Genomic DNA, 144,179 nt, shown 5'->3' on the forward strand with positions numbered 1-144,179 from the left:
CTGAAGACATGTTTATCAATTAACTCCCTGTAATTATTATCACACGATCAAACTGATTCATCGTTTAATTGTAATTAACTAGGAGATCGGGGCACCAAGGAAAATATTCAGATTACAAAGTTATAATTTTCCTAATATAACTTTCCTATATTATAACATTATATATTATATTCTATTATAGTATAGGCCGATTATCTTCTGGTTTAAATGGTGTATTTTACCTCGCGTCCAGTCTCATTCCAAACGTCGTAAATTGTTGTATCTGCACGAACCCAGTCTTTACTAAGAGTCATCCATACATCAATTGTCTTAAAATCATTTATTTACTAAACTAAGTAATTCAGAAAGTATACAAACAGTAATTATCATCACAAAGAATTGGTAGAGTAATGTGCCCTAGTGGCTAACAGGCATGGCTGGTGTCTTGTTCAACAATGGGTCATAAAAGTTCAGCTGAGGAGGTACACAGAGTTCATTAATATTAACAATTGACAATTGAACGCTCACTCATTCGGGAACAATTGCAATCAATATATATTTACGCTCAGTGTGTCGTCGGGATCCTTGTTGGAGCGTCGTTCTGTTGGAGAGTTTTGTCCGCGTTCTCTCTCTCTCTCCTCTCTCTCTCTCTCTCTCTCTCTCTCTCTCTCTCTCTCTCTCTCTCTCTCGGTTAGAATGGATACTTCAAAGCGACATTCATTAATGTCGTTATAGAATGAATGTTTCGTTGGTCTTCGCGTTCAATGATATAATTTCTAGCTGCAGACTATTAATTAATATCAAAGACTTGTTCTTATTCTGTCGGTATCAATAGTCTAAAAGTTAACCACGTGGTATAGTTCACTTTCAGTAGAGTACTTGGATGGTCAAACCTATTGGCCAACTCGCAATGGAGTGGAGGCCTGGTCTGAAGAAAGTAGATCAGGGTATAGTTTTATAGTGAACATGTCACATGACGCCTGGTCCTGTCTGTGTCCCTGGGGGCGTGCCGATGACTGAGTTAAGCTTGGTACAGAAATACAATTCTATCACATTAACATCAGTACATAGCATCTCAATGTATTACAAAAGCTTTATCCTTATTAATACATTCTATACAACCATGTGGATGCAAGTCTCAAGGCTGAGGCTATTATATAAACTGTTTTATGGTAATATGGCTATATTGTCTCTTCTGAGTATCACAAAATTGTACCAAGCGGACCAGTTCGTAGCTGGATTCTTCACCAATCTTTCATACCTTCTCCAGAACCTAAATGTCATTCGGTTCCCCAATTCTGTGAGTTGGAAGAATTTCCTGTGTCTCTCTATGGGACATGTGACAAGAGATTCTCCTCTTAGAGTTTTACAACCCTTTCACACAGGGCCTGGGTGGGGGGAGGTAGGTTGGGGGATGGTGCAAGGGGGAGGGGGTCAACTGTCCTCCCTGTACTCAAAGAGGCCAACGTCATGACAATACCCTTCCATCGCTTTGGTCTCCGGACCCCGAGGAGGTGTAGTGCCCGGGAGAAGGTTGATGGCGCAGTCATAGGGCCGATGTGGCGGAAGCGAGGTGGCACAGGCCTTGCTGAAAACCTCCTGGATGTCCTGGTATTCCGCGGTGGTGAGGTTCAGTGCTTCTCCCAAGCCTGCAGGAAGACGTCCCGGGGCAGGCAGTGCCGACTTCAATGGGTAGGAACTGTGATTGCCCGACACTCTCAGGTTAATGGGAAACGTAGTGTGGGTGACTCTGCCAATAGAGCGCCCATCCAACGCTCTGACGTCCATGGGAATGGAGAGGGCTTATGTGTAGATTCCCAGCTCCGACACCAGGGTTGCGTCCATAAAGCTCTCGTCGGCCCCAGAGTCAATGAGCACCTGGAGAGATTTGGACCGGTCACCCCACAACATGGTAGCATAGAGAGGGGTACGAGCAATGGAGGATGGGAAACTCCCTGTACGGCTCACCAGCATTCTCGTACCTACTTGATGAGCCTGTGTTTTTAATGGGCAGGTAGCTAAGAAATGTCCCGTAGCTCCACAATATAGGCAGCTCTGTGTGTTAAGTCTGCGTAAGCAGAACGCTGGAGACAATCTAGCCCTGCCCAGTTGCATGGGCTCCAAAGGAGGCGAGTCGGTAGCCCTCGTTGATTTCAGAGAGAACTCGGGTGACATTGGGTTCACTAGTACATGTAGACTTCGGGGGTCTCCGGGATTTCTTGGAGGCGAGATGGGAATCGAGGGTGAGCGAGGGTGACAGGGCACAGATTCCCTCTCCCTCCTATGTTCTCGTAGCTGCCCATCGATCCAGATGGTCAAGGATATGAGGGAGTCAAGGTCCATAGGCAGCTCCCGGGCTGCGAGCTCATCTTTAATCACCTATGATAATCCGTGAAGAAACATGTCGAACAATGCTTTCGGGTTCCAGGCACTCTCAGCCACCAACGTGCAAAAATCCACCGCGTAGTCTGCCACACTACAGAAGTCTTGACGTAGCTGAAGCAGCTTACGAGCAGCCTCTCTCTCGGACAACGGACAATCAAACACCTTCCGTACTTACGCCACAAACTCTTGTAGACTGAGGCAGACGGCGGAATGTTGCTCCCACACCGCCGTAGCCCAGGCGAGTGCCCTCCCAGACATCAGCGTTATGAGGATCACTATCTTCGAGCAGTCCGAGGGTAACGAAGAAGGCTGCAGCTCGAAGATGAGGGCGCACTGGGAGACAAAGAACCAGCAGGTTCCAGAATCTACAGCGTAGCGCTCTGGAGGAGGTAAGCGGGGTTCTCGGGACACTGGGAAAGGCTGGGAAGAAACGCTGCTGGTGGCGGGGTTGCTGAGAGTCTGGGGGATTACTGGTGTGGCCCGCTGCCTAGTAGGGAATCCGCGGAATTGCTCCAGCAGTGTATGGAACGCCTGGTCATGGCTTTCTCTCAGGGTATGGAGTCCCTCCATAAGGCATTGCAGTAACTCCTTGTGTCTTCCAATGGTGGCTCCTTGCTGGGAGACAGCATTGTGAAGCTGGTCTGAGTCTGCTGGTCTCAGTCATGGCCAGTTCATACTATCACGGCTCAGGATATGACCCAGATGCAGACACTGGAGGCGGATAGTACAGTTCTCAGATTATTTATTGAAAACACAGGGCAGGCAAAGGGCAGGTCGGGGACAGGCAGGGGTTCGTGATCAGGTCAGAGTCAGGCAGGTAAAGGACAGCAGGCAGGCTCAGGGTCAGGGCAGGCAGAGGTTCGTAATTAGGTCAGAGTCAGGCAGGTACAGGACAGCAGGCAGGCTCGAGATCAGGGCAGGCAGAATAGTCAGAACCGGGAAAACTAGGAAACAGTACTTGAGGAAAAGGAAGACGGGAAAGCACACTGACAAGACCTGACAAGACAAGACGAACTAGCAACATTCAAACAGAGAACACAGGTATAACTACACCGGGAATAATGGGAATATGGGCGACACCTGGATGGGGATTGGAGACAAGTACAAAGACAGGTAAAACAGATCAGGGTGTGACAGATCTACAGAAGAGACAGGAATGCTCATGGTGGAGGTGTTTCTGTATATATTCAGAGCCTTATCCCTAGTGCTGAGCGTTTAGTGCTTTTTTAGGTCAGTTCTGTTTCGGTTTGGTTTTTGAAAAATAATCATGGTTTTCAATTTCGGTAACAATAAATGCATTTTGTGGTTTCAATGCTGTAACAACACAGAATAAAACAATAGATGGTTGTGACAGACCATTTCTGGGCTCTAACCATAATTTATTCACATTACTTTACTTTAAAAATATTTTGGTTATGTATACATATTTGTTTTTAGTACACTCTTAGAAAAAAGGTGCTATCTAGAATGTAAAAAGGTTCTTCGTCTGTAGGAGAACCCTTTGAAGAACCCTTTTTGGTTCCAGGTAGAACCCTTTTGGTTCTAGGTAGAACTCTTTTGGGTTCCAAAAGAGTTCTACTTGGAACCAAAAAGGGTTCTACCTGGAACCAAAAAGGTTCTACCTGGAAGCAAAAAGGTTCTACCTGGAAGCAAAAAGGGTTCACCTATGTGGACAGCCGAAGAACCCTTTTGGGACCATTTTTTTCTAAGAGTGTATGATGATGACTTTATTGTTTCATTAATATAACCCCAATGATGGTAGTGACAGTCCATTACTGCATATCACTTATTAATAAACCATCCTTTATTCACATCACTTTAATAAAATATTTAAGTTGTGTATATTATGTTTTTTATTTAATGACTTATTATTTTATTCCTTGTCATCATCTCATCTCTGCTCAAGCAGTATCAGCCAGCCAGCCAAAGAGTCATCATTCAGGCTAGTAGAATAGCCTAGCTGGCTAGCTGCCTGCTGTCTGACAAAATCACAATTTCAGTAGTTCTTCAAAATAGATAAAGCATACTTTTAAGACTGCTAAGTAACAACTGTCAGTCAATTAGATGTATTGTCTGGTAGAGACACTTAAGCAACCAGTCTCTATCCCTTTATTACTCTTCCTCTCTGTCTGTCTGTCTGCCGGCCCCACAGGCTTGCCAGGCAAGAACCAAAGAGAACAGGCAGCTGTAGGCGCAATGGACTCTGGCCATTGTAGTTCATTACCAAATTGCCTGTGCTGAACTATGATGTTGGACACATAGAGATAAATAAAGGACTCATCTTTGTATCTGTGCCATTATAGCGTCTGTGATAGCACGGGCAGTGCCATTGAGGCGATCTTAATTTTGAAGTAGTCAACTTTCTTCTTCATGATTGCCTGATCCCTCCTGATGACCCGGTTGGACATCAGGAGAGATCCGCCTATGAGGTTGGAAGTCCCACTCAGTTGACTACATTAAAATGGTGGAAGCCCTCAATGGCACTGCCCATGCTAATATGGCCTTTTGGCCACTAGAGGCCTCTATCATTCTCTATAGTTGGACAATATGTTCCAGGGAGAAATCTCCCAAGAGAAACGGCACGTTGAGCGCACAATTCAAATAATTGGTTGGTCAATTACTTATTTAAAAACGGATAATAACCTGACATTTTGGTTAATTGCTCAGAACTACATACAGTCCCTTCAGAAAGTATTCATACCCCTTGACTACTTCCACATTTTGTTGTGTTACAACCTGCATTCAAAATGGTTTAAATAGATTCATTACTCTCACCTATCTACACACAATACCCCATAATGACGAAGCAAAAACATATTTTTTGAAATTTGATCAAATTTATTGAAAATGAAAACCAGAAATCTCTCATTTACATAAGTATTCACACCCCTGAGTCAATACATGTTAGCATCACATTTGGCAGCGATTACAGCTGTGAGTCTTTCTGGGTAAGTCTTTGCACACCTGGATTGTACCAAATGTGCCTATTATTATTTTGCCATAGATTGTCAAGCAGATTTAAGTCAAAACTGTAATTTGGCCACTCAGGAACATTCAATTTCTTCTCAGTAAACAACTCCAGTGTAGATTTGGCCTTGTGTTTTTGGTTATTGTCCTGCTGAAAGGTGAATTCATCTTCCAGTGTCTGGTGGAAAGCACAATGAAACATGTTTTCCTCTAGGATTTTGCCTGTGCTTAGCTCCATTCCATTTATTTTTTATCCTGAAAAATTCCCAGTCCCGATCACAAGCATACCCATAACATGATACAGCCACCACTATGCTTGGAAACATGGAGATTGGTGCTCAGTAATGTGTTGTATTGAAATTGCCACAAACATAACACTTTGTATTCAAAACAAAAAGTTAAATGCTTTGCTACATTGTTTTTCAGTATTACTTTGTCTGTACAGGCTTCCTTCTCTTCATTCTGTCAATAAGGTTAGTATTGTGGAGTAACTACAATGTTGTTGATCCATCCTCAGTTTTCTCCTATCACAGCCATTAAACTCTGTAAGAGCGATTTCCTTCCTCTCTGGCAACTGAGTTAGCAAGGACGCCTGTATCTTTGTAGTGACTGAGTGTATTGATACAACATCCAAAGTGTAATTAATAACTTCACCATGCTCAACGTGATATTCAGTGTCAGTTGATTTTTTATTTTTACCAATCTACCAATAGGAGCCCTTCTTTGCGAGGCATTGGAAAACCTACTTGGCCTTTGTGGTTGAATCTGTGTTTGAAAATCACTGCTTGACTGAGGGACCTTACAGATAATTGTATGTGTGGGGGTACAGATATGAGGTAGTCATTCAAAAATCATATTAAACTCTATTATTGCATACAGAGTGAGTCCATGCAACTTATTATGTGACTTGTTAAGCACATTTTTACTCCTGAACTTATTTAGGCTTGCCATAACAAAGGGGTTGAATACTTATTGACTCAAGACTGAGCTTTTCATTTTTTATTAATTAGCAACAATGTTAGAAAACATAATTCCACTTTGACATTATGGTGTATTACATGTAGGCCAGTGACACAAAATTGAATTTCAATACATTTTAAATGTAGGCTTTAACACAACAACATGTGGAAAAGTCAAGGGGTGTGAATACTTTCTGAAGGCACCGTATATAGGTTTTTGCATTCAGAACCACACCCATGTGTCAAGGCCACAGAATGCATCATTTAGCCGTACATATCCAGAAGGTCAAGGAAAGGTCAGAGGGGTGTGTGGGTTCTTCAAAGCCTCAGAAAGAGAAGTTGGGGGAAATCCAATAGCTTGCTCATTAGTCCGCTTGGTTGCCATAGATGTATACACTACCTAAATAACATGAGGCCTGTAATGCTTAGCGAAGATCTCATGTCAAGTGCTATTGAAGTAGTGTGGTTGCAGGTTCATCTCCCTCATCTAAAGCCTATAATTGTGGGTGTCGTTATAGGCCACCAAATGCTAACAGTCAGTATCTACAGTAATTTTAGAGGATGACATGAACAAGTGTTTGTGATAAGCACCTCACAATGAGTGACAACTTTTTCTATTTTCAGGTTCCAGTAAGCCCATGAGGGAGATAGCTTTTCTCCAGATCTTGTTGATTTCACTGCCCAAAAAGGAGATTAAACATAATTAGCATGGTCACCTTCAAAACTATCATGATACATATCATAGTGGATGCATTCATGGTTTTAGCTTCATGCGGTCTTCCTGTTTTTTTAAAGGAGCGCTCCGTATGTTTTCCTCCCCTGTGGTACAGAATTTATTAAGTATTCATCAGTATCGGTTGCCCCCCCCCCCCCCACACCACACACACACACACACACACACACACACACACACACACACACACACACACACACACACACACACACACACACACACACACACACACACACACACAGTTTGCCAATTGGAATGCCCTCCTCTTTAATTTTACACTTGAAAAACATAAAACATCCTCCACCTATTTCAGAGCGTGCTTTAGAAATAAATGAGATCTTATGATGGAGCATGGCTGGAATGACTCTGGCCTTTACAACCTCACAACATCAGAGGCACCAAGCACAGTAAATGCCCATGGAAACTAACAGCATATTTCCGAGGTAACCCTAGGATCCCTCTTTGTGGTAGTAATAGACAGCAGACGAAAATATTTCCATGATATTCCATCACTTGTGAAGAATAAGTGGGTTAACAGTAGGGTTCTCTGTAGCCTAGCCTCGGACTGCAAAAACAACTCTTTAGCATGCAGAGGCTTTGATTGCAGACTGTTCAAGTGTTTATCATATGAAATGTTTTATTAATTTCCCAGGCCTGCAAGAATATTGACCCCGGTATTTGTCTAACCTAATCATGTTTATTTTATGTCCTCGTTAAGCGTGTAAATTGGCTTTAATTACTGAGAAGTAGATTTGCATTGTACAGTTGGTTATAGCGGAGATTAGATTTACTGTTGCTTTCGTTGAATTTGTTTACAGTTGTGTGTGTTTACGATCTTATCGGACGGATTCATAGTTAGGAAGCAGATAATTAGTGTTTGTAGAACATAGGCCTACAGGATGTGCAGGTACATTTGGAGATGTCCGAAAACAGAGGCAAGGAGAAACACATGGGAGAAATGCTTTCGCTTACAGAAATATCTGGACTACTCTTAAAACCTCTTGAATGTGAAGTCCCCATATTTGTGGACCCTATTTGATTTTTTAAAATTCAATTCAGTCTGGTATGAGAACAGTAGCACCTATCTGCAAATCTATGGTGTCTGCGGAATGTTGAGTATCTTGGCTATTGATGTGTGCCTTAAAATACTTGGTGTGACTTACTACCATATATGGGCATACGAATGTGTAAGGGATGGCCGAACGATGACCTCGTTTCAAGATGGCTGCTACCTAGTGTTGTGAAGTATAAACACGGAATACGTTGATTCACACCGAAAGCCGGGACTCCACAGATCATGAGGATGTCTCAATTGTCTGCCTGTACCTACCTTTATTGATCACCAGCCCTGAGGGTCAAAATGTTTATTTTACACTACGTTTTCACCAAACACCTTACAAGGTAAGCTTAGATTTGGTCTGAGTTTGAGCTATAGCTACATGGGGGATATGAAAACACTTCGATATCTCCTGTATGTTTATTTTTATTTATTTAACCTCTATTTAACTAGGCAACTCAGTTAAGAACAAAATCTTATTTTCAATGACGGCCTAGGAACAGTGGGTTAACTGCCTTGCTCAGGGGCACCACCACAATGCCTCGTCCCTCGACACCACTACAATGTTTGAGAGAGGTTGGTGTGGTAGAAACTTAGTTTTATAGTGAACAATAACTTTTAGGAACATCCACTGTGCAACAACAGTGCAATTACTACATTCGGACACTTTGGAGAGGTTGAACGGACACTTGAATGCACCCTGATACCCCATAACACTACCACAATGTTTGAGTGAGGTTGATATGGTAGGAATTGTGTTTTACACTGAACAAATAGCATTTAGGGATTGCAAATATGTAATAGCACTTGAATGATCTAATTTACAGACATATGCCACTTTGGAGAGGTTTAGGGACACTTGGAAACGTCCCGTTACCACACCTGACACCACTTACTAAAACATCTGCTCATTTCTAGTTGTTAGGTTTATCAATCCCATGTTTTTGCTGATATTGCTCACATGTTGTGGAAGCGATCTGATGTGTTTTCAACTCTTGGCATTAAAAATTAACTTATAGCTTGTCAATGAAAGATTACTTTCAAAATGAAAAAAATGAAAAACTGTTATTTTGTGTGTGCTTGATCTTGTGTGTTCTGAACTATGTAACTCCAATCTATCTTCTGATAATTTCCTCATAATCTCCCAGATGTCGTTCCAAATATACCAAGATTTTGCATGTCAGAATCATGTAAAGTGGTTTGTCCTTTAAAAGTTGCAGCGTACTGCAGCACAGCTGCATGGTGCTGCAGAATTCTATGGCACGTGTCAGCCATTAAAGCTAGTTTGTGCTAGTTTGACCACCAGAGGGCATCTTTGAGAAGTATTTGATAGCCTTCAATAGTGGTTGTACTAGTGAATTTAAAACCTTTTTTCTAAGAATATAGTATATGGAACTGATTTTAAGAAATCTTGCTTAATTAATTTGCTTAATATTATGGTGTTTCTATTCCAAGAAAAACGAAAAACCCTCAGGGTTTCCGTTAGGATGGAACGGAAAATATGGCGCTGTACAACTTGACGGTCGGGAGTAGACGACAGTACTAAGAGCATACCATTTCCATACCATAATTGTATAATTGTAGTCTAACCAATATCCAAATGGAGATTTAGTGAAAATAAAAATCTCATTGATTTTGGCCAAAACAGTTATTTCTGTTTTTAGAGGGAGAGAAATGCTGGGCCAATTGTGCGCCGCCCTATGGGACTCCCAATCACGGTCAAATGTGATACATAATAATAATAATAATATTTTTGTTCTTTATTTGTTTTGTCTTTTCTGGTTGATTAAACTGAAATTGCAACCAATTATGGCCGGTTGTGATACAGCCAACCTAAATAAGAAATACATTTGACGATAGAATTCTTCCCCTACCCTCCTTCTAGGCAAGTCTATTGTCCAGCTACCTGCTAATAGCCATAATGGCACTGTACAACGTGACCATATGTGTTTGATAGAGTATTCTCCAGTAAGCAACAATTTGTTTACCTTCATTAGAGAACTTTGTTGGAGCCCACACGCAGCTTTATGTAGGTGCCGAGGCTATACGAGTGTGCCATCTGTCACGTCCTGACCAGTATAAAGGTTATTTGTTATTGTAGTTTGGTCAGGACGTGGCAGAGGGTATTTGTTTTATGTGGTTCGGGGTGGTGGTTTATTTAGTAGGGCGTTTGATTTATTATTTCCGGGTTTTGGTTTATGTTCTATGTTTTGTACTTCTATGTTCTTTCGGGGTTGGTGTGTTTCTATGTGTAGGTTAATGGGGGGGTTGGACTCTCAATTGGAGGCAGGTGCTTTCTCGTTGCCTCTGATTGAGAGTCCTATATATGGGTAATTGTTTGGGTTAGTGTTTGTGGGAGATTGTCTCTTGTTTTGCGTGTCTATGCCTGACAAGACTGTTTAGTTGATCGTTCGTTCTTCATTTTGTTATTTTGGTGTTTTCTTGGTTTAAAATAAACTACAAGATGAGCATCCACATTCCTGCTGCGTTTTGGTCCTCCATTCCAGACGACAACTGTGACACCATCAACTTGATTATTTAGCAGACATCACTTGCTTATATTCAGTCAACACATATATCTTAAGAATACCATAGAATATAATTGAACATTTTTGTTTCTCCATGCTTGTCTCAGAGCAGCGCGAAACAGTGCTGAAATAGTCATCCACAGTGGGTAGGCTATATATAACGATGTTTTGGAGAGCATTTCATTTTCAAAAAAACAACAGTGAGTGATTGTATTCTGAATAAAGGCCAAACTAATATTTATAAAGGCCAAAATATAGCCCTGCTAATAGCCATAATGGTGCTGTACAATGTGACTGTGTTTGAAAGAGTATTTTCCAGTAAGCAACAATTTGTTTACCTTCATTAGACAACTTTGTTCCAATATTTCTGTAGTTCAGTGATGTTTAATCCCATAGTAATTCATATGGATCCATAACTAAATAAACATCTGCATTTTGAAAGAGTATTTTTATCATTATTTTATTAACGAAAGCATAGATGCTGATGAAGAATTAAAGTACTGTACAGTATATGCTTTTACATTTGGATAATAAAGCATTTGAAGCATCACTGGAGGCTCAGGGCTGAGGAGCGTCTCTGCAGGCTCCGGACTGTAGGCCCTCTCTGCAGGCTCCGGACTGTGGGCCGTCTCTGCAGGTTCCGGACTGTGGGCCGTCTCTGCAGGTTCCAGACTGTGGGCCGTCTCTGCAGGTTCCGGACTGTGGGCCGTCTCTGCAGGTTCCGGACTGTAGGCCGTCTCTGTCGGTTCCGGACTGTGGGACGTCGCCGGCAGCACTGGACGGGGAACTGTAGCCGGAAGCTCTGGACGGGGGACTGTCGCCGGAAGCTCTGGACGGGAGACTGTCGCCGGAAGCTCGGGATGGGGAACTGTCGCCGAAAGCTCTGGACGGGGGACTGTCGCCGGAAGCTCTGGACGGGGGACTGTCGCCGGAAGCTCTGGACTGGGACTGCGCACTGGAGGCCTGATGCGTGGGGCTGGCTTAGGAGGCGCCAGACTAGTAACCCGCACCACAGGGCTAGTGCGAGGAGCAGGAACAGGACGTACTGGACTGGGCAGGCGCACTGGAGGCCTGATGCGTGGGACTGGCTTTGGAGGCGCCAGACTTGTAACACGCACCTCAAGGCTAGTGCGGAGAGCAGGAACAGGATGCACTGGACTGGGCTGACGCACTGGAGGAAGAGTACGAGGAGCAGGAACAGGATACACTGGGCCATGAACCCTCACCGGCGGTCTGATGCTTGCAACTTGCATCACCGGTTCTGGCTCAATGCTGGCTCTAGCATGACACCTGTGAGGAGCTTTCACCAAGCGCACCGGGCTGTAGCTGCGCACTGGCGATACCGTGCGTATCTCCGCATAACACGGTGCTTGCTTGCCCCGTCACTCTCCATAGTAAGCACAGGTGCTCCTTCGTGCCCTTTCCGCCAGTACCTCTTTCTGGAATCTCGCGTCAAGCTCCTCGCTTGATTCCTTGACTGGCTCCTCTTTGCTCCACGGCTCTCCCCTGTACGCCCGGGAAGTTAGGTCAGGGCTCCCCCCTGACTCAGCCCAACTCCCCGTATGCCCCCCCCAAAACACTTTTTGGGGCTGCCTCCTCACCACCTGAAATGGACGATATAATGCCTCATACCTCCGTCGTTCCCTCTTAGCTTCCTCCAGCTTCTCCTTCAGGCGCTGGTACTCCCCACCCTGGTGCCATGGTCCTTTACCATCCAGGATCTCCTCCCATGTCCAGGACTCCAAATAGCTCTCTTGCTGCTCCTTCCTCCGCTGCTTGGTCCTTCTTCAGTGGGTGGTTCTGTAACGCGCGTCGTTGAAGGGGGACCAAAACACAGCGGGTAAAGTGCTCATCCTCTTATTTATTAAAGAAAACATTTAACCTCTATGGGCTAGGTGGGACGCAAGCGTCCCACCCGTGGTGCACTCCATCAACAGCAGGTGCATATCAAGAGCGGCAAATTTGAATCCAAATAAATGTCAAAATTCAAATTTTTCAAACATACAACTATTTTACACCCTTTGAAAGATAAACATCTCCTTAATCTAACCACGTTTTACGATTTCAAAAAGGTTTTACGGCGAAAGCATAAATTTAGAGTATGTTAGGACAGTACATTTACAAGAGTTGTGTGTAATGTTTTGTCGATTCAAAGACAGGGTCACCAAAACCATAAAACCAGCTAAAATGATGCACTAACCTTTTACAATCTCCATCAGATGACACTCCTAGGACATTATGTTAGACAATGCATGCATTTTTAGTTCTATCAAGTTCATATTTATATCCAAAAACAGCGTTTTACTATGGCATTGATGTTGAGAAAATTGTTTCTCTCCAATAACCGGCAGTCAAGTCAGCACCACAAATTAAATAATTAAAATTAGAAAACATTGGTAAAATATTATATTGTCATTTAAAGAATTATAGATTTACATCTCTTGAATGCAATCAACTTGCCAGATTTAAAAATAACCTTACTGGGAAATCACACTTTGCAATAATCTGAGCACTGCGCCCAGAAAAATACGCGTTGCGATACAGACTAGCCGTCATGTTGGGGAGATCTAAAATCGAAAATACTATGTAAATAATCCATTACCTTTGATTCTCTTCATCAGATGTCACTTCCAGGTATCACAGGTCCATAACGAATGTAGTTTTGTTCAAAAAAGCTCATCATTTATGTCCAAAAATCTCCGTCTTGTTAGCACATGATCTAAGCCCGCCGGACTTCACTTCATGAACGAGGGGAAAAAATATATTTACGTTCGTTCAAACATGTCAAACGTTGTATAGCATAAATCATTAGGGCCTTTTTTAACCAGAACATGAATAATATTCAAGGTGGACGAATGCATTCTCTTTTATAACGTATTGGAATGAGGGTACCCAACATGAACTCGCGCGCCAGGTGTCTAATGGGCCATCATCGTTCCATGGCTCTTGTTCGGTCAGATCTCCCTCCAGAAGACTCAAAACACTTTGTAAAGGCTGGTGACATCTAGTGGAAGCAATAGGAAGTGCCAAAATATTCCTCAGCCCTTGTGTTTTTCAATGGCATAGGTTTAAAGGTAATACAACACATCAGGTATCCACTTCCTGTCAGAAAATGTCTCAGGGTTTTGCCTGCCAAATGAGTTCTGTTATACTCACAGACACCATTCAAACAGTTTTAGAAACTTTTGAGTGTTTTCTATCCATATATAATAAGTATATGCATATTCTAGTTACTGGGTAGGATTAGTAACCAGATTAAATCGGGTAAAAAAAATTATCCAGCTGTGCAAATACTGCCCCCTAGCCCTAACAGGTTAATCAACACAAAACAAACGCCGAAAATAGTCCAGTAAGGTGCATAGACTATACTAGAAACAACCACCCACAAAATACAGTGAAAACAAACACAACTAAAAATGGCCTCCAATTAGAGACAACAACAACCAGCTGCCTCTAATCGGAGGTCATTGACAAAAATCACATAGAACTAGAAAATCTAGATAGACATAGAAATAAGAAAACTAGAACCTAAACCCACAATACCCAACCACACAAAACAAACACCCCTGCCACGCCCTGACCAACTACAATGACAAATAACCCCTTTTACTGGCCAGGACGTGACACTTTTAGCTTACAATAGGCCATAAGTATACAGCAGATCGCCAATTGTCCTCACTTTGATTATGCAGCTAATCTGGCTAGTTGTGTTTCAAAACCTGTTATCAAAATGCCACCAGCTGTCCATCACTACTGTAAATAAAACACAGCATCTTGTTTACATTCTTTATTGTAACCACAATGTCACAAATAATTTGACATTTCCAATTACTTTTAGAGTTTGGGATTTACTAATGTGTGCTTTTCATGTCATTTCAGTATAACTTTTGACTGACTCCTTTAGTGAGAGGTCGAATGCTTTAATATTTAATAATATCTGCCTTCCGAATTCATATCTAAGGGCCATTTTTCACGCCATTATTAGTTACATTATTTTAGTTTGAACGTGTAGACTGGCACTAAGAACAGCAGGAACGTTTCCCTAGTCAGCGCCGTTATTAGTGCAATGCCCTTTAAAATAAATCTTCTTAGGGATGTCGACAACATCTGGTGAAATTGGAGGGCGCGCAATTCAAATAAATATTCGTAATATTAAACATTCATGAACATACAAGTATCTTATATCATTTAAAAGCTCACATTCTTGTTAATCTAACGTTGTTGTCCAATTTACAATAGGCTTTACAGCAAAAGCATACCATGCGATTGTTTGAGGATGGCGCCCCACACCAACATATTTTTCAACAAACACAGGCTTCATAAAATCACAAATAGCGATTAAATAAACCACTTACTTTGAAAATGTTCCTCTGTTTGGAATCCCAAGGGTCCCAGCTACAACATGAATATACAATATAATCCTCACGTAACCTAAAATGTAAATGAACTATAATATTTCATACGGAAAGAAGTATGTTCAATAGAAAAGTAAAATTAGTAAGCGCGCATTCTCTTCATCGCGTGCCAACAGACTGATTTTGAACTGGGAGTCTTTGTACAAAAACTCCAAAGTCTTGCTCGTTTTTGAAGAGACAAGCCTGAAACGATAAACAAAGACTGTTGACATCTAGTGGAAGCCATAGGAATTGCAATCTGGGAGCTGTAATTAACGTAGAACACATAGCTTTCCATTCCAAGAGCTTTGGAGCTAAAAAAAAAACACATTTCCGGTTGATTTTTCTTTGGATTCTTGCCTGCCATATCAATTGTGTTATCGTCTCAGACAATATTTGAACATTTCTAGAAATGTCAAAGTGTTATCTATCCAATGCTACCAATTATATACATATCCTGGCTTCTGGGCCTGAGTAACAGGCAGTTTATTTTGGGCACATCAGTCAGGCGGAATTCAGGAAAATAGACCCTAGCCTTAAAGTTTTGCTCTATGCTACCCAGTGGGGCGGGGTGGGGGTTCACCCCCACTCAACCTTCCTCCTCCTCCCTTCCCCATGGGCTAGGTCCGTCTTTTGTGCGCAGCTCTGCGGCCCATCCTGTGCCCCCTGCCCTCGTGCCTTGAACCTCACGTGCCCACCGCTATTTCATTGGATACACCTGGAGAACTGCAAGGCAATCCCATTGTGCGCCACTCAGGAGCCGTAACCAATATGACCAATATATATTGTCCTGCTCATAACAGTGTTAAAAAATATCCAAGGGGCTTTTATTTAACCTGTTAGGGCTAGGGGGCAGTATTGACACGGCCGGATAAAAAACGTACCCGATTTAATCTGGTTACTACTCCTGCCCAGTAACTAGAATATGCATATAATTATTGGCTTTGGATAGAAAACACCCTAAAGTTTCTAAAACTGTTTGAATGGTGTCTGTGAGTATAACAGAACTCAAATGGCAGGCCAAAACCTGAGAAGATTCCATGCAGGAAGTGGCCTGTCTGACAAGTTGTGTTTCATCTGGGCTCTTTTTATTGAAGACTGAGGATCTTTGCTCTAACGTGACACTTCCTACGGCTCCCATAGGCTCTCAGAGCCCGGGAAAAAGCTGAACGATATCGAGGCAGCCTCTGGCTGAAACACATTATCGCTTTTGGCAAGTGGCCGATCAGAGTACTATGGGCTTAGGCGCGTGCCCGAGTCGACCGAATGCTTTATTTTCTTTCGTCTGTTTACCTAAACGCAGATTCCCAGTCGGAATATTATCGCTTTTTTATGAGAAAAATGGCATAAAAATGGATTTTAAACAGCGGTTGACATGCTTCGAAGTACGGTAATGGAATATTTAGAATTCTTTTGTCACGAATTGCGCCATGCTCGTCACCCTTATTTACCCTTTCGGATAGTGTCTTGAACGCACGAACAAAACGTCGCTGTTTGGATATAACTATGGATTATTTTGAACCAAACCAACATTTGTTATTGAAGTAGAAGTCCTGGGAGTGCATTCTGATGAAGAACACCAAAGGTAATAACATTTTTCTTATAGTAAAGCTGACTTTGGTGAGTGCTAAACTTGCTGGGTGTCTAAATAGCTAGCTGGGTGGCTAAATAGCTAGCCCTACTGAGAATATTGCAAAATGTGCTTTCACCGAAAAGCTATTTTAAAATCGGACATATCGAGTGCATAGAGGAGTTCTGTATCTATAATTCTTAAAATAATTGTTATGCTTTTTGTGAACGTTTATCGTGAGTAATTTAGTAAATTCACCGGCAGTGTTCGGTGGGAATGCTAGTCACATGCTAGTCTCATGCTAATGTAAAAAGCTGGTTTTTGATATAAATATGAACTTGATTGAACAAAACATGCATGTATTGTATAACATAATGTCCTAGGGTTGTGATCTGATGAAGATCATCAAAGGTTAGTGCTGCATTTAGCTGTGGTTTGGGTTTATGTGACATTATATGCTAGCTTGAAAAATGTGTGCTGATTATTTCTGGCTGGGTACTCTGCTGACATAATCTAATGTTTTGCTTTTGTTGTAAAGCCTTTTTGAAATCGGACAGTGTGGTTAGATTAACGAGAGTCTTGTCTTTAAAATGGTGTAAAATAGTCATATGCTTGAAAAATTGAAGTTTTAGCATTTTTGAGGTTTTTGAATAACACGCCACGGGATTACACTGGCTGTTACGTAGGTGGGACGATTTGGTGCCACCTACCCTAAAGAGGTTAATTCTAAATGAATAATAGTAATAATAATAATAATAATAATATTAATAATAATAATCACTTTGTTTAAAAAATTACAATATTTTGGAGATTTAGTTTTCAAATAACGTAAAATGAGCGAGAAAAAGGACATTCTTGAACATGCGGTGAGACATTATTACTAATTTGTAAATAAAGCCAGTTTGTTATTTAGAATGATTTATTTCAGTTTTTAGAGTGAGAGAAACCAAAACCCTACAATCATCTCATGGGTCTCCCAGTCGAGGCCGGCACGGGTATTAAACCAGTATCTGTAGCGACACAGCTTGCACTGCAGTGTCTAAGTCCGCTGCGCCACTCAGGCGCTGTACTGACCGGTCGGGAGTATGCTACAGTACTACAGTAAGAGCAAAATAATCCTAATATTTCCACACCCTAATTGTAGTCTATCTTAGAATAAACACCTTAGTGTAACATCAGTTTTAGTAAGTAATACTGAAGTCGTGCACAATTATCATTTTCTATTTAGGTTTATGTTGCCCATTCATTGTCAGTTAGAGACACAGTGCACCTTAGGACCCAAAAGCATAATCAGTACTCTAACTCCCCCTGCGCTGGTCTGGAGCAATGAAGTAGTGACTCAGGGTACCGTACTAAACCACAAATGACCTCTAAATCCCGCAGCATAATCGCAAAACTTTTAGTGGAGCAACCACTGTAATTATAAATGAATAGCAGTTACTTTTGGGTATGTCTATTTAGGCGGAAATCAAAATGTTGCTATTACATATAAGAGGATGTATTAAGGTACAGGATGATGTTGTGGGAATTGTCAAAACACAGAGGCAGGAAAAACATCAGAGAAATGATGCCAGCTACATAAATTCCAGGAATATCTGGTATTACTATTAAAGATGATACACTATTCAGAAATCGCTCCACAATTTCCTGGTTGCAAAAATTCTAATGTGCCAAAACAAACAAGTAAAGTGTAGAGAATCATTGTACCATCTAAACCGCTGTGAAATATTATTCCATAACCCAAAATATTGTATTTTTCAGCTGTTTCAAGCTGGTGTACAAGACGAAAGTAAAAGATTCAAAAACTTAAGAACGTGAAACATAGAAATAGCACACATAGAACAGATCTACCGCTTTCTAGACTTGCTTTCAATGAGAATGACAGATGTATAACACACATTTCTACATGAATTTGGTCAGGTCATCCAAAAAGTTACGTTGCAGCTTTTAAGGTTAGTTAGGGCTCCCGAGTGGCACAGCGATCTAAGGCACTGCATCTCAGTGCTAGAGGCATCACTACAGACCCTGGTTCAATTCCAGGCTGTATCACAACCAGCTGTGATTGGGAGTCCCATGGGGTGGCGCACAATTGGCCCAGTGTTGTCCGGGTTAGGGTTTGGCCGGGGTAGGCCGTCATTGTAAATAAGAATTTGTTCCTAACTGACTTGCCTAGTTAAATAAAGGTTAAATAAAAAAATATGGAGATTTTTCTGTCCTGTTGCTATAACTGTTTGACACATATAACTGTCCTATGATGCCATGATATTTTATTATATCTAATGAATGGGTGATCAGGAACATCTAGATGATAAATCATCTTCCCTCCTTTCATTTATAGAATAACAATATCTTAACTTTTACTTGGGGCGTTTGTACGTACATAATGTCTACATTAAGACATTGGAACTACCATGTACATAATTAAATGTTTATCTGCTGCAAGTTGTAGTGAGACCTAAAGCAATACAGATATGCTTTTAGTCACTAAATCTTGTCACACTTTACTTGTTTTTAGTCACAAAACTTTATTTCACTTTACCTGTTGTAAGTCAGATAAGATAGTTAAGTACATCGGATATGTACAAATTCTGTTCATTGCAATACCCGTCCCAAATCAGATACATTATTGATATTTTCTCTGGCTAGCTGCATGTTTTGATTTAGTTCACATGCTCACGATAGTTCCAAAGCCTTTGCATTTATCAGAAGCAGACAGGTTGACATTTTTTCACCCATTTGGTAGGCCATTTAGTTCAGCAGCCTTTTTAAGGGTGTTAGGTTACATGACTTTGTTCAGAGAGCACCTTATCTTTAGCTTTATAGGGTAGTTTACAAGACAGAATAAGACAGTAAAAATGTAGTTACAGTCTGAATGGCACGCTGCATACACTGTCTGCTCCATTAAACTCACTTCTTGGCAGACAATGTCGTCCAGGGTGACTTGCTTGGGCTCGGGAGTTGGCTCCTATTGAGTGTCTTGCCGGTACACACGGGAGGCAAATGAGCACACAGAGATGATTTAGTGCATACAGTAAGTAGGTGGACCACTCCTTTGTTGTGCATCTTAACCATAAACACGAGGCAAGAACGAGTCTCTGTTTCCCTTCCTTTTCACCAGCTTTTATGTGTCTCACGCAGGGTTAGCATTCATGTCAGAGCACACAGGTGGAAGTGGCACACTGGGCTTAGGCCAAAGAGGGCATGTCAACACACTGGGCATCTCACTGGACAGGGGAGGCTGAAGCTGAGGAGCTCGTTATTCTCCCAGACCGGTGGTTATGGAGTATGCCAGACAAATTCAGAAGAGTCCATCCTGGCACCTCAGGGCTGTAACCTGACTAGCCTCAGACCAGATCACTCCACCGTATTGTAATTCAAAGCCACACAGAGATAGAAACAAAGATGACCCCTGTCTGGGCTGTTGAGTTATTGTTTCTGTTATGTTGGCATATGTTTTGATGTGCAGAAAGATGTCAAATGTAGACTTTATCAGTCACAGTATGATATGGGATATTATAAGGTAACCAGTGATATGTCCATTTGCCGCTATGAACTTAAAACCTGTTAGGGCTAGGGGGCTGTATTTGCACGGCTGGATAAAAAAAATGTACCCGATTTAATCTGGTTACTAATCCTACCCAGTAACTAGAATATGCATATACTTATTATATATGGATAGAAAACACCATAAAGTTTCTAAAACTGTTTGAATGGTGTCTGTGAGTATAACAGAACTCATTTGGCAGGCAAAACCCTGAGACATTTTCTGACAGGAAGTGGATACCTGATGTGTTGTATTACCTTTAAACCTATGCCATTGAAAAACACAGGGGCTGAGGAATATTTTGGCACTTCCTATTGCTTCCACTAGATGTCACCAGCCTTTACAAAGTGTTTTGAGTCTTCTGGAGGGAGATCTGACCGAACAAGAGCCATGGAACGATGATGGCCCATTAGACTCCTGGCGCACAAGTTCATGTTGGGTACCCTCGTTCCAATACGTTATAAAAGAGAATGCATTCGTCCACCTTGAATATTATTCATGTTCTGGTTAAAAAAGGCCCTAATGATTTATGCTATACAACGTTTGACATGTTTGAACGAACGGAAATATATTTTTTCCCCTCGTTCATGAAGTGAAGTCCGGCGGGCTTAGATCATGTGCTAACAAGACGGAGATTTTTGGACATAAATGATGAGCTTTTTTGAACAAAACTACATTCGTTATGGACCTGTGATACCTGGAAGTGACATCTGATGAAGAGAATCAAAGGTAATGGATTATTTACATAGTATTTTTGATTTTAGATCTCCCCAACATGACGGCTAGTCTGTATCGCAACGCGTATTTTTCTGGGCGCAGTGCTCAGATTATTGCAAAGTGTGATTTCCCAGTAAGGTTATTTTTAAATCTGGCAAGTTGATTGCGTTCAAGAGATGTAAATCTATAATTCTTTAAATGACAATATAATATTTTACCAATGTTTTCTAATTTTAATTATTTAATTTGTGGTGCTGACTTGACTGCCGGTTATTGGAGGGAAACGATTTCCTCAACATCAATGCCATAGTAAAACGCTGTTTTTGGATATAAATATGAACTTGATAGAACTAAAAATGCATGCATTGTCTAACATAATGTCCTAGGAGTGTCATCTGATGGAGATTGTAAAAGGTTAGTGCATCATTTTAGCTGGTTTTATGGTTTTGGTGACCCTGTCTTTGAATTGACAAAACATTACACACAACTCTTGTAAATGTACTGTCCTAACATACTCTAAATTTATGCTTTCGCCGTAAAACCTTTTTGAAATCGTAAAACGTGGTTAGATTAAGGAGATGTTTATCTTTCAAAGGGTGTAAAATAGTTGTATGTTTGAAAAATTTGAATTTTGACATTTATTTGGATTCAAATTTGCCGCTCTTGAAATGCACCTGCTGTTGATGGAGTGCACCACGGGTGGGACGCTTGCGTCCCACCTAGCCCATAGAGGTTAATGCATGAAAAGCACCCTTTCAAATTAAACTATTACAAATCACACACAACCCTCAAATTTACTGGGTCACACAAAATCCTCAACCTTCCTGGGCCAGGCAAAACCCTCAACCTTTCTGGACCACATAAAACCCTCAACCTTCCTGGGCCAGGCAAAACCCTCAACCTTTCTGGACCACATAAAACCCTCAACCTTACTGGGCCACACAAAACCCTCAACCTTACTGGGCCACAAAAAACCCTCAACCTTACTGGGCCACACAAAACCCTCAACCTTACTGGGCCACACAAAACCCTCAACCTTACTGGGCCACACAAAACCCTCAACCTTACTGGGCCACACAAAACCCTCAACCTTACTGGGCCATACAAAACCCTCAACCTTACTGGCCACACGAAACTGCTGATGCAGTGTTACCCCTAATTGTCCGTTCCATATTTTTGTGTTATTTAACTAGGCAAGTCGGATAAGAACAAATTCCAATTTTACAATGACGGCCTATCCCAGCCAAACCCCGCCCCCCCAACCTGGACAACGCTGGGCCAATTGTGCGCCGCTCTATGGGACTCTCGATCACGGCCGGTGATCTTAGACCGCTGCGCCGTGTGTGTGTGTGTGTGTGTGTGTGTGTGTGTGTGTGTGTGTGTGTGTGTGTGTGTGTGTGTGTGTGTGTGTGTGTGTGTGCGTGTGTGCGTGTGTGTGTGTGTGTGTGTGTGTGTGTGTGTGTGTGTGTGTGTACAGAATGATCAGGGGCACTACTTTCACTGGGGACATGTTCCCCCCACATTCTGAAATTGTACTTTTTTTAATCAGAATGTGATACAAAACGTGGCAACAGTGTGCTTTAGAACCATGCGGACACGTCCGAGCAGTCGGGTAGGCTGTTTGGAGTGTTTATCTGACTGGATAAAAATAAAAGGTTACGTCCCCCCCCCACTTCTATAACCAAAGCTGCACCCCTGAGAATGATAATGTTTGACACAATGCAATAATAATTGAGTGTGTGTACATTCATGCATGTGCATTCACACAAGTGTGTGGACCCATGTGCATGTGAATGAGTGTGTTTGGCCTGAGCAGTAGTGTGCTGTCAAGGTTGGCACCTGTAATGTAATGGAGAACAGTAGTGTGATGGACTGCAACAAAAGCATCCTGCAGTTTTTCGAGGGTCACACTCCTCCCTCATATTCAGACCATAATAGCCTTCTCCCAGACGTGACCCTGCTCAAAATGAAGTAGAGCAATATGTCCATGGTGGGCCCTTCGACATGGGCATGACCTGGGTTAACACACACATTTATGTGGGAACAGATACACACACAGAGACACACACAGTTGTTATTGCAGCTTGCCAAATGTAGGTTGGCATATGTCATGAATCTTGCCCCGGAGGCAGCTCTGCAGAGTGTTGACACAGCCACACAGCCACAAAGTCATAAAATCAGATTTAAACCTAACCCTAATCTTAACCACACGGCTAACCCTAATGCTTAACCCTAACCTTGAATTAACATTTTTGTTTTCATGAATTTCTATGATATAGTCAATTTTGACTTTGCAGCGGCCCATCTAGAGGAAATCACTCAGTTCTGCCTCCCGGGCAAGCTGTGTGTCAAACGCTTTCATTGTGTTAGACATTTACTATGCTTTCAGAAAGCGTTCATACCCCTTGACTAACCCCACATTCTGTTGTGTTACAGCTTGAATTCAAAATGGATTAGATAGATTTTTTTCTCACCCATCTACACTACCGTTCAAAAGCTTGGGGTCACTTAGAAATGTCCTTGTGTTCGAAAGAAAAGCACATTTTTTGTCCATTTTTTTAAATAACATGAAATTGATCAGAAATACAGTGTAGACATTGTTATTATTGTAAATGACTATTGTAGCTGGAGACGGCAGATTTTATATAGAATATCTACATTGGCGTACAGAGGCTCATTATCAGCAACCGTCACTCCTGTGTTCCAATGGCACATTGTGTTAGCTAATCCAATTTTAATCATTGTAAAAGGCTAATTGATCATTAGAAAACCATTTTGCAGTTATGTTAGCACAGCTGAAAACTGTTGGGCTGATTTAAAGAAGCAATAACACCGGCCTTCTTTAGACTAGTTGAGTATCTGGAGCATCAGCATTTGTGGGTTCGATTACAGGCTCAAAAAGGCCAGAAACAAATAATATATTTTTTTAACTCGCCAGTCTATTCTTGTTCTGAGAAGTAAAGGCTATTCCATGCGAGAAATTGCCAAGAAACTGAAGATCTCATACAACGCTGTGTACTACTACTCCCTTCACAGAACAGCGCAAACTGGCCCTAACCAGAATAGAAAGAGGAGTGGGAGGCCCCGGTGCACAACTGAGCATGAGGACAAGTACATTAGAGTGTCTAGTTTGAGAAACAGACACCTCACAAGTCCTCAACTGGCAGCTTCATTAAATAGTACCCGCAAAAAAACAGTCTCAACGTCAACAGTGAAGAGGCGTCTCCGGAATGCTGGCCTTCAAGGCAGAGTTGCAAAGCAAAAGCCATATCTCAGACTGGCCAATAAAAATAAAATATTAAGATGGGCAAAAGAACACAGACACTGGACAGAGGAACTCTGCCTAGAAGGCCAGCATCCCGGAGTCACATCTTGAAAATGAAATACAGAAATATCTAATTTACATACAGTACCAGTCAAAAGTTTGGACACACCTACTCATTCAAGGGTTTTTCTTTATTTTTACTATTTTCTACATTGTAGAATAATAGTGAAGACATCAAAACTATTAAATAACACATATGTAATCATGTACTAACCAAAAAAGTGTTAAAGGAATTCTTCAAATACCCACCCTTTGCCTTGATGACAGCTTTGCACACTCTTGGCATTCTCTCAACCAGCTTCACCTGGAATGCTTTTTTCCAACAGTTGAAGGAGTTCACACATATGCTGAACACGTGTTGGCTGCTTTTCCTTCACTATGCAGTCCAACTCATCCCAAACCATCTCAATTGGATTGAGGTAAGGTGATTGTGGAGGCCAAGTCATCTGAGGCAGCACTCCATTACTCTCCTTGGGAAAATAGCCCTTAGTGTTTGGTCCCTTAGTGTTTGGTCCTGTTGAAAAACAAATGATAGTCCCACTCAGTGCAAACCAGATGGGATGGCTGTCACGTCCTGGCCAGTATAAGGGTTAATTATCATTGTAGTTTGGTCAGGACGTGGCAGAGGGTATTTGTTTTATGTGGTTCGGGGTGGTGTTTTGGTAAAAGGGCGTTTGATTTAGTATTTCCGGGTTTTTGTTTTATGGTCTATGTTTATGTATTTCTATGTGGAGTCTAGTGAGTGTGTTTCTATGGTTGATTAATTGGGGTTGGGACTCTCAATTGAAGGCAGGTGTTTTCTCTTTGCCTTTGATTGAGAGTCCCATATATTAGGGTGTGTTTGTGTTTGTCATTTGTGGGAGATTGTTTCTTGTCTAGCGTATGTGAGCCTGAGAAGACTGTCTATATCGTGAGTTCGTTTTGTTATTTTGTATGTTCATTTTGAGTCTAATAAATGTCCAAGATGAGCCAACACAATTCTGCTGCATATTGGTCCTCCTTTTCCGACGATGATTTCGCCATATCGTCTGACGACGACGAAATCTGTGACAATGGCACATCGCTGCAGAATGCTGTGGTAGCCGTGCTGGTTCAGTGTGCCTTGAATTCTAAATAAATCACTGACAGTGTCACCAGCAAAGCACCCTCACACCATCACACATCCTCCTCCATGCTTCACGGTGGGAACTACACATGCAGAGATCATCCGTTCACTTACTCTGCGTCCCACAAAGACACGGCGGTTGGAACCAAAAATCTCAAATTTGGACTCATCAGACAAAAGGACAGATTTCCACCAGTCTAATGTCTATTGATTGTGTTTCTTGGCGCAAGCAAGTCTCTTCTTGCAGCAATTCGACCATGAAGGCCTGATTCATACAGTCTCCTCTGAACAGTTGATGTTGAGATGTCTGTTACTTTAACTCTGAGCATTTTATTTGAGATGCAATTTCTGAGGCTGGTAAGTCCATGCAACTTATTTTGTTTAAGAAATATTTACTCCTGAACTTATTTAGGCTTGCCATAACATACGGGTTGAAATCCCTGAGTGGTTCCCTTCCTCTCCGGCAACTGAGTTAGGAAGGATTCCTGTATCTTTGTAGTGACTTTGTGTATTGATACACCATCCACAGTGTAATTAATAACTTCACCATGCTCAAAGGGATATTCAATTACTTTTTATTTTATTTTGACCCATCTACCTATAGGTCCTACTTACTGACTCAAGACATTTCAGCTTTCATTTTGTATTAATTTGGAAACATTTAGAAAAACAATTTCACTTTGACATTATGGGGTATTGTGTGTAGACTAGTGACAAACAATTAAAATTTGATCATGTTAAATTCAGGCTGTAACACAACACAATGTGGAAAAAGTCAAGGGGTGTGAATACTTTCTGATGGCACTGTATATGACATCATATAGTGAGACAGTGCAACCGGCTTCACCACATCTCTCCACATCTCTGATTCCTCATAGTGATCTGATGATATACACTGCAGATAATGTCATTAATGCGTCCCCTTTAAGGCAGATGGGCTTTTTAAAAATTGTTATCGTAAATCTGCAGTTTCCTCATACCCACTGTCTGATTTGGCCAACCAAAGACAGAAGGCCATTATGAAGGGTGAGCGAGAGAGGTTCTGCCAAATTGTCCAGAAGCCTGATGTTAAATGAGCTCTGTGTTAGGTCTCCTCGTTCTCCCTCCACCCACCCATCCATATCCCTACAGACAATAGACATCCCCTGACCATACACACCCTGTCTAAAAATGGGGCACGAGACTCCCTTTTAGTACACAAATCAAATTACATTCTAATTCTCTCTCTCTCTCCAAAAAGAATGGGCACCCGGAATGGAAGACATTTGTCATTCCCGCGGGGTAATCCAATCAGATCCAGCGGCGATGTCGGACTAACGACGCTACGAGTCTGCCCGCATTTCATCAAAGCCCTGCTGTTTCTCAACGTTCCGACTTACATTTGTAGTGGTAGTGCCCAAAAAAAGAAGAAAGCCCAACAGTAGCGGTTCTAGACCATTTCAACTGGGGGGGCCAAGCTGGAGCCAATTGTACTGTTAGAGGGGCCAGTTACATTAGACGTTATTGTTGTCATATTGTTTTGCATGTGGTACGATACTGTTGTGTTCCGCCTAAAGCCGTCCCTCTAGAAAATGTGTGGGTTAAATTAGTGTTCTGCGTTGCCACTGTCTAATAACGGATGTAAAAAAAGAACGATAGCAAAAATTTGTTATGTAAAAATTATTTCATACTCCACATTTAAGGGGGCCACAAGGGGGTCCAAAATTGTTGTCACAGGGGCACTGCCCACCCCACCAGAACCGCTAGTGAAGCCCATGAGTTCCGGGTACAGCCAAGCAGAAACCCTGAAGGACATTTCAATGTCATCTGAACTGGAATCCTGGAAAACGTTCAACATCCTCTTGGCTAGTGGGGAATTCCACATTTAGGATGTGTAGCAAAGTAATGCCTTTCATCTTCTTAAAAGGAACACACACAACACCTCAACCTCCCCCCCTGTAAATACAAAAGGCATTTAGCATATTTTATTTTCCAGTCATTTAGCATATTCTATATTCCAGGCATTTAACATATTTTATATTCCAGTCATTAAGCATATTTCATTTTCCAGTCATTTAGCAGGCAATTTAATGTTTAGACCTGTCTAGGTTTGTGAACATTCCCCAGATAATCATGGAGGGTCTTTTTCCCCAGTCCTGTGGTCAGGTTTTTTATTTATATTTTTTTATGGAAACTCCATTGAAAAACATGGTTCAATAATGACAGTGGCTCTCGTGGGTTATCGTACTGTTGTGCTCTGTCCTTGGGAAGATAATGGGTTTAACATCCATGCTGAATGGTATGAAATAGTCCCCCCCGACACACAACCTCATGCATCACGGCAGGTAGCCTAGTGGTTAGAGCATTGGACTAGTAACTGAAAGGTTGCAAGATCGAATCCCTGAGCTGACAAGGTAAAAATGTGTCGTTCTGCCCCTGAACAAGGCATTTAACCCACTGTTCCTAGGCTGTCATTGAAAATAAGAATTTGTTCATAACTGACTTGGTTAGTTAAATATAAAATCACAGCTTTAGAGGTTTGAGAATAGGCCTAGGCCCTAGGGGACATCTCTGCACATCTCACATATATTGGTGGCTAAATGGAGGAAACAACTGACTCAAATGGCCCCTGTAGGCATTGACCAAAGCATGATTGTATTAGATCCTCTGTTGCCATATCACCACCTTATATACACATGAACACACACTGCTGGGAAATGCATGTGAACTGCCTTGCCATAAAAGACTCAGTGGCCAGGATGACAGTTCATAGCTTTGAACAAGTCGGCCAGCACTTTATTACAAGGTGACCGGTCCTCAATGGTGAATTGCAAACATATCCCGCTCAGACCAAAGAAGCTCAAGAAGGAAATGCAAAGACAACCTAGCTTTTACCCCTGTGGATATTTTAGTCACCTTCATTTTTAAATTATGGCCACTTTGAGCAGAATGTTCCAGCCCTTCAAGTTTGGTTTGCTGTTACCTTTTGGACAACCATTTTTGATTTCTTATGGAAAATTGATAATAAATGCATTTTGATGAGGAGCTGTATTAGGGTTCAGATTGAGACATGGCATTGAGGTTAAAGGTCAGAAGCAGGGTGAGATATGGCAGAAAACACCTCAGAACATTTGACTCATTAGAGGATTAGAAAAACTTCTTAGGTGTGAAAGCACAGCCATAAAAGTGTAAAGCAATGTTAAGCTTATTCCTTCAACACCAATAATAAGCTTATTCCTTCAACCCCAATATACAAATACACACACACACACACACACACACACACACACACACACACACACACACACACACACACACACACACACACACACACACACACACACACACACACACACACACACACACACGTTACAATTCATGAATCCATCAGCCACACATAATAGAGTTGAAATTCATTGGAAAGTCAGATTCTCCACAAAAAAGCAATACCAATTCACCAGTTGTTTGAGTTGGCATGTGAGGGGAAAATGAGACAGAAAACCAGAGAGAAGGTAAATAATGAGATAGCAAAACGAGAAGAGAAATCAATTGGCATCAAAGGGATAGCTCCCTTCAATTTGAAGCTCCCGGAATAATGGGTACCTGGGAAAAATACTTGGAAGACTAAAAGCTTTAAATTGATTTATGTCACACGGAGAGAGAACACACTTATTTTTCCTCTGACTCCACCGCCATGACAACAGCTGAATTAAAGGTCATCAACGATAATGCTTAGTTTTGGGAAGCAATTTTGTATGCTTTCATTGTTTTGTATTTCAAAGGTTTTGCCACTACCGACTATTTACATATACGCCTTGAGAAAACCAAAAAGATCGCCTTCATGACATATTTGATGTCGCACAATAACATTTTGAAGCAATTTAAAGTCTGAGAAATGATAGGCAGATGGGAAAATGAGGGATTGAGGGAGTAGCATTAAGTCTGGAAAAGTATCTGGGGAAGCAATATCTATTTCTGTATGCAAATGAGCTATAGTGACGCTCTTTAAGTTCCAATCCTTCCTTCCTTACATTAGCCCAGAGCTAGCTGGTTCAAGGCCGCAGAATGTCTGCATGTGGGAGGCAGATTTGATCTCAGAGTCTGAGATAATATCATCTTGCTCTCTCAATTAAACAGGTCACCCCTGTTTCCTTCCCTGACCTCTCGCCTCATTGATCGACTAGGAGGGAAGGTTTCGAGCCACTTCTTCAACATCCCATTGCACCATGCTTCTCACAAAGGCAATCAATACTTCTACTATTTCAAGTCATGATGAGAAAATCAATATGTTGATTGTCCCCCCTCCCCCTTTCCTCCAAATGTTCCTATGCCTCCATCCACCTGTCTCATTTCCAAGACAGTCATATATTGACTAAAAAGCCTCCTATATCAACGTTATCAATAAACAACATATTTCAGCGTTAAGTCTTCATGTGACTGTTATCTTGTTTGTACAGTACCAGGGAATCACAATAAGACAATGTGAGGAATACGGCAATAGTAGAATGTGGCCTTTGTAGTAACCCCTTCACCACAACAACACTGCAGTAGTAACCCCTTCACCACAACAACACTGCAGTAGTAACCCCTTCACCACAACAACGCTGCAGTAGTAACCCCTTCACCACAACAATGCTGCAGTAGTAACCCCTTCACCACAACAACACTGCAGTAGTAACCCCTTCACCACAACAACACTGCAGTAGTAACCCCTTCACCACAACAACACTGCAGTAGTAACCCCTTCACCACAACAACACTGCAGTAGTAACCCCTTCACCACAACACCGCTGCAGTAGTAATCCCTTCACCACAACAACGCTGCAGTAGTAACCCCTTCACCACAACAACACTGCAGTAGTAACCCCTTCACCACAACAACACTGCAGTAGTAATCCCTTCACCACAACAACACTGCAGTAGTAACCCCTTCACCACAACAACACTGCAGTAGTAACCCCTTCACCACAACAACACTGCAGTAGTAATCCCTTCACCACAACAACGCTGCAGTAGTAACCCCTTCACCACAACACCGCTGCAGTAGTAACCCCTTCACCACAACACCGCTGCAGTAGCAACCCCTTCACCACAACAACGCTGCAGTAGTAACCATTATATTATGGTTAATATCTCACTACTGTGGTAACTAGAATAACATTACTCAAAATTGTGGTTCATGCCATGGTAAAAACAGATAGGGAACCAGAAATGATAGATGCAATTAATACAACACAGAACTTATTAGCTGTGACTTGTTAAGCCCTGCTCTGTGTCCTCCTAGCCTCACTCTCATGGTGGCAGTATCACCTGTCTCCACGTTCACTCTGCTGGACTGTCTCAGGACTAGATGTACTCTTGCCTCTGCAGTCGCCTTGGGCTGCCTGAGAGGGGAGTTTGTGTGGAGTGTATTTGTGTCAGGGTGTGTGTGTGATGTGTGAGAGAAGGTTATTTTCAGTCTTCTCAAAGCTCTATCTTTCTACCCATGCTCTACACTCCTTTGAGCCGAGGTAAAACTGTGTTTGTCTGTCTTTGCCTTTCTGTTCAGCCTAACGTTTCCTAGACGACCATTCCACAGTGCAGTCTTTTGTCGTGCTAGTGTACAGAGCAGTAGGTCATTAGGGAACTGATGGCCCAGGCAGTATTTGATCAAAGTCGGAGGTTTCCAATCACATTGACCCACATGAGAAATTGTGTTACGTGTTGAAATGCATCCCAATGCATTGAGAAAATATAGCGGGGGGATGATGTGAATTTATTTGGATTAAAATGTTTGTTACTAGGGGTGTGGCGATCATGACATTTTGTAAGCCTGTGATTGCCAAGCAAAAAACTGCCGGTCTCACTGCAATTGACCGTTCATTAACATAAACACATTTAGCATCTCCTGGCTTCCACGCATAGCCTACAATCCACTGATGCTGACCTATGAAACATCTACATTTTAAAAAGTCTAAATCCATTTAATATACCCTACACCATCACAATAAATCCAGTATTTAATTTAGATGGGTCTAATTAAACATGATAGGAAGAAAATGTATATTTCAGAAGAACAGAATAGCATACTCTGAGTTGTCCTTATGTTAGGCCCTGATTTGGCTATGCCATGCAGAATGGCTGTGGGCTACACTAGTTCATTTAGCAGACAAGATTTGCTTAGAATTCCATGGCATTATTTTAGAGTATGAAGAATACAATTGAACATGAATAAAAGAGAAAGGATGTTTTCTCCAAACGATTTCTTAGGGAGTGCGCACATGCGGCTATTCTGTGTTGAGCGGTTAACAAAGAAACAGGTCCTCCTATTTGCTTAATTTAGAGTTATTTATGCAACTTTATTAGTGATACAAATGTTTTGCTATATGTTTGGATTTGTAAAACATTCTAAGGCTAAATGATGCAACTCTGATGATGATTTCAAAAAAGTTGCATGAAAGACATGAGCTCTGCTTTGTTTCTTGCACAGGCTTGCACACTTCATCAGTCTCTCATTCACAATTTGACAAGCACTTGATAATGCCTTGAATTTCCCGGCAGCATCCCCTTAGTGTGCCTGTAATGCCCCCTAAAAAGATCCATGCCTTTTGCGGCCAGTGGCCGTTGTGTCCTTGGGCTGACTATAATAATTATAATTCCCTTCTGTGTGTTCTGAAGTACTTCTCACTCACATGATTCTCTTAGATATCGCAATTCTTATTAGCCAATGCCCATCATGTGATCATGTTCTTCTCATTGGCATCTATCTCAGCTCCGAAGTAGCAACTGTGCACGTCCTTCTTATCGAATTTTGAGGCCTATATTTAAGATATTATAAGAACTGGCCACATTTACTTTTCGCCAGCCAACAAGATGAGTATGCCTACCGAACAACAAAAGCACTAGCCTATTAATGCTACTATACCCTACTATACCCTGAGTACCTGCTACTATACCTGAGTTCCTGCTACTATACCCTGAGTACAAAAGTTGACCTATTCTATTGGCAATAATGCATGTAATGCTTTATTATAAAGGTGCATTTTTATGGTGAAAATGATTTTCCCCAAACTTGAAACTCACGCGCTGCCTGTGTAGGTCAGATGGGCTCTACACTTGTTGTAAAGCTGATTAATGTGCTTAATTTTAAGAAGTTATTTGGCCACTGGAGTTGTGATACAAACCTTATCAAAACATAGAGGCCTATGGGCTAGGCTACATGAGGTGTGGGACTAGGATTTGAAAAAGTTGCAAAAAAAGCATGAGCTGTTTCTAGCCTTACTGCACACAAGCTGGGCATCATTCACAAGTGACAATAGATCACTCACAAGTGATAGGCTAATATTGTCACCCATCAGACTATTCTTGATTTTATCTTGTCTTTACGTACACTAAATTATATATGTGTGAAGTGAGTTTTGATTTAGAATGGACCATTATCATGCACCTGTCTCAGAACAGGGGCAGCAAATGTAGGACGTATTTCCCGTGGTTAATTTTCATGCCAGCCAGGTAGGCTATACTCCTGTTGTAAAGCAAAGTAATGTGCTTAATATTAGGATAGTTAAGAAATCAATATAGTAGGCCTATCCTATAGAAAGCTGATGGGATCCTCCTCTTTTTGATAGTGTTTTCTCACACAACTGCATAGCCTATAGAAATGTTGCGCAACATGAGCTCATGGGCTCTCATGAAGTGTTTGATTTGATTTTCAATTACATTTGCAGTGCTGTCAGAATGATTAGAGTGCTGACTACAAGGCAGTTAGCAAGTTTGGTAGGCTACTAACGACCATCAGCAGCATCAGAGCTTGGAGAAGCCTAGTTACCGTGACTAAATGGTCACAGGGAATTTGACTGTGGTCATGTCTCATGACTGCTGGTGTGGAGGTAATACGGTTACCGTAACAACCCTACATTACTCAGAGAAATCAATCGTAAGAATAAAAAGATATTCCACTGACATGTCTCCACTGATGTTTTCTTCTGCTCTGACCTTGCTCAACTTTTACACATGGGAACCGTACGACCCCTGATGTGTTTCCAGGGTCACAATGCCATCATTCTCCTCTATATCTTGGAAACTAGAAAGATGGTGGCATCCTCCTCGACATGTGGGGAGACATTTCATAGAGACACAGCCTAGGTCTGCCACGTGGTTCACTGGATTGTTCTACCACAGATTGTAGATACAGTATATACAAACATCATTGCTCTACCCGTGAGGTGTGTGTTTGTGTGTGTGTGTGTGTGTGTGTGTGTGTGTGTGTGTGTGTGTGTGTGTGTGTGTGTGTGTGTGTGTGTGTGTGTGTGTGTGTGTGTGTGTGTGTGTGTGTGTGTGTGTGTGTGTGTGTGTGTGTGTGTGTAAAAGCATCAGGACCTTGGAGCGTCTTTCTTTCTGTCCGTGAGATGTGAGGCACAGTGCAACAAAAGGATGTGTTGTCAATCACAAAGGCCCTTCATAGGCACCCAGAGGTGTTAAGCAACCAGAGCTGTTAATGAGCATTGCCTCTTCGCTGACTGGTTGCCAGCTTAATCCCTTTGCGGGTTAGCTCCTGAAGCTAAGCAGGACTGGGTTGAGTAGGTACTTGGATGGGAGACCTCTTGTACTTCTCACACTACCAGGTCAAATGAATTGCAATGGGCCCTGTTCAGTATTAGGCCAGCACCTTTTCATTACTCACTGTCAATTCAAGCTCCTTTTGCAAATGGGTTTATCTTCAACTGGAAGGGCTAGCTAGTGAATTGCTGTAGGATCCTTACAAGCAAGATAATTGTGTTGTTCACATTGTTTCTTAAACAATCAGTCTGTAACAGTTGTAAAACTTGAGTGCGATCATGTTGCTGTCCTTCTCTCTTTTAATTCAGATGGACCATGTTATTTAGATAGCTATTAGCTGGCAATAGGGATTTACTGGGTGTGCATGGGCTTACTTTAGCTTTAAAGGAATTTTCCATTTACCTTGGCTGTTTTTTGTATATGTATAAGACCATTTTTGTATATGTATTTCCCTTTCTTAGGTACTTAATAGGCATATTTAGAATTTCTATTATGACATAACATCAAAATTAATTATCAAGCTAATGATGAGAGAGATATGATAACGCATGTAGATGGAGTGTGGCATTGTGAGTGAATGGTGCTAGAAAAGGTCAGATTTTGGGCTCTGACAAGACTGGGAATGAATTCACAACTATTCACCAGGGGACTATTATGCCCAGGGGGTTTGATGCTAAAGCAGGGGACTTGGGTGGCATTATCTGCAGCTAAGACCCCTAGGGAGATTGATGGGTAAAAAGAGTGTCATTCTAGCTCTTTCCACAAATATGCCGAGACAGCCAGAGAATATTCAGGCAGGGATCATTCAGAGAGCAAAAGCTTACAGGGAGAAAGGCAGTATGCTGCAGCTCAACTCACTGACACTAACATGGCTAATATAAATATTCTGTGCTGTGTTGTCCTTTTGGGAGGAGAGAAAGGAAATCAGGTTCAGAATATACAATATGTAATTTATGTTATTTGGTTGTTATGAGCTGTGTTTGAGAATATATTTTCAGATTTAAAAATGTAAAACAATGAATGTGCACATCAGAATGTTCCCTACAGAGAATTCCAAGAGTGTGCAAAGCTGTCATCAAGGCAAAGGGCGGCTACTTTGAAGAATCTCTTTTTTGGTTACTACATGATTCCATATGTCATATTTCATAGTTTTGATGTCTGCACTATTATAATACAATGTAGTAAAATAAAGAAAAACTCTTGAATGAGTAGGTGTGTCCAAACTTTTGACTGACACTGTATACAGTATGTTATAGTGCAGCAATGACTTTGATTTAATCAATGAATCAACTCTCAATTCCTTTTTTCAATTTTGGCCTAAATGACATACCCAAATCTAACTGCCTGTAGCTCAGGCCCTGAAGCAAGAATATGCATATTCTTGGTACCATTTGAAAGGAAACACTTTGAAGTTTGTGAAAATTAGAATTGAATGTAGGAGAATATAACACAATAGATCTGTTAGAAGAAAATACAAAGAAAAAACAACGTTTTTTTTCTACCACCATCTTCGAAAGGCAAGAGAAATGTCCCAGTTCTAGCCATCACTCTGATTGTAATTCCGATGGTGTCCACGAGATGGCAGCAGTGTATGTTCAAAGTTTCAGACATAACTTGTAGTATGAGCGAGCTACATGACATTTAGTGTGAAGTCACCCAAATACATTTGGGCAAATTATGAAGGAGATACTTGCATTCATATTACATTTTTCTGCAAGAATATCGTAAAATCTTTATACTTCGATTTAGCTTTTCCAGTATTAGTAGCCATATTATAAGTTCAACATTTGCAAAACAACCAGTTTTCATAACTCTGAATACTCTTATAATTGTTGTCCAAAATGAAAAGGCATGCTGTCGTACAAGGTTAGTAGCTACATTTTACAACATATACATAAAGCCCAGCTCATTGGCTCTCTAGCTAGCTTTGTTTGACCCCAATTGGTGCTTATTTAACAAAGATAGAGTCGTTCAAGTGAAGACCGCCCGCCTCATTGACGTGCCATGAAGGCGTCGCTCTCTGACCAAATATGGTGTCCTATAGGATATACTACACTCCTAATGACAGTGTAGTCTTGTTACGTTCTAGGATCTCGGAGGAATACATACGAATGTGATTTGACTCGCTGAAACAACGTTTAGTGTGAGATTTTCACAGATTCCTTTCTTTGCAAATTGAATGAGTGGAAATACAAAATAGATCGTGCATGCTATATGGACCTTTTTAAGATATGAAAAATGATTTTATCTAACAAAACGACACTTCATGTTATCTCGGGGACCTTTTGGATGATAAATCAGAGCAAGATTTCTAAATGTAAGTACACATTTCACCTTCAGAGGTGAATTTATCAAACCTATCGCGGTGAAAAAAAGTGTTTTGTTGTTAGGAGCTCTCCTCAAACAATAGCATGGCATATTTTCACAGTAATAGCTACTGTAAATTGGACAGTGCAGTTAAATTAAGAAGAATGTAAGCTTTCAGCCGTAATAAGACACTTATATTGTCACGTCCTGGCCAGTATAAGGTTAATTGGTATTGTAGTTTGGCCAGGACGTGGCAGAGGGTATTTGTTTTATGTGGTTCGGGGTGATGTTTTGGAAAATAGGGTGTTTGATTTAGTGTTTCCGGGTTTTTGGTTTATGGTCTGTGTGTATGTATTTCTATGTGTTATCTAGTTAGTTGTATGTCTATGTTTGGTTAATTGGGGTGGACTTCCAATTGAAGGCAGCTGTGTGGTGTTGCCTTTGATTGGAAGTCCTATATTAGTTGGGTGTGTTTGTTTGTCTAATTGTGGGAGATTGTCTTTGGATTTGCTGTGTTGCCGTCAAGGCTGTCATTTTGTCGTTCGTTCTCTGTTGTTATTTTTGTGTTCATTTTGGATGGAATAAATGTTCAAAATGAACAACCGCATGCCTGCTGCGTTTTGGTCCATTTCTACCGACGACAACCGTGACATATATGTACCGACATTTGTTGTTTCTCTAAGATCTGCGATGGTGACACGGAGTGCTGCATGATTTACAACTATCCCGTTGACGGGACGCCGATCCCTAAGTTAAAATCTAAACACAGAACAGTCTCAATTCATAGGGGCATGGCTGCTGGCCCATGTTAACTCCAATGCTTATCACAGTTGTGTCAAGTTGGCTGGATGTCCTTTAGGTGGTGGACCACTCCTGATACACACAGGAAACTGTGGAGCGTGAAAAACCCAGCAGCTTTGCTTTTCTTGACACAAATCGGTGAGCCTGGCAACTACTACCATACCCAGTTCAATGGCACTTCAATATCTTGTCTTGCCCATTCACCCTCTGAATGGCACACATACACAATCCATGTCTCAATTGTCTCAAGGTTAAACCCTTTTTTTTACCTGTTTCCTCCCCTTCATTTACACTGATTTGAAGTGGATTTAATAAGGGATCATAGCTTTCACCTTGACTCCCCTATTCACTCTGCAGTATGTCATGGAAAGAGCAGGTGTCCTTAATGTTTTGTACACTTAGTGTATGTATAACATAATATCACTTCAAAATGAAATGCAGCATTTTTCTGTATTCTCAAGAAGAAAGAAAATGTGATGTTGGCCCAGACCAAATGAGGTCTCTCAGGCAAAAACTTTAGAGATAGCAAAGTCATTTTTCAGATTCATTTGATTTACTGGTGCCATTCATCCCTCACATGTCAGCTTTTATAAATATCTTGCCGGTAAACACTTTTATTGTGAAATTACAAATACTGACAGGTAGGCGGAGGAGTAACACATATTTTTTGGGGTTGCTCTCAGTTCCTTGGTCAGTAACCTTACAAACCTCTCCTTATTACACATTATAAATCAAATAAAATGTTATTTGTCACATACACATGGTTAGCAGATGTTAATGCGAGTGTAGTGAAATGCTTGTGCTTCTAGTTCCGACCATGCAGTAATATCTAACAAGTAATCTAACCTAACAATTTCACAACAACTAACTTATACACACAAGTGTAAAGGAATGAATAAGGAATGTAGATAAAAATATATGAATGATTGATGGCCGAACGGCATAGGCAAGATGCAGTAGATGGTATAGAGTACAGTATATACATATGAGATGAGTAATGTAGGGTATGTAAACATTATATAAAGTGGCATTGTTTAAAGTGGCTAGTGATATATTTATTACATCAAGATGGCAAGATGCAGTAGATGGTATAGAGTACAGTATATACATATGAGATGAGTAATGTAGGGTATGTCAACATTATATAAAGTGGCATTGTTTAAAGTGGCTAGTGATACATTTATTACATCAATTTTTCCATGATTAAAGTGGCTAGAGTTGAGTCAGTATGATGGCAGCAGCCACTCAATGTTAGTGATGGCTGTTTAACAGTCTGATGGCCTTGAGATAGAAGCTGTTTTCCAGAGTGATATTCTGGAGATCCTGGTACCTGTCAGGGCTTTCTTTCTCAGTGCTTGCTTATTTTTGAGCTACAGCCATCCTTTTCCCTTCGGACCGATCGAAGATGGCGTATATTATTACGCTAATGTCAGAAAGGGATCTCTCCTGGGCCACGGCTGTTTGGGAGCAACAATCCACCCTTTGTTGTCATCTGGAGGAATTCATGGCGGAGGTGAAGAAGGTATTCGAGTCTCCTGTATCCGGGAGAGAGGCGGCCAGTAAACTTCTTGATTTACGTCAAAACTCCCGTAGTGTGGCAGACTACATGGTTGATTTTCACACGTTGGCCAGCGAGAGTGCCTGGAATGCAGAGTCTCTCTTCAATACCTTTCTTCACGGAATATCCGAGGTGGTAAAGAATGAGCTAGCTGCTCGGGAATTGCCGGTGGATCTCAACTCCCTCATCGTCCTACCATTAAAATTGATGGACGCTTAAGGGAATGCAGGAGTGAGAGGAGGTCTGGCCTCGGGCACACTCATTCACCCGCTATGGCTCGATCACCTTCGAAGGAATCCGTAAGTTCCCGAAGGCAGTTTTCCCGAGAGGATCCTAAGCCACCCGAGCTCCCTCGTGAATTATCAATGACGGGTGAGTTGGATTCTCCTGAGCCTATGCAATTGGGAAGAGCTAGGTTATCGGTTGGGGAATGCTCACGTAGGCTGAATTCCAACTGTTGTCTGTACTGTGGAGGGGCAGGACATTACATAGCTACCTGCCCTGTTAGGAAACCCTTGTCTCTGGTGGGTACAAGTATTTGGTAAGTCAGACTGGGAGTTCCCTAATTCCCATCACCCGCACACCTTTCTTTGTGCTTGTGCTGTGGGGAGACCAATCTTATTCTCTCCGAGTGCTTATTGACTATGGTACAGATTAACGTTTTATGGACGCTACTATTGCTTCTGAGCTAGGTATTCCCATTCAACCTCTCTCGGTTCCCATGGATGCTAGGGCACTGGACGGCCGCTCAATAGGTGGAATCACCCATTGTACTGTGCCCATTCAATACGGATTTCCGGTAACCCCAGTGAGACCATACAGTTCCTCCTCAATGCATCTCCCCATGTTCCTGTTGTCTTGGGGTTTTCCTGGCTCCAAAAACATAACCCTGTTATTGACTGGACCACAAGCTCCACCCAGACGTCTTCCTCAGGTCGTCAGCAAGGCTTTGGATGTTTCTGTCATTCCCAGTACCATGACCTACTTGACGTTTTCAGTAAGGCACGTGCAACTTCCCTACCCCCGGCGCCGTCCTTATGATTGTGCCATTGATCTTCTCCCAGGCACCACACCACCTTGGGGTCGGCTATATTCTCTATCCAGGCCGGAGACCAAGGCTATGGAGGAGTACATAGAGGAGTCTCTGGCTCCTGAGGCCGTCCATACGTCTGCATCTCCTGCCAGTGCAGGGTTTTTCTTTGTGGAGAGGAAGGACAAGACCCTGCATCCGTGCATTGACTACCGGGGATTGAATGACATTACTGTAAAAAATCGTTACCCCTACCACCCTTTTCCTCAGCTTTTGAACCTCTCCAGGGAGCTACCATTTTTTCCAAGTTGGACCTTCGGAATGCCTACCACCTGGTTCGGATACGCGAAGGGGATGAGTGGAAGACAGTCTTCAACACAGCCAGCGGACAATGAGTATCAGGTCATGCCGTTTGGACTCACCAACGCCCCCGCTGTCTTTCAGGCTTTGGAAAACGATGTGCTCCGGGACATGCTCAACCGTTTTGTGTTTGTCTACCTTGACGACATCCTGTTTTTCCCCGGTCTGCCCAAGAACATGTTCCTCACGCCAGGCAGGTCCTTTAGAGCCTCCTGGAGAACCAACTGTTCATGAAAGCCGAGAAGTGTGAGTTCCAGCGCTCTACAGTCGCTTTTCTGGGATATGTCATTGCTGAGGGTAATGTCCAGATGGATCCTGGAAAGGTGAAAGCAGTGTTGGATTGGCTTCAACCTACGTCCAGGGTGCAGTTGCAACGTTTCCTAGGGTTTGCAAACTTCTACCGCCGTTTCATTCTTGGTTACAGCTCCCTGGCGGCCCCCCTCTCGGCACTCACTTCTCCCAAAGTACTGTTCAAATGGTCTCCTGCTGTCAACAAAGCCTTTGTGGACCTGAAGCATCGGTTCACAACAGCACCCATCCTCATCCATCCGGACCCGTCGCATCAATTTGTGGTTGAGGTGGATGCATCTGATGTTGGAGTGGGGGCCATCCTGTCCCAGTGATCTGCCCAGGACCAAAAGCTTAATCCCTGTGCCTTCCTGTCCCATCGTCTCAATTCTGCAGAGAGGAACTACAACGTAGGCAACCGAGAACTCCTCACGGTCAAGATTGCGTTGGAAGAGTGGAGGCACTGGCTGGAAGGAGCAGAACAGCCATTCTTGGTCTGGACCGACCTTAGAAATCTGTAATATCTCCGTACAGCCAAGCACCTTAACTCCAGGCAGGCCCGGTGGGCTCTGTTGTTTACCAGATTTTACTTCACCATTTCCTACCGCCCAGGGTCCAAAAATGTGAAGGCTGACGCTCTCTCTCGCCTATACAGTTCCTCTGCCACACCCTTGGTCACCAAAACCATTCTCCCTACCTCATGCCTAGCAGCCACTGTGGATTGGGGTATTGAGACCCTGGTTCGCAAAGCACAACGCTCCCAGCCTGAACCTGAAGGGGGCCCGGCTAACCGGCTGTTTGTCCCCAACTCAATCCGGTCCCGGGTCCTGGAATGGGCTCATTCCTCCAGGCTAACCTGTCATCCTGGTTCACGCCGTACCCTAGCCTTCCTTCGACAACGTTTCTGGTGGCCCACAATGGTTCCTGACGTCTCTGCTTCGTCGCCTCATGCACGGTGTGCACCCAGAACAAGACTTCACGGCAAGCTCCTTCTGGCTTTCTTCAGCCACTGCCGGTCCCTCATCGTCCCTGTTCCCATATCGCTCTGGACTTTGTCACTGGGCTTCCCCCGTCTGATGGCAACACCGTCATTCAGACAGTGGTGGATCGGTCCTCTACGGCCGCTCATTTCATCCCTCTCCCTAAACTACCCCCTGCCAAGGAAACGGCCCAGCTCATGCTGCAGCAAGTCTTCCAGATCCATGGTCTCCCTGTGGATATGGTTTCCGACGTGGTCCTCAATTCTCATCTCAGTTTTGGAAGGTGTTCCATTCTGTCCTGAAACAACATACCCAAGATGAGGGGGGATTGCACACCGTGCTGTGTGAAGTAGAGGCCATTCTAAACAGCCGCCCAATCACTACCGTAACCAACGACCCCCTGGATTTAGAAGCCCTCACCCCAAATCACATTTTACTGTTTGGGTCAAAGCCTGTCCTACACCCTGGATTTTTTTTTTTTTTTACCTGTACATCAGATGCCGTTGGAAGAAAGTCCAGTACATGGCCGACTTATTCTTGAAAAGATGGACACAAGAGTACCTGCCACTCTTACAGGAAAGACAAAAGTGGGGTAAAGGAAAAGATAGCTTAAGTGAAAGAGATGTGGTTCTGTCATGGACCCCACGGCACCACGTAGTGCATCGATGCTTGGAAAGTTTCTTGAGACTAAGCCTGATTCCAAGGGGTTAGTACTTGCTGTAGGCATGCTGAAAACCAGAACCGACATTATAGAAATCCAATATCCAAGATCTGCCTACTGCAAGAAGATGCAGTAGGCACGCTGATCACACCGCTCGTGTCGCCTGCGCGAGCGTCGCAAAATAAATGTACACATACTGTACATGTTATTCAATCATTGCACCCACACTGCTTGCGCGCGTCTGCATAGCCAGGTGTTAAAATAGAACTTGGTTCTATTTGTGACACTTGACGCACTGCAAGTTCCGCCTCGCCCATCTCCTCATTGGTTTTTAGGAGCATATACACACTTGGGTGATTAAAAGATGAACTGAGGTCCACACTCCAGTCCAGTTGCCAACCGCCATATAATGTCCAAAGAAGAAGAAGCCTAAAAGAAGAGAGATTACTAGAAACTAACTCGGTTTACCCTTTTATCTGTGGAATAATTGTCGGAGTAGAGGACCTTGTGGATTTCAGGTAAAATAACAACCGAATGTTTATATCCCAGGACAAATTAGCTAGCAACAGCAAGCTAGCTAGGTAAATTGTCATAAAAGGTAGAATTCTATACTTTTTTTATCCAGAAGAACAATAAATAAATGTATTATTATTTTTAAACTCAAAACAAACTCTGGACATTGGATTTGTATAAGTCAAGACTAACATTTTACCACTCTCCATTATGGCTAAGGGATTAGAATGGACATTGTATTGGGACAATTATATTGGACAATTTAGCCACTACAGGCAGTCTTCCACCTAGTGACCTTACAAGGGTAGAAATTTAAACAAAGGCAGACTCCAAATGTCTGTCACTCTAGCATGCACCTGCCAGGCAGCTTTCCTGTGAATTGTGTGTTATTCTCGCCTTGGAGTGTTGTGTGTCCCTGTTTCTTGTTGTTTTCAGTACCATCTGTTATTCGACAGAAGCTGCATTTCAGTCACTTTCATCCAAACTAATCAGCCTCTCTGTTTTCCTCAGGTTTTATCCATTGTCAATGAGTTGTCACAACAATGGAAATGACCTTGTAAATGAGGCATAACCAGATGCTGCAACTTCATTCCCAGTTTTCTGAAAATAACCTGCCACTCCAAACCTTTGCACATATCACAGATGTTGAAATACATTTCCCCAATTTACTCTATTCCCTTAATTTGTCCATTGGCAAACAAGGTTTTTCAAACGAAGGTATTTCACTGCAGCAATTCAACATCATGGCACAGTCATAAGGTAAAAATACATGTATTACAACAACAGAGCTATAACGATTCACTGTATTGATGTTAAATGGCCTATAGGAACCTTCACTGCATTTGCGGTCAGAAATGTGTCAAAAACGAAGGCCAATTCATTCTATTAAGTCTACAAAGAGAAAGAGTAGTTGATGGACAGCATTGCAATAATAGCCCCGGCAGCGATTTACTGCTGCTGCTTGTTTTGTGTTGAGTGCAGGTCTGACTCATAGACTCATGAAAAAGCCTAGGCCTCATGTTGTTTAGGGAGCGTATACATCAATGGCACCCAAGCGGACTAATGAGCAAACTATTGGATTTCCCCCAACTTCTCTTTCTGAGGCTTTGTAGAGCCCAAAAACCCCTCTGACCTTTCCTTGACCTTCCGGATTTGTACGGCTAAATGATGCATGCTGTGGCCTTGACATATGGATGTGGTTCTTAAAGAAAGAACCAATATACAGTGCCTTCAGAAAGTATTCACACCCCTTGACTTTTTACACATTTTGTTGTGCAACTGCATGAATAAAACATGGTTTCAATTGAGATTTTGTGTCACTGGCCTACACACAATACCCCATAATGTCAAAGTGTAATAATGTTTTTAGATTTTTTTTACAAATTATACTGAACAAAAATAAAAACGCAACATGCAACAATTTCAAAGATTTTACATATAAAGAAAATCTGTCAATTTAAATAAATTCATTAGAGTGACCTTTTACTGTCCCCAGCACAAGGTGCACCTGTGTAATGATCATGCTGTTGAATCAGCTTCTTGATATACCACACCTGTCATGTGGCTTGATTATCTTGGCAAAGGAAATGCTCAGTAACAGGGATGTAAACAAATTTGTGCACACAATTTGAGACAAATAAGCTTTTAGTGCTTATGGAACGTTTTGGGGATCTTTTATTTCATCTCGAAACATGGGACCAACATTTTACATGTTGAGTTTGATTTTGTTAAGTATATTTAAAAACGAAAAGCTAAGTATTCAGTAAGTATTTAGCCTGTTTGTTATGGCAAGACTAAATAAGTTCAGGAATAACAATTTGCTTAACAAGTCACTTAATAAGTTCCATGGATTCACTCTGTGTGAAATAATAGTGTTTAACATGATTTTTGAATGTACCCCACACATAGAATTATCTGTAAGGTCCCTCAGTCAAGTAGTGAATTTCAAACACATATTAAACCATAAAGAGCAGGAAGGTTTTCCAATGCCTCACAAAGAAGGGGACCAATTGGTAAATGGTAAAATATAATAATAATAATAATAATACAACCAGTCACTACAAAGATACAGGCATACTTCCTAACTCAGTTGCCGGAGAGGCTGGAAAACAGATACAAATTTTAATGGCTGTGATAGGGGAAAACTGTGGATGAATCAACAACATTGTAGTTACTACACAATACTAACTTAAATGACAGAGTGAACAGGAGTAAGTCTGTACAGAATAAAACATATTCCAATACATGCATCCTGTTTGCAATAATGCATTATAGTAATATTGCAAAACATGTGGCAAAGAAATTAACTTTATATCCTAAATACAAAGCTTTAGATTTGGGGCAAACACAAAACAACATAATAGCTGAGTACCACTCTTCATATTTTAAAGCATGGTGGTGGCTGCATCATGTTATGAGTATGTTTGTCATCGGCAAGGACTAGGGAGTTGTTTTAGCATACAGATACACGGATTAGAGCTAAGCACAGGCAAAATCCTAGAGGAAAACCTGGTTCAGTCTGCTTTCCAACAAACTTGGGAGTCAAATTCACCTTTCAGAAGGAAACCTAAAACACAAGACAAAGTATACACTGGAGTTTCTTACCAAGATGACATTGAATGTTCCTTAGTAGCCTAGTTACAATTTTGACTTAAATCAGCTCAAATCTATGGCAAGACTTGGAAATGGATGTATTGCAATGATCAACAAACAACTTGACACACCTTGGAGAATTTACAAAAGAATAATGTGCAAATATTGTACAATCCAGGTGTGCAAAGCTCTTAGAGACGTACCCAGAAATACATAGCTATAATCCCTGCCAAAGGTGATTCTAACCTGTATTGCCTTATGGGTGTCAATACTTTAGTCACAGACACTAGCCGGCTACCACCCTGTTACTCTACTATGCACCTTAGAGGCTGATACATTATGTACATAGTCATGGAACACTGGTCACTTCAATAATGAAACACTGGTCACGTTTAATAATACTATTTTACCCTCTAAATAAATAAATAAATATATATATATATATATATATATATATATATATATATATATATATATATACACAGTTGAAGTCGGAAGTTTACATACAGCTTAGCCAAATACATTTATACTCAGTTTTTCACAATTCCTGACATTTAATCCTTGTAAAAGTTCCCTGTTTTAGGTCAGTTAGGATCACCACTTTATTTGAAGAATGTGAAATGTCAGAATAATAGTAGAGAGAATTATTTATTTCAGCTTTTATTTCTTTCATCACATTCCCAGAGGGTCAGAAGTTTACATACACTCAATTAGTATTTGGTTGCATTGCCTTTAAATTGTTTATCTTGGGTCAAACGTTTCGGGTAGCCTTCTACAAGCTTCCCACAATAAGTTGGGTGAATTTTGGCCCATTCCTCCTGACAGAGCTGGTGTAACTGAGTCAGGTTTGTATGCCTACTTGCTCGTACACACCTTTTCAGTTCTGCCCACACATTTTCTATAGGATTGATGTCAGGGCTTTGTGATGGCCACTCCAATACCTTGACTTTGTTGTCCTTAAGCCATTTTGCCACAACTTTGGAAGTGTGCTTGGGGTCATTGTCCATTTGGAAGACCCATTTGTGACCAAGCTTTAACTTCCTGACTGATGTCTTGAGATGTTGCTTCAATATATCCACATAATTTTCTTGCCTCATGATGCCATCTATTTTGTGAAGTGCACCAGTCCCTCCTGCAGCAAAGCACCCCCACAACATGATGCTGCCACCCCCGAGCTTCACGGTTGGGATGGTGTTCTTCAGCTTGCAAGCCTCCCTCTTTTTCCTCCAAACATAACGATGGTCATTATGGCCAAACAGTTCTATTTGTGTTTCATCAAACCACAGGACATTTCTCCAAAAGTACGCTCTTTGTCCCCATGTGCAGCTGCAAACCGTAGTCTGGCTTTTTTATGACGGTTTTGGAGCAGTGGCTTCTTCCTTGCTGAGCGGCCTTTCAGGTTATGTCGATTATAGGACTCGTTTTACTGTTGATATATGTATTTCACATTTGGAGAAAACCAGGCACCGCTCATCACCTGGCCAATACCATCATTACGGTGAAGCATGGTGGTGGCAGCATCATGCTGTGGGGATGTTTTTCAGTGGCAGGGACTGGGAGACTAGTCAGGATCGAGGGAAAGATGAACAGAGCAAAGTACAGAGGGATCCTTGATGAAAACCTGCTCCAGAGTACTCAGGATCTTAGCCTTTCTGGGAAGGAGGTTCCGCTAGCGGAACACCTGGCCTATAGCCAGTGAAATTGCAGGGCGCCAAATTCAAACAACAGAAATCTCATAATTAAAATTCCTCAAACATACAAGTATTATACACCATTTTAAAGATAGACGTCTCGTTAATCCAACCACAGTGTCCGATTTCAAAAAGTCTTTATGGTGAAAGCACACCATGCGATTATGTTAGGTCAGCGCCTTGCCACAAAAAAACATACAGCCATTTTCCAACCAAGGAGAGGTGTCACAAAAGTCAGAAATAGCATTAAAATTAATCACTTACCTTTGATGATCTTCATCTGATGGTACTCCCAGGTCTCCGTGTTAGAAAATAAATGTTTGTTTTGTTCAATAAAGTTAATCTTTATGTCCAAATACCTCATTTTTGTTCGCGCGTTTAGTCCAGTAATCCAAATGCACAAAGGGCGGTCACAGTCTAGACGAAAAGTCAAAAAAGTTCCATTTGAGTTCGTAGAAACATGTCAAATGATGTTTGTAATCAATCCTTAGGGTGTTTTTATCATAAATATTCAATAATGTTTCAACCGGACAATATTGTTATCATTAGAAAGGAAAGGGAATGGAGCTCGCGCACACGGCCACGCAAGTGACTAAACTAAAGGCTTTCAGCCAAGCCATCTGTTTAGAGTGCGCTTATTCGCTACCCTTTCACAATAGAAGCCTGAAACAACTTCTTCTACTCTGTTATTATCTATGCATAGCCACTTTAATGTGGAGATTGCATCATCTGTGGATCTGTTAGGGCGTTTGCAAATTGGAGTGGGTCTAGAGTTTCTTGGATAATGGGGTTGTGAGCCATGACCAGTCTTTCAAGCATTTCATGGCAACAGACGTGAGTGCTACGGGTCGGTAGTCATTTAGGCAGGTTACTTTAGTGTTCTTGTTCCAGGGACTATGGTGGTCTGCTTGAAACATGTTGGTATTACAGACTAAGACAGGGAGAGTTTGAAAATATCCCAGATATTGGTCCCAGAGGCATACAGACAATTCCTTAAATTACGAAAGACAGAATTACAACAGGATTTTGCACGACCTCTGTGTCCCAAGTTGAAACAGAAAAACGAGAGAGAGGAAAAAGCTGTTTCTTCTTGTTGGTGTACTCCAGCCCATTTAGACATTTTTTACATTTACGTCATTTAGCAGACGCTCTTATCCAGAGCGACTTACAAATTGGTGCATTCACCTTAACCTGTTATGGCTAGGGGGCAGTATTTTCACGGCTGGATAAAAAACGTACCCGATTGGTTACTACTCCTGCCCAGTAACTAGAATATGCATATAATTATTGGCTTTGGATAGAAAACACCCTAAAGTTTCTAAAACTGTTTGAATGGTGTCTGTGTATAACAGAACTCATATGGCAGGCAAAAACCTGAGAAGATTCTCTCTGACCATTTCTTGGCCTTCTACACTATCTTTATTGAAAACTGAGGATCTCTGCTGTAACGTGACACTTCCTACGGCTCCCATAGGCTCTCAGAAGGCGGCAGAACGTTGAATGATGACTTTGCAGGCCATGGCTGAAAAACAGTAGCGCATTTGGTAAGTGGTCAATCAGAGAACAATGAGACTGGCGCGCGCGTGCACGAGAAGAGTCCATTTTAGATTTTTAGTCTTTGAACGAAAACAGGGTTTCCCGGTCGGAATTGTATCGCTTTTTTACGAGAAAAATCGCATAAAAATTGATTTTAAACAGCGTTTGACATGCTTCGAAGTACAGTAATGGAATATTTTGACATTTTTTGTCAGGATACGCGCCAGCGCGTCACCCTTCGTTACCCTTCGGATAGTGTCTTGAACGCACGAACAAAACAGAGGATATTTGAACATAACTATGGATTATTTTGAACCAAACCAACATTTGTTATTGAAGTAGAAGTCCTGGGAGTGCATTCTGACGAAGAACAGCAAAGGTAATCCAATTTTTCTTATAGTAAATCTGAGTTTGGTGAGTGCCAAACTTGGTGGGTGTCAAAATAGCTAGCCCGTGATAGCGAGCTATCTACTCAGAATATTGCAAAATGTGCTTTTGCCGAAAAGCTATTTTAACCTGTTAGGGCTAGGGGGCAGCATTTGCACGTCTGGATAAAAAAAATGTACCCGATTTAATCTGGTTACTAATCCTACCCAGTAACTAGAATATGCATATACTTATTATATATGGATAGAAAACACTCTAAAGTTTCTAAAACTGTTTGAATGGTGTCTGTGAGTATAACAGAACTCATTTGGCAGGCAAAACCCTGAGACATTTTCTGACAGGAAGTGGATACCTGATGTGTTGTATTGACTTTAAACCTATCCCATTGAAAAACACAGGGGCTGAGGAATATTTTGGCACTTCCTATTGCTTCCACTAGATGTCACCAGCCTTTACAAAGTGTTTTGAGTCTTCTGGAGGGAGATCTGACCGAACAAGAGCCATGGAACGATGATGTCCCATTAGACACCTGGCGCGCGAGTTCATGTTGGGTACCCTCGTTCCAATACGTTATAAAAGAGTATGCATTCGTCCACCTTGAATATTATTCATGTTCTGGTTAAAAAAGGCCCTAATGATTTATGCTATACAACGTTTGACATGTTTGAACGAACGGAAATATATTTTTTCCCCTCGTTCATGACGAGAAGTCCGGCTGGCTTAGATCATGTGCTAACAACACGGAGCTTTTTGGACATAAATGATGAGCTTTTTTGAACAAAACTACATTCGTTATGGACCTGTGATACCTGGAAGTGACATCTGATGAAGAGAATCAAAGGTAATGGATTATTTACATAGTATTTTCGATTTTAGATCTCCCCAACATGACTTCTAGTCTGTATCGCAACGCGTATTTTTCTGGGCGCAGTGCTCAGATTATTGCAAAGTGTGATTTCCCAGTAAGGTTATTTTTTAAATCTGGCAAGTTGATTGCGTTCAAGAGATGTAAATCTATAATTCTTTAAATGACAATATAATATTTTACCAATGTTTTCTAATTTTAATTATTTAATTTGTGACGCTGACTTGACTGCCGGTTATTGGAGGGAAACGATTTCCTCAACATCAATGCCATAGTAAAACGCTGTTTTTGGATATAAATATGAACTTGATAGAACTAAAAATGCATGAATTGTCTAACATAATGTCCTAGGAGTGTCATCTGATGGAGATTGTAAAAGGTTAGTGCATCATTTTAGCTGGTTTTATGGTTTTGGTGACCCTGTCTTTGACTTGACAAAACATTACACACAACTCTTGTAAATGTACTGTCCTAACATACTCTAAATTTATGCTTTCGCCGTAAAACCTTTTTGAAATCGTAAAACGTGGTTAGATTAAGGAGATGTTTATCTTTCAAAGGGTGTAAAATAGTTGTATGTTTGAAAAATTTGAATTTTGACATTTATTTGGATTCAAATTTGCCGCTCTTGAAATGCACCTGCTGTTGATGGAGTGCACCACGGGTGGCACGCTAGCGTCCCACCTAGCCCATAGAGGTTAAAATCGGACATAGCGATTGCATAAAGGAGTTCTGTATCTATAATTCTTAAAATAATTGTTATGTTTTTTGTGAACGTTTATCGTGAGTAATTTAGTAAATTCACCGGAAGTTTGCGGTGGGTATGCTAGTTCTGAACGTCACATGCTAATGTAAAAAGCTGGTTTTTGATATAAATATGAACTTGATTGAACAAAACATGCATGTATTGTATAACATAATGTCCTAGGAGTGTCATCTGATGAAGATCATCAAAGGTGAGTGCTGCATTTAGCTGTGGTTTGGGTTTATGTGACATTATATGCTAGCTTGAAAAATGGGTGTCTGATTATTTCTGGCTGGGTACTCTGCTGACATAATCTAATGTTTTGCTTTCGTTGTAAAGCCTTTTTGAAATCGGACAGTGTGGTTAGATTAACGAGAGTCTTGTCTTTAAAATGGTGTAAAATAGTCATATGTTTGAGAAATTAAAGTAATAGCATTTCTAAGGTATTTGAATATCGCGCCATGGGATTCCACTGGCTGTTGAGTAGGTGGGACGATTTCGTCCCACATACCCTAGAGAGGTTAAAGTTATGTTTGAGCAAGTCTAGTGTTGAGGAGGATGTCAGCGATCCCACCATGGTCGATCTGTCCGACGTTAAAGGGTGATTCTGATTTTTCTAAACCTCTCTTGAGCTGACCCCTCTTTTGAAAACCCCAAAGGTGAGCGGGTTTGTAGGACCGCTGAAGGAAGAGAGGATCCCTACAGTTGACACTGATGTATAGGAAGCAGCTAATTGCTGAACAGAGTAAAGATGTTTCCCTCTCCCATCTTTTTGCTGTGATACGTCTTTGACAGAGATTGTTCTAATGAGGAAATGGGGTTCTCGCGCCACTACTGGGAAAGACGATTGGCCCAGTGTATCTCAAATTGTTGTTCCAGTTGCACTTCCACAAGAGATACTAAAGTTGGCTCATGATGGTAGTATGGCAGGCCATCGTGGGGTCAACAAGACTCATGATTGTATCTTGCATAACTTATTTTGGCCTGGTCTGAAACAGGATGTTGTGTCTTACTATAAATCCTGTTATGTTTGCCAGCGGACAGGAACACCGAACCAAGCTGTACTGGTTGCACCTTTGCAGCCTATTCCTGCTTTTGACGAACCTTTCAGCAGGGTTCTGGTGGACTGTGTTGGTCCTTTGCCAAAAGCCAAGAGTGGTAACCAGTTTCTCTTAACCATAATGTGTGCTGCCACTTGTTTTCTTGAGGAAAATCACAGCTCCCAGTATGGTTAACCTGTTAGGGCTAGGGGGCAGTATTTGCACGGCTGGATAAAAAAATGTACCCGATTTAATCTGGTTACTAATCCTACCCAGTAACTAGAATATGCATATACTTATTATATATGGATAGAAAACACTCTAAAGTTTCTAAAACTGTTTCAATGGTGTCTGTGAGTATAACAGAACTCATTTGGCAGGCAAAACCCTGAGACATTTTCTGACAGGAAGTGGATACCTGATGTGTTGTATTACCTTTAAGGCTCTGGTGAAATTATTTTCAATGTTTGGACTTCCGCAGGTAATGGAGTCAGACCAATGAGTGAATTTCATGTCAAGTCTTCCAGCAAATGCTACAACAGTTGGGTGTAACCCATTGCCCTTCTAATGCCTACCACCCAGAGTATCAAGGTGCTCTTGAGAGATTTCATCAGACTTTGAAGTCTATGTTGAGAGTTTACTGTGTTGAGTTTGAGAAAGACTGGGATAAAGGGGTTCCTTTTGTGCTGTTTGCAGCGCAGGATGCTGGTCAGGAATCTCTCAGTTTTAGTCCGTATAAGCTCGTGTTGGACATTATGTCAGACGTCCTTTGAGTTTGCTGAGAGAGGTTGTTGCAGGGTGACACCTTAAACACAAAAACAAAACTGTTGGAGCATGTTAGCACTTTTCAATAAAGATTACACCGTGCTTGTGAGTTTGATAGTGAGAATCTGGAGAAATTGTGGTACGATTGGAAAACCCGAGATCGCACTTTCGATGTGGGTGACCAAGTCCTGTTTTTTTTGCCCATTCTGGGGTCACCATTGCAGGCTCACTTTTTGGGCCTTACTTCATAGTAAAAATAAATGGTAATCTGGATTATATCATTGCCACACCGGAGCACAGTAAAAAAAACTTGGCTGTGTCATGTCAACATGTTGCAACCATACTTCACCTGCTACAATCGGGCAGAGAAGTCGGTGGAAACTGATAGTGATGTTCTGCCTGTATTCTCAGATGTGCCAACCCAGACAAATGTACTAGAGCATGACATTGATGTTGGGGACTTGGCCTGGATCAAACAACATGCCTATCGAGTGAACCCTGAAAAGAAAGAGAAGCTCCGCAGTGAGTTGCCTCTTAATATCATACATTTTTGTGGGAAGGACAACTTGGTTGCTGATTCTTTCTCAAGGGTGGGCAGTCAAGTTTTGTGTTTTGTGTTTTGCCAGTGTGATGCCCTGGCTGACAATTTATTTTGACTGCGCGTTTTTCCGTATTGGAGATGAGTTTTGTTTCAGCTAGTTCCAAGGCGACGAGAGTTATAGAAGCATATATGAATTTTTCTAAAATTGTGAGTTTTAGGCAACTATAAAAAATTTAAATAAATAGTGTGTTTTTGTCTTATTGCCCTCCAGGTTCCCTTGGAGAGTTCATCAATGAGCTTGACGCTGAGGATGGCTCACCCCTCACAGTTCTGGGTGACTTTAACCTCCCTACGCCTCCTTCTTTCCACTCCTCTCCTCTTTTGACCTCCCCCTCTCACCGTCCCCCCCTACTCACAAGGCAGGCAATACACTTGACCTCATCTTCACTAGATGCTGGTCTTCTACTAATCTCACTGCAACTCCCCTCCAAGTCTCCGATCACTACCCTGTATCCTTTTCCCTCTCGCTCTCCTCCAACACTACTCACTCTGCCCCTACTCAGATGGTATTGCGCCGTTGCAACCTTTGCTCTCTCTCTCCTGCTACTCTCTCCTCTTCCATCCTATCATCTCTTCCCTCTGCTCAATCCTTCTCCAACCAATCTCCTGATTCTGCCTCCTCAACCCTCCTCTCCTCCCTTTCTGCATCCCTTGACTCTCTATGTCCCCTATCCTCCCGACTGGCTCGGTCCTCCCCTCCTGCTCCGTGGCTTGACGACTCATTGCGAGCTCACAGAACAGGGCTCCGGGCAGCCGAGCGGAAATGGAGGAAAACTAGCCTCCCTGTGGACCTGGCATCTTTTCACTCCCTCCTCTCTACATTTTCCTCCTCTGTTTCTGCTGCTAAAGCCACTTTCTACCACTCTAACTTCCAAGCATCTGCCTCTAACCCTAGGAAGCTCTTTGCCACCTTCTCCTCCCTCCTGAATCCTCCTCTCCCTCCCCCCCCCTCCTCCCTCTCTGCGGATGACTTCGTCAACCATTTTGAAAAGAAGGTCGACGACATCCGATCCTCGTTTGTTAACCTCTTGGGGCTAGGTGGGACGCTAGCGTGCCACCCGTGGTGCACTCCATCAACAGCAGGTGCATTTCAAGAGCGGCAAATTTGAATCCAAATAAATGTCAAAATTCAAATTTTTCAAAAATACAACTATTTTACACCATTTGAAAGATAAACATCTCCTTAATCTAACCACGTTTTACGATTTCAAAAAGGTTTTACGGCGAAAGCATAAATTTAGAGTATGTTAGGACAGTACATTTACAAGAGTTGTGTGTAATGTTTTGTCAAGTCAAAGACAGGGTCACCAAAACCATAAAACCAGCTAAAATGATGCACTAACCTTTTACAATCTCCATCAGATGACACTCCTAGGACATTATGTTAGACAATTCATGCATTTTTAGTTCTATCAAGTTCATATTTATATCCAAAAACAGCGTTTTACTATGGCATTGATGTTGAGGAAATCGTTTCCCTCCAATAACCGGCAGTCAAGTCAGCGTAACAAATTAAATAATTAAAATTAGAAAACATTGGTAAAATATTATATTGTCATTTAAAGAATTATAGATTTACATCTCTTGAACGCAATCAACTTGCCAGATTTAAAAATAACCTTACTGGGAAATCACACTTTGCAATAATCTGAGCACTGCGCCCAGAAAAATACGCGTTGCGATACAGACTAGACGTCATGTTGGGGAGATCTAAAATCGAAAATACTATGTAAATAATCCATTACCTTTGATTCTCTTCATCAGATGTCACTTCCAGGTATCACAGGTCCATAACGAATGTAGTTTTGTTCAAAAAAGCTCATCATTTATGTCCAAAAATCTCCATCTCGTTAGCACATGATGTAAGCCAGCCGGACTTCTCGTCATGAACGAGGGGAAAAAATATATTTCCGTTCGTTCAAACATGTCAAACGTTGTATAGCATAAATCATTAGGGCCTTTTTTAACCAGAACATGAATAATGTTCAAGGTGGACGAATGCATACTCTTTTATAACGTATTGGAACGAGGGTACCCAACATGAACTCGCGCGCCAGGTGTCTAATGGGACATCATCGTTCCATGGCTCTTGTTCGGTCAGATCTCCCTCCAGAAGACTCAAAACACTTTGTAAAGGCTGGTGACATCTAGTGGAAGCAATAGGAAGTGCCAAAATATTCCTAAACCCCTGTGTTTTTCAATGGGATAGGTTTAAAGTCAATACAACACATCAGGTATCCACTTCCTGTCAGAAAATGTCTCAGGGTTTTGCCTGCCAAATGAGTTCTGTTATACTCACAGACACCATTCAAACAGTTTTGGAAACTTTAGAGTGTTTTCTATCCATATATAATAAGTATATGCATATTCTAGTTACTGGGTAGGATTAGTAACCAGATTAAATCGGGTACATTTTTTTTATCCAGCCGTGCAAATGCTGCCCCCTAGACCCAACAGGTTAAGTCAAATGACACCGCTGGTCCTGCTCACACTGCCCTACCCTATGCTTTGACCTCTTTCTCCCCTCTCTCTCCAGATGAAATCTTGCGTCTTGTGACGGCCGGCCGCCCAACAACCTGCCCGCTTGACCCTATCCCCTCCTCTCTTCTCCAGACAATTTCCGGAGACCTTCTCCCTTACCTCACCTCGCTCATCAACTCATCCTTGACCGCTGGCTACGTCCCTTCCGTCTTCAAGAGAGCGAGAGTTGCACCCCTTCTCAAAAAACCTACACTCGATCCCTCCCATGTCAACAACTACAGACCAGTATCCCTTCTTTCTTTTCTCTCCAAAACTCTTGAACGTGCCGTCCTTGGCCAGCTCTCCTGCTATCTCTCTCAGAATGACCTTCTCGATCCAAATCAGTCAGGTTTCAAGGCTGGTCATTCAACTGAGACTGCTCTTCTCTGTGTCACGGAGGCTCTCCGCACTGCTAAAGCTAACTCTCTCTCCTCTGCTCTCATTCTTCTAGACCTATCTGCTGCCTTTGATACTGTGAACCATCAGATCCTCCTCTCCACCCTCTCCGAGTTGGGCATCTCCGGCACGGCTCACTCTTGGATTGCGTCCTACCTGACAGGTCGCTCCTACCAGGTGGCGTGGTGAGAATCCGTCTCCGCACCACGTGCTCTCACCACTGGTGTCCCCCAGGGCTCTGTTCTAGGCCCTCTCCTATTCTCGCTATACACCAAGTCACTTGGCTCTGTCATATCCTCACATGGTCTCTCCTATCATTGCTACGCAGACGACACACAATTAATCTTCTCCTTTCCCCCTTCTGATAACCAGGTGGCGAATCGCATCTCTGCATGTCTGGCAGACATATCAGTGTGGATGACGGATCACCACCTCAAGCTGAACCTCGGCAAGACGGAGCTGCTCTTCCTCCCGGGGAAGGACTGCCCTTTCCATGATCTCGCCATCAGGGTGGACAACTCCATTGTGTCCTCCTCCCAGAGTGCTAAGAGCCTCGGCGTGACCCTGGACAACACCCTGTCGTTCTCCGCTAACATCAAGGCGGTGATCCGATCCTGTAGGTTCATGCTATACAACATTCGCAGAGTACGACCCTGCCTTACACAGGAAGTGGCGCAGGTCCTAATCCAGGCACTTGTCATCTCCCGTCTGGATTACTGCAACTCCCTGTTGGCGGGGCTCCCTGCCTGTGCCATTAAACCCCGACAACTCATCCAGAACGCCGCAGCCCGTCTGGTGTTCAACCTTCCCAAGTTCTCTCACGTCACCCCGCTCCTCCGCACACTCCACTGGCTTCCAGTTGAAGCTCGCATCTGCTACAAGACCATGGTGCTTGCCTACGGAGCTGTGAGGGGAACGGCACCTCCGTACCTTCAGGCTCTGATCAGGCCCTACACCCAAACAAGGGCACTGCGTTCATCCACCTCTGGCCTGCTGGCCCCCCTACCTCTGCGGAAGCACAGTTCGTCCTCAGCCCAGTCAAAACTGTTCGCTGCTCTGGCACCCCAATGGTGGAACAAGCTCCCTCACGACGCCAGGACAGCGGAGTCAATCACCACCTTCTGTAGACACCTGAAACCCCACCTCTTTAAGGAATACCTGGGATAGGATATAGTAATCCTTCTAACCCCCCCCCCCAAAAAAAAAATATATAGATGTACAATTGTAAAGTGGTTGTTCCACTGGATATCTTAACCTCTTACATCTAGATGTTCCGCTAGCGGAACACCTGCTCCAATATCCAATGATAGGCGTGGCGCGAATTACAAATTCCTCAAAAATACAAAAACTTCAATTTTTCAAACATATGACTATTTCACAGCATTTTAAAGACAAGACTCTCCTTTATCTAACCACACTGTCCGATTTCAAAAAGGCTTTACAGCGAAAGCAAAACATTAGATTATGTCAGCAGAGTACCAAGCCAGAAATAATCAGACACCCATTTTTCAAGCTAGCATATAATGTCACAAAAACCCAGAAGACAGCTAAATGCAGCACTAACCTTTGATGATCTTCATCAGATGACACACCTAGGACATTATGTTATACAATACATGCATGTTTTGTTCAATCAAGTTCATATTTATATCAAAAAACAGCTTTTTACATTAGCATGTGACGTTCAGCACTTGCATACCCCCGCAAACTTCCGGGGAATTTACTAACAATTTACTAAATTACTCACGATAAACGTTCACAAAAAGGATAACAATTATTTTAAGAATTATAGATACAGAACTCCTCTATGCACTCGATATGTCCGATTTTAAAATAGCTTTTTGGTGAAAAAATATTTTGCAATATTCTAAGTGCATAGCCCAGCCATCACGGGCTAGCTATTTAGACACCCGGCAAGTTTAGCCTTCACCAAAATCAGATTTACTATTATAAAAGTTTGATTACCTTTTGTTGTCTTCGTCAGAATGCACTCCCAGGACTGCTACTTCAATAACAAATGTTGGTTTGGTCCAAAATAATCCATCGTTATATCCGAATAGCGGCGTTTTGTTCGTGCGTCCCAGACACTATCCGAAATGGTAAATCAGGGTCGTGCGCATGGCGCAATTCGTGACAAAAAATTTCTAAATATTCCATTAACGTACTTCGAAGCATGTCAACCGCTGTTTAAAATCAATTTTTATGCAATTTATCTCGTAAAAAAGCGATAATATTCCGACCGGGAATCTCCTTTTCGGCAAACAGAGGAAAAATCACCAAGACGGGGGCGGCCAGGGCACGCGCCTAAGCCCACAGTCCCTTGATCGGCCACTTGAGAAAGGCGATAATGTGTTTCAGCCTGGGGCTGGGATGACGACTTTCAGGGTTTTCCCGGGCTCTGAGCGCCCATGGAAGACGTAGGAAGTGTCACGTTAGAGCAGAGATCCTTTATAAAAGATAGAGATGGCAAAGAAGTTCCAGAAATGGTCAGACAGGCCACTTCCTGTAAAGGAATCTCTCAGGTTTTGACCTGCCATTTGAGTTCTGTTATACTCACAGACACCATTCAAACAGTTTTAGAAACTTTGGAGTGTTTTCTATCCAAAGCCAATAATTATATGCATATTCTAGTTACTGGGCAGGAGTAGTAACCAATCGGGTACGTTTTTTATCCAGCCGTGAAAATACTGCCCCCTAGCCATAACAGGTTAAGGTGAATGCACCAATTTGTAAGTCGCTCTGGATAAGAGCGTCTGCTAAATGACGTAAATGTAAAAAATGTAAATGTAAATTGTTGACAGCCACTAAACGGCATGTTTGTATTGGAGAAGGCGATGCATAAGTAACGACGCATTTAAGTTGATTATGTTGTAAAAAGAAAGTTTGCTGTTGGTGGTGACCAAACTCATCCAACAAAAATCTAAGATATATTTGTTGTCTTAAGGAAGAAGGTGTTACAGGTTTTGTTTTTTCCATTGATGTTTACAAGCATGTATAGCTTGTTAGCACGTAGGGTGCACCGATTGGTGTAACCTCTTTAGTCATATGTGTTACACCTGTGCTGGTTGACAACTTCTCAACTTGAAAATCAGAGGAAAAAGGAAGAACACAAATTGAGGTGGTTTTGGTCGCTATGGCAGGGTGTGGAAGCTAGAGCCTTCGGGCAACTCATTTGTTTCATGAAGTCACAAATCAAACATCAATCAAAAGAAGAGAGTTTTTTTTAGTTTAAGGCTTTACGGTATAAGATACATTGAAGTCGTCAATGACAACTTTATTTTCTACACAGCTCTTTGAAATGAGTGTCCTTTGACATTGTTCCATATGTTACACATGGTCCATCACATCAGTCTTCCAGTATGGTACATACTACAAATCAGTGATTTTAGAAGGAAACCAGGGAGAGCACCGAACTTTTAGAGAGTGTCTGTCTGCAGCTGGATACTATTGAAGTTTCCTAGCAAATGTAATAACTTGACTGGAGGCTTGGGCAGTATCCAGATTGTCAGTATGGCACATACCTTGTGCCATACTGAGATATTTGGTAATACCGGCACTGATAATCTTTCAAAACCCCAGTGTGTATTCTGAAGGTTAGCAATGTTTATCCCATAGAGAATGCTAGCTAAATGCTAACGTGACAGACATCCCAGCTCAAAGTTATAAACAAAAATGCTACTCACAGTTTGCTGCAAACAAAACAAATATTAGACAACAAGGCTCTTGAACTAGGAGGGGATTATCTGCTGTTAAAAAGAGAAGTTTGATTTTGCAAGAAGCTAACTAGCTAGATAACTTGCAACTGTAACTATTAAGGTAGAAAATTAAATGTACAACTTCAGAGCATTTAGTGTATTTTAGACAGTTAACGTAATAGTTATAAGATATCTAGCTGGCAAACATTAAGTTGTGAATTCCATACTGTAACTTGATCACCTGGCGCGTGCTGCAGTGAGTGACTCACAAGGCTTCGGTCTCTTGTACTCTACCGGTCAAAAGCTTTAGAACACTTATTCATTCAAAGTTTTTTATTTATTTTTACTATTTTCTACATTGTAGAATAAAATTGAAGACATCAAAACTATGAAATAACACATATGGAATCATGTAGTAAGCAAAAGTGTTAAACAAATCAAAATATATTTTATATTTGAGATTCTTCAAATAGCCACCCTTTGCCTTGACAGCTTTGCAAACTCTTGGCATTCTCTCAACCAGCTTCATGAGGTAGTCACCTGGAATGCATTTATATTAACAGGTGTGCCTTGGTAAAAGGTCATTTGGAATTTCTTTCCTTCTTAATGCGTTGGAGCCAATCAGTTTAGTTGTGACAAGGTAGGTGGTATACAGAAGATGGCCCTATTTGGTAAAAGACCAAGTCCATATTATGACAAGAACAGCTCAAATAAGCAAAGAGAAACGGCAGTCCATCTTTACTTTAAGACATGAAGGTCAGTCAATATGAAACATTTCAAGAACTTTGAAAGTTTCTTCAAGTGCAGTCGCAAAAATCATCAAGCGCTATGATGAAACTGGCTCTCATGAGGACCGCCACAGGAATGGAAGACCCAGAGTTACCTCTACTGCATAGATTAAGTTCATTAGAGTTACCAGCCTCATAAATTGCATCCCAAATAAATGCTTCAGAGTTCAAGTAACAGACGTATCTCAACATCAACTGTTCAGAGGAGACTGCAGGAATCAGGCCTTCATGATCGAATTGCCACAAAGAAACCACTACCAAAGGACACCAATAAGAGGAAGAGATTTGCTTGGTCCAAGAAACATGAGCAATGGATATTAGACCGGTGAAAATTTGTCCTTTGGTCTGGAGTCCAAATTGGAGATTTCTGGTTCCAACCGCCATGTCTTTGTGAGACACGGTGTGGGTGAACAGATGTTCTCTGCATGTGTATTTCCCATTGTAAAGCATGGAGGAGGAGGTGTTATGGTGTGGGGGTGCTTTGCTGGTGACACTGTCAGTGAGACGCTTAGTGGGACGATCATTTGTTTTTCAACAGGACAATGACCCAACACACCTCCAGGCTTTGTAAGGGCTATTTTACCAAGGAGAGTGATGGAGTGCTACATCAGATGACCTGGTCTCCACAATCACCTGACATCAACCAAATTGAGATGGTTTGGGATGAGTCGGACCGCAGAGTGAAGGAATAGCAGCGAACAAGTACTCAGCATATGTGGGAACTCCTTCAAGACTGTTGGAAAAGCATTCCAAGTGAAGCTGGTTAAGGGAGTGCCAAGAGTGTGCAAAGCTGTCATCAAGGCAACGGGTGGCTATTTGAAGAATCTCAAATATAAAATATATTTTGATTTGTTTAACACTTTTTTGCTTACCGCATGATTCCATGTTATTTCATAGCTTTGATGGCTTCACTATTATTCTACAATGTAGAAAATAGTAAAAATAAAGAAAAACCCTTGTTCTAAAACTTTTGACTGGTAGTGTAGTTGTGTGCTTTTAAACAAACACCATGTAACTGAGGACTACCGCTAAGCTTCATAATAAAAAATTATGTGACTGGTGAAATCAAGAATGCAATTTGCATTATTTTCGTATTGCACTAGTTGACTGCAGGTATTTACTTAAAAAGTAGCTACAAATATATTGATGGTATTGAAAAACCATCACATGGGTATTTCCAAATACCACAGTATATGGTATATATGGTATATGTCTATTTGACTGTACACAATAGCAGACACAGTGAAGAACACGATTCAATTGTAATGAAAGGGAACTGGCCAAATAGGGTTTCAAATCAGTAGTAGTAAACTAGGTGCACAGCACACATAGCAATTCCCTGTAGCATGTAACTAAATCATAGTATTGTCCTCAGAATCCAAATAGAGTAAAACGAAGTAGATGTTAACTTGACATGTGCTAGAGTCACCTACATTAATGCAATATATTTGTTTTGGTGTTGGTATGAGGTCTCCTCTCTTTTAGAGCAGTGTGGAGTAGCATAGAGTTATTAATCACATGATATTAAAGCTGTGTGTCACGTCCAGACCATAGAAAGCTTTTATTTTCTATGGTAGAGTAGGGCAGGGCGTGACAGGGGGTTTGTCTCGTTTATTTATGTCTGTTGGTTCTAGTTTCTTTTTTCTATGTTGGGGGTTTTGTCTAGTTTATCTATTTCTATGTGGGGTTCTAGTTTATGTATTTCTATGTTTTTTTGGGGGGGGGATGATCTCCAATTAGAGGCAGCTGGTCATCGTTGTCTCTAATTGGGGATCGTATTTAAGTTGTTGTTTTTCCCACTAGGTTTTGTGGGAGATTATTTTGAGTAAGTGTATGTTGCACCTCTTCGTCACGGTTTGTTGTTTTGTTTATTAGTTTATTTGTATGTCTTGCATAGTTTCACAGTTTAAATAAAATGTGGAATGATACACACGCTGCGCCTTGGTCCCATTCTTCAGACAGCCATGACACTGTGAAAGGTTCTTCCACTGCTGAGACTCATCTATCAAGCATAACTCAAACAAACACATCTGTCCAAATTCATCCACACACCTCCATTGCAAAGTATGAGACCGAGCTTATTGCATGGATATTTAGCATGCACAATATTGTGGATTAGCATCATTCTCTCCATATCGACCATATGGATAACTACCAGCATCAGAGACGAGATGCAAGGGGCTTTAGTTTTTTCCCACAAACTATGCAGTTTAGGGCTTAATGACGACGTCTGGGAATATTGGGCTATTGACTGGTCCAGTACTCATTTAGTCATGTCAGTATTTAGGGAAATATTACGATTATGCTGTGTTTGAAATGTTTATTCAGCCTATGCATCTAGCTATACTGGGTATCGGTTTATTTTAACTGTATGTCAAAAATCCTATTCCACATCTTAAAGCACATCAAAAGCATGACATTTACAGCTATTGAGTTATGTTTAGATGTCAGTATTCCACAAATAATGTGAATGTTGTGGTACCAGTTTACAAGTTTACTCTGAATGAAACCTAAGGAAGTGGTTGTTTCTACAGTCAAGGTTCTAACCCTGTTTTTTATTCTGAGTTCATTCAGTTCCTGCTCATTCCTCTCCCTCAGACACCTTGGCTTTAGCCTAATCCCTCTTGTAGGGACTGTCTGGGACTGACCTCCAAAACACTGACCTAGTACCTCTGTCACACCCTGATCTGTTTCACCTATCTTTGTGATTGTCTCCACCCACCTCCAGGTGTCTCCTGTTTTCCCAATTAGTCCCGGTGTATTTATCCCTGTGTTTCCTGTCTCTCACTCTGTACCAGTTTGTCTTGTTTTGCCAAGTCAACCAGTGTTTTTCCTAGCTCCTATTTTTCCCAGTCTCTGTTTTTCCTAGCCCTCCTGGTTTTTGACCCTTGCCTGTCCTGATCCCGAATCCGCCTGCCTGACCACTCTGCCTGTTCTGCCCTCGAGCATGCCTATCCCCTAGTACTGTTTGGACCTGGTTTATGACCTGCCTGTCCCTGACCTGCCTTTTACCTACCCCTTTTGTTATAATAAATATCGGAGCTCAACCATCTGCCTCCTGTGTCTGCATTTGGGTCTCGCCTTGTGCCCTTATAACCTCAGTAACAGGAGCCACACAAACACCGTGCTTCTGTGAACACTTGGGGTGGAGAGGTCTCCGAAATGGGGTTGTAACAACATACAGTATTTGCTAGGCTAGGCATTACTTTGATATGGATAGAGTGAAAACAGAAGATTTATTTACCACCCCTGGAGTCGAGTGTCAACTCAACCAATGTATCCTGCCATGTGTCTCCTACCATGTAGTGTAAAATGTCTAGTGTCAGTCAGCTTATGTCCAGTTTGTTGTTTTCCCTTGCTGCGGGTCTTGAGTGGATATAGTAGACACCACTGGAGGCTTCTGAGGGGAGGACAGCTCATAATGTCGAAGGGTGTAAATAGAATGACATCAAACACATGTAAACCATTTGTTTGATGTATTTGATACCATTCCATTCATTCTGCTCCAGCCATGTTGGTGGCACCCAATAAAAGGTGCCACCAACCTCCTTTGGTAGACACCCAACCGTGTTGCAGACAACCAAGTCGCAGTGGCGTGTATTCATGGATGCCAAGGGAAGCCAGGCTTCCCCCGAAAAATTACAGAAAAGAAAAAAACCCATGGTTTAACATTTTGTCTCTGTATCATAATTTTCCTTCAATTTGCTAGAGGCTGAATATATTTCAACGTAAAAAGCATTTGAGCCAATCTGATGCACTGGTCAAAAAGAGTATCATATTGTTGCCTCCTGTAGCATTAATTGCAAAGGAAGCCAGCGAGAATTTGGCCTCCCTTGATAAAAAAAAGAATAGCTAAACTGAGTCAACTGTGGTGCAAAAAAAAAAAAAAAGTGTAAAGGGAAGTCAGTTTGGATTTGGCTTCACTCCAGTCACATCAAAGGCAAAACGTCATAACAGAACTTGAATTGTTGTGTCATTGTCCATCAGTGGCTAGCTATCTTAAATTGACCCTTTTCGAAATTAGCCATGGCTGGAGATAGGGATTTGGAATTTTGGTTTTACCTAACCATTGGCCAGTATGGAGAATTATAACAGTGATTCTGATCTAACCATAAATTCATATATTGTGCACCTGGCCTGAGGATGGAAGTTCACTATGTAGCTAGATGTAGTAGGCTAATGTTAACTAGCTGGCTCATTGTTGCTCAAAGGAAGTTAGGCTAGTGAGCAAGCATTTTAGCCAGGTAGCGAAGGACAACAAACTAAAAGTGTGTACTGTATGACAGAGTCATAGACCTTTTAGGCAACATGAAAGAGTATGGCATTGGCGTTGTAGGGTGAGTCAACATGTTTTTTCTGCATGCACGCACACACAGACACACAGAATTCAGAACCATGGACAGCCACATATTTAGCTTACGTTGATTGGACTAAATTGTTTTTGGTATCTTTTCACTGTATTAGACTAAGCATAGGTGATTTGAATGGTGCTGGAATAGTGGAGTCAACTCCTGTTTTCATTCAGACGTGTGGTAACTCCCATTGGTTCTAAATAAATGGTTGTTTAGTAGTCAAATGTAATTAACGTTAATTTACTTGACCATGCTGTAGGTCCTTTAACTGTTTGTTACATGCAATATGCTTTGTGGGCTTCACTGGACAGTGATTGCTCTCCAGTATTGTGAACAAAGGGGTGGTTGAATTTATTCTGCCACTGTGTCTTCTTATTGTCTCGGCCTCAGTCCTATATATCACAGTGGCAAGGCATATGAACTAACAGGTTATAGAGCAAACAACACAATTCTCACAACACAGGTTCTAATATGGCATTTTTCTGTCTTGGCTTCCACAGTGATTGTTACCCACGCACCGCTACTGCCAAATCGTCTCAATGTTTAAAAAGTCCAAATGATAAAAGAGGCTTTCTGGAAGGACTATTCTCTGAGCTAAATCCATCCAGCAGACATTTTAAATGCAATTGAAAAATACAAAAAATGTAAACGGATGTGAATGACTGGTCTCACGTACACCCGGCGGCAATTACTCCTTTCACCAGAGACCATCTCTCAGGCGCTTTGTGGAATTTTAAAATCATTGAAAAGAGTGAGTGAATTACACTGATAAAGCACTCTCGAAAAGTCCGTGCTAAATGCTTTATCTTGAGCAAGTCATGCTTAGCACAGAAGTCTTTGTTGTCTTCCTCCCATCCTTGTTGTAAGGGTTAGGACCAGACTAAACAGAGAGACAACTCTCTCCTTAGTAGGTATGAAAAGAGCTTACACGTTGGTTCGAGTCAACACATTCCCATTTACTAATGAAATCTACTGTCTGTTTAAGAACAGTAACGTAAATCACTTTATGGCTTAACCACAGTTTTTTTCTGTACTTTGGTACAAATGAAATTGTACCAATCATACGTTGGCTGACAGCTTGGATCAGAGGTCACATAACTAAAGACAACATTAACAATTGTTGACATGCCTTCTAATGCATATTTGTCCCACCGACTCACGCAAACTCCCTCAAGGGTTTCGACTGTGCCATCTCCAATGTAAACATAAACAATTTTAGCAAACAAATGAACAGATATGGAGTTGCATCACGTTAGCATTACCTTACGAAGCAGGACCCTATGTTCCAAAAGTTTAGATCATCCATATCCAAAATATACTTTTTTTTCTTACAATGTTTTAGTTTGATCTGCTCATGACTGGGTTGTTTTAGTATGTTCAGTAATTTGTTTACTGAGATCTCGGATGAATTCATCTTTTATATCTTGCACGCATACTCATGACTGGAATGTATTTCTCACCTGAAAGGAATTAATTTGTTATTTTTGGGGGGCAAATGAGAGCACCAATAATATCTCCCCTGCTATAATAACAACCCCAATGGCAGCAACCTCAGGTTTTTCCTTTGTACAATTCTCAGCTGCAAACAATCAAACACCTTTTATCTAGCACATTAATTAATGAATTAAAGTCACTACATCAAGCACTAGCCATGCCTCAAGTCTATCTCTGGATAACTCTGGGGGTATGACATGGCCTAAATCTCAATGTTAGTACTATATTATTATCATCATCATCGTCTTATAACATCCTAGAAGTGAATACCTACTCCTCATTACAAACACCTCAGTGTGAAAACTCCCATGAAAGGGAGACACTGGAACATACAGTAGATAAGGACTATTTTTAGGTATTCAAATCCCCTGAAGGGGCTGGAAAAGGTTTTCATCTCTTAAAATACTTCTTATTTTTATCCTGTAATGCTTAACCTAGAATATCATACATGAAATGTGCCTATTTTCCTGCCTGTTTTCAGCATAAAAGTATGGCGGAGCATGTGCTTGCCACTGACATGATATGAGGGGCTGACATTGAAGGCAACTTTCTTCGATCAGCATCAGTGGGAGGACAATCTCTTCCCGTCAGCAGAGGGAAATGAAAGCGCTCTCAAATATAATGGCCGCCTCATTTCTCTAATAGTAATATTAGGTTGGGTATACCACCACAGATATCTGATTATGTAATAAGTTGGCAGGGGGATGAGATTGGGGGGGATGTTGCCAGACATTGGCTAAAGCAATTCCGAGGCAAATAATTGTACATTTTTCAATCCACTTTGCTAGGGTCACAATGTGGGATGTTTTTTCCCTAACTCTGCCCTGTGCTGCGTGCTGCGTGAATCCTTGAATCGTGTCTGGCAAGAGTTAATAGGATATGGGAAGAAGCTCTTGACATGATGGTAGGCAGTCTGAGTCACACACTGGCAAAGAGTTTCAGCTTGCAAGCAGACACTGGAATAAGCTGAGTGACAGTGAGAACTTTGCATAGGTGCATTGCATTGTTAAGTATTTGTTTTTGTTGGAACTGAAAAAAAGGCATGGAACGTAAAATAACGTTATTAACCGTATTCCATGCTTTTAAAATAACAGTTCTGTTCCAGAACATTATAGATCACTTTCGTTCCCGGTTCTATTTCTGTTCCTTGAAATGTTGTTATTTTCCGGTTTACTGTTCTGTTCCCTGAACCAGTTCCGACCCCTGTTAGCAACTGACTTTTAGATGAATATTCACTTCAAATTGTTATGATGCCTGTGTCATTGTTTGTCTCAATAAGTTTCTTTAATTGAGTAACATTTACCACAAGACTGTGATGTTTGCTTGAGACATTGTGCTCATATTCAATGACGCATAATTTAACTGTGATGCAGTCTATACCTAACATTTGAAATACCTGGGTACTGCAATATGAATAAAGTTTCAGATGAGGGAGAGAATCATCCATTGTATAGAGTATCCATAAAACCTGTAAGTGGATCATATAAAACTGGTCATTACAGTTAGTGGCTAGTGTGGCTAGAATTCGAGCAACACATTAGAGGACATGCAACAAATGCCAGGGTCAGAGGAAAGTTGACACCATCCCCAACCTTAGCATGGTTCCAAACATTATACCCCATTCATGTCGGTAAAGTTAAAGTATCATATTACTCTATAAATCCCAGCGAATTCATTGGCTATGGCTCATGAAGCGACAGGGAATGTTGTTATTCAGGTTAAATTAAATGCATTCGTTTGCAAAGACCCCTATACATCATAGTTGCACAATCTGGCATTTCAGGTGCCCACAATGGCTGACTGTTTTCCCTTTCCAAGGCAGCACGGAGGTGGCCTTATGTGGTCTTCCTTGTCCAATGGTTTATGTAACCAGAGTTTTTGAAATACCACTCTGAGGATTTAGCCAGGCTGAGGCTTTGTAATCCTCAGCACAGATACTTTTACAAATCCTGTATTTAATTAGATTTCCCCATTAGTCATCTGCAGTCTGAGGCCTAATTCCAGCATAATGCCCACAGTGAGAGAGTGTGTGTGTATCCCTGGCAGCCACAAAAACTGGAGTCTGTGTTATACTTCAGTGTCTAGTGGTCCAAGTTCCATTTCACCTTGCAGGCCATATTGGCGTAACTTGACTGAAAATACAGTACAAGTATGTTGGTGTAGTCTTTCCCTTGACTGACAGGTCAGCCATTTGTGTATGAATAATTTCTCAGTCTCACCTAGGGTGTGACATATTTTATCAGAGAGATATAGAGGAGATTTAATTTCATGTTAGAATTATCAACAATGTCCATACAGGGTCAACTTTAATAGAACTCGGGTTCGATTTGCTTGCAGTGATAACGGTTGCGTGACAAGGAGAGGTTGAATTACTGTCAGTCAATGAAAAGATCATCTGAGCATTGATTTTGTGACACTCACCGACTTAATACTGTTACCTTGGGGTCCTTATGAGACCATTGACAACGAAATTACATTGGAGATTCACAGTGGTCTGCAGTCACAATTGTATATACAAATTCTGAGATTATGGAGCAATTTTTTATTGGAAGGTTGAAAAATGAATTAACTGGACTTACTTTCACAATGTCAGCTTTGTTTAGTGTTTGCAGGAACATTTGATGAGTATACATCTTTATGCTCAGAGTAAATGGTTTTACACAGCTACTCAAGCAGTGATACGTTTACCTACACTACAGCCTTCAGAAAAGCCTTGGCTATTATGGGTCTTTTGAAAGCGGCTAATTCAGTAATGTGGAGATTCAACCCGACATAACCTCTCATCACTCAAGGGCACCTTATCCCGAGAGGTTTTTGCCACTGAAATATAAAAGACCTAAATTTAGCGAGTTCAATTATTATTAGCTTGTGAAATAATTCACTATTGATTTTTTGTTTAACACTGTCTTTGTTCAAATCCATGACATTTTCAGAAGAAAATGATTCTGAAAGATTCAGCCTTGGGGCAGTTCCATCAATAATACCCAACATTTGCCCAGTCCACGCCTGGGCTACCCAGACCCCTCTTTTATGCTGCTGTTACTAAGCATAGTCACTTTAACTCTACCTACGTGTACATATTACCTCAATTACCTCGACTAACCGGTGCATCCGCATATTGACTCTGCACCGGTACATCCTGTATATAGCCAACTACTGTTATTTTACTGCTGCCGTTTCATTTTTCCTTTAATTTTCTACTTATCTATTTTTTACTTAACACTTATTTTTCTTAACTTCTTAAAGATTTGTTGGTTAAGGGCTTGTAAGTAAACATTTCACTGTAAGTACCTGTTGTATTCAGCGCATGTGACAAATACAATTTGATTTGATTTGAAGGAGGTGGTGTGATGGTGTGGGGGTGCTTTCCTGGTGACACTGTCTGTGATTTATGTAGAATTCAAGGCACACTTAACCAGCATGGCTACCACAGCATTCTTCAGCGATGCGCCATCCCATCTGGTTTGCGCTTAGTGGGACTATCATTTGTTTTTCAACAGGACAATGACCCAACACACCTCCAGGCTGTGTAAGGGCTATTTGACCAAGAAGGAGAGTGACGGAGTGCTGCATCAGATGACCTGGCCTCCACAATCACCTGATCTCAACCCAATTAAGATGGCTTGGGATGAATTGGACCGCAGAGTGAAGGAAAAGCAGCCAACAAGTGCTCAGCATATTTGGGAACTCCTTCAAGACTGTTGGGAAAGCATTTCAGGTGAAGCTTTTTGACAGAATGCCAAGAGTGTGCAAAGCTGTCATCAAGGCAAAGGGTGGCTACTTTGAAGAATCTCTAATATAAAATATATTTTGATTTGTTAAACACTTTTTTGGTTATTACATGATTTCATATGTGTTATTTCATAGTTGTGATGTCTTCACTATTATTCTACAATCTAGAAAATAGTAAAAACAAAACCTTTGAATGAGTAGGTGTGTCCAAACTTTTGACTGGTACTGTATATATACTAGTCATAAGTGGCACAGCGGTCTAAGGCACTGCATCTCAGTGCAAGAGGCGTCACCACAGTCCCTGGTTCGAATCCAGGCAGTATCACATCTGGCTGTGATTGGGAGTCCCATAGGGCGGTGCACAATTGGCCTAGCTGACTTGCCTAGTTAAATAAAGTTTACTTTCTTTTTTCTTCTACTAAACAACACGTATTTTACTGCACTGGGCCTTTTTAAGAATTTTGTGAGTGTGACTCAGGCCGACATAGGCTTCACTGCAAGCTTTTGAGGAGACGGACATCTCAAAACAGAAACATAATTTGATTGATACAGTTGAATTTTTTTTATTTTTTATTTACCTTGGGAAACAGACCTGCAGCATTCTGGAGATGTTTGCAGTGTCCATATTAGGTCAGTCACACGGCCTCAGTTGTGTCAGAGAAGTTGCTTGGAGTTGTCCTTATGGACACTGTAAACACTGGGTTCTTAGAACACGGATCCCGTTACCGGGATCAAAATCGACAACATCCGGGGAAGCTGGAGCGCGCCAAATTCAAATTAAATTTTTTAAATATTAAACATTGTCCTACATAATTTAAAAGCTTAACTTCTTGTTAAGCTGAGCACACACCCCTGAGGGGCCCCTGTGTTGAGGATCAGCGTGGCAGATGTGTTGTTACCTACCCTTACCACCTGGGGGCTGCTGTCAAGAAGTCCAGGATCCAGTTGCAGAGAGCATGTGTTTAGTCCCAGGGTCCTTAGCTTATTGATGAGCATTGATGGCACTATGGTTTTGAACGCTGAGCTGTAGTCAATGAATAGCATTCTCACATAGGCGTTTATTTTGTCCAAGTGGGAAAGGGCAGTGTGGAGTGCAATAGAGATTGCATCATCTGTGGATCTGTTAGGGTGGTATGCAAATTGGAGTGGGTCTAGGGTTTCTGGGATAATGGTTTTGATGTGAGCCATGACCAGCCTTTCAAAGCATTTCATGGCTACAGATGTGAGTGCTATGGGTCGGTAGTCATTTAGGCAGGTTACCTTAGTGTTCTTGGGCACAGGGACTATTGGCTTGACATCACAGTTCAATTATGTTCTAAGGACTGCAGGATGATTCCCATGGTACCTCATTGAGCACTGAGCCACTGTGTAGAACCCTGATTTCTGAAATTAATTACATTTTGAGCACCAGGAGGATGACCAAAGGATGGCATAAAAACAAAACAACATTTATATATCATTATTACTGTGGAGTTTTTATATTGAAAGAGATCTTTAATATTGTCACCCATTCATGAACCCTAGCAAACACCATGACATATACAGTACATCAAGAGACAAACGCACTCAATTAGTCTATAGGCTGGTTCCTCTATGCAGTCAATACAAGCTCAGCAACACTGGTACTTTACCAGTTTTGTGACAGCTTAATTTGTGACAGCTTAATTTGTGGAATGCTCATTTGGCTAATCAACACTCGATTAGAGCTCACGTTGAGTTTCCTTAATATGGATGAAAATAACAACTCTTCATCATAGACATTTGAGGGGTATTTAGATTTGTAGTGATGATCCCAAGTCATGCCGAATCCAAGCCAACACTGAGTGGATATTTCACTGGGTTAATTTATTTTCCCTTCCGTGGTAGAATTAAATGGAGAATAAGGCATTTATTGCACATCAAGTGTTTGACTTGATTAGAAAAATACGACAGGGTAGCCTAAGGGGGCCACATAACAAGCTTTTTTTTAAAGGAGAGCTATGAAAATAATATTACATCTTAAAATACAAAAAGTACAATGATCTCTCTATTACTCACCCTCGTCTCACACACACCAGACGGCATCCCTAACCACGTCCTCAGAGCATGCGCAGACCAGCTGGCTGGTGTGTTTACGGAATATTCAATCGCTCTCTATCCCAGTCTGCTGTCCCCACATGCTTCAAGATGGCCACTATTGTTCCTGTACCCAAGAAGGCAAAGATAACTGAACTAAATGACTATCGCCCCATAGCACTCACTTCTGTCATCGTGAAGTGCTTTGAGAGACAAGTCAAGGATCATATCACCTCCACCTTACCTGACACTCTAGACCCACTTCAGTTTGCATACCGCCCCAACAGGTCCACAGACAATGCAATCGCCCTATCCCATCTGGACAAGAGGAATACCCATGTAAGAATGCTGTTCATTGACTACAGCTCAGCATTCAACATCATAGTACCGCTCATCGCTCATCATTAAGCTGGAGGTGTAACGGTCGTCGTACGTAATGGACCAAGGCGCAGCGGGTTGAGTGCGTAACAAACAAAACAAGAAAATGATCGAATGAACAGTGTCGCAGGCTAACACACAGCAGTACAACAACAACTTCCCACAAAGGGACAGGTGAAAACAGGGATACTTAAGTATGACTCTCAATCAGTAACAACGATGTACGGCTGTTCCTGATTGAGAGCCATACCAGTCCAACACAAAAAAAATACACAACATAGAAAACCATAGAAATACAAAACAAGAACATTACCCAAAAACCCCGGAACACATAAATCAAACAACCCTCTTACATAAATGCATATCCCATAAACCCCGAACCACATAAAACAAATACCCCCTGCCACGTCCTGACCAACCTACAATAACCAATAACCCCTTATACTGGTCAGGACGTGACAGGAGGCCCTGGGTCTCAACCCCATCCTGTGCAATTAGGTCCTGGACTTTGACGGGCCGTCCCCAGGTGGTGAAGGTAGAAAACAACTCAATTTCGCTGACCCTCAACACTGGGGCCCCACAAGAGTGCGTGCTCAGCCCCCTCCTGTACTCCCTGTTCACCCATGACTGCGTGGCCATGCACGCATCCAACTCAATCATCAAGTTTGCAAATGACACAGCAGTAGTGGGCTTGATTATCAACAACGAGGAGACAGCCTACAGGGAGGAGGGGAGGGCCTTCTGAGTGTGGTATCAGGAAAACAACCTCTCACTCAATGTCAACAAAACAAAGGACATGATCGTGGACTTCAGGAAACAGCAGAAGGAGCACCAACCCCCTATCCACATCGAAGGGATAGTAGTAGAGAAAGTGGAAAGATTTTATTTCCTCGGCGTACACATCAGACAAACTGAAATGGTCCACCCACACAGACAGTGTGGGAAGAAGGTGCAAGAGCGCCTCTTCAACCTCAGGAGACTGAAGAAATTTGGCTTGTCACCTAAAACCCTGACAAACTTTTACAGATGCACAATCGAGAGCATCCTGTTGGGCTGTATCACTGCCTGGTACATCAACTACACCACCCTGAACCGCAAGGCTCTCCAGAAGGTGGTGCGGTCTGCACAACGCATCACCGGGGGCAAACTACCTGCCCTCCAGGACACATACAGCACCCAATGTCACAGGAAGGCCAAAAAGATCATCAAGGACAACAACCACCCGAGCCACTGCTTGTTCACCCCGCTAGCATCCAGAAGGCGAGGTCAGTATAGCTGCATCAAAGCTGGGAACGAAAGACTGAAAAACAGCTTCTGTCTCAAGGCCATGAAAATAACAACTCTTCATTGACATTTGAGGGGTATTTAGATTTGTAGTGATGATCCCAAGTCATGCCGAATCCAAGCCAACACTGAGTGGATATTTCACTGGGTGAATTTCTTTTCCCTTCCGTGGTAGAATTAAATGCAGAATAAGGCACTTATTGCACATCAAGTGCTTGGCTTGATTAGAGAAACACGACAGGGTAGCCTGAGGCCACATAACAATTTTTTGGGGAAAAGAGCTATGAAAACAATATTACATCTTAAAATACAAAAAGTACCATGATCTCTCTATTACTCACCCTCTTGTCTCACACACAAACACCAGACTGCATCCCTAGCCACATCCTCAGAGCATGCGCAGACCAGCTGGCTGGTGTGTTTATGGACATATTCAATCGCTCTCTATCCCAGTCTGCTGTCCCCCAGGCTGCTGCCTACATAGAGACTCATATCATTGGCCACTTTAATAAATTGATCACTAGTCGCTTTAAACAATCCCACTTTAATAATGTTAATATTTTAACATTTCTCATCTCATATGTACAGTTGAAGTTGGAAGTTTACATACACTTAGGTTGGAGTCATTAAAACTCGTTTTCCAACCACTCCACAAAATCTTGTTAACAAACTATAGTTTTGGCAAGTCGGTTAGGACATCTACTGTGTGCATGACAGAAGTAATTTTTCTAACAATTGTTTACAGATTATTTCACTTATAATTCACTGTATCACAATTCCAGTGGGTCAGAAGTTTACATACACTAAGTTGACTGTGCCTTTAAACAGCTTGGAAAATTCTAGAAAATGATGTCATGGCTTTAGAAGCTTCTGATAGGCTAATTGACATCATTTGAGTCACTTGGAGGTGTACCTGTGGATGTATTTCAAGGCCTACCTCAGTGCCTCTTTACTTGACATCATGGAAAAATCTAAAGATATCAGCCAAGACCTCAGAAAAAAAATGTAGACCTCCACAAGTCTGGTTCATGCTTGGGAGCAATTTCCAAATGCCTGAAGGTACCACATTCATCTGTACAAACAATAGTACGCAAGTATAAACACCATGGGACCACGCAGCCATCATACCGCTCAAGAAGGAGACACATTCTGTCTCCTAGAGATGAAAGTACTTTGGTGCGAAAAGTGCAAATCAATCCCAGAACAGCAGCAAAGGACCTTGTGAAGATGCTGGAGGAACAAGTACAAAAGTATCTATATTCACAGTAAAACGAGTCCTATATAGACATAACCTGAAAGGCCGCTCAGCAAGGAAGAAGCCACTGCTCCAAAACCGCCATAAAAAAGCCAGACTACAGTTTGCAACTGCACATGGGGACAAAGATCATACTTTTTGGAGAAATGTCCTCTGGTCTGATGAAACATAAATAGAACTGTTTGGCCATAATGACCATTGTTATGTTTGGAGGAAAAAGGGGGAGCCTTGCAAGTTGAAGAACACCACCCCAACTGTGAAGCACAGGGGTGGCAGCATCATGTTGTGTGGGTGCTTTGCTGCAGGAGGGACTGGTGCACTTCACAAAATAGATGGCATCATGAGGCAAGAAAATTATGTGGATATATTGAAGCAACATCTCAAGACATCAGTCAGGAAGTTAAAGCTTGGTCGCAAATGGGTCTTCCAAATGGACAACGACCCCAAGCATACTTCCAAAGTTGTGGCAAAATGGCTTAAGGACAACAAAGTCAAGGTATTGGAGTGGCCATCACAAAGCTCTGACCTCAATCCTATAGACAATTTGTGGGCAGAACTGAAAAGGTGTGTACGAGCAAGTAGGCATACAAACCTGACTCAGTTACACCAGCTCTGTCAGGAGAAATGGGCCAAAATTCACCCATCTTATTGTGGGAAGCTTGTGGAAGGCTACCCGAAACGTTTGACCCAAGTTAAACAATTTAAAAGGCAATGCTACCAAATACTAATTGAGTGTAGGTAAACTTCTGACCCACTAGGAATGTGATGAAAGAAATAAAAGCTGAAATAAATCACTCTACTATTATTTTGACATTTCACATTCTTAAAATAAAGTGTTGATCCTAACTGATCTAAAATAGGGAATTTTTACTAGGATTAAACGTCAGGAATTGTGAAAAACTGAGTTTAAATGTATTTGGCTAAGGTGTATGTAAACTTCTGACTTCAACTCTATATACTGTACCTTATACCATTTATTGCACCATGCCTATGCCGCTCATCCATATATTTATATGTACATATTCTTCTTCCTCCCTTTAGATTTGTGTGTATTAGGTAGTTGTTGGGGAATTGTTAGATTACTTGTTAGATATTACTGCACTGTCGGAACTAGAAGCACAAGCATTTCGGTACACTCACATTAACATCTGCCAAGCATGTGTAAGTGACCAATGCAATTTGATTTGACACACAGTGTTGTATTGCTATCCTTGTGGGGACCAAATAAATGATTCCCATCCAAAATCCTATATTCCCATCCAAAACCCTTCACCATAACCACAACCTTAACCCCAAACCGTAAGCTATAACCCTAACATTAACCCTAAACCGTAAGCCATAACCCTAACATTAACCCTAAACTGAACCCCTAAGCCTAAAATAGCATTTTTCCTTGTCCAAATGTTCCTTGTTTTACTATCCTTGTGAGGACTTGTACCCACAAGAATAGTTAAACAAACAAACAAACACACACACACACACACACACACACACACACACACACACACACACACACACACACACACACACACACACACACACACACACACACACACACACACACACACACACACACACACACACAGTATGTTCAAGTATCAACATGCATACACAGCCTGGGGCAATAAATATGTCAATTTAAATGAAATCTGTTTTAAAGTGGTAGGATTAAATGCTGTGCTGTATTGGTCTGGGATGGCCACCAAAGCTAACATCTGTTTATTATCTGCACACCACAATATCTGTCCATTATCAATTACAGGACAGTGGACTTAAAGAATCCCCAAATCCCTTTAATTTTATGCACCATGTTGGGAATGTAAACTGAGAGCATCTTATCTTTGGAATAAAATTCCTTGATCGGTCTGTGGCTTTTCACCAGGGCGATGGCAAGTAATTTCCTGTCCTATAAACCGTTGTTCTCCTCATGCATCTACTGATGTCAATCCAGATGACGTGTCACTGCATAGCTCCCAGGTCAAACACCTGTATTCATCTACCCACTCACTCTTCCTGTAGCTCTTCTCTGTATTGGTAAGGACGACAACTGTGGATACTATTTGCTGATCTACATCTACGTTGCCTAAAGACAATGAACATCATTCATTCTTATTAACCACATCATATGTTAGTTAGTCACATGTTAATGTTGTGTAGTGATTGTAGGAGTTTGTGATTTAATTATGTCTTTACGCTCTGATTTTCTATCTGATTATCTGAGTGTTTTCTATCTCGGATTAAAAAACAATTAGTACATGTCAAAATCCATAGCATGATTTTGCTTGCTTGCCTTGCAGCTCATAGATTTTTATTGATGTCGCCGAGATGGCTTGGTTACACACACACACACACACACACACACACACACACACACACACACACACACACACACACACACACACACACACACACACACACACACACACACACACACACACACACACACACACACACACACACACACACACACACACACACACACACACACACACACACACACAAGCTCCCACACAGCTATGCCCCCACAAGTGTAGGTTTGTCTGCCAATAACTTCCCATCAGAACAAATCGTTCTCCTCATTTCAGTTAATGTTTACTGGCTGGTGGCTACACATGCACTTCTTTACACAGAGCGTGGGCAAGGTCGCCATGACCATCGCTACCTGTTTGTTGCACAGCCTTTGGCATTGTTACACAGTCTGCTTTTCAAAGCAAATCCCTCCGATTTTCCTAGCCCATCTCGACAGTCATAGACAGCCTTGTTGTGTATTCTCCTTGTCATTTTATGGGCAGATACCTTTAGTGGAGGTTCTTTGAGTTTTTCAATAAAGCTGACCCCTTATTGTCCTGGCAGCTTGCATTTTAAATGTCAGCATTGACATGATTTCCTCCATAAGGACAGAGGATATCTGAGCTAACATAAAAGCCCATGGTATTTTTAACCTGAAGTCAATGGTATACTGTTTTTGGGACTCACTTCAATACCGAGTCTGTTTCAGCCCAACCACAACCTCACCACATGGTTTGGTATAAAACTGAGGAAGGGGTCTGGGGAAATGTAACTACTTCAAAATTAACCCCCTAAGGTCAATGTCCGCACCCCCATGGAAATCTAATTGGCATAGTAAAATAATCCCCATAAAAATCTGTCAGTTTAAACTAGAGATCTGTTTTTTTTGCATTGGATGCTGTGTTTGTCAGACCATGAGACATCCCGAAAATCGGTGTTCTCACAAAATCGTCAGTAGCGTACGAATGGTTTGGCCTACAAACTATTACGAGACTCTCACAAACACAACGGTGTTCTCCGTTTTGCTCTACGACCCCCACAAGCATCTTGGGGCTTGTCTGAAGTCGGTTCAACCGATCTGCCAACTTCTGTCTGGAGCATCCGAACAATTTGGGCTACACACTAATATGACCTCTCTGTGAAAAGGTGAGCCTCTCATGAACACATCGGTTGTTTTGCTCTGCGATGCAGACAGGCCTCACAAGACTCGTCTGAAGGTCCCCCGGTACCAGTTGAAATATATGGAAGTACATATGGAAACTGTTTAGTGTCAAAAATAAGGGGTTAAATGCAGTGCATTCGGAAAATATTCAGACCCCTTGACTTTTTCCACATTTTGTTACGTTACAGCCTCATTCTAAAAATGTATCAAATACATGTTTTCCCTCATCAATCTATACAGATAACCCAATAATAACAAATGAAAAACAGGTTAAGATTTTTTGCAAATGCATTAAAAACAAAAAACAGATACCTTATTTACATAAGTATTCAGACCCTTAGCTATGAGACTCGAAATTGAGCTCAGGTGCATCCTGTTTCCATTTATCATCCTTGATGTTTCTAAAGCTTGATTGGAGTCCACTTGTGATTCAATTGATGGGACATGATTTGGAAAGGCATACACCTGACTATATAAGGTCCCACAGTTGACAGTGCACGTCAGAGCAAAAACCAAGTCATGAGGTCGAAGGAATTGTCCGTAGAGCTCCGAGACAGGATTGTGTCGAGGCACAGATCTGGGGAAGGGTATCAAAACATTTCTGCAGAATTTAAGTTCCCCAAGAACACAGTGGCCTCCATTATTTTTAAATGGAAGAAGTTTGGAACCACCAAGACTCTTCCAAGATTCTCTGATCTGATGAAACCAAGACTGAACTCTTTGGCCTGAATTCCAAGCGTCACATCTGGAGGAAACCTGGCACCATCCCTACGGTGAAGCATGGTGGCAGCATCATGCTGTGGGGATGTTTTTCAGCGGCAGGGACTGGGAGACTAGTCAGGACCGAGGGAAAGATGAACAGAGCAAAGTACAGAGAGATCCTTGATGAAAACCTGCTCCAGAGCGCTCAGGACCTCAGACTGGGGCGAAGGTTCATCTTGCAACATGGCAACGACCCTAAGCACACAGCCTAGGACAATGCAGGAGTGGCTTCGGAACAAGTCTCCTTGACTGGCCCAGCCAGAGCCCGGACTTGAAACCAATCAAACATCTCTGGAGAGACCTGAAAATAGCTGTGCGGCGACGCCCCCTATCCAAGCTGACAGAGCTTGAGAAGATCTGCAGAGAAGAATGGGAGAAACTCCCCAAATACTGGTGTGCCAAGCGTGTAGCGTCGTACCCAATAAGAATCGAGGCTGTAATCGCTGCCAAAGGTGCTTCAATAAAGTAGTGATTAAAGGGTCTGAATATTTATGTAAATGTATTATTTTCAGTTTTTTTATTTAATACATTTGCAAAAATGTCTAAAAACCTGCTTTTGCTTTGTCATTTTGGTGTATTGTGTGTGTAGATTGATGAGGGAAAAAAATGATTTAATTCATTTTGGAATGTAACGTAACAAAATGTGAAAAGTCAAGGGGTCTTGAATACTTTCCGAATGCACTGTACATGTAAAAATAAAATCAAATGTTTCCTGATCTTTCTTTAATCTCTCAGATATAGGACAGACACTTCAGAACAAAATTCATTTTCATTTTTAGGGGAGGACAATCTGTTGTTCCATGTAGTGAATCTGTTATTCAATATGTTTATTTGTGTTTGTATATTTTAAGGATCCCTGTTAGCTGCTAAGGAGTATTGGTGTCTCTGAGGGGTCTTTGGCCTGGTTTGCAAACTACCTCTCTCAAAGAGAGTCAGAACATCTTCTGTCTCAGCCACTGCCTGTCACCAAGGGAGTACCCCAAGGCTTGATTCTAGGCCCCACATTCTCAATATACATCAACAACATAGCTCAAGCAGTAGGAAGCTCTCTCATCCATTTATATGCAGATGATAAAGTTTTATACTCAGCTGGCCCCTCCCCGGATTTTGTGTTAAAGGCCCTACAACAAATATTTTTTAGCGTCCAACAAGCTTTCTCTGCCCTTAACCTTGTTCTGAACACCTCCAAAACAAAGGTCATGTGGTTTGGTAAGAAGAATGGCCCTCTCCCCACTGGTGTGATTGCTACCTCTGAGGGTGTAGAGCTTAAGGTAGTCAGCTCATACAGGTACTTGGGAGTATGGCTAGACGGTACACTGTCCTTCTCTCAGCACATATCAAGGTTAAATCTAGACATATTTTCATCTATCGTAATCGCTCCTCTTTCACCCCAGCTGCCAAACTAACCTTGATTCAGATGACCATCTTACCCATGCTAGATTAGAGACATCATTTATAGATCAGCAGGTAAGGGTGCTCTCGGGCGGCTAGACACATCACTGTACTCTATAAATTGGTCATCTCTGTATACCCGTCGCTTATTTATAAAAGCCTCTTAGGCTTCACTCTAATGCACTCCTCATCCTCCACATACAACACCCGATCTGCCAGTCACATTATGTTAAAGGTCCCCAAAGCACACACATCCCTGGGTCGCTTCTCTTTTCAGTTCGCTGCAGCTAGCGACTGGAACGAGCTGCAAAAAACACTCAAACTGGTCCATTTTGCCTCAATCTCTTCATTCAAAGACTCAATCATGGACACTCTTACTGACAGTTGTGGCTGCTTCGCGTGATGTATTGTTGTCTCTACCTTCTTGCCCTTTGTGCTGCTGTCTGTGCCCAACAATGTTTCTACCATGTTTTGTGCTGCTGCCATGTTGTGTTGCTTCCATGTTGTTGTCATGTGTGGCTACAATGCTGTGTTTTCATGTGTTGCAGCCATGTTATGTAGTGTTATGGTGACTCTTGTGATGTGTGTTTTGTCCTATTTTATTTTTTATTTAATTTTTTTCAGCATCCGTCCCCACAGGATGCCTTTTGCCTTCTGTTAGGCCGTCAATGTAAATAAAAATGTGTTCTTAATTAACTGACTTGCCTAGTTAAATAAAGGTTAAATAAAATAAAAGGTAACAGCTACTCTTATTCGGTTCCAGTAACAATAAGGCAGTTATATACAATTTAATATATTACATGACATTACATTCCATAACACTTTTCACAACACATTAAGTGTGGTCCCTCAGGCCACTTATCTATTATCACAGATCTACAATTCAAAATCCATGTGTACTGTGTGTGTGTGTGTGTGTGTGTGTGTGTGTGTGTGTGTGTGTGTGTGTGTGGTGTGTGTGTGTAGAGTGCGTGTCTTACAGTACCAGTCAAAAGTTTGGACACACCTACTCATTCAAGGGTTTTTCTTTATTTTTACTATTTTCTATATTGTTGAATAATAGTGAAGACATCAAAACTATTAAATAACAAATATGGAATTATGTAGTAACCAAAAAGTTTAAAACAAATTAAACTATACTTTAAAGTAGCAACCCTTTGCCTTGATGAAAGCTTCGCAAACGCTTGGCATTCTCTCAACCAGGTAATCACCTGGAATGCATTTCAATGAACAGGTGTTCCTTGTTAATTTGTGGAATTTCTTTCATTCTTAATGATTTTGAGCTAAACAGTTGTGTTGTGACAAGGTAGGGGTGGTATACAGAAGATATCCCTATTTGGTAAAAGACCAAGTCCATATAATGGCAAGAACAGTTCAAATGAGTGAAGAGAAAGGACAGTCCATCATTACTTTAAGACATGAAGGTCAGTTAATCTGGAAAATTTCAAGAACTTTGAAAGTTTATTCATGTAGATGTGCAAAAATCATCAAGCGCTAAAATGAAACTGGGTCTCATGAGGACCGCCACAGGAAAGGAAGACCCAGAGTTACCTCTGCTGCAGAGGATAAGTTCATTAGAGTTAACTGCACCTCAGATTGCAGCCCAAATAATTGCTTCAGAGTTCAAGTGACAGACACATCTCAACATCAGTCGTTCAGAGGAGACTGCGTGAATCAGGCCTTCATGGTCGAATTGCTGCAAAGAACCCACACTAAAGGACACCAATAATAAGAAGAGACTTGCTTGGGCCAAGAAACAATGGACATTAGACTGGTGGAAATCTGTCCTTTGGTCTGATGAGTCCAAATTTGAGATTTTTGGTTCTAACCACCATGTCTTTGTGAGAAGCAGAGTAGGTGAATGGATGATCTCTGCATGTGTCGTTCCCACCATGAAGCATGGAGGAGGTGATGTGTTGGTGTGGGGGTGCTTTTCTGGTGACACTGTCGGTGATTTATTTAGAATTCAAGGCACACTTAACCACCATGGCTACCACAGCATTCTGCAGCGATATACCATCCCATCTGGTTTGCGCTAAGTGGGACTATAATTTGTTTTTCAACAGGACAATGACGAATCTCAAATATAAAATATATTTTGATTTGTTTAACACCTTTTTGGTTACTATATGATTCCATGTGTTATTTCATAGTTTTGATGCCCTCACTTTTATTCTACAACGTAGAAAAAACTACTTGAATGAAAAGGTGTGTCCAAACTTTTGACTGGTACTATACGTGTATGTGTGTGTGTGTGTTGTGTGTGTGTCTCTTCACAGTCCCCACTGTTCCATAAGTTGTATTTTTATAAACAATGTTATCTGATTCTATTGCTTGCATCAGTTACCTGATGTGGAATAGAGTTCCATGTAGCCATGGCTCTATGTAGTACTGTGCGCCTCCCATAATCTGTTCTTGACTTGGGGCTTTGTGAGCTGTGTGCTAGTAGTTTAAACAGACACCTCGGTGCATTCAGCGTGCCAACACTTTATGAGCTAATTGCAGTAACGCTGAATAATAATTAAATAAATACAATGTTATCCTCCAAGGCGTCTTAAAATTCTAAATCCTATAGCAAATTGATATGACCTTCTTAAAACAATTGCATATATATCTTTGTAGAACATCTCCCCCCTTATATTTTCGATTATGCTGGGGGAACTAGCCTGGAGATACATTTGTGTACTCCCCTAGGTTTGGAAGTCTGGAGGAAGACAAATATTAAAGCGGGAGTGCACCAGCAGAAGCAGTAAATATTGATATATCCAAACTGCTTTACCCAAGTTAAGTATCTCAAAGCTTCCACTGAGTCCTAGAAAAGAGTAATGTCCATTTGACACTATTGGGTGCTAGAAGGGAGCAGATGTGTTGCTCACAAAATAACATGAATGCATACCCTCAGCTAAAAGCTTTTAAAGCAAGTTCCTCCGTTGTGTGTTGACATTACAGTACTTCAAAAAGGTCTATCAGTAAAAATAATGAATTTGAAGTAGGTCTATTTATATTCAACTGGAACTGTTATTTGCTTAACTTGGACTTCATTTCACCCTTCAGTGGGTTGTGGTTTTGTTTAGTGTATCTTTCTGCCACATCCAGAACGTTAAAATGAATCCATTGTTTTGCATCCAGAGTAGTTGAAATGTTTGACTCTGAGATCAAATAAAGGTTAAAATGTATCAACAGAATTGCCACTTCTTCCTACTATGACAGTTTGTCAGAGAAAGGTTGAGGTGTGTCTTTGTGTTAGGTGCTACGTGAGCCCATCTTCAAAGAGGTTTTTTTGACAGCTGTAACATGCAACACAAACTGGATTTCAGTAGACAAAACACTAATAAACCAGGTGCAATCAGCCAGAGAACTGTATCGTAAGTGGGGGAAATGAACAGAGGAAGCCTTGCTGGTTTTTTATATTTCGAGGGCGTGCGAGGAATGCTGATGAATGCTGTTGCAGTTGGGTTCTCTCTCCCTTGGTGGGGAGTTGGTGGGATCTGGAGAGTAGGTTCCATCATTAGGAAAATGCATCAGTGAGTCGACTGTCAGACATTGAAAGGGAGTCAACCCTCATTTCTGATTCTGGGGGTGTCTGTGTGGCCCAAGAAGCCAAGCACAGCCGGGAGTGACTCGCAAGCAGATTATCTCTTTCATTGCCAAAAATATATTTGAAGCTATGGAACAGTTGGCGCAGTCCTTGAGCCCGCTGCAGACGCAATAATCAACTTTTAAAAAATATGGAGAGAGACATTGCTGTACTCATGGCAAGTGTAAGAGGCAACATGTAAATTCTGAGTTGCGAGGCTGCTGAATCAGTATTCAAGTCAAAACATTGTTCAGAGGGGGCACATTCATGTAAGTAATTGGTTCACGTTGCAGTTATTTAAAAGCAAAAAACTCTAGGGCTAGAATTTAAAACCTCTTCTCTTATCTCAAGGTAACCAGGCAATCAAGAGCGCAGCCTGTTTTTTGGGAACATCTCATGGATCAAGATTGGGAAGTAAAATCCCCATGAAAGTTCCTAATGGTGTTAGAAATGGAAAGCTTCACAAGTGCTCGGGTTTCAAAAAGAAAGAGAAATTGCATTTATACCCAAAGGGCATTCTTTCGCCATCACAAACACATGCTGTATTTGGTATTCTCGACAAATTTTTTCTCTTAAGGCTTTGAAATACTGTATAACAACATTCAAGTAAATTAATATGGTTAAGGTAATCTTGGTTAAACTCGATTAAGTCCTGGGTCCATATGTGTTAAGAGAAGAGATGGAGATGCTAAAACAATGAATGGAACCAGAATCAGGAGCTCCACCCTCTCTCTGGTAAGTCTATGGGCTGAATGTCCCCCCCCTTACGTAAATTCGAAAGATGCGAAATTGTGATTTGTCCAAATAACCAATGATGAAAAGTCCAAGCACCGCAACTATTGCAGCTTGTAAGCTATTGGTGCCCATAGTATAAAGACCGATCTACGGTAGAATTTATGTTTATGTAGGCTGTCCAGGAGATTGTGGTTAAGGTAACCACAGGGAAACGCTATAAGGTTTTCAAGAAAATCCCTTTAAAAATATCCACGTTTTATAAAAGTATCCATGTTCTCTCTAACTTTTCTTATGTAAATCAACTACGAGACACTATGTAATGGTAGCATTTCCTTTCAGTGATTGGTTAATCAAGACACTTGGTAATGGTGTATTCCAGCCACAAATCAGCGATGAGATGTTTAATCATGTCATCGTATGAGTCAATTCCATCGAGAGTTGAGAATGACAACTACAGTATGTGTCTATGATAGTGGACAGTGTAGGGTTGTGCAGAGTCAGCAACAACAGTATTTCTTAAACTGTTGAAGGAGTTAGGGAATGGAACTCAGCTTCCATCTTTATTTATCTCATTGTAATGTTCTGCCAAATTAATAAATGCTATTGGACGTATAACTTCCTGAGTGCTCAATATCACTACCATAATTCCCAAGCAGGCATGGGATTCTGGTGCTACAACATGGTTGTCTGGTGGAAAGAGCTTAATGCAACATCACATATTTTATAGCATCATATTTTAAGCATCAGAGACAGTTTCTCATTTCAGCCTTAAAGTTTAACAGTTCTCAAGTTATCTAAACTAATCATCCAGAACAGTTCTCTAGTTATCTATTCATCCAAAACAGTTACCTAAACTAATCATCCAGAACAGTTCTCTAGTTATCTATTCATCCAAAACAGTTACCTAAACTAATCATCCAGAACAGTTCTCTAGTTATCTATTCATCCAAAACAGTTACCTAAACTAATCATCCAGAACAGTTCTCTAGTTATCTATTCATCCAAAACAGTTACCTAAACTAATCATCCAGAACAGTTCTCTAGTTATCTATTCATCCAAAACAGTTACCTAAACTAATCATCCAGAACAGTTCTCTTCGGATATTCCCACAATGGGCAAAACTCCCTGGCTTGTAATGCCAACCTACAAGTTGCTATGTCATTCATAGTCCCATAATTCCTGCTCAGAAATCATTGCTAACTATACTACATATTTCCACTATTTATAAGCCTATAATTTACGATCTCAACTCCTTTAAGACTCCCATGAATGGTGATGATAGCCAGTGCATATTATTTTCTCATGAGGTTGTTGTTCTCCTGGAATGCCCAGCCTCACCACATAATTGGCCATGAATAGTTGATGCCTCCAGCTATCCTTCTAAACTGGCAGTGGCTTAGCCCCACTGCTGTGTTAACCAAGCAGTTACTTTAAATTTAGAAAAATATTAAGTTGTTTATAGTTGGGAAAGTCAAAGCGGATTCAGACATGTTTTGGTGTCTTACGGTATCTTGCTGTGTATACATTTTCAACCCTTACCTTACTGTAAGCTACCACCTCTCTGCCCAAGACAAGTTGATGCTTGTTAGGTTTAAATGCAGGGGTCAACTAGCTACAGCGTGTAATACCTTCAGCCATGCCTGTGCACAAACTGCCAACATTGAGAGGCTGCTAGGCAGCACTGACGCCTGTAAAGGAGACAGGTGTTGCTTTCCACCTGTGTGAGATGGGGACAATTGTTTCTGGGCCTGTCTGTCCCTCTTCTGGGACATCTTAACCCACCTCCATGTTCCCTTAAGTGAAGTAGGTGATGGGTTGAGGGTAGGTGAGGGTGAGAGGGGGTGGAGGTTTTAGCCTTGGAGGTTTTAGCCTTCAGAATCTTTATGTTCAGTAGGCAACGAGTTATAGCACGGAGGTGTACATTCCAATTTCATTAGGGACTGCTGTTACGATTCAACTCACACCCTCTCTGTAGACATCTCAGCACGGTACGTGCATCCTAACAGTCAGGGGTGTGTTGCTGATATCATTAATTCTCCCCTCTACAACTCCAGACACCTGTGGTAGTTAGTAATTGAAGGCTCTGAGATCTTTCTCAACTACTTGGTGCATAAAACCAATAGCTGCCTTTTATGGCACTGCATCACTTCTCTGAATGCATTGACGTTCTATAATCAATCAATCCGTCAAATGTATTTATAAAGCCCTTTTAACATCAGCAGATGTCACAACGTGCTTATAAAGAAACCCAGCCTAAAACCCCAAACAGCAAGCAATGCAGATGTAGAAGCACCGCGGCTAGGAAAAAACTCCCTAGAAAGGCCGGCACCTAGGAAGAAACCTAGAGAGGAACCAGGCTCTGAGTGGTGGCCAGTCCCCTCCTGGCTGTGCCCAGTGGATATTTATAAGAGTACATGGGCATTAAGGCCAGATTGTTCTTCAAGATGTTCAAATGTTCATAGATGACCAGCAGGGTCAAATAATAATCAGTGGTTATAGAGGGTGCAACAGGTCAGCACCTCAGGAGTAAATGTCAGTTGGCTCTTAAGAAGTCATCAGGCCAGGTAGTCCTGAGGCTGAGGCATGGTCCTAGGGCTCAGGTCCTCCAGCAGGGCAGAGGGAGAGGGAGAGATAATTAAAGGGAGCATAACTAAGATCACACAGGACACCAGATAAGACAGGAGAAATAGGGCATACTGACCCTAGCCCCCTGGCACATAGAATATTGTAGCATTAGGACTCTGGGACGGGGGTTACCCCCGGACAGGGCCAACCATGCAGAATATAACCCCACCCACTTTGCCAAAGCACAGCTCCCACACCACCACGGGATGTCAACAGACCACCAACTTATAGACCAAGTATAGACCACAAAGAGCTCCCCCACCGCACGAGCCTGAGGGGACGCAAAACTGGACAGGAAGATCACATCACTGACCCAACTCAGTGGAGAGAGCCAGACCACACTGGGCCAGAGTGTGGGCCAGACCACACTCAATCATAGGACCTCCTGAAGAGAAGAGTGTTCAGTAAAGACTTAAAGGTCGAGACCAAGTCTGCGTCCTCACATAGATAGGCAGACCAATCCATAAAATGGAGCTCTATAAAATAAAGACCTGCCTCCAGCTGTTTGCTTAGAAATTCTAGGAAAAACAAGGATTCCTGCGTCTTGTGACCATAGTGTACTTGTAGGTACATTATGTACGGCAAGACCAAATCAGAGCGATAGGTAGGAGCATGTCCGTGTAATGCTTTGTAGGTTATCAGTAAAACCTTAAATCAACCCTAGCCTTAAGAGGAAGCCAGTATTGAGAGGCTAGCTCTGGAGTAATGTGATTGAATTTTGTGGTTCTAGTCAAGATTCTAGCAGCTGTATTTAGCACTAGCTGAAGTTTATTTAGTGCTTTATCCGTGTAACCAGAGAGTAAAGCATTGCAGTAGTCTAATCTTGAAGTGACAAAAGCATGGATTAGCTTTCTGCATCATTTTCTGACAAAAAGTTTCTGATTTTTGTAATGATATGAAGATGGGAAAAAGGGTGCTCTTGAAATATGTGATATGTTCGTCAAAAGAGATCAGGGTCCAGAGTAACGCCGAGGTCCTTCAGTTTTATTTGAGACGACCGTACAACCATCGAGATTGTCAGATCAAACAGCAGATCTCTTTGTTTCTTGGGACCTAGAACTAGCTACTCTGTTTTGTCTGAGGTTTAAAGGTAAAACATTGGCCCCCATCCACTTCCTGAAACACAGGCTTCCAGGGTAGGTAATTTTAGGGCTTCACCGGGTTTCATCAAAATGTACAGCTGTGTGTCAACTGCATAGCAGTGGAAGTTGACATTGTGTTTCTGAATGACATCACCAAGAGGTAGAATATATAGTGAAAACAATAGTGGTCCTAAAATGGATCCATGAGGAACACCAAAACTTACCATATATGTTTTTCATAGGACAAACCATCCACAGAGATGAACTGATTTCTTTCCGACAGATAATATCTAAATCAGGCAAGGACTTGTCCGTGTACACCAATTGTGGTTTCCAATCCCTCCAAAAGAATGTGGTGATCGATGGTGTCAAAAGCGGCACTAAGGTCTAGGAGCTCGAGGACAGACGCCATTAATATATAATTTACCACCTTCACATGTGCTGCCTCAGTATTATGATGGCGTCTAAAACCAGACTGGAGCATTTCGTATACATTATTGGTCTTCAGGAAGGCTTTTTCTAAAACAGTTTTTCTAAAATGTTTGAGAGGAATGGGAGTTTCGATATAGACTGATTTTTAGGTTTGAATTGTTTCCAGCTCAAGGTTTGACTTTTTTCAGGAGAGGCTATATTACCACCACTTTTAATGTGTTTGGTACACATCCGGAGGATAGGGAGCCATTTATTATGTTCAACATAGGAGGACCAAGCATAGGAGGTAGCTCTTTAAGTAGTTTAGTTGGAATGAGGTCCAGTAGGCAGCTGGAAGGTTTAGATGTCATGACTATTTTCGTGAACATGTCGAGAGATACAGGATAAAAAAAGTGTCTCCATTGATCCGAGGTCCTGACAGTTCTGTGCAGACTCAGGACAACTGAGTTTTGGAGAAATAGGCATGTACAAAGAGTCCGTAATTTGCTATATAATGATCTTGAACTTTTAAATCGAAGAAGTTCATGAAGTTCCTCATTTGGGGAATGCTACTTTTTAGTTAGCTTTCGACAGTATAAAAAAAATACATTTGGGACCATTTTGTCTCCTCAATCAGGTTGGAAAAGTAGGCTAATCGAGCAGCAGTGAGGGCTTTCAATATTGCACGGTCCTGTCTTTCCAAGCTAGTCGGAAGTCCAATTTGGTGGACCACCATGTCCGTTCCAATTTTCTGGAAGCTTGCTTCAAGGCTTTTCTGTAAACCGGGGAACTAGTTTCCTGTGACAAATGTTTTTTGTTTTTAGGGGTGCGACTGCATCCAGGGCAGGGCTCTCCAACCCTGTTCCTAGAGAGCTACCTCTACTGTAGATCTTCAATCCAACCTCAGCTGTAACTGGATTAAATTTATCAGCCATTAATTATTCAAATCAGGTGAGCTAGATTAGGGTTGGAGCAAAAACCTACAGGACGGTAGTTCTCCAGGAACAGGGTTTGAGAACACTGATCTAGGTTTTTTCCATAGGTTAAATTTAGATCGTTGGTTAGGTGGTTAACTAATTTTTGTACTCTGGCCTCCTTGGGTAGGTGGAGGGAGTCTGGAAGGGTATCTAGGAGTCTTTGTGTTGTCAGAGAATTATAGCTTGGCGTTTGACAATCCTTGGTTGGTGTCTGAGCTAATTTTTTGTTGCGATTGCAAATGTTATAAGATGGTGGCGTGATAGTCCAGCGTTATGATGAAAAACATTTAGATCTACTATCTATTCCACAGGACAAAACTAGATTCAGGGTATGATTATGGCAATGCGTAGGTCCCGAAGCATGTTGGACAAAACCCACTGAGTCGATGATGGCTCCGAAAGCCTTTTGGTGTGGGTCTGCGGACTTCTCCATGTGAATATTGAAGTCACACAATGTTAATGTTATCTGCCATAACTAGAAGGACCGATCGGAATTCAGGGAACTCAGTAAGGAACGCGGTATACAGCCCAGGAGGCCTGTAAACAGTAGCTATAAAATGTTAGAAAGACGAAAACGCAGTAATTTTTTTCTCATAAATTGACATTTGCTGTCATAAATGTTAGCAACACCTCTGCCTTTGTGGGATGTGCGGATGATATGGTCACCAGGAGAAGAAGCTTCATTTAACGTAGTAAATTCATCAGGCTTGAGTCAGGCCAATCACATCAAGGTTATGATCGGTTTCCTGTTAGCGTCCCACCTCTACTGCTCTTATGAAGTTGTAGGTTTACTTTTAACATCCCTGGGCTCAAAAGGCTTATATACAGCCTGGTAAAGCTGTGTAACCTAACACTGTACAGCCTACTGTATACAGCCACCTATAGCCTAGCATAGTAACATAATTGCGTGGGCATGCATTCTCATGACAGACCCTGTGCAGGTAAGGAGACACACCATCACGCTGAGCAAAATGTGAGGGGGTATTTTTCTGCCCATCCCCACGCATCCTGAGTATTGCAGTGATAAGTAGTTGCAAGGCTCATTAATCATAAAGGCCAATTGGACAAAGAGGATCACACTGCACCCAGGGGCACGGTGGCTGCCGAGGGGTTCAACTTTGCGACGATAACAGCCACGATGAGAGGAGGGGCTGCGGGAAGTAGATTATCAGTACAAGCGAGGTCAGGCCATGAGAGTATGAGTATAATTAATGCCCTATGAGGTAAACCTATGACATGCTTCTTCTGTGCTAACCATCACAATCCAATACAAGTATAAAGGACAGAGGAGAGAAAAAAGTAAACTGAACTGAGAGAGGGGGGAAAAAAATCTATGAAGGGGCTAGGAAACAGTTTTCTCCCCTTTTCTGGGCTTAGTATTGCTTCGTCTCATCTTATTAGAAAGCTAATGCAACTGTCTGTTCTAATACTGGAGAGCAGCTTTTACAATTTTTCTTTCTCCCTCACACCCTTTTTCTATTCACCACTAATCTGTGCTGTGCCAGCAGACGATAAGACTGGGCACGTTCGTCGCTTCCTGTCCGTGGTTTAGCCGGGCTTTGTGAGAGCTTGAGTTGTACAATCATTTGTTTCAAGAACTTTGGAGTAGAATAAGAGAGAAAAAGTTTCAACCTTTCCAGGTGTATTTTACGTTGAATTCTGGTGTAATTCTTGTGGTTTTGGGTTGATTTTTGCTTTCCAAAAACCTGAAAGAATGAAAAGTACATCCCTTTTGTTTTACATACATAGAAAACTCAGTCTTAGGGCCTTTGAAGTACACAGAGTGGTAGAGCTTATGGAGGTATTGTTGCTGAGGAGAGGGATGAATTCTGGAATGAATTGAAATCTACGTGATTAACTCCTACTGGCTTAGCTATTGTAAGGATAAAGCGCGTGTTACTGGACCTTGAATGCAAATTAAGAACCCCCAGGCAAAATGGGAAGGACTCAAGCTCTACTCCTACAGGGAATTCTTAATGAGTACTAGTAAAAGTATTATAGTACAATATATCTTAAACTTATATGGAAATACAATTAAAGACTCAAAATTTATTCTCAATGGATTACATTTAATAGTCTCTGTAGACACTAGTAGCTCACAGTTATATTTCACACACATTTTGACAACAGGTGGTGAAAGACAATAGTGCTCATGATAAGTTACAGCCCACACTGGTGTCTGCAAAATCCCTCGCCCCTGGAAGTCTACACGGGTTTAATTCACTCTTGAAGAATCTCTCCGGCAATAGACCAGAGTAAATCATGTACAGACTTTGCTAGTGATGAAGGTGTTTGGAGTAAACGGGAAAGAGACAAGATCTTTTATTATTCTTAATGAATATTTGATACTTCTCCAAAATTAAACATGTAATCTCTCTATCCAAGCTTAAATGATGCACCATTTACGAGTTGTGGTGAGAAGTAGTTAAGGACTTGACATTTCCAGATAGGTATTTAAATACTTACATTCCTTTGTGGATTTGTCAGACTAGGGGATCACTACTTATTGCATGAAGTCAGTCTTTTGCAATATAGACTGACTCTCAGTGGATTTTGGCATGCCATGCATTTTGTCAAGTGTCCAGTGTTGGCAGCCAACTTGGCTGTATTGATGTTGTACTGATGTTGTATTGTTTGAGGAATTAAGTTGATTTGGCTGACAACACAACTGATGCAATGCTAGTTGTGGAATGAAGCCTTTTTATGTTAAGGTATACAGACTCCAACTCCTGGGCCCCATTTTTCTAAAGTTATCCATCTGGATTTCACCTATAGGATAGAATTAAATTCATAGAAATATAATGAATAGAACAGGCAAATAATTGATGTGAATGGGGACGGCCGTTCTGTTCATTCTATTTCTATGCATCAGCGCTCCCGAGTGGCACAGCAGTCTAAGGCATTGCATCTCATTGTAAGAGGTGTCACTGCAGTCCCTGGTTCGAATCCAGGCTGCATCACATCCGGCCGTGATTGGGAGTCCCATAGGTGGTTCACAATTGGCCCAGCGTCGTCCGGGTTTGGCCGGGGAAGGCCGTCATTGTAAATAATAATGTGTTCTTAACTGACTTGCCTAGTTAAAAAAGGTTACGTTAAAAAAAATATCCTCTCTGATTTCCAAAATCCAGATAGATAACTTTTGAAAAACTGGGCCCTGAGGAAGTCCTGGACATTGTATATTTACCTTTGGAAAGTATAATCCCTTGGACAAACTCAGCAAGGATAAAACATGACTGGGGTCTTGTTGTCTTGTCAGCAGAAGGGATTATATTGCATTTCTAAATAGCGTCGCTATTTGAATGAATCTGGCACTTTTTCAACTTTGTGAAATGTGGAACTTATTCTGAGACCACAACAAGGTGTTGGTTTCTCAAAGAAGGAGCAACACAGGATCCAAGAGCCTACAGGAGTGCACCATTGGAATAATAATGTTGTTTTAAACCACATGGAACATCCCTGTGTTTCTCTGCATGTTTAAGTCAACAGAGACTGATACTGTTCAAGTCATTCTTCTAGAGGTTTCCCAGTTGGAAATTGGAAAGTCTACACATGCATTGACGTAATCGGAATGCAATATGAAGATATGGCGCTGGAAGAATAATTTTAATTGGCACCTCTCCCCAATGAAAACCGTAGTCTTTAACATTTATGAGGGTACTTTGTCACCTAACACATTAAAAGCCCAATGTCTTAATTGGCAAAAGCTTTTTGGTGGGGGGGGGGGAGCCCTAGCGTGTCATCTGCACTTCATCATGCTGACTCTACCCCTGGTGTCATTACTAAATTTTCAGGGAGTCACCAGATTTTCTGACACAGGGAGATTAGATTGATCTTGGTCAATCCCTCAGGCAGGGACTACACTACACCTTTGTAATGTTATGCCCATAACTCACAATGTAGGCAAGTGGTGATTCCAAATCTCTCTCAGACCCAGACAGAGCTAATGCTGCAGTGATTGCTTCCACTTCATGAGTTTTAGGATTGTGCGTTTGTAGAGGGCTTTCATACATGCTGTAAAGGCACAGTGAAGAAGATTTAGGCTAGATGCGGCTTAGATTTTAAAGAAGACCTTTAGTTTAGAAAACTCAGTTTCGAAGTGTTCCAGCTGTATTTGAGTCTGACTGAGGTTGAAGCTAAATTTGGATTCATAGTAACAAATGGGATGAAACCCAAAATGTTAAAACAGTTAAAGAACGACTTAACGCTGAGACTAAATATAGGCATACTTGAAATGAAAATCACAAAGTGGACATAAAACCCCCCACTCATCATTATGGAGGCAACACATTAATTGGCTAACCCTTCTGAACTTCTCTTTAGGATCAGAATGTCCAAGTTGGCATGTTTTTGAAAGCTTCCCATGTTGTGTTCAAGGGTTTTAAAAAAAAGGCTGAATCCCAAGCTTTTAAATCAATATCAGAGGAACTGCACGTGCTCGGATTTCAAGCCTTTTGATTTCAGCTGGCACGAAGTTGAACTCCTCAGCTGGGAAACATGAAGCACTATCCATCTTCTCCAAAAGCTGCTTGGAGAGGTTAAGGTTATGGAGCTGTGGAGAGGCTTGAAGGAATATTCAAGATTTTATGGCTCTGCTCCAAGACATAGTGAGTGTTTCCCTCTATTACCACCAAAAAACAGGTTTGGCCACTACACAGACAAGATTGTAAAGGTTTCAAGGAAAGCTCAGGGTTCACACCATTCACACACACCTGTCCAAATGCTAAGTCCAAGAGATATAGTCCATGCAGTGGTGGGAAAAGTACCCAATTGTCATACTTGAGTAAAAAATAAAAGATACCGTCAAAGAAAATGACTCAAGTAAAAGTCACCCAGTAAAATACTTCTTGAGTAAAAGTCCACAAGTATTTGGTTTTGACCGTACTAGTCTCGCTTTAAATTACGTTCAACTTATAAAGGCTTTATAAAGCCTTGATAATGCCTTCATAAGCAATACATAAGTGTTACAATGCATCTATAACTATGTCATGCTTTATAAAGGGTTCATAGATGTGGCATAACTGTGACATAATCACCAATGTCAAATGTGACATAACCCACTACGTCAAATATGATATAAACAAGTGCTTTATAAAGGTTGACATGTTGTGCTGAAGGATAACATACTCTCTAAAGTGAAGTCATGTTAGTCACATTACATGTCATTTCATAGACACTTCTGCCCAAATGTGCGGAAGGTCTGGTGGATCAACACATCAAACTTGGCCTTCATTAGTTAGGGTTAGTTTAAAACTTCTTTGGGATAAGGGGCGGTATTTTGACATCTGGATGAAAAGCAGGCCCAAGGTAAACTGCCTGCTACTCAGGCCCAGAAGCTAGGCTATGCATATAATTGGTAGATTTAGATAGAAAACACTCTAAAGTTTCTAAAACTGTTAAAATAATGTCTGAGTATAACAGAACTGAAATGGCAGGCAAAACCACAAGGACAAACCATTCCCCCCCCCCCCCCCCCCCCCCCCCCCTATTGTTTGATTATAAACTTTGACTTGTTTGGATAAGTTTATTGGTAACGTTTGGGATTCATTTTGTATGCATTTTGAAGGAGGGAAACCGAGTGGATTATTGACTGAAGCACGCCAGCTAAACTGAGTTTTTATGGCTATAAAGAAGGACATTATCGAACAAAAGGACCATTTGTAATGTAACTGGGACCTTTTGGAGTGCCAACAGAAGAAGATCTTCAAAGGTAAGCCATATATTATATCGCTATTTCTGACTTTTGTGTCGCAACTCCCTGGTTGAAAATGATTTGTTATGCATTTGTGTGCTGGGCGCTGTCCTCAGTTAATCACATGGTTTGCTTTCGCCGTAAAGCCTTTTTGAAATCTGACATGGCGGCTGGATTAACAACAAGTTAAGCTTTAGTTTGATGTATTGCACTTGTGATTTCATGAAAGTTTAATATTTATAGTAATTTAATTTGAATTAATTTGGCGCTCTGCAATTTCACCGGAAGGTGTCGAAATGGGACGGTAGCGTCCCACTGATCCGCAAGAAGTTTTAAGAAGATACATTGTGGAAATAGGCATGGCTTAGACATAATTATGACTTTTTGAACGTTAACAAGTGATGATGGGCCCAGTCAGTTCTTTGACAAATTCACCCACTCCCCCACTGAAAGATCAGCCACAAACGGTTGGCACCATTGTTAACAAGTTGTAATCAAGCCCTGGCCTCCAGCATGGGAACAGAAGAGGAATAGCTGGTGTGGTAGTCTCAGGTTGGACTACTCCAAATCATCTTGATTCTGACACACACAAACACAAGCTTTGCAGGTCTATCAACCTATTTAAATATCTCTCACACCCTACCAGTAACCTGTGGATCATGAGAGAACCTTCATAAATCAGCAGAACCTTAACCTATTTATTGACACTATGTAGTATCCTGTAATACTTCGTTGGAAGTGAGACACTTTCGGTCATTCATAACACATCCACAAAGACTCAATATTGCATGACGCTGTAATTAATTTAATGTCAGACACATTTGGTCATTTATAACACTTATAGTACCAGTCAAAGGTTTGGACACCTACTCATTGCAGGTTTTTTCTTTATTTTTACTATTTTTCCACATTGTAGAATAATAGTAAAGACATCAACATATTAAATAACACATGGAATCATGTAGTAACCAAAAATGTATTAAACACATTTTTGGTGGCGGAGGAATAATGGTATGGGGCTGTTTTTCATGAGTCGGGCTAGGCCCCTTAGTTCCAGTGAAGGGAAATCTTAATGCTAAAGCATACAATGACATTTTAGATGATTCTGTGCTTCCAATATTGTGGCAACAATTTGAGGAAGGCACTTTCCTGTTTCAGCATGACAAAGCGAGGTCCATACACAAATAGTTGGCTGAGATCGGTGTGGAAGAACTTGACTGGCCTGCACAGAACCCTGACCTCAACCCCATCGAACACTTTTGGGATGAATTGGAACGCCGACTACGAGCCCGGTGTAATCGCCCAACATCAGCCCAACCTCACTAATGCTCGTGGCTGAATGGAAGCATGTCCTCTTGGCAATGTTCCAACATCTAGTGGAAAGCCTTTCCAGAAGAGTGGAGGCTGTTATAGCAGCAAAGAGGGGACCAACTCCATATTAATGCCCATGATTTTGGAATGAGGTGTTTGACGAGCACATGTCCACATACTTTTAGTCATGTATTGTGTATGGTGTCATTTCATGGGGCTCTGAATAATACAGAGTGTTGCTGGCCTTTTACTCCACCCATTCCACTGGTGGCCACAATGCGAATCACTGCATAAGGAATAGATAATCATCACATGTGCACTTACTGTTCTACAGAAAACCAGCTAACCAAACAATGCAGGGCTTATGGTACAGAAATTAACATTCAATTATCTGGCACCAGCTCTGGTGGACATTCCTGCAGTCAGCAAGTCAAATTCCCGCTCCCTCAAAACTTGAGACATCTGTGGCCTTGTGTTGTGTGACAAAACTGCACATTTTAGAGTGGCCTTTTGTCCCCAGCACAAGGTGCACCTGGTAATGATCATGCAGTTTAAGCAGCTTCTTGATATGCCACACATCTTGGCCAAGGGATGTAAACAAATGTGCCCAAAATTTGAGATAAATAAGCTTTTTGTGCATATGGAACATTTATTTCTGTGATCTTGTTTCAGCTCTTAAAATATGGGACCAACACTTTACATGTTGCGTTCAAATTTGTTCAATGTAGTAAAATAAAGTATAGATACCCCAAAAAACGACTTAAGTAGTACTTTAAAGTATTTTTACTTAAGTACTTTACACCACTGGATCCATGTTGCTGGAGGTCGTCAAGATGGCTGCCCCCACCACCAGTCAGTTGCTCAGCTGCTGTTGGTACATTTGTTTAGTCTTTTGGCAGTCATTCCTCGTCGTCCTTTGGCATCAAGCGTCTGTGGCACCCAGCCCATGGTCCAGTCCATTGCAGGCCACAGAGAGGAAACCATGCATGAGCAGTGAGCCATTCTGAGCAGACGTATTCAAACATCACTCATGTATGGTCCCTCTCTGGTTGCAAGGTCATCGGCAGTGGTGTGTGACGTGGTCTTCCTCCTCCAGCAGCAGTCCAGCAGTGAGCTGGGAGTTTCATTATAAGGGGCTCAGGTAGCTCATTAGTCAATCAGGCCCAGGTGTGGCAGATCTGGGCCAACTCCCATCTCCAAGAAGACCAGCCAAGGGGGAGGAATTTACAATAAATCAATTAGGAAACACAAGCGTGAGAAGCACTGTAACCCATAGAACATCATGTCAAAGAGTGGAGGCTGGTGGGAGGAGCTATAGGAGAACGTGTTCATTGTAATAGCTTGAATGGAAAAAAGGGAACAGTGTCAAACATGTCATTTCCATATACTTGATGTGTTTAATACCGTTCCATTTATTCCATTCCAGCCATTACAATGACCCTGTCCTCCCATAGCGCCTCCCACCAGCCGCCACTGATGTCAAAGTATAGTGTATGACACAAACTATCTTCAATATAAAGTCACTGCAAACTCTCAACACATTAAATACACTCAAAAAGGGCTGGTCTCCAATTTGGGGAAAATATAAGGGAGGGCAATATTTGACACTCATATCACCCAGAAGGAATGTTATGGCTAGATGCTGATACAAGCTGCTGATAGCCATCCTTCAAGATAAAAGGATAAACTTTTCAATAACATGTAAAAATCTTACTTCCACATTACTGCTGAGGTGAAAGTGCAAGTGTGGGGCTTCTTTATGAGAACATATGAAAACTGGAGAGCAGCAGAACGGAGCAAAATGCCTTGCAGGGTCTTAGCGTGCAACTAGCACGAAGCACTATTTATCAGGCTTCTCTTCTAGCCGCCCACATGTCTACCTCATATAACCTTGAGTGGGTGGACTACATTTTCTGTTCCATCCTAACTATGGAGCCAGCAACCTTCTCAAGATAGGCAATTAGGAGGGAAGTGTTAAAGGGATGGGGGATCATTAATAGTTAGACTGAATGATGTTATCAAAGAGGCAAAAATGTATTATTTGAGGGATGGTACATATTCAATAATGGATTCATATGAAGTGCTGAGGGGATATGTGCCAAGGCCTAAAATTACTCTGAAGATATGCATGCTGAATCAACAACACACTAGCTGTCCCTGGGGCCAATGTCCTTACTTACCAATGTATGATTGGAACAACCTCAATGGGAATTGGCTTGATGTGCCAAACGGGTTGAAATGTGAACGCAGCTCTTTTAGGCAGAGCCTGTGGAATAATGTACTGTGCATGACAAGGGGAAACCACTCTGAAATGTCTGAAAGTAACTTTAAGCGGAAATTATTTAGTTTAGAGGATGTGTCAGACGATCCCAAACTCAGACGTTTGCTATTTTTGTGCCTCCATTAAGTATGTTATGTTACACTACATTAAAAACCGAATAATAGTCTGGATACATAAAGATGTACTCCGTTAAGCACAACAAATTAGTAACATATGGCACAAATTGTATTTGTAACATACCACAAGAGTTGGATGACGTAGTACACAATTGGATGGAATAGAACACAAAAAAATGGGGACCCGTTTTGGCTCACAAGCACCACTTTCAAAACTACTGGCTGAAATTATACAAAAGTTTGAGAGTGCATCTTTGACAAACTAAAGTAGGGAGGTTGGTCCGGGAGGATGAGTGGGCCTATACCACAAGCATCTAGTAATTCAAAGGTTGTGCATTTGAGTCACGTCGGGGATAACTGTAGCATTTTAGCTAACCCTTTTCCTAAACTTAACCTAATTCTCAGAACCTTTTGCGTAAAACCTCCTAACCTTTATCATAAGTTCTCCTAACCAGCAATGTAAATGTTCCTATGACACAACAAGTAGCCTAGTCTCAAAGAAAGACATATAACACTGTGTCCTCGAAGACGAATGATAACTTATGTCATCCATTTCCTACAATATTGTACAACCACTATTCCATTTGTATGTAATGTAATGAAACATAACATATCATACTAAATGGAGGTAGTTAAATGTAAAAATGCTACGAATTGCACTGAGGCCAGGTTGGATGTGTGGGTTACTACCCTGAGCCACACTCACATGCAATAAAATCTAAGTAATTTCATGTCTTACAAGGCCCAGGATGGATCGATAGCTATTGATCACTCCTGGTTGGCAGGCATTGGACTTCTTCTGAAGAGGTTTTTGACCACATGGTGTACATAAGGTAAAGAAAATGCTTTGGAAAAGCCAGAGTAGGTATGGATAAAAATAAGTCAGCCTAAGATACAAATATCAAATGTCTACTTTAAGTGTTTTTCCCAGAATAACTCAGTTACTCCAACTTCTGTGATTTCCTGGTTATCAATGTATTTCTCTTTTGTCTGTGTGATTGTATGGTAGTCATTCAGGTCTTGTCAAATGTTAAGGCTACATTAACAATTGTATTTAACACTTTATACATGCACTGATGTCACTTCAATAATGTTTGCATACTGTTTTATCCACTTCACATGTATATACTGTATTCTAGTCAAGGCTCATCCTATATAACTACTGCTGTACACACCTTTTCGATTCATATACTGTCCATAATGTCTATACACACCATCATATACAGATATATTTATATTCCGGACTCTGACATTTTAATATTTCTATATTTCTTAATTCCTTTATTTTATTTTTTTATTTTTTGGGGGGGGGGGGGGTGGCATACTGTTTTGTATTGTAAGGTATTGTTTCGCTACACCTGCAATTTGATTTGATTGAATGCTTATAGATGTTTCTGTGCAATCAATCTACCTCGCATACACCCCCCATCAGCCCTTGAATCATTTTTATAATACAGTTGAGAAATAGAACAGAATATCCTCATGTGTTAGTGGACCGTACCACCTAATCATCACCCTTATGTGGTTCTTGGCCATGAGTGGTATGGCCCAGGGAACAGTGCCCAATCAATCAAAAAGGGCTGGGAATTACTCGGAGCTGACAGGTGCAAACAGCCTTGCAGACTGTGGAAGCTCCCCAGTGGACCTGATCTCCAGTCGCCACTACACTCCAGTGCACACAGTCTCCCAGCCCATCTCTCTGTGGAGTCCTGCTCCAAGACGAGAGGAGGAAGGTGCTAACCTAGTGGTAAGGTTGGCCACCCTTCCCTCATCACTCGCAAACAGGACATCGCCATCGAAATCCCCCAAGTGTGTAATAGTGGGAGCTTCTTTGAAGCAATACTCAAAAGTCTCCAGCTTAAAAAAAAATGGAAATGGGGACACATTGGCACACACTGCCACGCTGCTGTGGGAAGGTGGAGCCAATCGTTCACAGTCCAGGCCATGTTTCACCCAGGAGTCTAAATTAGATTTTCTTCGAAGACCCTGAGCTAGGTTCCAGTCACAGTGGTATCTATTGCTTTGCCATAATAATGCTTAGTGGTGGCCGGGTAGAATACTCTAGTCACATTGGCACAAAAAGAGTGAGTTGGAAAATAGTCAATCTTTGTTTAATTTGTGGAGAACAGTATATACCAGTACATAATGTAGTATCAAGAAAAAGGCTTTGGACATATCTGTGCGTATCAACCTTCAAGATTAAATCTGTGAGGCTGGTGGTCTCGGAAAGGGAGACCGGAAAACTTCTTAACTGCATTACTTATCGCTATATCAAAGTTTAATGGTCATGAAAGCCATTTTACAGTCTTACGCACTCTCTTTGTATGCCATTACCTGGTCTCAATGAGACCCCCTAGAGCTAAATGTTCCATAGGAAAACATTAAAGGAGACATTAGACAGTCTCAGTTTGTCAGGCCCTTTCATTCATATCGTATTTTTCTTCATTTCCTTCTCCCGCTCATGAGGCGGGAGTGTATGTACAGTCAGGTCCCAAATTATTATTATTGTCTACTAAAAATAAGGGGACATTATTTTATTTGATACTAATTGCTCAGAGAAAGATTTTGTTTAACAAGTAATTGTTTTTCCCAAAAATTGGGGTTAAAAGTATTGGCCCCCACGTTTCAATACCTTTCAACACCTCTCCTTGCGAGGAGGTAAATAGGTACTGTGCCTATTTCGAAAATGTTTTATGAGATTGGAGAATACATTGGGAGGGATCTTAGACAATTCCTCCTTACAGAATCTTTCTAGATCCTTGATATCCTCTGTCTGTGCTTATGGAATGCCCTCTTCAATTCAAACCATAGGTTTTCAATGGGGTTCAAGTCTGGAGACTGAGATGGCCATTGCAAAATTTAGATTTTGTGGTAAATTAAGCCTTTCTTTGTGGATGTTGATGTGCTTGGGGTTATTGTCTTGTTGGAAGATCCACTTGTGGCTAAGTTTCAGCCTCCTGGCAGAGGCAACCATGTTTTTGCCTAAAATGTTCTGGTCCTGGGTAAAGTTCATGATGCCATTGACTGTAACAAGGGCCCAAGGACCAGTGTAAGCAAAATAGTCCCATAACATCAAAGATCCACCACCATATTTTACAGTAGGTATGGGGATCTTTTCTGCTTTAATGCATCCTTATTTCAACGTCAAACCCACCACTGGTGTGCTTGGCCAAATAGCTCTATAAACATGTTATCCAACATATGTAAACGGCTGGAGTTTTCTAAATGGCATTGGCACTTGGATAGGATTCGGTGCTATGGTCAGATGACATGAAAATAGAGCTCTTTGGCCATGCACACCAATAGTGTAGGTATTCAAGTAGGTATTCAAGAGTATGCTGTGTCTCAACCGATGGCAGGCACAACACAAACACCTCAGATTTGATAAAACATATGTGAAAAATAATAATAATAATAATAATAATAAGAGTTTATGCGTTTCTATAGATAATTGACGTTAAAGGCAAAAAAAGAAATAATAATAATAATCAAGAAATGATACATTTTGACAACCCTGTTTACAAGATTTTATGATATCAAAATCAACCGATTATCTTTTCCAGTGATGAAGACATTGATGTCTCATGGTAGGGTAGGGTAGGCAAAACGGGTCAACTTTGATCACCTTTATCTCCTCAATGTTTTGGCAAAAAAGTGACTTTCTGACCATTTCTACCATGGGCAAACATGTATGGGCAGTTTTGTTCAGATCAAAAGGGGTAAGGTGAAAAAGTGATTGAAATCACGATCCAGTATTGTAAAATGGCATTTTTTATATAGCTGTGTTTATATAGCTGTGTTTTATATAGCTATATATTTGTGTTTATTTTATGCAGTCTTTTTTGCTCATCTTTATCAAGGGTGTCAATTATTGAGGAGATGATTGTATATACAGGTAAGCAAAGTAATGGAAACAATTGAGTAAATGAGGGTGTGGTTCCTGGTTGTGGTTCCTGAGTTAATTAAGCAAGTAACATCCCATCATGCTTAAGGTCATTTATAAAATGCTGGGCAGGCCAATATTCTGGCCATTATTTTGTCTACAGGGCACGAGTGTTCTCTGAATGGTTTTATGAGCATGAAAACAATTTAAACCAATAGAACACTTATGGGACATTTTGGAGAGGCTCCTGAAACATCGTTTTCCACTACCATCAACAAAACACCAAATTATGGAATTTATTGTGGAAGAATGGTGTTGCACACCTCCAATAGAGTTCCAGACACTTGTATAATCTATGCCCAGGTGTACTGAAGCCGTTCTGGCTCATGGTGGCCCAATGCTCTATTAAGACGCTTTATGTTGGTGTTTCCTTTATTTTGGCAGTGTCCTGCATGTATATGGCACAGCAGCTGAATGTAATTTTTAGATTGACAATTTATAACAAGATGTGCTTGGAAAGGTAGATCTCTATTCACTCTGTGTACACCTGAATAGGCTGTGAAGGAATTTAAATTCAGACAATGTTATGCACTAGGCTGTATGATAAAAACCCTGAAGCCTTGAGTGAATACATGAGGCAAATATGTATGCGCTTAATCATTTATCCTTAGCCCATGTTGCTATATACTGGAATATGATGAAATGATTTCCTCTATCAGAGGTGTAACAGTATTGCTTCCATTCCTCTCCTCGCCCCTACCTGGGCTCGAACCAGGGACACTCTTCACACAAAGACAACAGCCACCCTCGAAGCATCGTTACCCATTGCTCCACAAAAGCCACGGCCCTTGCAGAACAAGGTGAACAACTACTTCAAGGTCTCAGAGCGAGTGATGTCACCAATTGAAATGCTATTAGCGCGCACCCTGCTAACTAGCTAGCCATTTCACATCGGTTACTGAGGCGACTGCTATTCAATCTTACATACTTTTTTTACATTGCTTTCTTGGAAGCAAATATCTTTGTTCACTTTTCTTTTACACATACTGTAGATGTTTCCGTTGTTCCCTCAGTATGGTCACTACAATACCATTTATCTGAACACGCAGTACAGCATATAATGACAGATGGCATTTTAATGTTTTTTTTCCCCCTCTGAAGCTAAAACTAAAATTGCTTCAAATTCCATATTATTTATTTCCTAATAATATCATAACTGACTGTGAAATTACCAAGTGGATCTGCATGACTATGTGCTAGGACTGAGTTGCCATTGAGAGAGCAGCGGTGCATTTTGAATGACTACACTAGACTGTGTGCCATCTGCAGATCACATGAATTAGACTGTGGTTCATTTGATATGAGCTCTGAATCAACATTGTAAGTGGTTTTACTGAGTGGGATATGTTCAGTTCAGGGTGGATGAATTATACATAAAGGAAGAATTCTAAAAGCAGCTTTGGTAGTAGTAGAGTGGTTCACTGGAATCTGTAATTTGGTTTATGTGACTGGAAACCGACATGAATATCACGATAGTGCTAACTACTGTAACAGCCTTCCCACATACGAATTCAGTACCCTAGTATGCTGTACAAGTCTACACTAGTAACAGCCTTGTATCTCTAGAAATGGTTTGGCTCAATTTTGCAGACAACAAACTGCTTCCTCACTACCAGAGTAAGGTAGATCTCGAAATTCAGGAAAGACAGCAGTGACAATTTTCAAAAGCGTTCTAGACCTGCTTTATTTGTTCATGTGAAGCCTTGGGCAGGTCTCACCTTGACATATAGGACTGCTTTTAGCACAACTATGAGATAACATATTCTGCAGGAAAATCTATAAATACACAGATAGACCTGTCAGTCTGTGGACTCAGCTCGGGACGAGCTGTCTGACTGTGTTTCTGGTGTGGAGAGAGAGAAAACACAACGCCCCGGGCTGATAAGGACTGGCACTGATATGGTGGCCAAGCTAATTAGCCAAAGAAGAAGCTAATCTACCAGGGCACACTAGGTGAACAACCCCAGTGGAGCTGCCTGACATGGGGCTGCCATCGATAGCTGATAGTCGAGCCGAGTTCAAGTGATTTTTTTTGTGGGAAATAAAGTGTATTTTCTCAGACCGCCATCTGGCTCCTAGACAAATGTGTATAGCAGTGCCAGTTTCACTTTGGATCCAATTCTTGGAGGTCTCTTTGATGCAAATTGTATGTGCATACAGTGCACTACTTCAACAGTCTGCACACTAACTCTTCCTCCATTGTGTTGCACATGTACAAAATTAGACTGTAGAAAAGTAATGAATTATTATTACAGTATGTCAATTGTTACTGCATTTCTCTCTTAGCTGGCTGTTGTTCCGCGTCAAGTCCAGCTATTCAGCTAATTTGGACTGTGGCTGGAGCACTGTGGGGCAGCTGGAGCTCTATGCCTCCTGGCAGTTATATTTTTTAGAAAGTGCTCATTAAATCCACAAACCAATTTGTTTGGGGGAGAGGAGGGGCAGGCTGAAGGAGCAACACACACACAATGGATCCAGTTTCTCTGTTGGCCCCCTCAGCAACCCCTAATGAGATGCCACATGTGGCACAGTGCCCGTGTCCACTCAAAGCTGGTCTTTCATTGGCTCATACACATAAAGGAGGATTTGTTCTTTGCTAGAAAGATACTCTTCTCATTTCCTCCACACCGTGTTTGCATATTATGGACTGTGTAGCATACGTGGGATAAATTATAACCTCTCATGTTATCAGTGTTACAAATTCAAATGAGATTTGCACGATGCTCCTTATGCACATACAGTGGGTTGCGAAAGTATTCACCCCCTTGGCATTTTTCCTATTTTGTTGCCTTACAACCTGGAATTAAAATAGATTTTTGGGGGGTTTGTATCATTTGATTTTCACAACATGCCTACCACTTTGAACATGCACAATATTTTTTGTGTGAAACAAACAAGAAATAAGACAAAAACTGAAAGCTTAAACGTGCATAACTATCCCCCCCAAAGTCAATACTTTGTAGAGGCACCTATTTCAGCAATTACAGCTGCAAGTCTCTTGGGGTATGTCTCTATAAGCTTGGCACATCTAGCCACTGGCATTTTTTGCCATTCTTCAAGGCAAAACTGCTCCTGATCCTTCAAGTTGGATGGGTTCCGCTGCAGTACAGCAATCTTTAAGTCATACCACAGATTCTCAATTGGATGTAGGTGTGGGCTTTGACTAGGCCATTCCAAGATATTTAAATGTTTCCCCTTAAACCACTCAAGTGTTGCTTTAGCAGTATGCTTAGGGTCATTGTCCTGCTGGAAGGTGAACCTCCGTCCCAGTCTCAAATCTCTGGAAGACTGAAACAGGTTTCCCTCAAGAATTTCCCTGTATTTAGCGTCATCCATCATTCCTTAAATTCTGACTAGTTTCTCACTCCCTACCGCTGAAAAACATCCCCACAGCATGATGCTGCCCCCACCATGCTTCACTGTGGTGATGGTGTTCTCGGAGTGATGAGAGTTGTTGGGTTTGTGCCAGACATAGCGTTTTCCTTGATAGCCAAAAATCTAAATTTTAGACTCATCTGACCAGAGTACCTTCTTCCATATGGTTGGGTTGTCTCCCACATGCCTTTTGGAGAACACCAAATCTGTTTGCTTATTTCTTTTTTTAAGCAATGGCTTTTTTCTGGCCACTCTTCTGTAAAGCCCAGCTGTGTGGAGTGTACGGCTTAAAGTGGTCCTATGGACAGATACTCCAATCTCCGCTGTGGAGCTTTACAGGTCCTTCAGGGTTATATTTGGTCTCTTTGTTGCGTCTCTGATTAATGCCCTCCTTGCCTGGTCTGTGAGTTTTGGTGGGCGGCCCTCTCTTGGCAGGTTTGTTGTGGTGCCATATTCTTTCCATTTTTTTGTAATGGATTTAATGGTGCTCCGTGGGATGTTCAAAGTTTCAGATATTTTTTTATAACCCAATCCTGATCTTTTCTTCTCCATAACTTTGTCCCTGACCTGTTTGGAGAGATCCTTGGTCTTCATGGTGCCGCTTGCTTGGTGGTGGTGCCGCTTGCATGGTGATGTTGCAAACTCTGGGGCCTTTCAGAACAGGTGTATATATACTGAGATCATGTGACAGATCATGTGACACTTAGATTGCACACAGGTGGACTTTATTTAACAAATTATGTGTCTTCTGAAGGTAATTGGTTGAACCAGATCTTATTTAGGGGCTTCATAGCAAAGGGGATGAATATATAAGCACGCACCACTAAAGTAATTTTTTTTCATTTCATTTCACCAATTTGGACTTTTTTGGGTAAGTCCATTACATGAAATCCAAATAAAAATCAATTTAAATTACTGATTGTAATGCAACAAAATAGGAAAAACAAATACTTTTGCACGGCACTGTACAGTAATGTACAGTGTGGTACCTAGGTAATTATTTTTAACAGCACTGTCTGCTATTGGATTTGAGACTCATTGAAAATGCACAGACAAACATATTTCAGAGATGAACTTCACTGGATGAATTGAGGCTGGGGGTTGGGATTTGAGCCGGAGCATAGTGACAAAGTAATTGGATTGCGACAAGCGAGCAGCGTAATTCCGTGGATTTAATAGAGCTCCATTCCTCATGTTATTTCCCAACAGCACAATAATAGACAGAACATGATTACAGTTTCATGGATGACCGTTTCGTAGAACATGTATGGACAGAAGCAATCTCAAAGCACAATTTTGACGTTCGACTCTGTATCTGAGCTTCATGTAGCAAATGAGACTAGTAAGGCATTATCGGTTTTGATGATGAGTTCATTTTAGTGTCATTCACATATAATGTATGATCAGGCTTGAGTCAATTGAATATCCGTGAGTTAATAGAATCCAAAGGGAAATATATAATACTCTCTACATCTTCTGGAATTCATAAGAGCAGTGTCTGATGGCTTCCAATACTTAAAGGGGTAATCTGTGAAGAATAAAATTTACAAATGCCCCAAGATGTTAGTTCAACTGTTGTACCCCATTAGAATACAAGTTAAAAGCTTATTTTACTGCATTGTTTTAAACAATGTGACTGTACATCCGAATCAGAATTAGAATCACCTTTATTCTCCAAGTTTATTTACAGATACTCAGAGCACTGCTAGTGATATACATTTTTTTTTAACCTTTATTTAACTAAGTCAGTTAAGGACAAATTCTTATTTTACAATGACGGCCTACCCCGGCCAAACGCTCCCCTAACCCGGACGACGCTTGGCCAAACATTTAGAGACAGTGGAGTTTAAACAAAGTTTTCATGCACTATATACAACTAGGTAGAGTGAGCATAGAGCTATAAGTGGTGGCAGGTAGCCTAGTGGTTTGAGCATTGGGCTAATAACTGAAAGCTTGCTAGATTGAATCCCTGAGCTGACAAGGTAAACATCTGTCGTTCTACCCCTGAACAAGGCAGTTAACCCACTGTTCCTAGGCCGTCCTTGTAAATAAGAATTTGTTCTTATCTCACTTGCCTAGTTAATTAAAGGTTAAATAAGAGACTGAGCTGTATAGCCTTAAAACCAGTGATGGAAAAAGTACCTAATTCTCTTACTTTCTATTAAGATACCTTAATAGAAAATTACTAAAGTTATCCAGTAAAATACTACTTAACTAAACATCTAAAAGTATTTATTTTAAATATACTTAAGTATCAAAAGTAAAAATGTAATTCATGAAATATACTTAAGTATCAAAAGTAAAAGTATAAATCATTTCAAATTCCTTATATTAAGCAAACCAAACAGCACCATTTTCTTGTTTATTTATGGATAGCCAGGGGCACACTCCAACACTCAGACATAATTTACAAATGAAGCATGTGTGTTTAGTGAATCTGCCAGATCAGAGGCAGTAGGGATGATCAGGGATGTTATCATTTGAATTTGAATTTTTTTTAACCTTTATTTAACTAGACAAGTCAGTTAAGAACAAATTCTTATGTTCTCTTGATAAGTGCATGTATTGGACCATTTTCCTGTCCTGCTAAGCATTGAAAATGTAGCGAGCACTTCTGGGTGTCAGAAAATGTAGGGAGTTTTCTTTAGGAATATAATGAAGTTAAAGTAAAAGTTGTCAAAAATATAAACAGTAAATTAAAGTACAGATACCACAAAAAACTGCTTAACTAGTACTTTAAAGTATTTCCAATTAAGTACTTTACACCACTGCTTAAAACATTTGTTAAAACTATAATTTTCATCTCATGGATTGGCCAGTCCTTGCCTCCATTGCTCTGTCATTAAATGTGAGATTGTGTATATTTCTCTTGCCCCATTCTTCAGCTGTTTAACAAAATAGTGGCTGGTTGGACGCGTTGTTGTTTTTTTTAAACTGCAGATTGCCCGTTTAAAGGGATATTACTGTCTAAAATCAAAGTTAGGTAGATTTTTTTCTTTCAGACCTCAAAAGTAGTCTGATGTCAGGAGGAATCAATGTCCAATGTCATCAGCTTTGTAGATCCAGCTATCAACTCTAAATTAATTGGTAAAGATATGCACAGAATAAAATCAGAAAATGATATGGTGGTTATATTTTTTATTCATTTTCAACACTATATCTATACAACACATGACCTGGGACATGGAAAATTCGCAACATTCTTCTTCTTTTGAGGTCTAAAAAAACTTCTGAGAAACTTTGCTTTTCCCTTTAATCCCCTGTGTGGGTTAAACCCAAAGATCAGTTGGATTTGTCCATTTATTTAGAAGATGTGATTGTTCATGGTTGAGTGTTACCTGCCCTTTATGATTCACCCATCTAGTCCAGTAACAGATTTAATTGTTAATGTATGCACTTGCTTGTGTCTCTACTACCCATTCCCTTTGCCCTCTCTTGAATACTGCGGGCATGTTCCTCTGCCTAGACGTTGCTGACGCATACCAGATCTTACAACGCCTGGATAGGTATTTTAAGTATAAGCTAACCACATTGTATGTTATAGCAATCTGGTGCCCGACGGCACAGTCAATGACATGGCATGCAACCATTGGTTGATGCATGTAACGTCTCAGCAGGGGAACGCGACCTACAGTCTTCCCTGTGGCTCAGTTGGTAGAGCATCGTGTTTGCAATGCCAGCATGGTGTGTGCAACGCCAGGGTTGTGGGTTCGATTCCCACGGGGGGCCAGTACAAAAAAAAATGCATGAAATGGTATGAAATGTATGTATTCACTACTGTAAGTTTCTGTGGATAAGAGCATCTGCTAAATGACTGTAATGTACATCTTCACCACTTTGGGCTGTGACACATGCAGGTGTTCTTGATGCAGGCACTGTGTGATGAAGTGATGCTGGTCTCAGTCTGTATTGACCAGAAGGGGGAGCCATTTTGTTAACACAGTGCCCTGCACTGTCCCCCATGTGAATCCTCATTTCCTTCAGCTCACAAGATGGTGAAATGTAATGTTTGTGTGATTACTTATTATGCTTTGTAAGAGATCTAGGTACGTAACATAGGCCTACCTCTGGTCTCATACATACAGCGAGAGCTGCATCTGTGTAATACATTGTGTGTGGGAGAAGAGATAGAAGGTTATGAGGGATGTACTCTTTAACATAAAAAATCTAAAATCAAAGACTTGCCAAGGTCTGAATAGAGCTTACATGTTTCACTGTTACCTTTTTCAAGTTTTACATTTATGTGAATACTTCAGAGGTGAAGCTATTGATTCATCACATTTTTATTTCATATGAAGCACAATTAATTAAACCCTGTAAATCTAAGCAGGTTGTAATAAGCTGACATGTAATTATTTTCAGATAATGGATCATTTAGCTGTTTCATTTAGAATTGTAGGTATGATAAAAAATATATAGAACATATAATTTTTTTAAATAAAATATACAATTTGGCCCATAGAAACGCATTGAATAACACATTCATATATGGCAAAAAAAGAGAGTCAACATATAACTCATAAGGAATAAGGTTTTGAAGTGTCTGTCCTATATCTAGGAGATATACTGTATATATACATTGAGCAAAAATATAAATGCAACATGCAACAATTTCAATGATTTGACTGAGTTACAGTTCATATAAGGAAATAAGTCCATTTAAATAAATAAATTAGGCCCTAATCTATAGATTTCACATGACTGGGCAGGGGCACAGCCATGGGTGGGCCAGGGAGGGCATTGGCCCACCCACTTGGGAGCCAGGCCCGCCCACTGGGGAGCCAGGCCCAGCCAATCCGAATAAATTGTTCCTAACAAAAGGCTTTATTACAGACAGAAATACTCCTCAGTTTCACATTGTCTGCAGTTGTGAGGCCGGTTGGACGTACTGCCAAATTCTCTAAAACGACATTGGGAGGCAGCTTATGGTAGAGAAATTAACATTAAATTATCTGGCAACAACTCTGGTGGACATTCTTGCAGTCAGCATGACAATTGTATGCTCCCTCAAAACTTGAGACATCTGTGGCATTGTGTTGTGTGACAAAACAACACATTTTAGAGTGGCCTTTTATTGTCCGCAGCACAAGGTGCACCTGTGTAATGATCATCTTGTTTAATCAGCTTCCTGATATTCCACACTTGTCAATTGGATTGATTATCTTGGCAAAGGAGAAATGCTCAATAACAGGGATGTAAAGAAATTTGTGCACAACATTTGAGAGAAATAAGATTTTTGTGTGTATTGAATATTTCAGCTCAGGAAACATGGGACCAACACTTTTGCATTTCTTTTTCAATGACGGTGGTTTCTCTTTGCTTATTTGAACTGTTCTTGCCATAATATGGACTTGGTCTTTTATCAAATAGGGCTATCTTCTGTATACCACCACTACCTGGTCACAAGACAACTAATTGGCTCAAACACATTAAGAAGGAAAGGCACACAAGGCACACATGTTAATTGAAATGCATTCCAGGTGACTACCTCATAAAGCTAGTTGAGAGAATGCCAAGAGTGTACAAAGCTACCATCAAGGCAAAGGGTGGCTACTTTTAAGAGTCTAGAAATAGAAAGAATAGAAAATATATTTTGATTTATTTAACACTTGGTTACTATATGATTCCATATGTGTTATGTCATAGTTTTGATGTCTTCACTATTATTCTGCAATGTAGAAAATAGTAAAAATAAAGAAAAACCCTCGAATCAGTAGGTGTGTCCAAATTTTTGATCGGTACCAGTTACCTTCAGACTAGTGTTTACCGGTTATCTTCAAAACAGAGAACATCGTGTTCGTGACGGTCTCCCCTTTCCATACATTGGTCATAATAGTTTGTAGGCCAAACCATTCAGACATTACAGATGATTTCGTGAGAAGACCGATTTTCGGGGTGTCTCAATGTCTGACAAACATTACTGTAGCTTGGCCACCTTCCACCGCAGATGCGGAAGGTCGCCATAGGTGATTGCGGTGGATTAAGACGCAGCCCATGCAAAAAACAGATATCTCCAGCTTAAACTGATGGATTTTGATGGGGATTTTTAAATTCGTTTTAAGAAAAATGTATTGGCAGAAAATATCAATTGACTTAGCGTTGTGCCAATTAACTGTATTTGGACATTTAAACACGTATCAGTTCAAGTAATGTTATGTATTTATAACGAGTATAGAAACAGACTGTGTTTCAGTCTAATGGCAACCCCTCTACTCAACATGTAACCACTTCCATATACAGTAGAACGACTCAGGTAAAAATACTCCACTCGCCACACACAATGACCATTCATTTTTTACCACTCTGTAGAAACACAAAGGCTGGTTTTAAGACACTGAAGTGAGCGCGCTTAGTCAAATTCACCTGGGAACAGTTATTCTGGGGAGGTGAACAAGTTAAAATGTCACCAGGGACAACTCTCACCATTTGGTTAAAATAAGTGAATGGCAGACACAGCCTTAGCTCTATTCCTCTTCATTGCACACCATTTCATGGGAAATATACCTTAGGTTTCTGAGGAGGAACTCTGCCCTCAACTTGGTCTTTTTGTTTCTTTCCCACATCCTATTAAATATTTAAACAAGTCTGACAATGCCTGAAAAGCTCAACCTACCATGAAAGAATGGGAAATGCACGAGAGGACTTCGAAAGAACAAACCCAGGGAGAGAGAGATAGAAAAAATATATTTCATCAAGGTAACCACAGGTTACTGTGTGTGTGTGTTTGTGTGTGTGTTTGTGTGTGTCTCAGAGAAAAATAGTTGAATAGTTAAAAGTTGACAGCATACAAATAGATTTGATTTTCACATAACATGCAGTATTCTGGGTCAGGGATGCACTCGCAACCACCACAACCACCAAGATGCACAGTCAGCAAGATGCGTGGCCAAATGATGAAAAGATCAGTAGCCTAAACATCATTATAAGCACCAAGTGTGCTTGATAAATAGTGAAAATCAGCACAAAAGCAACACTGCGTTATAATGCACGTGTTGATATGACAGCAGACAAAAAGAGTCAACTATTATCAGCTCGTGTTTACATGGTGTGCATATTCAAGCAATAGCATCAATTGGAGCATGCCCATGTCACATAAACAAGGAAAGATGGTGAGTGCGTTACTGATGTTGTTTTTTGCTTGAGATGTAAGGCCTGCTCTTTGGGATGATATTTTATGCTGATAATAGCCTGTAGTATTGTCACCGGCTTTTTCTATCAAAACAATATCCTCCCTCCTCTTTCCTGTGTCACCATTTCATTTAGTGTTGGCACATGCTCAGTGCGCATAGTTCTGGCTTTTTTGGCTTAGGCCTCTGAGGTGTAGGTTCAGTCTTAAGCACAGAATCAGAAGAATACTCATCATAGATGACATGATTAATTTCTTCCCCTGCATCTGAGTCGTTTTCATTCAGATTTTTTAGCAACGCATGTGCATCCATTCGTCTTGGTCTTCTTGCCATTGTAAATTACACACACTCTCACTGTGTACTCCAATTATTGTATTTGTATTTATTAATGGTCCCCAAGGCAACAATGTAGGGTCCCCCCTACTCTTCCTGGGGTCCAGCAACATAAGACAGTTACATACAGTTTAAAATACTACATGACATTACATTTCATAACACCTTACCATTTATCAGATTCTACTGCTTGCATCAGTTATCTGATGTGGAATAGACTTCCATGCAGCCATGGCTCTGTCTAGTACTGTGTACCTCCCATAGTCTGTTCTTTTGAAGAGACCTTTGGTGACATCTGTTGTGGGGTATGCGTAGGTGTCCGAGCTGTGTGCTAGTGGTTTAACCTGTTGGGTCTAGGGGGCAGCATTTGCACGTCTGGATAAAAAAAATTTACCCGATTTAATCTGGTTACTAATCCTACCCAGTAACTAGAATATGCATATACTTATTATATATGGATAGAAAACACTCTAAAGTTTCCAAAATTGTTTGAATGGTGTCTGTGAGTATAACAGAACTCATTTGGCAGGCAAAACCCTGAGACATTTTCTGACAGGAAGTGGATACCTGATGTGTTGTATTGACTTTAAACCTATCCCATTGAAAAACACAGGGGTTTAGGAATATTTTGGCACTTCCTATTGCTTCCACTAGATGTCACCAGCCTTTACAAAGTGTTTTGAGTCTTCTGGAGGGAGATCTGACCGAACAAGAGCCATGGAACGGTGATGTCCCATTAGACACCTGGCGCGCTACTTCATGTTGGGTACCCTCGTTCCAATACGTTATAAAAGACTATGCATTCGTCCACCTTGAATATTATTCATGTTCTGGTTAAAAAAGGCCCTAATGATTTATGCTATACAACGTTTGACATGTTTGAACGAACGGAAATATATTTTTTCCCCTCGTTCATGACGAGAAGTCCGGCTGGCTTACATCATGTGCTAACGAGACGGAGATTTTTGGACATAAATGATGAGCTTTTTTGAACAAAACTACATTCGTTATGGACCTGTGATACCTGGAAGTGACATCTGATGAAGAGAATCAAAGGTAATGGATTATTTACATAGTATTTTCGATTTTAGATCTCCCCAACATGACGTCTAGTCTGTATCGCAACGCGTATTTTTCTGGGCACAGTGCTCAGATTATTGCAAAGTGTGATTTCCCAGTAAGGTTATTTTTAAATCTGGCAAGTTGATTGCGTTCAAAAGATGTAAATCTATAATTCTTTAAATGACAATATAATATTTTACCAATGTTTTCTAATTTTAATTATTTAATTTGTGACGCTGACTTGACTGCCGGTTATTGGAGGGAAACGATTTCCTCAACATCAATGCCATAGTAAAACGCTGTTTTTGTATATAAATATGAACTTGATAGAACTAAAAATGCATGCATTGTCTAACATAATGTCCTAGGAGTGTCATCTGATGGAGATTGTAAAAGGTTAGTGTATCATTTTAGCTGGTTTTATGGTTTTGGTGACCCTGTCTTTGACTTGACAAAACATTACACACAACTCTTGTAAATGTACTGTCCTAACATACTCTAAATTTATGCTTTCGCCGTAAAACCTTTTTGAAATCGTAAAACGTGGTTAGATTAAGGAGATGTTTATCTTTCAAATGGTGTAACATAGTTGTATTTTTGAAAAATTTGAATTTTGACATTTATTTGGATTCAAATTTGCCGCTCTTGAAATGCACCTGCTGTTGATGGAGTGCACCACGGGTGGCACGCTAGCGTCCCACCTAGCCCCAAGAGGTTAAGTGTTGCAATGATTTCACTCGATAAGGTAGCTGACGTGTATAGTGTTGAGTCATCTGCATACATAGCCACATAGCCAGTGGCATGACATTAGTAAAAATTTAAAAAAGCAGGGGCCAAGACAGCTGCCCTGGGGCATTCCTGATCAAATCAAATCAATTTGTTTTTGGCACATGCTCCAAATACAACAGGTGTAGACCTTACAGTGAAATGCTTACTTACAAGCCCTTAACTCTTTCTTGAACTGCATTGTTGGCTAAGAAAATATTGACTAAATAAACGTAGAAATAGTCAAATAAAATTAACCTGTTAGGGCTAGGGGGCAGTATTTGCACGGCTGGATAAAAAAATGTACCCGATTTAATCTGGTTACTAATCCTACCCAGTAACTAGAATATGCATATACTTATTATATATGGATAGAAAACACCCTAAAGTTTCTAAAACTGTTTGAATGGTGTCTGTGAGTATAACAGAACTCATTTGGCAGGCAATACCCTGAGACATTTTCTGACAGGAAGTGGATACCTGATGTGTTGTATTACCTTTAAACCTATGCCATTGAAAAACACAGGGGCTGAGGAATATTTTGGCACTTCCTATTGCTTCCACTAGATGTCACCAGCCTTTACAAAGTGTTTTGAGTCTTCTGGAGGGAGATCTGACCGAACAAGAGCCATGGAACGATGATGGCCCATTAGACACCTGGCGCGCGAGTTCATGTTGGGTACCCTCGTTCCAATACGTTATAAAAGAGAATGCATTCGTCCACCTTGAATATTATTCATGTTCTGGTTAAAAAAGGCCCTAATGATTTATGCTATACAACGTTTGACATGTTTGAACGAACGGAAATATATTTTTTCCCCTCGTTCATGAAGTGAAGTCCGGCGGGCTTAGATCATGTGCTAACAAGACGGAGATTTTTGGACATAAATTATGAGCTTTTTTGAACAAAACTACATTCGTTATGGACCTGTGATACCTGGAAGTGACATCTGATGAAGAGAATCAAAGGTAATGGATTATTTACATAGTATTTTCGATTTTAGATCTCCCCAACATGGCGGCTAGTCTGTATCGCAACGCGTATTTTTCTGGGCGCAGTGCTCAGATTATTGCAAAGTGTGATTTCCCAGTAAGGTTATTTTTAAATCTGGCAAGTTGATTGCGTTCAAGAGATGTAAATCTATAATTCTTTAAATGACAATATAATATTTTACCAATGTTTTCTAATTTTAATTATTTAATTTGTGGTGCTGACTTGAATGCCGGTTATTGGAGGGAAACGATTTCCTGAACATCAACGCCACAGTAAAACGCTGTTTTTGGATATAAATATGAACTTGATAGAACTAAAAATGCATGCATTGTCTAACACAATGTCCTAGGAGTGTCATCTGTTGGAGATTGTAAAAGGTTAGTGCATAATTTTAGCTGATTTTATGGTTTTGGTGACGCCTGTCTTTGAATTGGCACAACATTACACACAACTCTTGTAAATGTACTGTCCTAACATACTCTAAATTTATGCTTTCGCAGTAAAACCTTTTTGAAATCGTAAAACGTGGTTAGATTAAGGAGATGTTTATCTTTCAAAGGGTGTAAAATAGTTGTATGTTTGAAAAATTTGAATTTTGACATTTATTTGGATTCAAATTTGCCGCTCTTGAAATGCACCTGCTGTTGATGGAGTGCACCACGGGTGGGACGCTTGCCCATAGAGGTTAAAAAGTAACACAATAAAAATACCAATAAGAAGGCTATATACAGGTGGTACCAGTACCGATTCAATGTGCGGGGATAGTCAAGTTATTTTGTACATGTTGGTAGGGGTAAAGTGACTATGCATAGATAACAAACAGCGAATAGCAGCAGTGTAAAAATAAAGCGAAGGGGGGGGGGGGGGGCGTGTCAATGTAAATGTTTGATTAATTCTTCAGCAGTCTTATGGCTTGTGGGTAGAAGCTGTTAATGAGCCTTTTGGTCCTAGACTTGGCACTCCAGTACCGCTTGCCGTGCGGTAGCAGAGAGAACAGTCTATGACTTGGGTGACTGGAGTCTGACAATTTTTTGGCCCTTCCTCTGACATGCCTAGCATATAGGTCCTGGATGGTAGGAAGTTTGTGATGTACTGGGCCGTACGCACTACCCTCTTTATTGCCTTACGGTCAGATGCCGAGCAGTTGCCATACCAGGCGATGAGACAACCGGTCAGGATGCTCTCGATGGTGCAGCTGTAGGACCTTTTGAGGATCTGAGGACCCATGTCAAATCTTTTCAGTCTACTGAGGGGGAAAAAGGGGTTGTCATGCCCTCTTCATAACTGTCTTGGTGTATTTGGACCATGATAGTTTGTTGGTGATGTGGACACCAAGGAACTTGAAACTTTCGACCCGCTCCACTACAGCCCTATCGATGTTAATGGGGGCTGTTCGGCCCGCTTTTTCCTGTAGTCCACAATCAGCTCCTTTCTCGCTCACATTGACGGCGTGGTGTTACCACACTTCCATGTATCTGACTTCCTCCCTATACGCTGTCTCATCATTGTCGTGATCAGGCCTACCACTTGTGTCGTCAGCAAACTTAATGATGGTGTTGGAGTTGTGTTTGGCCACGCAGTCGTGGGTGAACAGGGAATACAAGAGGGGACTAAGCACACACCCCTGAGTGGCCCCAGTGTTGAGGACCAACATGGCAGATGTGTTGTTGCTTAGCTTAGTGATGAGCTTTGTGGGCGCTATGGTGTTGAACGCTGAGCTGTAATGAATAGCATTCTCACATAGGAGTTCCTTTTGTCCAGGTGGGAAAGTGCAGTGTGGAGTGCGATTGATATTGCATCATCTGTGGATCTGTTGGGGCGGTATGTGAATTAGAGTAAGTCTATGGTTTCCGGGATGATGGTGTTGATGTGAGACATCCTTTCAAAGCACTTCATGGCTACCGACATGAGTACTACGGGGCAGTAATCATTTAGGAAGGTTACCTTCGCTTTCTTGGGCACAGGGACTACATAGTCTGCTTGAAACATGTAGGTATTAAAGACTCAGCCAGAGAGAGGTTGAAAATGTCAGTGAAGACTTTTGCCAGTTGAGCATGGTTTGAGTACATGTCCTGGTAATCCATCTGGCCCCGTCGCCTTGTGAATGTTGACCTATTTAACCTCTATGGGCTAGGTGGGACGCTAGCGTGCCACCCGTGGTGCACTCCATCAACAGCAGGTGCATTTCAAGAGCGGCAAATTTGAATCCAAATAAATGTCAAAATTCAAATTTTTCAAAAATACAACTATTTTACACCATTTGAAAGATAAACATCTCCTTAATCTAACCACGTTTTACGATTTCAAAAAGGTTTTACGGCGAAAGCATAAATTTAGAGTATGTTAGGACAGTACATTTACAAGAGTTGTGTGTAATGTTTTGTCAAGTCAAAGACAGGGTCACCAAAACCATAAAACCAGCTAAAATGATGCACTAACCTTTTACAATCTCCATCAGATGACACTCCTAGGACATTATGTTAGACAATGCATGCATTTTTAGTTCTATCAAGTTCATATTTATATCCAAAAACAGCGTTTTACTATGGCATTGATGTTGAGGAAATCGTTTCCCTCCAATAACCGGCAGTCAAGTCAGCGTCACAAATTAAATAATTAAAATTAGAAAACATTGGTAAAATATTATATTGTCATTTAAAGAATTATAGATTTACATCTCTTGAACGCAATCAACTTGCCAGATTTAAAAATAACCTTACTGGGAAATCACACTTTGCAATAATCTGAGCACTGCGCCCAGAAAAATACGCGTTGCGATACAGACTAGACGTCATGTTGGGGAGATCTAAAATCGAAAATACTATGTAAATAATCCATTACCTTTGATTCTCTTCATCAGATGTCACTTCCAGGTATCACAGGTCCATAACGAATGTAGTTTTGTTCAAAAAAGCTCATCATTTATGTCCAAAAATCTCCGTCTTGTTAGCACATGATCTAAGCCAGCCGGACTTCTCGTCATGAACGAGGGGAAAAAATATATTTACGTTCGTTCAAACATGTCAAACGTTGTATAGCATAAATCATTAGGGCCTTTTTTAACCAGAACATGAATAATATTCAAGGTGGACGAATGCATACTCTTTTATAACGTATTGGAACGAGGGTACCCAACATGAACTCGCGCGCCAGGTGTCTAATGGGACATCATCGTTCCATGGCTCTTGTTCGGTCAGATCTCCCTCCAGAATACTCAAAACACTTTGTAAAGGCTGGTGACATCTAGTGGAAGCAATAGGAAGTGCCAAAATATTCCTCAGCCCCTGTGTTTTTCAATGGGATAGGTTTAAAGGTAATACAACACATCAGGTTTCCACTTCCTGTCAGAAAATGTCTCAGGGTTTTGCCTGCCAAATGAGTTCTGTTATACTCACAGACACCATTCAAACAGTTTTAGAAACTTTAGAGTGTTTTCTATCCATATATAATAAGTATATGCATATTCTAGTTACTGGGTAGGATTAGTAACCAGATTAAATCGGGTAATTTTTTTTTATCCAGACGTGCAAATGCTGCCCCCTAGCCCTAACAGGTTAAGCTTGAATGGGCTAGTGATTGTGACGGCATGGAATTCAAAGGAGGAGATAGACAGATGGGTCAGGGGAGGAAGAGAGAATGTCCACTTGGGAGAGATGAGGATTCCAGTGCTACCACCCCGCTGGCCAGATGCTCTCGGGGTATGCGAGAACACGTGGTCAGACGAGGAGAGAGCAGTAGGAGTAGCAGTGTTATCTGTGGTAATCCATGTTTCCGTCAGCGCCAAGAAGTCGAGGGACTGGAGGGTAGCATAGGCTGAGATGAACTCTGCCTTGTTGGCCGCAGACCGGCAGTTCCAGAGGCTACCGGAGACCTGGAACTCCACGTGGTTCGTGCGCGCTGGGACCACCAGGTTAGAGTGGCAGCGGCCACACGGTGTGAAGCGTTTGTATGGCCTGTGCAGAGGGGAGAGAACAGGGATAGACAGACACATAGTTGACAGGCTACAGAAGGGCTACGCTAATGCAAAGGAGATTGGAATGACAAGTGGACTACATGTCTCGAATGTTCAGAAAGTTAAGCATACGTTGCAAAAATCTTATTGACTAAAATGACTAAAATGATACAGTACTGCTGGCTGGTGAAATAGGCTAGCTAGCAGTGGCTGCGTTGTTGACTTTGTTTGAAAGTGTAGCTGGCTAGGTAACCTCGATAGTTTCAGTACTACACCTTTATCATGATACAAAGGCAACTATGTAGCTATCTAACATAACACTAATCAAGACGTTCCTTTGTAATGTATTTAGTTTCTACAATGCTGCTCGTCGGTAAAAGTTGGCTAGGTTTGGAAAATGGCTTCGCGTAGGACAAAAATAGCTGGCTAGCTAACCTCGATAATTACTCTAAACTAAACAATTATCAAACTATGACAAAGACAACTATGTAGCTAGCTAACACTACACTAATCAAATTGTTCCGTTGTAATGCATTAGTTTCTACAGTGCTGCTAGTCAGTAAAGGTTGGCTAGCTAGCAGTGGGTTTGATGTTGACTAGGTGTGTTGACGAAGTTTGGAGAACGGCGTCGCGGCGGACGAAAATAGCTGGCTAGCTAACCTCGATAATTACTCTAAAACTACACAATTAGCTTAGATACAAAGACAGCAAAGACAACTATGTAGCTAGCTAACACTACACTAATCAAATCGTTCCGTTGTAATGTATTAGTTTCTACAGTGCTGCTAGTCGGTAGAAGTTGGCTAGCTAGCAGTGTTGACTAAGTTTGGAGAACGGTGTCGTGGCGGACAAAAATAGCTGGCTAGCTAACCTCGATAATTACTCTAAACTACACAATTATCTTTGATACAAAGACAGCTATGTAGCTAGCTAAAAATTGCTCAGATCAAACAAATCAAACCGTTGTAATGTAATGAAATGTAATATTACCTGCGGAGCGAAGTGCAGCACGATTACTCGCTCCAAACCCGGAAGTAAACATGTTTTCACAAGGGCTATTACCAGGACAATAGACACGATGTGGTCCCAAAAACACCTCTCCGACATAGGGTCCAGCATATCCTTGATGATAATCGGCTTGGGCTGATTCTGGTGTGAGGTATCTGGCCCAAATGTATTACTTGTGGCTTGGTCGATTGTGGCTAATCTCTGGCAGATGATTACATGGGCTGCTTTATAAAATTAACATCTTATTATTTATTTATTTTTCCATATTTTGTCATTGTTTCTGTGATCAAAAAATAAAATTAACATTTAAATTCAATTCTTTAAGAGTCCTGTTTAAGTAGTATTTTTGTATTTTGATACTTTGTGGAAGACAATTGATCAACAATGTCTGACACAATGGCTGGCAAATAGGTGTGGCAATATCATCTGTTATTATCCTCAATAATTTTCCATCCAAGTTGTCAGACCCCGGTGGCTTGTCATTGTTGATAGACAACACTTTGCGGAATTAAAGATTACAATAGTCTTTCATAATTTGATCAGTTGTACTTGGATGTGTTGTGTCAGCATTTGCATGTCATGCTTAAGTTTGCTAATCTTGCCAATAAAAAATGATTTAAGTAGTTGGCAATATCAGTGGGTTTTGTGATGAATCAGCCATCTGATTCAATGAATGATAGAGCTGAGTTTGAGTTCCCAAAATGTAATTTAAGATGCTCCAAAGCTTTTTACTATCATTGTTTGTCATTTATATTTGTTCCATAGTGTAGTTTCTTCTTTTTTTATTCAGTTTAGTCACACAATTTCTCAATTTGCAGTACATTTGCCAATCAGTTGTGTAGCCAGACTTATCTTCCATTCCTTATGCATCACCCTTCTCAACCTTAAAATGTTTCAATTCCTCATCAATCCACAGGGATTTAACAGTTTTTACAGTCATTTTCTTAATGGGTGCATGCTTATTAGTAACTGGGATAAGCAATTTCATATATGTGTCAAGTGCAGCTTCTGGTTGCTCCTCATTCCACACCACAGACCAACAAATATTATTTACATCAACAACATAGGTCTCACTACAAAAGATATTGTATGACCTATTATGCACTATTTTAGGCCCAGCCTTTGGAACTTTGGTTTTCATAGCTTTGGCTACTATATTGTGATCACTACATCCGATGGATTTGAATACTGACTTAAAGTACATTTCTGCAGCATTAGTAAAGATGTGATCAATACATATTGATGATTTAATTCCTTTGCTGTTTGTAACTACACTAATAGGTTGACTGATAACCTGAACCAGGTTGGAAGCACTAGTTACAGTTTGAAGCTTTCTCTTGAGTGGGCAGCCTGATGAAAGCCAGTCAATATTTAAATCACCCATAAAATATACCTCTCTGTTAATATCACATACATTATCAAGCATTTCACACATGTTATCCAGATACTGACTGTTAGCACTTGGTGGTCTATAACAAATTCCCACCAGTATAGGCTTTGGGTGAGGCAGATTAACCTGTAGCCATATTACCTCAACAGTATTTAACATGAAATCTCCACTAAGCTTTATAGGAATGTGGTTCTGAATATAAACGACAACACATCCACCTTTGGCTTTTCTGTTGATGTTATAACCATGTATTTCTACCACGGTATCATCAAAGGTATTATCTAAGTGAGTTTCAGAGATTGTCACAATATGAATGTCATCTGTTACTAGCAAATTATTGATTTCATGAAGCTGTTTCTTAAACTACATACGAAAACATGGGCTATTTTTAGCACTTTTCTGGGATGCTTGATTGTTTTCATTGCTTTACTGGGAAGCTTAGCAAAAGTAGACATGCTCATGTTATTTATGTTAGTGCAGGGTGAGCTGCACACAGTGGACTGCCTCAGTGCTAACAGTATCACTCTGGTTTATAGACACATGATTACTGCATACAATAGCTGTGGGATTTTTTTATTTATACATTTTTTTAGCTATCCTTTATTTAACTAGGCCAATTGTGCGCCGCCCTATGGGACTCCCAATCATAGCCGGATGTGATACAGCCTGGATTCAAACCAGGGACGGTAGCGGCGCCTCTTGTACTAAGATGCAGTGCCTTAGACCACTGCTCCACTCGGGAACCCAGAGAAGCACTGGATCAGCAGAGGCATTCAGGACAGTAAGAGGGACAGAAATTAGGTTACTTACATTGTGTCTTCCAACGTCCCTAGGATAATGTACAAGTAGGCCAGAGTAGACTGATAAGACTGGTTGGATTTAGTGGACTGATATAGGGTAGGCTTACACAATATTTTGAGATTATAATTACAATAGATCAATACAATATAATGGCCTCCCTGTTCTTCATTCATAATTATGCATCGTTCGCTTCCCTCGCTCATTAACTCACCCATTCTCCCCTTTTCTCCCCATCATACTTTATTTCATTTATTTAATCTGTTATATGTGTGAAATTAGTTAACATTTTATTGGTCACACACATGGTTAGCAGATGTTATTGAGAGTGTAGTGAAATGCTTGTGCTTCTAGTTACGACAGTGCAGTAATATCTAACAAGTAATCTAACAATTCCACAACAGCTACCTAATACACACAAATCTAAAGGGATGGAATAAGAATATGTACATATAAATATATGGATGAGCGGTGATCGAGCGTCATAGGCAAGATGCAATAGATGGTATAAAATACAGTATAAACATATGAGATGAATATGTAAACATTATTAAAGTGGCATTATTAAAGTGACTAGTAATCCATTTATTAAAGTTGCCAATGATTTCGAGTCTGTATGTAGGCAGCAGCCTCTCTGTGTTAGAGATGGCTGTTTAACAGTCTGATGGCCTTGAGATTGAGAAACAGCTTCTGTTTTTCGTTTTTTGTTGACCTTGATGATCTTTTTGGCCTTCTTGTGATATTGCGTGCTGTATGTGTCCTGGAGGGCAGGTAGTTTGCCCCCGGCGTTGTGAAGACTGCACCACCCTCTGGAGAGCCTTGCGGTTGTGGGCGATGCATACAGCCCGACAGGATGCTCTCAGTTGTGCATCTGTAAAAGTTTGTGAGAGTTTTAGGTGACAAGACACATTTCTTCAGCCTCCCAAGGTTGAAGAGGCGCTGTTGCGCCTTCTTCACCACACTGTCTGTGTGGGTGTATCATTTCAGTTTATCCGTGATGTGTACGCCTGTCAGGGCTACTCTAAATAGCAGGAGGGTGAAGTCAAGCTCAGGAGACCGAGGTACGTGAAAACACACGTTTAATAAATAAGTCCACAAATGTCAACATAAGGCATGGTAAACAACACTCCAAAAACAACAGGAACAAAATAATCCTGGAGAGAGTCAGGACGCAGCCCAGCAACCCTAATGCCCAAAATGACAACAGCAGAGGAAGAACAAAATCCCCAACCTACTAATAGGACGACACGAAAATAATCCCGCACAAACCCAAACAAAAACAGACAGACTAAATACCCCACTAACGACCTAACACAAAACAGGTGCTAACCAAGACAGACATAACCAAATGACACAGAAACAGAGATCGGTGGCAGCTAGTAGGCCAGCGACGACGACCGCCGGGCGCCGCCCGACCGGGGAGAGGCGCCACCTTCTGTGGACGTTGTGACAACGCCGAGAAACGTAACTTTCCACCTTCTACACTGCTGTCCCGTCGATTTGGATAGTGGGGGGCTCCCTCTGCTGTTTGCTGAAGAGTTTTGTTGACGTTGATTGAGAGGTTGTTTGCCTGACACCACACTCTGAGTTCCCTCACCTCCTCCCTGTAGGCTGTCTCGTCGTTGTTGGAAATCAAGCCCACTACTGTTGTGTTGTCTGCAAACTTGATTGAGTTGGAGGTGTGCATGTCCACGCAGTCATGGGTGAACAGGGAGTACAGGAGGGGGCTGAGCACCCACCCTTGTGGGGCCTCAGTGTTGAGGATCACGTTGAGTTTCAGATTTGAGGCAATTATCAGAGTGTTTATCAACTGGGGCACAGCCAGGGCCGGTGCCAGAACGAGTAATTTGTACAGGCATTTCATTTCTATAGTGGGGCACGTTTTTTTCACGAGACCTCCTATGTGGATATATGTAAAATATATATATATAATATAATTAAGTATTCAATAAATTGTGGAGTGCTTTTGTTACAACTGTGAAACAGAAAACATTGGAGTTGGAACCTGTTAAAATGAATGTTTTAACAACAAAATAAAAATAAATACCCCAATCACCAAGACACACGGTCAGCAAGACACACGGTCAGCAAGACACACGGTCAGCAAGACACATGGTCAGCAGGATACATGGTCAGAAAGATGCTCTGTCAGCAAGATGCAAATGAGGAAAAAACATCAGTAGCCATCCTAAAAATCATTTTAAGGACCAAGTGTGCTTGATACTATTTAAAACATCTTCACAAAAGCAATAATGACATTATGAATATAAGTGTTGATAAGACAGCAGTCAAAAAGTAAATGATCAGTTGGTGCATGTTCATGTCACATGGCCTAAACAATGAAAGCTGTTGAGTGCGTTGCTGATTTTATTTCTTGCTTGAGATGTAGGGCCTGCTCCCTCAGTGATTACATTTTTATTATTATTATTATTTTTTTACCCCTTTTTTTCTCCCCAATTGGTAGTAGTTCCAGTCTTGTCTCATCGCTGCAACTCCCGTACGGACTCGGGACCTTTCCCGATGGTCGAGAGCCATGCGTCCTCCGAAACACAACCCAACCAAGCCGCACTGCTTCTTGACATAATGCCCATCCAACCCGGAAGCCAGCCGCACCAACGTGTCGGAGGAAACACCGTACACCTGGCCAGCGTGCACTGCGCCCGGCCCGCCACAGGATTCGCTACTGCGCGATGAGACAAGGATATCCCTGCCGGCCAAACCCTCCCTAACCCGGACGAGGCTGGGCCAATTGTGCGCCGCCACATGGGCCCCCTGGTCGCGGTCGGCCGCGACACAGCCTGGACTCAATCCCAGCACTGCAATTAAGTGCCTTAGACCACTGCGCCACCCCGGAGGCCCCAGTGATGACATTTTGTGCTGATAATGGCCTGTAGAATTCTCACCAGCTTGTTCTATTCCAAACGGCTGTCTCACCTTTACATTTGGTTGTGGTGTGGGCACCAGCTCAGTGCACACAGTTCTGACTTTTTTGCTCTTAGGCCTCAGAGGTATACAGTGGGGCAAAAAAGTATTTAGTCAGCCACCGATTGTGCAAGTTCTCCCACTTAAAAAGATGAGAGAGGCCTGTAATTTTCATCATAGGTACACGTCAACTATGACAGACAAAATGAGAAGAAAAGAAATCCAGAAAATCACATTGTAGGATTTTTAATGAATTTATTTGCAAATTCTGGTGGAAAATAAGTATTTGGTCACCTACAAACAAGCAAGATTTCTGGCTCTCACAGACCTGTAACTTCTTCTTTAAGAGGCTCCTCTGTCCTCCACTCGTTACCTGTATTAATGGCACCTGTTTGAACTTGTTATCAGTATAAAAGACACCTGTCCACAACCTCAAACAGTCACACTCCAAACTCCACTATAGCCAAGACCAAAGAGCTGTCAAAGGACACCAGAAACAAAATTGTAGACCTGCACCAGGCTGGGAAGACTGAATCTGCAATAGGTAAGCAGCTTGGTTTGAAGAAATCAACTGTGGGAGCAATTATTAGGAAATGGAAGACATACTTGACCACTGATAATCTCCCTCGATCTGGGGCTCCACGCAAGATCTCACCCCGTGGGGTCAAAATGATCACAAGAACGGTGAGCAAAAATCCCAGAAGCACACGGGGGGACCTAGTGAATGACCTGCAGAGAGCTGGGACCAAAGTAACAAAGCCTACCATCAGTAACACACTACGCCGCCAGGGACTCAAATCCTGCAGTGCCAGACGTGTCCCCCTGCTTAAGCCAGTACATGTCAAGGCCCGCCTGAAGTTTGCTAGAGAGCATTTGGATGATCCAGAAGAGGATTGGGAGAATGTCATATGGTCAGATGAAACCAAAATATAACTTTTTGGTAAAAACTCAACTCGTCGTGTTTGGAGGACAAAGAATGCTGAGTTGCATCCAAAGAACACCATATCTACTGTGAAGCATGGGGGTGGAAACATCATGCTTTGGGGCTGTTTTTCTGCAAAGGGACCAGGACGACTGATCCGTGTAAAGGAAAGAATGAATGGGGCCATGTATCGTGAGATTTTGAGTGAAAACCGCCTTCCATCAGCAAGGGCATTGAAGATGAAACGTGGCTGGGTCTTTCAGCATGACAATGATCCCAAACACACCGCCCGGGCAACGAAGGAGTGGCTTCGTAAGAAGCATTTCAAGGTCCTGGAGTGGCCTAGCCAGTCTCCAGATCTCAACCCCATAGAAAATCTTTGGAGGGAGTTGAAAGTCCGTGTTGCCCAGCGATAGCCCCAAAACATCACTGCACTAGAGGAGATCTGCATGGAGGAATGGGCCAAAATTCCAGCAACAGTGTGTGAAAACCTTGTGAAGACTTACAGAAAACGTTTGACCTGTGTCATTGCCAACAAAGGGTATATAACAAAGTATTGAGATAGACTTTTGTTATTCACCAAATACTTATTTTCCACCACAATTTGCAAATAAATTCATTATGATAAATTCACTGTAATTTTCATTATGATGAAAATTACAGGCCTCTCTGATCTTTTTAAGTGAGAGAACTTGCACAATTGGTGGCTGACTAAATACGTTTTTTGCCCCACTGTAGGTTCAGGTTGAGACTCAGAATCAGAAGAATACCCATCATGATTAATTTCTACCCCACCATTGGAGTCGTTTTCATTCAAATTTTGTAACAACGCTAATGAGTGCATTCATTCGTCTTGGTCTTCTTGCCATGGTAAATTATGCACGCTCTCACTGTGTACTCCAAGTAGGCAAGAGTAGACTGACATTATAATTAGAATAGATCGATACAATAGAATGGCCCGCCCTGTTCTTCATTCACAATTGGTGATTACATAATTATGCATCGTTCGCTTTCCCTCGCTCATCAACTCATCCATTCTCCCCCATCATACTTTAGCCTACTTCATTTGTTTCAGCTGTTGTGTGAAATTAGTTTCAGGATAGTTTAGTTTCACTTTCGAGGCAATTATCGAGGTGATTTTCAGCTGGGCATGGCATCTTCAGCTATCTGTAGAAGGAGGGGACTGCTCCTACTGTCAAGAGGAGGGGCAACAGGGAAAACCATACAAGAATTGCCGTCTGTCTATATCACCAGTTCTGTTTATGATATTAAGATTTTAACAATAGCAGTGTGTATTATATAGTTACTTAGGAAAAGTCAAGGACAGAGGGGGGCATGACTTTAAAAATGGCAGAGTAATATTTTTTTAAATTATTGAGCAGTCCAAATGACTGCTTTAGCATTTATTGTGGGTTTTATAGTAATGACATGTCATTTAACTGTACAAATGCATTAACTGTACAAATGCATTTCATTTGGACAGACAAGGAGGTACGGTAGGGTGGGCCAGGAGGTACGTTAGGGCAGACCAGGCCTCCTAAGGCACGCCCATAATGCCGGCCATGGGCATGGCACCTTCAACTATCTGGAGAAGGAATGTCGGGAGAAGGAGGGGCAATGGGGGGAAACCATAAAAAAATCACGTCCTCCTAGAAGTGGTTATAACAATTAGTGTGTTTTATAGACATATTTAAGAAAAGTCAAGGATGGAGGGGGGCATGACTGACTAATCATTTGTTTAAATTCATGAGCAGTCCAAATGACTGTAGTAAGACAGATGGGCGCTGTTTCGCTTGCTCTGATAATTTATCTGAGATTGATAAGTCTTTCTGTTGGAGCACGTCTCGGTCAAATAAATGATCAATATTTTTATATTTTATTTCGACAGGCAAGGAGGTACGGTATGCTGGATATCCTGATAAGCGTATAACACCAACAATAATACAGGATACTGATCAACAGACACGAGCCATAGAAGAGGTACGAAAAAGCATGGCATCAAGCATCAACTACATTCTATGAATTGCTACCCAGTCAGACAGCAGGTCATCATTTTGAATGGTGCTCATGAACATACAGTCTCTGCCTAATTGGCTTCGCTAGCCTACTGTGAGATTATATTAGAGCATAGAGGTCATTGCATTTCGGCTGCCATTTGGTGCCATCTTGGCATTGAGCTGGGCAGTTCTGCCCTAGCACATGCCTGTCAGAATTGGCTTTGATGTCACGTCACAAAATAAACATCTGTGACTCACTTCTGGCAGGGAATCCATTGTGACAAATGTGTGCCCTCATGGCAGTCTGGATGCCACATATTGACTGCGTACTGGCGACAGGTTGAGGCTGGCAGGAAAAACTTCCCATGTCAGATGCCAGAGGGACAGGCCAGAGATGGTTGAGATAGAGGAAAAGGCTGTGTCATTGTCTTTAGCAAAGGGCAACCATCAATAACTTGGGAGATAGTTTCAGATGATAGCTGTGTTTGATGTTTGGCTGTCTTTCTAGAGATTCTAGGAGAATGTGATAGAGGTCAAGTAGGATAGGAACAGAGGCAGATCTTACGATAAAGATCTTCAGCTATGGTGACGTTAAATTGGCTGACATTTCTGTCTTTCTCTCCTCCTCTGCCTCTCTCTCTCTGTGTTTTGAATATAACAGTCTGACGATGTACTGTTATTTCTATAGAATTTCAATGCAAATCTATTCCCCCTTTCACAATGTTACCCAAGCAGGGTTCAGTGCACAGTCATGGTGAAATCAACTGAACACATGATCTTATACACTTGCTGTGTGGTTTCCACGATACCATCAGACACCATCACATGATGCACTATTGTAAAGTGGTTGTTCCACTGGATATCATAAGGTGAATCCACCAATTTGTAAGTCGCTCTGGATAAGAGCGTCTGCTAAATGACTTAAATGTAAATGTAATGTAAATGAAATGCATCTCATCAATTGAAATCACAGGTAGATGCTTATGGTTTTTAGATATACTGTATTTCCTTTCATGCATTAGTATCCAAATGCCAGGCAATCTGTAAAGGCTTAAAGAAGTGTCCTTGTTGAGGAGGATGTGAATCCGGTTAGCATTGTTTCTCGAAAGTTATGCCATATTCCAACGTTTTCTTGCGAATAAAATTTTAAATGAACCAATGACAAGGCCATATTCCATTTCAATGAAAAGTCTCAGACAGATAAACATGTTCCCTGCCTAGCTAAAAGTATTAACCAAATTAAAGAATCTGTCTCACCACTGAACTGAACAGTTCTTCCTCCTAAACCTTATTAATTAAAACTACAGCACAATCGCCTTAGACTCTATGAAATGGATATACAGCTTTTCGAATAAACAGAGCCGCTCTGTGCCATACATTCTCTTGATTGCTGCTCTGGAGCGAAAACAACTCCCTATTTCACTTAATTCTAACAGTGAAATGTAGAATCAGTCTAAACACAGAAAAGGTATCATCCAAAATGTCTGTGAAGGTCCAACGATTTTCTTTTCTCTCAAATAGTCGGCCTTGACCTACTTCTGACCTTGACCTACTCTCCATTCATCACGTACCAGGACAATTTCAGAGTTTGATTTGAACGATATGCCAAGTGAATTGGGCCAGCTTTCCCCGGGCTCATATCCAAAACATTGCGCCATTAATATACAGTTTAAATGACACGTCTTGAGTGAGTGTACTCGACCAGATGCATCTTAAAATTAGAATAATCACCAGGCATGGCGGTGTTTAGACGAGTCGTGCACCTGCCATCGGAAATATGCCATATCAATCAAACCTGAGGCGCTAATGATCATCTGCCAGAAGTTCTAGCAGAGGGGACTTCCATCTCCCCCCAATCTGGAACCTCGCTCCTCCTCCACAGTCCTAATAGCTCCGGTGCTTTGTCTCCCCCCATCCGCTCTCCTCACTCGAAGATGAATTATTCTCATCCACAATGGAGGTCTGACAGGGTTCACTGTGCCTTTGTCAAAAATAGACAAATAAATAGAAAGGGGAAATTCCAAAATAAGCTTGCTCGAGACACAGCCCTGTTGCGCACCAACTTGTTGCAGGCTTTAAGTACTGGGTGATAAATGGCCTCATTGACAATATCAGTGTGCTCCCTTCTGTCAGGGTGCATCAGAGATGCTGCTTAACCCATGTGCTCTCTTAAGGGTCAAAAATGACCCGCCACTATATCTAACAGCAGAGAAAATTGTATGACTTTTCCTAGATTACTGACATTACAAAAAGTGATGCATCGCCTTTGTTCATATTTCCATGAAAGCTGTACACCACCAGGGTACGAAGATTTTCTTAGGGTCATTTTTGACCCGGCAGTTATAAAATAATTTCCACACCACAAAAACCACAAATACACACACACAAAATGAGAAATTGAGATTATGTGTGCTACAGCTCCTGAAGAGGAAGATCACCATGGTTGGCACAGTTAGAATGAACAAGCCTGAGCTCCCCCATGCACTCCTCGCAACAAGGGGGAGAGAGGCCTTCTCATCAGTTTGCTTTCTCCCCCACCACCACTCTAGTTTCTCACCTCCCAAAGAGGAACAAGATTGTGGTCCTCCTGAGCACACTGCACAAAAAGGCTGAGATCTGTGATCGTGAGGACAGGAAGCCAACCATCATCCTGGACTACAACCACAACAAAGGAGGTGTGGACAACCTGGACAAGGTGATTGGAACTTACAGCTGCAGGAGGATGACTGCCCGCTGGCCCCTGGTCATCTTCCATAACATCATTGATGTGTCCTCATACAATGCCTTCATGATATGGAACAAGAGGAGGGTGTTCCTGGAGCAGCTGGGAAAGGCACTTGTGAGCCCACACATTCAAAGAAGGGACCACCTCCCCCGCACAGCAGGCTCTGCAGTGCTTGTGAAAGCTGTTCAGGGGGCTGAATCTTGTCCTGATCCACCTGAGGCTGCAGCTGGGGCAGGCAAGAGGAGGAGATGCCAATTCTGCCCCCAAAGAAGGCCTGTAAAACAAATACTATGTGCTGCACATGTGAGAAATACATCTGCAAAGTCCATGCACACACACTTGCATACTGTCCTACATGTGCCAATTAGAGTTGATTGATTTATGTTCTTCACGTTTTTGTTTTGTATCTATTATCTTATTTTATTCGTATTTATTGTTGTTGTTTATGGGTGGGGACAATGGTTCAAAAAATGTGAGAAGAATAGTATTTTGTAGTTGAATTCATCATTGTACATCATAAGAATATATCACTATTTTGCCAAAAAAGTTCAAGACTCTTATTTTTCCGCTTCAATAAAATGCATTCAAAACTACTTTCTGCACATTTCTGCTATTTTATTAGGCTATACAAGTGCTATCTCTTGCTAAGAAAATTATGTTTATGCCTATGCAGTACCTTTAGCAATAATAATAATTATAATTAACCTCTACTTTAGTAAAGAAAACAATTAAGACGTGTGTTGTAATAAAAATGAGTGGTGTCCACTGATTAAATGCAGTCTTTAAGCATTGTGAAGAGGGAAAACCCAGATATTCACAAAGTTTGTGATGAATGACAGGTTGTTTCTTCATGCAAAATAGATTTGGGGTTTAGCATTCAATTAAGCTGCTTTATTTTAGGTGTTTTGTGACGGCGGGTCATTTTTTACCCTTAGGACAAAGGGAGTATACAGAATGTTGAGACTACACGAGGATTAAACTTTTACTGCTGTGGCCTAAATCAGGGTCACACAGAGTGTTTCTTGGTAGTCTTAAACAAATCTACTTGAAACAAAAGTATACACCTCACACACATGGTTAGGGGCTTACAAAGAGGGTGTTTGGTCATGTGACTATTAGGAAAGGACTACCATCTCACTAGAGGGCATTTGGTCATGTGACTGCAGGAAAGGAGTGCCATTCCTAAAGCACTTGTTTGTGTTCAGTTGATTTCTTAACGGTGTGTTTGACTTTGATTTGTCTGACAAAACTTTGAACATTTGCTGGGGAATGGTCCTACGAGAGGGAGTTTGGTATAGTTCTATAAGATTAGACTAATTATAAAAATTGTCAAAGACTCCAGCCACCCAAATTATAGACTGTTCTCTCTGCTACTGCATGGCAAGTGGTACCGATGCACCAAGTCTGGAACCAATAGGACCCCGAACAGCATCTACCCCCCTCTGCATTGACCCCCCTTTCCACTAACTTTTTTGACTCATCACATATGTTGCTGCTGCTGTTTATTATCTATCCTGTTGCCAAGTACCTTTATTTCTAGTTATATGTACTTCTCTACTTCAATTGCCTTGTACCCCTGCACATCAACTTGGTACTGGTACCCCGTGTATACAGTATAGCCAAGTTATCGTTACTCGTTATGTATTTATTCCTCATGTGATTATTTTATATTATTTTTCTCTCTGCATTGTTGGGAAGGACACCGTAAGTAAGCATTTCACTGTTAGTCTACACTTGTTGTTTACAAAGCAAGTGACAAATACAATTTAATTTAATCAATGTTTACACAGACATGGCTCCTCGGTTCCCCAGGGATATTTTCAACATCGGACTAAGCTACTCAGGACAGGGGTCACAGGGCATCTGAGTACTAGTTTTCTGGAGGGAGGGTAGATCATCTTTTGGGGAAAGGCTCTGGTGAGTGAAGGAATACCGAGTAGTCTAAGTCCTGTATGGTTTAGAGGATTGAACCAATGATGTAGTAGTATTCTGTCCCGAGTTATGGAAATGACCAGTCAATCATCAGAGCGCTGGAAGTTCAAGGCTCAGATGCAATTACTGTGATGAGTCTAAACAACTGTATAGTGTAACATCACAGTATACATTTGCTTTAAATACAACACAGCATTTTTAGATTTCAACATTTGCATTCATGTGCATGTCATTGTTTTATCTACTGAATTGGGGTCCCCCTACTGAATTTATATTTCAGAAATGCATTTTCTAATCTAGGTTGCTATTAAAGACTGAGTATCTGCAGTGGGTTGCAGTCAGTAGAAGATGGCCAGACAGAAAGTGATAGGTACAGTAGCAAGCCTCAACGTCTGTGCGGGGGCTGAGATAGATCCATAGAGCATTCATTGGACGCCTCCACACATGTGCTATGGGAAAAGAGATTCAAACGCTCTTAAATGACACAGATGTCCTCTTTATCCCACTCAAACATCAAGACATCTCCGATCAGCAGGTGGTAGAACACTTCTTCTCTTGAACAAACTAATCTGAGCAGACTAGTTGACACCCACTTTACTTATTCCACCAATTTGTTGAGATGCCGGATCAAATACTGTAACGCTATCATATTATGGTTTGCAGCTATCATAGAAAGTCCATTGATTCTTAGCATGTGGCATGACAGTAAAAATGGCGGATACAATTTTAACCGTAAATCATTCTAAAGGAAGCAAATGAACACTTTGTCAAATTCACAGGCCTTTTATCCGAATGAATGTGCACAATGTGTTAGTCATGCAGTATCGAGCTAGACTCTCCATCACTGCGGGGTGGTGGACGCCTTGCTCCTAGAGGCCCTTGCACTTGTTGCTGCACATACACTAATTTCCCCTGAATGTTTCATCATTAATTCGCATTGACAGCTAGGGCATTGACACACACCTAAAATAACACCATTACATCCGTGCTGTGACTCAGTGGCAGTACAAGGATATTATACACCATCTCTGGCATACCTTGGGATTTGGGTCCTGTATACATACAGTATGTTATTAGTTCAATGATATTTATTTTATTTCAAAGCTTAATAATACAATCTCTGATAGTGGTTGCTCTGAGTTTACCTGTAGGTAACCCAATCGATAATTTAGTGTTGCAGCACTACATGAGGCCCATTTTTCAGTATTTACTCCAGACAGACAAGCAGGTGTGGTTCCCTGTTTGATTGTTTGAATACTTTGAAAATGCAGCATTACTTCTGTCCCTTCTTTGGGATAATCACTGATTTTACATTAATAGGGAGGGGAAAGATTGCTTTTCACTAAACAGCTTCCACTGTCTGATCAGTGATTAGATAAAGTATTTGCATGGGACAAATGCCTTGTACAGTACATTAAACAGTTACTTGACTACCAGACTACCTGACTATGAGAGGAATTGTATATGGAGCTCTTAGTACTTTGATTTCCAGGTGTGGGTGTTGCTGAGTTGGCATGATTAGAGGTGCTTAATTTAAATAGCTTCATCACAGCTTTATGAATGAGTAATATGTCAAATTGGACCTTTGGCCTGGCACTGATGAAGCAAATGAATCTTGGCAACAATGATGAGGATAACCATGGATGATTGACAACATCACTTTTCACCTGAGTCCAACTCTGTGTTTGTTAGCTAGTTGTATACAGTATATATGGTAACAAGTCTTTACTGTGTGTATATCCTCAAAAGTTTGTGGTATGTGTATCTGTTGGTATGTGTATCTGTTGCAGGCCGTAACATTTTTCAAATCAAATATAGTAGGAGTCATTCATAGAAAGTAGTTGGTCATAAGAGTCGGATTGTATTTTAGCTGTAATGAATTGATATTTAATTCATGTATTGGAATAAAAGAAAATGAATGTGCAGGCTTTTTTCGGCATGCAAAATAAATGAGTGAGTTGTAAATTCACTTCAAAACAGAAATTTCTCCGCTTCTCTTTCTCGCTCTCCTCTCTCTCTCTGTACAATTTGTTTGTGTTAGCCCACAGTCTAATCCGCAGCAGACATTTTAGCTCTGGCAGGTTGTGTGGAACTAAACCAAGCTGCAGCTGCCCTGTAGGGGCTGGGATTAAGCCCAGGCAGGAGGCGTGGCCATCTACCCAAATGGTCCCTCTGCTGACCCCCTCTTAGACTTGATATTAAACCCTACTACCAAACACTTCAATACTACCCACCACCGCCACCCTTTTCTGTAACTGAAAGAGTACTTTTGCACTGTTGTGTGTTTTGTTGTGCTGTGTATTGGTTGGGAATGCTTGTTTTGAATCTCGGGTCCACTATCGCAGAGATGGACCATGTACTGTGTTAAATTTGGAATCGTTTGTGTAGAGTAGAAACAGAGAAAGCCCTGAATGCAGAGTATTGTTTGTCTCCAAAGGCTTTCTCCAGAGAGAAAATGGGGGCCACTTATAAACCTGCCATTAGTTAAAGTTTATTAGACTCCAGGAAGACAGAGTCTGGAAGAGACAGCAGAGTGCATGGCCAAATCCAACCTCATAATGATTTCAAACAATGGCTGCCATTAACGTCCAGCAGAGTTTGCACAATGGAGCCACAGAGCATCTTATCCAGATGGGTCTCCACCTCCACCTGGCCTTTCAGGTGGAGGTGTTTATATCCTCGAAAGTTAGTTATTTTCCCCCACAGGGACCTGGAGGAAGTCCAGTGGCCCGTCTCTTTCCAAGAAAAGGGAATTTATTATTTGGTGGAGATGCCCACCCGTGGTCCCAATACCTGCCAGAGGAAAGGGAGCCATCTGAGGTATGGCAATGAGAGGAAGCCAAGTTGGGTCTGGAAATGAGAGATGCTTAAAGATACAGTATATGTGATATAAAATAAAATAGAGTTAAAATAGTTATTATAACACCTTATTTTCTTTTAACATTTATATCTACATTTCTACAGACGGATTCAATTCCTGTGGTTTTGCAGCATGCTAGGAGAAAGATGCTGGAGCTAAGAAATGTGAAAGCTTTGCAGAACTGTAGCAGGAGGAGTGATTCAAACCCATGTTTATCCAGTCTTGTGTTTACAGTATGTGATAAATGCCTGCATTTACAGTAAGATCCTGTTTAACATGGCCTATGTATTCTTGGTGTACTAGCAGGTCTCAAGCCGAGCCTCTTAGTCACACTGGCACTCTGTGTGTAAGCCATGTTTGGAACGTTTATTATGATCCCTACAAGGAGTTCTGAGGCACCTTTTCCATTGTCAAGTTTCATTGATTACACCTTGGTGATATTTTACTGACGTCATGATGCTCAGCTCACAGCCTATTGTTTGATCCATTTACATTGTATTATACTGGGACTGGAATTACTTTCCGTCACTTCATTAAATGGAAAATGGAAAATGTCGGGTACAAATTTACGGTGGTATTGACGAATGGAACGGGCATGTGATCCGTCAATCCTTGTTACCTTTGAGCCCGAATGGATGGGTACTGCTGACAGTGGTGTCAGTGTCCCCTCCAAAATGGAGGTAATGTACTCTGAACTGCAGTGATTTCACCAGAGTGAACTTAATTAAGCAATTTTATTATCATGACGTTAGTAGAAAAATATTGTGAGGGAATGTCTTCTCAATGTCTTCTCCTGTGGATTGAAAATTAACAATTTAATATTCGATCTGTCTTGAGGTGACATACCATGTAAGTAGATAAGTCAGGATGTGGAAAGTGAAATCCCTAACACTGCACTACTCTTCAAAGCCGCCATATGACCCAGTTTATTGGTTGAAAGGAGAAGGATGCCAAGGGTCTTGACTTGAGACTGTCATCAAAGGGCCCTTCATGAATGTTGTTTGACCTGTTGCTTACTGGCAGCCACTAGCCCCCTTAGTCCCCCAGGGAGGACCCAGATTTAGCATTAGTTCACCCACAAAGCCAGTAATCTACCCCCCCCCCCCCAAGCCAACAGCAATTACAGAAAGCCATAATATTTGGCCCCGCTTCCAGACAGGATAATGTCGCTTGCATCCTGGGGTGTGTGTGTGCGTGTGTGTTTGTGTGCGTTTTTGTGCCATTGTAAATGTCGTCCCCAGCTGCCTCCCAGACACCCAATTGTCCTCTATAAACTCAGACGTGTTATTACTTTTGACATTTACAAAGCCATATTTACATTCCCAGGTTTATATTATCCCTGTCTCGTTTCCTCAGATTTAGTGTTGGTAAAACTGTGTTGTTGGATTGCCCCCAAATTTCATATTAGCACTGAGTGAAACAGTGATTGAATCAGTGAATATGGCTTTCTAATTATACATTTGTTCCCTGTTTTAAATGATCACATTTTAAACATGATCACTTTCTAAGTCAGTGTTCCTGGACTGCAGTTGTTGAGGCTGCTGTGTGATATCCACTGTGCTTTTCTTTTTTTTACCTTTACTTAACTAGTCAAGTCAGTTTAAGAACATAATTCTTATTTACAATGACAGCCTAGGAACAGTGGGTTAACTGCCTTGCTCAGGTGCAGAACAACAGATTTTGTACTGGCCCAACGCTCTACCCACTAGGCTACCTGCCGCCCCTGCTTATGTAAAGCAGGCCTATGATCTGAGAGATTGTATCAGCTACAGATACATGTTGTATTCTGCTGGGCCTTGTTCAGACACCAACCCAAGGGGAGTCTACTGTTTAATGGTGACCAACATGCTCATTTGTTACAGCGTCTGCCTTGTACATATTTTGTGCAGGCGTAGAGAGATGTTATCTTTACAACTTTCTGACTGTCTATCGGAGTATGCGTCTGTGTCCGAAGCTTTGTGATTGGTTCACCCAAGTGAGCATTGTGCATCAGAACGTCAGATTCAGCACGTGAGAGCCAAAAGCAGGGACAAGTGTTAGGGCTTTTTTTTCACGGAGGCGTAGGTGGAACTTTTAATGAAAATACCGCAACCTTGACTAGGTCTAGGGGCGGGTTTTAATGTACCACATTTTCTACCCCCTACCAGATATTAAGAAAAGACGATATAAAAATACATTATTGGTTAAGAAGGCAGTGTTTTGTCAATATATAAACAGAATAGCTAATTTAGAGTTGAAACAAATAAAGTTAAAATGATTATATGACACTAATCCAAAGCTCCCTAATAGATAATTTGACCTTCCTGAAAAAGGCAAAGGGAGGATTTTTTGTAATGATATCCTAAAACATTGTATCGAGTGGGAGTTATACAACTGTAAAGTGGATAAAGAAATTATACCGACTGCAGTAATACAGGCACCAGGGATTGGGGTGTGAGCATGCGTGTCTGGGCAGAGAAGATGTAGTCGTTGTTTGTGTACATCTGCAAGTTGTTCGTATGTGTATGTTAGTATTTGGTGTGGGAAAAACAAAAAAAACAAATGGGGGGAAAATATAACAAATAATTATACCGATTGCAGTTTGGAGTTGTAGCCAGTTTTCTCCCCCAAAACATCTCAACAAGTGTTACAGATTCATTTTAAGGTGTCAGATAGTATTTTTCACCACGACAAGGTGTTATTTTAGGATGAATCAGGAGAGATTTGATTTCCTCATGGGAGGAAAGCTAGTCAAGCGCTGATCAGTTCTTACTACCTGCAGTATAGTCACTTACTTTCATCCTCCACTGGAGAAGAACTAGGTTTCTCAACTGGCTTTACATGTGCAAATATACAATACCAGGAAATAGTGTTACAGGTATTGCCATATTCCTTGACAACTGTATATAATTTACCCCAGCCCCTCACACATGTACAGTTGAATCTACAGTACAGCTTCTCTCCGCATGCTTGAAGTGAGAGTACTTTTACACACATTAACTATACCATGACTAAGTGGAGAAGTGGAGCCTCTATAATATAAATTAACACCTTGTTCAAATTAGGGCCGGGGCGATTTCAGTATCACGATACTCCAAAGCACGAAGCGGATTTAACTTCTTTAGGAAAACAGCACTAATGTTGGAAACAAACATCATTATGTTGTCATCCAAAGACACATTTATTTATTTTTCAAGCTATAGCACACAATATTTTATATCCAGCAGGTTTTTAAAGGGACAAAGAGTTTGGTCTGCTTTGTGTTTTCATGTTTTCTATGGAAAAAATATTACAGTACTGGTATTGTCCCAGTCTTAGTTCAAATGCAGGCCTGGGTAACCCAGAGAATTCACCCCACAAGCACTGCATAGTTGGCTTCATACTGATGTACCTCCCAATGAAAATAAACCTCAGCAGCTCTGAAGTGGCACCAAACAGCAACTCATTATGGTTGCCCATTGTACGTGCATGAAAAAGAGCTGTAACACTCCTGCTGCAGACCTCTATGTACTGTCTATTTTGGACACCCAAGCTGACTTCTGACATCTATTATTTGAAAAAGTGACATGGTTTATCAGTTTATAAACATCAGCTGGATTGTCAGGTGACTATTTATCCATCTGGGAATGTGTTTTCTTTGTGTATCTACTGTATATATTAAATCATTATCATACTTAATAAAGGACAATATTTTAATAACTATATGCTGAGATAATGAGATTAGAGTGTAAATATAATCATGTTTGAGGGTGTAGAATAGATCAGTTCCAGAGTCTGGGAGTAGAATGTATCAGTTCCAGAGTCTGGGAGTAGAATGGATCAGTTCCAGGGTCTGGGAGTAGAATGGATCAGTTCCAGAGTCTGGGCGTAGAATGGATCAGTTCCAGAGTCTGGGGGTAGAGTCTGGGCATAGAATGGATCAGTTCCAGAGTCTGGGGGTAGAGTCTGGGCATAGAATGGATCAGTTCCAGAGTCTCGGAGTAGAATGGATCAGTTCCAGAGTCTGGGGGTAGAGTCTGGGCATAGAATGGATCAGTTCCAGAGTCTGGGAGTAGAATGGATCAGTTCCAGAGTCTGGGCGTAGAATGGATCAGTTCCAGAGTCTGGGAGTAAAGTAGATCAGTTCCAGATTCTGGGTGTAGAATGGATCAGTTCCAGAATCTGAGAGTAGAATGGATCAGTTCCAGAGTCTCTTAAGCTCCTAGGGTTGTGGCTTCCTTGAAGTGATGGGCCAGAGTGCAATGCCTTCTATGGCAGGTCAAATCCAATGGGCTTCCCCACTGTTTGAAGCGAGAGAGTACTGGGGGGGGGGGGGGGGGGGGGGGGGGGGGACTGACCTCAATGTCTCTATTGTCTGTACTTTTGTTCCCCACAGGGTACAATGCTTGAAGGAGTGACACAAGGAGTCAATAAAATAAGTCCCAGCGTCCACTATAACATGTAAAGATCGGCAGGATAGGGAGGTAATGTATGCTTTCTCATGTCATTACTCAGCTGCTTAGTTGGTGGATGTTGATGCCTTTCTATGTACAGTTCCAGGGACGCTTTGCTGCAGTATGGAGACAGTAGAGTGCCGTGTAGTACCAATAACTAAGTTCAACGCGAGTTCAATTCTAATCTTCTAACATTGGGATTTTAAGGGAATTAATATCAAAGTGGCAAGATGAGGCTGTTGCATTTCCTTATAAAATATACAGCACAGTGTGTTTTGATATTTGATTGGGAGGTCGCCTGTAGATCCTCAGTGCAGTGGCAGGTAGCCTAGAGATTAGAGCATTGGGACAGTAACCAGAAGGTCACTGGTTTGAATACCTGAGGCGACAAGGTGAAAGATCTGCCGATGTGCCCTTGAGCAAGGCACGTACCCATAATTTGCTCCAGGTGCCCTGTACTACTATGGATCACCCTGTAGAACAACATGTCACTTCACCTATCTGGTGTATGTGACAATAAAACATGTATTCTATTTGTGACTCAAATATAAGCTACCTCCTATATCCCCAGCCTGTGATATTGACCACATCTGGGCCTCAACTGTAACACCTCTTTGGTTCATTTGTATCATGTCACTTTTGGTTGGGAGCCGACATCTGAAACAGATGTCCATATGTCTGTCAGATCCATTAAAGCTATTGTCACCAGGGCATTGCTGTTGGGACTCCAGACAACTTGTCACTCAGTCAAACAGCAAGGCCTCTCTACCTTTCTTCTTCACTCCATAGTTAAAACCTCAGAGTTAATACAGGATCCCAGGTTAGCAATAAAGACGGCAAAAGAATCAGGGTGAACACAGCCACTTTGATATTGGTTTTTAGGTCGCCTATGTTTCCACCAGAAATTATTGTAAATGTAGCTAACGCTCAGGCCCACTTAGTCATAATGTGATAGATGTGACTTGCGCTGTTGATAGAAAATCAAGATTGGTTTTCTTTTGGGGAAATTACTCGAGACAAAGACGTTGGAATGAAAATCAGAAAGGGTGTTGTCTCGCCCCACAAGAGGTTGAAACTTAAGGACCTGTGATTTATCTACACACCATGGCTTCTCTTAATGTGAGGAACGAATAGGCGGCAAGGTGGGATTATTTGAGTCACTTTGATTAAGGCTCCGCAATGAGGGTTAATTAAAGTGTGTTTTTCCCTTGGTTGAATTCTAATTTAAGCAATAACTGACTGTGCGCAACATTAATTTCCAATCGCCAAAAGGCCACTGCGTGTCTGTGAGAGTGTGTGTGCATATCCTTGGGTACAAAGTGTTTGAAATGAAAAATGTAATTAAGATTGTGGCAGTGCAATGGAAAAAGGATGGGTTACCCGATGCCTTTAGTGTGGGTTTGTGCCCAATTACTTTTATTCCAAATGATCCTACGTTATAGTGCCTCTATTTGTCAGAACAACCATCTCACTGAAATACTAGGTGAATTTAGAGGCTATCACTGGAATTGAAATGACAACGATCCTGCGTACTATGGAATATAATGGTGCCTTGTAATAGCGATACACTAAAAAGAAAAGGTTCCTAGAGTATCCTTTAATTCTACAATTTGAAACTGTGGGGTAACCCCTATAAGTTCCCCTTTTAATGGATCCTCGAACAACCTTTCGAATTAAACTTTTGGGGTACATTTTTTAACCACCGCCCCTATTATTATTAATAATAATAATACGCATAACAATAACAATATTTTTGTTGTCATTGTTTATTATGATTTGTGGAAAAGCAGAATAAAAAAATCGAAATATGAGGTAAACTCCCAGCAGAGGCCCAAGTCCAATGGGTACAGTTGAAGTTGGAAGCTTACATACATTTCGGTTGGAGTCAATAAAACTTGTTTTTCAACCACTCCACACATTTTTTGTTAACAAACTATAGTTTTGGCAAGTCAGTTAGGACATCTACTTTGTGCATGACACAATAACTTTTTCCAACAATTGTTTACAGATTATTTCACTTATAATTCACTGAATCACAATTCCAGTGGGTCAGAAGTTTACATACACTAAGTTGACTGTGTCTTTAAGCAGCTTGGAAAATCCCAGAAAATGGATGTCATGGCTTTAGAAGCTTCTGATAGGCTAATTGACATCATTTGAGTAAATTGGAGGTATACCTGTGGATGTATTTCAAGGCCTACTTTCAAACTTAGTGCCTCTTTGCTTGGCATCATGGGAAAATCAAAAGAAATCAGCCAAGACCTCAGAAAAAAATTGTAGACCTCCACAAGTCTGGTTCATCCTTGGGAGCAATTTCCAAACGCCTGAAGGTACCATGTTCATCTGTACAAACAATAATACGCAAGAATAAACACCATGGGACCATGCAGCCGCTCAGGAAGGAGACACGTTTTGTCTCCAAGAGATGAACGTACTTTGGTGCAAAAAGTGCAAATCAATCCCAGAACAGCAAAGGACCTTGTGAAGATGCTGGAGGAGACAGGTGCAAAAGTATCTATATCCACAGTAAAACGAGTCCTATATCAACATAACCTGAAAGGCCACTCAGCAAGGAAGAAGCCACTGCTCCAAAACCGCCATAAAAAAGCCAGACTACGGTTACAACTGCACATGGGGAAAAGATCGTACTTTTTGGAGAAATGTCCTCTGGTCTGATGAAACAAAAATAGAACTGTTTGACCATAATAACCATTGTTATGTTTGGAGGAAAAAGGGTGATGCTTGCAAGCCAAAGAACACATCCCAACCGTGAAGCACGGGGGTGGCAGCATCATGTTGTGGG

The sequence above is a fragment of the Salmo salar genome, chromosome 05 (assembly GCF_965601325.2).
Source record: "Salmo salar chromosome 05, fSalSal1, whole genome shotgun sequence".
NCBI lineage: Eukaryota > Metazoa > Chordata > Actinopteri > Salmoniformes > Salmonidae > Salmo > Salmo salar.